Here is a 144,179-nt window from a genome sequence, read left to right as displayed (position 1 = left end):
ATATATTTTAGATTATACAGTGTGTAACAAAAATAAGTGATAATACTTTAAAGTGTTGTTTGCTCAGGGGATGGCCTTAAGGTTAAGTAATCGTTTAATGTCTCTGAGTACGGATGTTAGCGTATTTTGTTAATATGCTCTTGATCTAGTCTTTGATGACGGCAGGTCCACCATGCTTTTATCATGGTGATAAAAGCAGAACCCTAAATATAAATTCTTTTATTTATTTGTAGTACAGATCTCTAAAGATGTAAATAAAGTTTACTCTGAGTCGATGAGAGGCCTAGCGCTTATGGTAAGAGGGGTAAGAGGCGATGTTTTATGTATAAGTTTACAGAGGACCAAGTGACATTAAACTTTCATAGCTTTATCAACTCTATATTTCTTTGTTATCCGAGAAAAGATTCTAAAGTTCAAAAGTCCTTATTTTTGATGCGAAAAATTCGTAAGCTGCTACTAAGTTTTATTTAGCTTAAAACGTATGACCTTGTTACTTTTGCCTCTGATTTCTGAATCACCAATAATATTATTAAACAATTCAAATAAACTAGGAAAAATACGATTTTTTGTATGGTATTGTAATTAACACGATAAAATTGTATAAAAAATAAAACTAAGTAATTTTGTTCAAAAATATTTTTCAATATACACAAGGAATACTTATGCCTACGTAATTTAAGGAAAAATAGTTTTAAAAACATTGTTACTTAATTTCATTTCAAAATTATACTTCATAGCAGAGTCAGTAGTAGTTTTGAAATCGAATTTTATAGTTACCTTAAATACTTTCACTTCTTAATGTACTCATAACAAAAAGTACCAATTAAAGTTCAAACGAAGTTTTTCACGGTCGGCAAATAAGTGCAAAAGTATGTACGTTCTTCGCTGAGTGCGTGTACCTATTTAAACCCTATTATCATAGTAATAAGGTTGGAATATGGTAAGTCGTGTACTTTATCAGGTATATTGTATTCCCTGACCCCGTTATGTATTCGGCATAATCTAAAGGTCACGAAACCGCCTTTTGACAAAAATAAAATGCTTTTACAGAGGCAAATTCGAGGTCCGTAACTAGTAAGTTGTTTCCGTCATCTATATTTAATACAGGTTCAGTTACTTGTTCGTATGTGTAGCTTACAATAGCTAGAGAACTAAAATACATGATTTCACCGTCATTGATAAAACAAAATTAAATCTATTAAGTACTTACTATGCTAAATATATTTTTACATCGTAAAATTAAAGGCAGAATATTTAAGGATGGTTAGATTTTTATAAAAAAAGTAGTCCCGTAGATTATTGAAAAAACGCCCTAAAGATGATAGTGGTTAAATATTATATTATGCCACTTACAAGATGATAATAATTATTATAATACTATGAAAACTACATAACTTTAATTATGGTTGTAATAATTATTTTGCTCGATACGAAATAAGTTATCTTCAGTTGTTTTAACTATCTTATGTTACAAAAACTATCACGTAACTAAAAGTTCCGGCAAACTTGTTTCGCTCCTAATATCTTGTTACACCTAGGAGTTCCTACTTCCTACAATGTTCCTTTAGTACATTATGGCGTATTTTCAAGTAGCAGTCATACTTTAAAAAAAAACCGTCCGGAAACGTTAATTAAGGCAACGCGACTGGCGACGCCTTGATAATTTGGCTGTAGCGATATCGATTTTTCTCAGCAATGACTAAAGCTAAGAAATTAAAGTTCATTGTCAGTATTCATCATGTCTTTGTTTGTCTTTGAATTACCCATAGCATAACACGATTGGTCAACTTTTATAACACAGAATAATCAATCAAGTAAAAAAGGGATAAGTACTTATTTAGTATTTTGCCAACAGAGGAGAGTCATGTAAGCTTTCAAAATTTGTACATAGATTGGTTCAAGCATACACTTTAATTTGCCTATAGCATATATGAAATGTATTTATTGACTAATAATGACGACCTCTGTGGCTCAGTGGTGAGCGCGTTGGTAGCTCAAGCCGGGGGTCGCGGGTTCGAATCCCGCCGACGGAACAAAAAGTTTTCAATGTTCCCGGGTCTGGATGTGTATTTTAAATATGTGTATGATATAATAAAAATCTTAAATATATGCATAGTATAAAAGTATTAAATATATTTCCGTTGTCTGGTACCTGTAACACAAGTCCTTTAGGTACTTAGCACGGGGCCAGACTGACGTGGTGTGAATCGTCCATAGATATTAAAATATATTAAAAATTTATGGTTTTTAAATTACGCGACAAAAACCATTTTGTCGCTTACGCTCTGTCCATTTTTTGCTGTTCCATTGCTTGTTTTCTAAGAGAGGCCGGGCCGGCCTCTCATAGAAAACAAGCAATCTAAAATATATCCAACACGGTTTTTTACTTTAACGTGGCGTCGTAATTAATAATATTATGGATGATTAGTTTATTCTTCCTACAATACTGTACACCACAATGAATGCAAGAAACTCAAGGTATCAAAACGCGATATAGTAGGTACAAGCTCCAAGCGCGTATTTTTGGCACCTTCTCGACTTGCTAAATTCATTCATGTTACAAGACTTTCATGGGCAATGTTGACAAACATTTTTTTCCTCAACTATAAAGTATAAACATTTTCAAATACATAATTTATAAATCATAACAGTATTATTACGCCTAGTTCGCAATAGTAAGTATTTATACTTGAATTTCATAACCATTTAACATACTCGGGGCTTAAATTATAAATAATAAGGTATGTAAAAACTAAACCATAATTTACCTTATAAGTTAATATTGTGACCTGAAAATGTCTTGAAATAATCATATCTCAAGGCAAAATTTACTCAGTTAAGTAATTTTCAACGGCGAGTGGGATAATTTTGTATCTAATTATGAAAACAGAAAATATAATGTTTCCCGAAAATTCGGGAAAACTGCGTAGTTTCCGGGATAAACAATTTTCTGCTTTCCCGAAACTGTTTATCACAATCGATTAAGCGCGACGTAATTTAAGATCTACCAAACAAAAAAAAATCGTACTTAAAAACATATGCAATCAACTTTAAAAATATTTCAGAAAGGCCTCCAAAGATCAAGTGGCCAGATTTTTGGCCACGTTCTGCCTCGATATGCCTTGTCTATTATACAAGATGTAATAAGTGATAATTCTTTAGGGTGTGTGTGTGTTCCTTGTAGAGAGTTCACTGTGAAAGTAGCACCGCTGAAAAACCTTTTTTTTTTACTTTTGTATGGGGAAACTCGTGACGCTGTGCCGCATGCCCAAAGCCCATCAAAAGTGAAAAAAATTGGTCTTTCAGCGCTGCTACTTTCAAAGTGAACTCTCTACAAGGAACACGAAAGTGTACACACCCTAAAGAATCATCACTTAGTTTTGTTACACCCTGTATACGACTACTAGATGACGCCCGCAACTCCGTTGTGCCAAAATTGGTTTATTACGCGGGAACCGTACATTTTCTCCATACAAGTTCACCTCGTAATCAGTTCAGTGGTTTGGGCGTGTAGAGGTAACAGACAGACAGACACACTTTCACATTTATAATATTAGTATGAAAGCCTCCGTGGTCTAGTGGTACAGAGCGTGGCTCTTGACTCGGAGGTCGTGGGTTCGATTCCCGCGATGGAAACATGTTATTTCCAAGTTTGGTTAGGACTTAGGACAATGCAGGCTGATCATCTGATTGTCTGACAAGTAAGATGATCCATGGGTCGGATGGGCATGTAAAAAGTCGGTCCTGCGCCTGATCTCTCGCCGGTCGTGTCGGTCTTCCGTCCCACTGGGTCATGAGAGTAAAGGAATAGAGAGTGCTCTTGTGTACTGCACACACACTTGGGCACTATAAAATTACTCCTGCGTAGCTGGCCTGGTTTCAATGAATCCGGCCACCGTCATCGAAATCGGTGTGGGAGCTATTAGTATTATTAGCGTGGATGGATGTTCCATACTATGTTAAAATAGCAAAGGCTTATCAGAATTTTAATGAGGATAATTCTCTTGCAAAATGAATAGCTACTATATTCATTTTGCAAGAACCAACCAAGTTTTTCTTTTCATAATTTTTATTTTGTAAGGATTACTATTTTAAGATTCGATGTATTAAACCAACAATCTAAATAATAACTTCCAATTTATAAATGACGAAGTTGACCATAAATAAAAATAATGTATTATGTTTTTTTTTTAAGTTAATTCATCATCATCATATCAGCCTATAGTCGTCCACTGCTGGACATAGGCCTCTCTCAATGAACGCCAAGATCTCCTGCTACTCGCATCCAACATGGGCCTGCAACTAAGCGGAGATCGTCGTCCCACCTAGTTGGAGGTCGACCTACACCTACGACCTTAAGTTAATTACACTTTATTTATTTGCAATTGATTACTTTTATGTATAAAATATCTAAGTTAATTATTAGTATATAATTACACATGTACTTACATAGAAAAGTATATCGAAAAACCCGCATAGATCTCTGCATTAGGTTCGGTAAGGGCGAGGCTGCACGACTGACCTGTCCGCTGTCCGGGATTGCAAAACTTAACATATGGGTAAAGCTGTAGACACACGAAAGTATATCAATTTTTATTTGTAATTTAATATCATTTACCGAATCAAGAAATTCAGTAACGAAAAAACTTAACACCCCGTCTCGGACCGGAACAGCGGTGCGGCGGCGTTGCCGTGCATGGTGTTTGTGTGCGTACGACTTGACGTACCTGTGCGAATTATAATTGCATTTAAAGTGCCACAGTGCCACATGTATTTTTTTAAATGTTTGTAAACAGCTAACTACATTAACTAGCTATCCGTTTAATTAAATGGCCAATCAATATTTTTTAAGAACATACGTAACAAAATACGTACGCACTTCCGTTTGGATGGAAGCCATATCTGTGTAGTTCGTCAATCAGTCAATGCCAACCACAGCTGCAATACAACACAATATTGAATATAGTTACCTATATGTTAGTAATAATTTCCCAGAAGTCCTGCATCGGAAATTCTAAGAGCCAGTTATTGTAATAAAATAAAATAAAAATCTACCTACCAATAAAATTAATTTGCAATGTACTTCCTTTCGAAGTTTGCAGTTTCCTTTCTCAATGTTGCAAAATGGTTCGAAAAACAATTTGTGCATCTGAAAACCTTGACAATAATTTTGATTGTTTATGATAAGACCTTGCATTACATGACGTAGGTTGAGAGTCTATTTCTCAATAGAAATAATTATCTGATTTTAAGATACCAGACTAGATTTTTTCTAGGTATGCTAGACTTCAATATTAGCAGTATAAGGGCCTGTTTCACCACATCCTCATAAAGTGCCGGATAGGCTATCCACAACTTTTTTGACAAACTCTTTCTGTCAATTTCAGTGATGGATAGACTATCCGGCACGTATCAGGAAGTGGTGAAACAGGCCCTTAGTCAATAATAGTAAATGTAGTGTAAATTCCTTTTAGATTTACAGTTTTAATCATTGGAATTTTCATATTAAAAAAGTTTTTCTTTTTTTTAAATAAAAACAAAAGGGTAAAAAGTAAGCTGCCATACGTTTTTTGTATAATAAATACCCCTTTGCCACTAATAATACCTACTATCTCTATTATTATTATTTTTTCAGCTTTACATGTGCGCGAGGCTTTATCTTTAGACAAAGCTTACACGTTTGCCCAACCATCTGGACGCAGGTTTATGTGCACGATTGCCTATTACTTTACTTTTCGACATGATTCATACATTACCTTTTAGGGCCTGTATCGCAATACCGAAAACTCTTTAACTATTCTATTAGTTGTTGAAATGTTTGTTATTTATTTGAGGATGGTATAAATCAAAATTAATGTTCGAATCGCTTTAAGTTTTCCGATAATGCTGATTTTCTTACACATCATGCCTTTATTTGTAACAATAAATTTTATTCAAGTAACTTGAGTATGAATTTAATTCATTTTTTTTTACTTTTTCCTATTTATAGCCTAACATACCTAATATTGAAGAAGAATTTTAAATTAAGCAAGCATATTTAAATAAAGACGGACCTGCCCACGCAAAATCATGTAAAGATTAAATAAACACCATTTTGTTTGAGACCCTACTAAGCGTTTGTCAATCTCAGGAAATTAGCAATTAATTGTGCCAACTCAGTTGTTGAAAATTGGCGCTTAGATTCCATTGAAGGGTTTTTACGGACACCCGCACACAATTAACTACGATAGTGACGCAACAAAGGAGAATTTTATTCAGAGAAATCGTCATCATTATCATTGTCTGTCATTAACATCATCATTATGATCTTCCGTGTCATCTTTTTGATCACTATCATCATCTGCGTCAGTGTCATCATCATCATTTTCATTTTTTCATAACACTTGTTGCATAGTAAAAGGAGGGGAAGTAAGTTATCTTCATACAAAGGCACCGCGCGCGGCTTGTATACCAGCTTGCGGTACCAGCCTCTAAAACTTGCCGAGATTTTGTTGTGTGCCGTACGTGGCGACGCATTGATACTATGGCGCACACATACAAGCCGCGCGCGGTGCCTTTGTATGAAGTTAACTTACTTCGCCTCCTTTTACTATGCTTTTTGTAATGAAATTTTCACTTCATCGGCGGCACTCAGAGACATTTGATTATGATTAAACTTCAATTCAATCAAGAGTTTGACAGATAATTTAATATTATGTCAAAATCTTTATTTAAGTACTTAATAGGCTACTTGAACTATATTCAATTTCATTTAACAAATGCATATTTCTAGTAGAATTTGGCCACCCTTATCATCAAATAAAAGCTTATGATTGATAAATAAAGTCGATTTGAAAATATGATTTTATGAAAATAGGATTTGTACTGACGAAAACGCTTTTGTGGTACTTCCGATTTGGAGTGACGTCATCAGACTCGTAATTTAATATATTTTATTTATCGCGCTCGTTAAATGTAAGTTTAAAATTAATAAAAGTTTTCAACATTACAAATGATTTCTAATTTCTCTTTTAATTATTTTATGATTTTTGGGCACTTTTATCATATAAAAAAAATGTTCAATAAAGAGTTTAAAATACAAAACGTATGACGTCACACTATGGCGGACAGTATTTTTGGCGCCATTTATAGGGCATATTTTTCAATCAACATTTTTATGGGTTCCTACTGTGTAAAATATTAAAATATTCGTTTTTTTTTTTGTGAAAATGAGTGATTAAGAAGCGATTAGCATGAAAAAAAAGTAGGTCAAGTAGCCTATTAAAGTTAAGTAATTAGTATTCGTCTCTGAGTGCAGAAGTAAGTTGTCATATTATGACTTTTACCGTCGGGCTCAGATCTCTTCAAGCTACTATAGCTTTAACCTAGGTATTATGAGTAGTAAAATAGTAGCTTTAAAATATAAAGGGCCATGGGGACGACCGGAACCCAATGTATACGTATATGGGCATAAATGTCCCTCTTCAGGTTGAGCCATGATTACCAATTACCATTTACAACAATTATTATTTAGAAGCTGTTTACATAATATATAAACAGCTTCTAAATGATTGGCGTCAATAATTATATTATAATTGACGCCAATCATAAGCAATCATAGACGAATATGAACAATTTCATAGTCGCTTGGTCCATCTTAGTCAAACGTGGATTATAGGTTTTAGGATAGCCAGTTTAACGAAGTCATCTTGTCTCAAAGCTGAGGAATAGATATCGTCTAGATATCGACGCAATATTCCCTGCAATCTCTACCAAATCGTAGTCTGCTCTAATCACTTGGGATATCAATCGAATGGTACTCCAGCTTCTACTTAGATACAAGGGCAGTTATATCCTTAATTAAATGACGCCCGCAACTCCGTTGCGCCAAAATTCTCGTAAAACCGTATTTTTTTCGGAATACAAAGTATTCTGTCCTTTCTCGGGACTCAAAGTATCTCTATGCCAAATTTCAGAAGAATCGGTTCAGCGTTCAGAGTTATTACCCTATTCCCTCTTAAAAGGCTGGCAACGCATCTGCAGCTCTTCTGATGTTGCGAATGTCCATGGGTCCATGCTTTGGATCGGGTGACCCGTTTACTCGTTTACCCCTTATTTAAAAAAAAACGTTAAATAAATTTTGATCGAATTTAAAGGTGTGTCACACAGACAAAATCTTGATTTTATGAAACCCAAAATTGTCTCAAGCAGAAGTTGAAAGACTTAAGCTATTTAATGTTTCCACTAGGCACATTAGTATTTTTTATTAATTTGAATCATACTTACAATAAAAACCCATATTCTATGCTGGCTGATTGCACGTAATTATGTTAGCGCTAGCACAATGTCAATGACTGGGGTTAGACGCTATATAAACGAAGGTTTGTGCTTAACTGTATCAGTTAGTTCTAACGGATTCAGTAAAATGGCAGCTAAGGTACGGTTTTATTTCTACATCAACTTATATTTTAAAATCACGACAGTCAGAAAAGACTAAACACCGACTAGGTAATCTCTAAAAAGCAAAAAAAAATTTAGCACTTATAGAGCATTTTTTAATTAATGTTTTTTTGATATCTCGTGGTTTGTATGTTATGGTTGTATAATAAAGAAATGCCTTTGAGTGGTTTAGAGCTTGGCTCTCGACTTGGTGATGTTGGGTTCGATTCCTGCGTGGGAAAAAATATGTATATAGTTTCTAAGTTTGTTTAAAACAATGCAGGCTTTTAACTACCTATATAACAAGAAAGATTTGTTCCCTACGCACCTACTTGGGCAATATGACACCTGTGGTTTGAATTCGTTTAATTTTTGAAGTGAAAACTTCTTTAGCGGCGTTGAGCACTTTTGTGGGATGGATAAAAACTGTGAAACTCGCGTCAGATTCTCGTGGTGATCGAAAAACCGGACGGTTGGAGAGTAGTGTAATTGTAACATCGAAATCGATTAATCGAACAATCGATTGTTTTTTTTTCGATTGTCGATATTTTTTAATCGTTACGAGTTTCGATTAATTAAATTAATCGATTTTTTTTAAATCGATTTTCATAAAAAATGGGTTAAAAATTTAATCGATTGTAAGGGTTTCGAATAATTAAAAAACATGATTTTTTTAAAAATTGATTTTCATAAAAAATGGGTTTAAAAAAAATGTAACCTGGGTTTCAATTAATTAAAAAATCGATTTTTTAAAAAACGATTCTCATAATAAATGGATCAAAAATTTAATCGATTGTAAGGGTTTCGATTAATTAAAAAAATCGATTTTTTTAAAAAACGATTTTCATAAAAAATGGGTTAAAAAAAATAATGCACAACGTTAATAATCAAGTTTTCACTTCTGCCGGCACTCTCGGAGTGCAACCCGTCTTTTTTTTATATTATAAAATCAGCCACTGATACCTACTGAAATTACTGAAATCACTATTACCATAATTTAAATCCATAGTGAAATCAGGTTTAAAATTTTTAAATAAGCAGCTTCGGTGAAAAACAGATGCACTAAGCAGTCTACATTAAATTCGTAAAGCTTATATTTCCCATTATCTTAATGCTTTCAACGGCCTTTTAATACGAAAAAAATATTTTACTACCATTCCCTCCTCGCATTTTATAATTTCATAAGGTATTATAACTCTTTGCTTATATTTTATTACATATTAGGTAACGTCGAAAATGAGCAAAATTTATCTTATATCTTTAAACGAGCAATTCTTGTATATATTTATTTATATTTTTATTTATATTTATATTGGTATATATAATTGGAATCTCGCAATCGGCTCCAACGATTTTCATGAAATTTAGTATATAGGGGGTTTCGGGGGCGATAAATCGATCTAGCTAGGAATCATTTTTAGAAAATGTCATTTTATTCGTGTTTTATCGAATACTGAGCAAAGCTCGGTCAAATAGCTGATATAATATTATCACGGGGTAAGAGTAGGTACATATTTTTTCGCAACAAAAGGGCAGTCCTCTCTTACTCGCAAAGTATCTCTAATTCTCTCCTAAATTACTGTTTCAGCCGTATAAGCGAGAAGAGGCAACAGATAGACTTTCGCATTTATAATATACATTACATTAAATTTTTTTCCAGTTGGTAGTTCTGTTGTGCGCTCTCGCGACGGCTCGTGCTGGTGGGATATACGGGTCCTACGCCGCCGCTCCCGTAGCGTACGCCCCTGCGCCCATCGCTACATACGCCACTGCTCCAGTCCTCAAGAGCTACGCCGCCCCCGTGATCAAGAGCTACGCCGCCCCTGCGTACGCCCCATCAGTGGCGTACTCAGCCCCAGCTGTGTCCACTATCTCGTCCTACTCGACTCACACCGCCCACGCCCCAGTGGTTAAAGCCATCGCCCCTGTCTCCTATTCCGTAGCTCCGGTAGTCAAAAGCTACGCCGCCCCAGTGTCTTACGCTCCATCTCTGTCCTACTCCGCCCCTCTGTCCTACTCGCACGCCGCCCCTGTTGCCTACGCCGCCCCCGTCGCCTCTTATGCCCATGCCCCAGTGGCGTATTCGGCTCCGGCGATCTCCCACCTCGGCTACGGCAGCCTTGCGGGTCACGGATGGTAATAATATAAATGTTAAAATATAGATTTAATGTATATATTTATTTTTATATCAAAAATACAATACTCTAAAAAACGTGTTTGCATTTTATTTTTGCTAGATATTATACCTCTATATTTCCAGTGTGCTTTAACATTACCACAATAGAAAGGTGACATTCTACGAAAGGAAATATTATGAAGTAGCAGATTAAGAAAGGGAATATGTCGTGATCGTCTCTTTTTCTCTTTTTTTGATTTTTAATGTGGCCTAGCGTTAGCAGTTTCACACTCGGCTAGAAATCTGACTCAGCCAATAATAATATAAGTAAACTTTTAAACTGAAAATGATAAATATATTATAAAGCAGTCGCTAGTAGTAAATCGTGATCAAAGCACAATCAATAACGTTTATCTTGACGTTAACTACGTAATGGATCAATGACCTTTTTATTTACATACATCTCTGTAACTGCAGCTAGCGGCCATATTAAAGGATCTTAGTAGTGTCCTAATCCTAACTAACCGTTTAAGATTTCTAGTGCGACTTTTTTTGCAGGCTAAGAAAGGTTTTTAAACAAGGCAAGTTTTGTTACGAGTATATTTAAATATCCATGATGTACCGATGCGATGTCGTAATTCAACAGTTTATAATATAACAACGAAATTAAAAAACAAAATATCATCACAAAAGCTACATCATGTAATATAGGAGTTGTCAAAAATTTATAAAGAGGAGCACAATACATGATGCCTTTTGCTTATCAAGCAAATGTTTTTGAGCTTGTGATCCGTATGTTACTAACTAAAATTATAACTGCTACTCAGCTTATCGACATAAGATAAAATATTATACTTTACACAATGATAACGCTGCAAAAAACATTTCGTTACTTGTAACGAACACGTAAAAAGAAACATAAAACTGACGATTACGATAAGTTAATATTGACAACATGATGATTCGTTAGGTGTGATGTGTGAAAATTAGGTCAAGAATAATGATGATATTATTGATTTGAGCTTAATTTTTTGTGGAATAAAACCTACTCTTTATTGTTCTAATATGTGAAGTTCTAACACAAAAAAGATTTAATTAAAGATAGAAAAATAATATTACAAAACGGCATTTTACCAAAAGAAACAGAATAATCGGCCAAGTGCGAGTCGGACTCGCGCACGAAGGGTTCCGTAGCGTCGTTATAGAGGAAAAATAAGCCAAAAATTGAGTTTTTGATGGGAGCCCGCCTTAAATTTTTATTTTATTTTAATAATATAATTAAATATTAAAGTACACATATAATAAAGGACTTTGCGAAAATTCAAGTACCTACCTGGTGCCATTATTGATATAGAGAAAAGAAGGCCGAAAAAATCACGCTTGTTATATGGGAGCACCCCTTAAACATTTATATTATTTTATTTTCAATATTTTTTTTTATAGCGGCAACAAAAATACATAATCTGTCCAAATTTCAGAAGTCTACCTATAGCGGTTCTCGAGTTACAGCCTGGAGACAGACAGACGGACGGACGGACAGACGGACAGACATCGAAGTCTTAGTAATAGGATCCCGTTTTCACCCTTTGGGTACGGAACTCTAAAAATTAGTAAAGTCATACAAAATATTTGCTACAAAAATTAAATCGTTACATTTCTCATTCAAAAAGTAAAGTCAAGAGAGAAATAACTTAAGCTTATACAGAGTGTGACAAAAATAAGTGACCTCTCTACAAGGAACACGTAGGTACACACCCTAAAGTATTATCACTTATTTTTGTTACACACTGTATATTATATAGACATTGATCAGCTGAAAAGGTTCAATTTAATTTAAAAGTAGATTTGCCAAAACTCAAAGATTAACACATAAGTCACTCTTTACTGCTCTCTCTTACTACAACCATTACAAATCACCGTAAAGTTAATCTGCACAATATTAACTCATTTCCGGCAGTTAAAATACACTCACGATAAAAATAATGAGAGATTTAAAAAATTGCAAAAAGATCGTTCCGTTTCCTTCAGTATTCGGAGTATCAGTTACGAAACATCCTTGACATTGAAAAGCCGCTTGCGGCGTTCATCGCCTTTTAACCAGTTTGTTTCGGCGGTATAAAAGCTGGTGTAAGTGCTCCAAAAAAGTATTCCAACCAGAACACTCAAACAAACAATCATGTACTCCAAGGTACGAAGACATTTTAAATTCGAGTCAAGTGCAAAAAAGGGTGCTCCAAAATAGCGATGATCATTTTTGTGGTCGATCAGCATCGATTACTGCATAAGATTTTTGTTAAATTATAAACAGTGAAAGGATTGCGCACAAAATGTTTGTCAGTTGATATAATCTTACTTATAATTTTTGACCCCATGTGTTTGGTGTTTCAGGTCATCATCTTCCTGTGCGCCGCGGGCATCGCCTCCGCCGGCAACCTGCTGGCCGCCGCCCCCGTGGCCTACAGCGCCCCTGTGTCCTACACGTCTCACCTGACCCACGCCGCCCCCCTCAGCTACGCCGCCGCTCCCTACGCCACCTACGCTCACGCCCCGGTCGTGGCCAAAGCCGTCGCTCCGGCAGTGTCCTACCAGTCCATCTCCCGCTCCTCTTCCTCTCTCGGCTACGCCGCGGCCGCCCCCGCTGTGGCGACTTACGCCGCTAGCCCCGTGTACACCAAGACCATCGCCGCGCCCGCTGTCTCCTACTCCTCGGTCGCTCACGCCGCCCCATTGGCCTACGCCAGGAGCTACGCCGCCCCCGCTGTCACCACCTACGCCGCCAGCCCCGTCTATGCCAAGACCATCGCCGCGCCCGCCGTGTCCTACTCTTCTGTAGCTCACTCTGCCCCCATCTCCTACGCCGCTAGCCCCGTGTATGCCAAGACCATCGCAGCTCCCATCGCTACCTACGCCGCGCACGCGCCCGCTGTCGCTACCTACGCCGCGCACGCTCCCGCTGTCGCCTACTCCGCCGCCCCAGCCGTGTCCCACGTCACATACGCCGGACTTGGCGCCCAATACGCCTGGTAAATAAAGGCTTCGAATTATGTTGTACATAGATACTGTTGACTGTTGCTACTTATTTATTTTTTAACTCGAATAAAAATCGAAAATACGAAAAATATTTTTTTTGTTTTCATTGTTATTGACCCATCATAAAACCTAAATTGAATACACATTTTTTTACCCTGAAGTTTGATTGTTACCATTTGTACCATCAAAAAAATTGATTCATAGGCACCCTTATAACTACGTTTGTTATTTAGTAAAATTTTACGAAGCTATAATAATTATGATGAAGTGCACGGTCGTAAAAACACCATCACTCTGTACATCGTACTTTCTGCAGACGTGACATGCTAGCTATTTGTAGTAAAATAGGTGTACGTACTAAAATCTATAACTATAACCTCTTTCTTTAAATTATAATAATATTTATTTTTAAAACTCTATCGATCTCGCTGTTTTCGAGGCCTGTCAATATAAATCTATACATCGAAACGCGCCGCCGCCGCTCCCACCCCGCTGCTCGCTGATTTCGAGACTGAAGCCTTACTGCTGACTTACGAGTAGACGAGTACTTACTAGCTTATTCATTCAGCAGTTTTTGCATTGAAATGGTAAACATACAAATCAAAAAGTTGTACCTTAGCAATATTAGTTTATTAATACTAACCTCGGGGTGTAGGTCGACCTCCAACTAGGTGGGATGACGATCCCCGTTTAGTTGCGGGCCCATGTTGGATGCGAGTAGCAGGAGATCGGTCATCTTGGCGTTCATTGAGAGAGGCCTATGTCCAGCAGTGGACGACTATAGGCTGATATGATGATGACGATGATGAATACTACCTAATTGACACAGCTATACAAGAAACAGAAATAACAATAGAGGTCTGACATACCCAAATATACAAATCGATTTTTTTTCAAATTGAATCGCCTTGTCGAATCGGATACCTTATTAAACGGTCCGACGTAGCTGAAATTTATATTCGGAGCCTTACCGGCGATTACTTCCGGTCTCGGAAGCTCTGAATACGTTTCCGGTCTATCATAAATTGACTTCTTCCCTAGTTACATTCTAATGACCTGTGATTTTGCTCCCGATATCATCAATGTAATAAAACAGGGAATTCACTGTATTTAATATTTGTTTGTTGTATAGGTTTGGAAATAATACTGGACAGATTTCGATAACATTTTGTAATAACATTTACTAAACAGAAATTATTTATCCACAAAAAGGTCATAGGTATTATAGTACCTGAGGTTCCCTAGAACAATTTTTTTTTTTTTATTACTATCAAGTAAATTTTTCGTGAGCAGCTTCATTTTGATAAGACGAATCAACTAGTCTTCGTTGACAACGGAACCAGCTGAATTTTTATATATTGATAGGTTATAATTTAAGAGTAACATTGTCCTGCAAATATAAAAATCCATATTTTAGGACCATCAAATCGAAATATTAAATCCTTTCATCTCTGTTAGCTACCACTTTCGAGATTTTTCGCAGAGGAAATTGTTGTTCGTCTTATCAAAATGAAGCTAGTCACGAAATTGCTTGATAGTAAAAAAAATGTTCCCCCGTTCTAATAATAAATTATACTGATAATAATTTTAATCAAATTGTGTACTATCATGACTACTTATAATTTTTTAGATGTTTTCTAGGCACCTAAGCGATTATTTTTATGGCAGCCTTCTTGTTGATAGACAAAAAGCTGTATTGACAAAGATTAAAGAGACTAAATACCAGTAAAGCCTTAATCTAAAAGTATCACAATATATCCTACCCATCCATACTAATATTATGAATGGGAGAGTGTGTCTGTCTGTCTGTTTGTCTGTTATCTCTTCACACCCAAACCGCTGAAGCGACTTTGCTGGGCATGAAGATGCTTCGAGTCCCAAGAAAGGACATTGGATACTTTTTATCCCGGAAAAATATACAGTTTCCGCGCGATAAACTAATTTGGCGCAACGGAGTTGTAGGCGTCATCTAGTAATAGACAAATAGCATACCGTGTATTCAATATTCATAGGCTCTATTAAGGACGCAAAACTCCGTTGTTATTAAGTGTATTTTAATGTCAAGGGTTCCGTTAGTCGTGTATTAATAGGTTTGACCGATTTGCGTAGGGTTTTGTTTGTATTATTTTGCAAACAGATAAATACTATCTCATCTCTTTGCAACTTTTCTATTCGAGATATTAATGTTAACCATATTTGTCATGTAAACTCAGAAATAAAAAAAAAGACGGGTTGCACTCCGGGAATGCCGGCAGAAGTGAAAACTTGATTATTAACGTTGTGCATTATTTTTTTAACCCATTTTTTATGAAAATCGATTTTTAAAAAAATTGATTTTTTTAATTAAGTAATCGAAACCCTTACAATCGATTAAATGTTTAACCCATTTTTTTTGAAAATCGATTTTAAAATAATAGATTTTTTTAATTAATCGAAACCCTTAAAATCGATTCAAAAATATCACAATCGAAAAAAAAAACAATCGATTGTTCGATTAATCGATTTCGATGTTACAACACTACTCTCCAACCGTCTTACGGTTTTTCGATCAGCACGAGAATCTGACGCGAGTTTCACAGTTTTTACCCATCCCACAAAAGTACTCAACGCCGCTAAGGAAGTTTTCACTTCAAAAATATTACAAAAAAATCTATATTTTTTATTGAATTATACATATTATGAGAAAAGGAGCAAAACCGTAAACGATGTTTGAAATCTGTTGCGCCAAAATTCATTTATAGCGCGGGAACCGTACATGTTCCTGGGATAAAAAGTATCCGTTGTCCTTTACGGGGACTCCAAATATCTCCATAGGAAATTTCAACAAAATCAGTTTTGCAGTTTGGACATGAAAGGATAACAGACAGACACACTTTCGCATTGTTAATGTTAGTATGGATTATTCGTGTACAATATTATGAGAACCACGTAAAATAATTATTGTTACGGCCCGCGAATTCGTTCGCGAAGAAATTGATATTACGGGAACTGTAAACTTTTCCGCAATAAAAGCTACTTATACAAGTGTAACAAAACTAAGTGATAGTACTTTAGGGTGTGTGTGTTCCTTGTAGAGAGTTCACTGTAAAGTAGCAGCGCTGAAAGACCAAATTTCTTTTCACTTTTGAATGGGGAAACTCGCAACGCTGGTGCGCTTGCCCATACAAAAGTGAGAAAAAATTGGTCTTTCAGCGCTTTTACTTTCACAGTGAACTCTCAAAGGAACACATATACACCCTAAAGTATGGTCACTTAGTTTATTACACCCTGTATAATGTTATAATACTCTCCTGTATCCTCGGGATTTGACGTTTCTTTTTTTTAAATTTCATCTGAATAAGTTAAGCTGTTAAGTGGTTACAGACAACACATTTGTACTGAATATTCGCTAAAATACACAATATATTAATATTCAGGTTACACTCAAACAGAATTTAAGAGGCTACTAGTATATTCACCATCAACGTCCAACGAATGCTAATCCAGATTATGATTGCAAAAATATAATGACATTGACATGCGCTCGCGGCGACGATGTAAAGATACGCCTAGTATATAAGCACGGATAGGAACAACCAAAATTATTCTAATCAGAACAACGGAACAATCATGTACTCCAAGGTAATCAGAAGTCAAGCCACGTCCTAAAATTAGGACTAAGTTTAATCCAAGACGTGTTTACAAATTCCTAGTTTTAACCCAAATAGTGTGATCAAAGTTAAACTCAAATGGAAAATTATTTTACACCTTTTACTTTTATGTTTTCTTATCATTATAATGACTCAGATTAAGAAAAGTTCATGGTTTTTGCATGCATTGGTTTTGCAAGTATTAATTTAAATGTTAAACTTTTTGTGACCGATAACCTTCAAATTTATTGTGTTATTAAATTGTCATAAGACTGGCTTTAATAACATACCTTGCACCAAGATCATAATGCTAAAACAATATATCGTCAGTTAAATTAGAATTAAATCAAATAGGAATTTTTAAAGGATTGTATGTAATGTACTAAAAGTATACCTGTCGTTATCATGACTGTTATAGTTGCTGAAACGTTGAAAAAGTGACTTTTTACTTTTGTGTCACTGTTGAAATCCGTAACTGTAAGCGAATAATATGTGTCTTAAATAAGTGTTAACATTTCAGGTAGTAATCTTCCTGTGCGCCGCGGGCATCGCCTCCGCTGGCAACCTCCTCGCTGCGGCCCCAGTCACGTCCGTCTCATCATACTCGTCCCACACCACGGCGCACGCTGCTCCTCTCAGCTACGCCGCACCCGTCAACTACGCCGCACCCTTAACGTACGCCGCTTACGCCCACGCTCCCGTCGTGACCAAGACCTACGCCCCAGGCGCAGTGTCCCACCAGTCCATCTCTCGCACCTCGACCAGCCTCGGAACATACGCCGCCGCCGCTCCCGTCTACGCTAGGAGCTACGTGCCCGCCGTTTCTACTTACGCTGCCAGCCCAGTGTATGCTAAGACCATCGCGCCCGCTGTCTCCTACTCCTCACACGCTGCCCCCTTGGCCTACGCCGCGAGCCCAGTCTACGCGAAGACATACGCTGCCCTCGCCGTGACTACCTACGCCGCCAGCCCCGTGTACGCCAAGAATATTGCTGCACCTTCGGTCTCATACTCGTCAGTGGCTCATGCTGCCCCAGTCACTTACGCCGCAAGCCCAGTCTACGCTACCTACGCCGCTCACGCGCCCGCTGTCGCTACTTATGCCGCTCACGGCCCCGCTGTCGCTACCTACGCCGCTCACGCTCCCGCTGTCGCCTACTCAGCCGCCCCAGCCGTATCCCATGTCACATACGCCGGACTTGGCGCTCATTATGCCTGGTAAATAATGATAGTCATCACCAATCACAATAAGTTGTAAATAAATTATGCAGTTATAATTATGTTGTAAATCTGAAATAAATTATTTATAAGAAAACAATGTTTTCTAATTATTTTCCTTATATAATATTATAACAGTTGCAATTCTGAGACAGCATCAGAGTAATTAAGCCTCAGACTTCCTAATTTCAGCCAGATCATTCTTCTCTTAAAGCAGCTATAATTTTGTAACGATTTACGTATATAATGTGTGTGACAATAATAATTTGTGATCGATTACATTTTAAATAACATATTAAGTTTTAATTATATATATAGAGTCTTATGCCAGTTGTCACATAATAATATTACACATATCAAGTCTGCATAGTGTTCCAGAAAATTATTTTTAAGATACCGAAATTAATGCTTAGTTGAGAATTTTACTGGGAATTTGCAAAGACTTAATTTATTTTCATTGAAATTTTTCTAAAGCTGTTGTTAGGCTTACACAAGTCATCCATTCATCTAAATGGCATGTTTACAGCCAAAAAGTGTTTATGGGTTAAACGCTATTTAATAGAAAATTATAAATTTGTTATAATAATATTATGTAGAGTGTTTTCATTCATTTCGCATGGACGTCTCGAGTATTATTTCAGAGATCATCCACAAACTTACTACTTATTCCTTAGTTCTATGACGTTGGGATGATAAATAATAATAATCAGCTTATCACACCAGCTTGGTATGGGAGTGTCCTATAAACATACTAATAATAGACATGAAAGTGTCTGTCATACTGTATGTGATGAAATTTGGTACGGAGATACTTTGAGTCCCGGGAAAGGACACAGAATCCTTTTTATACCTGAAAAATGTGCCATTTCCGCGCGATTCATATCTGCGCAACGTAATTGCGATTATCAACTAAATATAAATAAATAATAATCAGTTTTCATGCTTATCAAAGCATAGTGTGGATCCTACCCAACTTAATAATATAATAATATTATGTAAATACCACAATCTTGTTATAAAATTTGCACTTGCTGTAATTGATTGAACTTCTATTATATCTTTTGATCCACTTTTACCGCTAATGATATTTATGTTGGTACAGCAATTCAAACTGTAAGAAGAGATTGGCAAAGTTTTCCAATAAATATGAATCACGGGCCTCATTAGAGTCATTAAGCCTTGGTCTTGTTTCAGCGGCCATTTTGCTTGTATATTGCCTACTGGGGACATAGATAACACAGGCCAACAAAATTAAAAAACAAAATCGGTGACTGAAAACTAAAAGTTGTACCTGTAAGAACTTTGTGACCTTATCGTATGTTTCTAAGAAATTTTCTTTCTATCGGATCAGGTTTTTAAGATATTTCATTCCAAATTTTCAAAAATCTTTCTCTTAGAAGAGTGATATTACCTCTTATATTTTATCGAGAGCTAAACAGGGGTAAGTAGGTAAGTAGTTTGCACAGAGTAGGTAACACTTTTTTAATTCCCACTTGCCAGGAAAATTGACGTTTATTTTATCTTCTAGCCTAGAGGCGCTTTAACTGTAGCCTACCCCCGCTCCCTCTAGAGGGCGCCGTCCATTAATTATTTAATGTGAATAACCGATTTGCAAGCAATTCATTTATTGCACTTTTCCATAGCTCTACATAGAGCTATTAGCTAATATAGATAATATTTAGCTATTCACGTTATGACACCGTATTACTTTTTATTCTATAATATATTTTAATACAATATTGATAATAATATAAATTTTCCTTGACAAAATTTTCTTGTGATTCATTATAACACTAATAATCGACTCCAAAAAAGTGAAGACAAGAAAATTCCTAACAATATTTCCCAAATTATAGAGGGTGGCCAACAAAAACACATAAAAAAATTATATAGTACCTATTCTCAACTATAAGTATAATACTAAGTACTCACATACGGCTTCACTCGATTGTTTTACTCCAAATCGAGCAAAAACCAAAGTGTGGCCCGCAAAACTCACAGCTCCAAGGCTCACATCGAGCCGGCTCGATGGAATCAAATATATCTAATTTCCTTCGATTTCGAGTAAAACTATCAAGCAATGCTGAATGTGTGGACGAAAGCCCAAGCCGTGGGTTTTACTCTACGTGATTGCTCGATCGATCAAAACCGTATGTGAGTACTTAGCATAACTGTAGCTGACTAGCAATAATAATAAAAAATGACAGTAAATCATATTCAAGCTCAATTACACATATGCAACCAACGCCCAAGCGATGTTTATGCAACGTACCCGCGTGAAATTCATCCTTGACATTGAAATATTTCGCTCAGGGCGATGAACAAAGTACGACCACCTATCTGAATGAATGTATATAAGCATACGTGTGCTCCACAAAAATTATTCCAATCTTAACAACGGAACAATCATGTACTCCAAGGTAAAGTCGAAATACTCTACCCAAAGTCTACATAATAACTATAAAAGACAATAATAATAATTTTATTTCATTAATTAGCAATTTCTTGAATGAAAATTTTAATTAAAGCAATATTAATTAAAATAATGGCAAAGAATTTCGAATGAAATTTTATGTAGAAAGCTTACGACAAAAATTAATTAGTAGATAATTAATATTACCTGTTACGGTACGATATGAATTTGTGAATGATTCGCATCGTCATCAAATCAAGACATTGGGTTTTGATGTCTTTACATAATATGTATAGATGTTAAATTTATTATTAAATAAGTGAGAGTTTCTATAACACCAAATATTAACCCTTGCAGGTCATCATCTTCCTGTGCGCCGCGGGCATCGCCTCTGCCGGCAACCTGCTGGCCGCCGCCCCCGTGGCCTACAGCGCCCCTGTGTCCTACACGTCCCAGCTGACCCACGCCGTCCCCCTCAGCTACGCCGCTGCCCCCTACGCCACCTACGCTCACGCCCCGGTCGTGGCCAAATCCGTCGCCCCGGCAGTGTCCTACCAGTCCATCTCCCGCTCCTCTTCCTCTCTCGGCTACGCCGCGGCCGCCCCCGCTGTGGCGACTTACGCCGCTAGCCCCGTGTACGCCAAGACCATCGCCGCGCCCGCTGTCTCCTACTCCTCGGTCGCTCAAGCCGCCCCATTGGCCTACGCCAGGAGCTACGCCGCCCCCGCTGTCGCCACCTACGCTGCCAGCCCCGTCTACGCCAAGACCATCGCCGCGCCCGCCGTGTCCTACTCTTCTGTAGCTCACTCTGCCCCCATCTCCTACGCCGCTAGCCCCGTGTACGCCAAGACCATCGCCGCAGCTCCCATCGCTACCTACGCCGCACACGCGCCCGCTGTCGCTACTTACGCCGCGCACGCTCCCGCTGTCGCCTACTCCGCCGCCCCAGCCGTGTCCCACGTCACATACGCCGGACTTGGCGCTCAATACGCCTGGTAATAATCGACCGTACTGTACATGATTGTTGATTCTTATATAAAAATGTTGTTACGATTGTACTTAACGTGTAAATATTTTGTAATAAAATCGTAGTAAATATAACATGATATTTTAATTCCATGGTATATTTTAAAGACGACATTTGTCCGCTTGAAATACATAAAAATTAAGCTAACTATTTTCCCTACAAAAATGAAACTGACTGATGACTCCAATTATTATGGTAGATTACTTTAACTAAATTTTTTAAGATTAACTAAAGCTATCCTAAATATAAAATTACACACGTATGCAAATTATATTATGCAACAAGTGGCTAATGGCAATCGTTAATCACACAATACCGTATGGTTCAAAATCAAGTTCTCTACATAATAGTACTGTCAGAAGCATGAATTTGTTTAATAACAAAACAGCTTTTAAATATATTATTTTATAAATAAATCACTAGCACCCTATAACGGCGAGTAGTTTTACATACATAGGTTTATATTATAAAGAAAATCTTACTACTTTTCCAGACAAACACTAATTAAATTATTAGGTAATTTGGTGATCAAAAAAATTATTATATTGACACATCACAGAAATTTCTAAAGATCTCCAATTGAGCCTTTGATTTTTTTTTAACCAAGCTCATTTAATGGCCATTAACTTCACGATTTATTGATTAGACTGTACACAACGTTATTAATAATATAAAATGTGTACAAATTATAATTCTCACTGAACAGTTTTAAACTGGATCAAGTATAATCAAGATTCTAGGTCAATATAGTGTTAAATCATTATTCAAGATTTGTCGTTTAAAACTTTTACTGGGATTCAAATATTATATTTTAGAGTACCTATCTTAAAAGGAGTATAACAAAAAAAGTATGCAGTTTGGAATATTATATTTGAATATCTACCAAGTACTTTTTTTTTGCGCAGGGGAAACCCTTTATGGGTGCCCCGGGTCGGGGGGGTGCCTCAGTGCCAAAACCACTTTTTTTTTTTTTTTTATATAAGGGGGCAAACGAGCAAACGGGTCACCTGATGGAAAGCAACTTCCGTCGCCCATGGATACTCGCAGCATCAGAAGAGCTGCAGGTGCGTTGCCGGCCTTTTAAGAGGGAATAGGGTAATAGGGAAAGGTAGGGATGGAAAGGGAACGGAATAAGGGAGGGTAGGGAAGGAAATAGGATAGGGGATTGGGCCTCCGGTAAACTCACTCACTCGGCGAAACACAGCGCGAGCGCTGTTTCACGCCGGTTTTCTGTGAGGACGTGGTATTTCTCCGGTCGAGCCGGCCCATTCGTGCCGAAGCATGGCTCTCCCACGTCTAAAACCCACCTACGGAGGATGGTCATCCTCTCTGTTCCGCTCCGCGGCCTCTTTCTGCGAAAGGACGGTTTCGCAGAAAGAGACCGCCGCCTGCCAGGCCTCATCACTCTTGAGCATGCAGCGAACCATACTCGAAAGCGAGAGATCCCGCCCAAGCACCGCCATGAGATCATGGCGGTGCACGTCCCAACTAGGGAATGCAATCTCGTTCTCGCGAGATCTCGGTCTTTTTTAGCGAGATTGATCTCGGACGAAAAAAAGGCGAGATCTCGCGAGTTTGACGAGATTGCACTTGAGCATAAAAACGTGTTATTCGAAGCGCGGACTGACACGGACGGAGTTGCGATCACGGAAATCGTACATTTTTTCGCAACAAAATAGCTTATCTCTCTTCACGTAGTCTACTCTATGTCTGTGCCAAATAACATACAAAAATTGCTTCAGTAGTTCGTGAGATAAACCCTTTCTAATAATTTTCCGTTTTAACCATATTTCCTCTGTTTCTTCGGTCCTATTAGTAGCCTGCCTTCTTTGATAAATAAGCTATCTAACACTGAAATATTTTTTTAATCGGACCAATAGTTCCTGAAATTAGCGTGTTCAATCAAACAAACATTTTTTAAATCGCTTGACAAGTCGAATCTTGATGTAAATGACTATGAAAAGTAGGTACTAGGTACCAATAATAGGGTCATAATAGGCTCATAATCATGGGATGCATATATGTAGTAGCATATGCTTTTCGTTCTTAAAATAATGCCGAAACTCCCAAACTTGTATGTATAAGGAATCCGGAGTTCTCTCAGCAACTTCCCAACCCCAATCATGGTATACCTTGGTGCAAAATCTTACTTGTTAGTAGCATATACTTAGACTACTTCTCACGAAACCGAAGTCACCACAATATGTTTCCATATACATTTTGAGGAGTTCCCACGATTACCCATGGATCCCAGCATCACATCACCACTTTTGTGAGTATAGTACCAAGTGGGATGATACTCTATACACCAAAAGAAACATTTTGAAAATCGGTTCACAAACGGCGGAGTAATCGTTGAATATAAAAAAACGAACATAACACCTCCCCCATTTTGAAAGTCGGTTAAAATTGTAGCCTATGTGTTATTCTGATGTATATGCTATATTATTGTAAAGTTTCATTAAGATACATTCAGTAGTTTTTGCGTGAAAGAGTAACAAACATCCATACATCCATACATCCACACATCCATACATCCAAACAAACTTTCGCCTATATAATATTACTAGATGTCCCGCGCGGCTTCGCCCGCGTAAATTAGGAATTTTACAGAAACCGTACATTTTCCCATAAAAAATTTAAAATAGCTATAAGTACTCCTTTCACGTGGTCTACTCTATATATGTGCCAAATATTGTCATAAAAATTGCTCCAGTATTTCGTGAGATAATGTATTCCCCGTTTTTTCCCCATATTTTCCTGAGTTTGTTCGGTCGTATTAGTCTTAGCGTGATAATATAATATAGCCTTACTCGATAAATGAGCTATCTAACACTGAAATAAGTGTTTAAATCGGACCGGTAGTTCCTGAGATTAGCGCGTTCAAGCAAACATACTCTTCAGCTTTATAATATTAAGAATAGATTTTTTTTAATTATCGCTTGACAAACTCGAGTCTCGATCTAAAAGACTATGAAAAGGCAAGGCATATGATGATGATGAATGTAATTTGCATAGTAGCATATGCTTTCCGTTCTTAAAACAACGCCGAAACTCCCAAACTTGTATCTATAAAGAATCAGGAGTTCTCTCAGCACCTTCCGAACCACGGTATACCAGGTATACCTCGGTGCAAAATTCTTACTTGTTGATTGCCTATTATGCTTAGAATACTTCTCAGTTCTCACGAAACCGAAGTCACCACATGTTTCCCTATAAATTTTGAGGAGTTCCCTCGATTACTTATGGATCCTTCATCAGATCACCACTTTTGTGAATATAATACCAAATATGGGATGATACCCTACATACCGAAAGAAAAATTTAAAAAATCGGTTAACAAACGGCGTAGTAATCGTTGAACATAAAAAAACGAACATAACACCTCCCCCATTTTGAAAGTCGGTTAAAATTGTAGCCTATGTGTTATTCTAATGTATAAGCTATATTATTGTAAAGTTTCATTAAAATCCGTTCAGTAGTTTTTCCGTGAAAGAGTAACAAACATCCATACATCCAAACAAACTTTCGCCTTTATAATAAGTAGGAAGTAGGAATAATATTAAATAGGATATTTGTACTTAAGTAGGATTTTAACGAATTTTCAAATGGAACCTATGTAGGCTAGTTCTTTTTTTTTTATGTAATAAGGGGGCAAACGAGCAAACGGGTCACCAGATGGAAAGCAACTTCCGTCGCCCATGGACACTCGCAGCATCAGAAGAGCTGCAAGTGCGTTGCCGGCCTTTTAAGAGGTAATAGGGTAATAGGGGAGGGTAGGGAAGGGAAGGGAAGAGAAAAGTTGAGGGTAGGGAAGGGAATAGGGTAGGGGTTAGGGGATTGGGCCTCCGGTAAACTCACTCACTCGGCGAAACACAGCGCAAGCGCTGTTTCACGCCGGTTTTTGTGAGAACGTGGTATTTATCCGGTCGAGCCGGCCCATTCGTTCCGAAGCATGGCTCTCCCACGTAAATTTTGAAATTTAATTACACATATTTGGTATCTAAAAGTGCCTGATTTTATATTATAAGATCAGGCAGATTATTTGAAGATAGCGGACATGAAATCAGTCAGGTAATTGAACGTAAGTATATCACTTTTTTCCCATTGTGGCGCTAGTAGTCGCTAAAACAAATATAGCGTCATATAGCTCGCATAGCTGATAGCACTGTGTAGATATTTTGTCGATTAAATTTACAGTCCATCAAGAAAGTGAAGAAATTAAAAAGTGGCAACATCGTAGTGTCATCCTTTTTAAGAAAAAAAGATTGATTTGAAAGGGATGACACTACGATGTTGGCATTTTTTATTTTCTTCACTTTCTTGACAGACTATACTTTAATGTGCTTTATTTGTAATAAAATAATATGACAGCGTTGATTTACCTATTACTACCCCGTTAACGGCTACTTAAAAATATATAGCATCCCATTTAACGACTTCACTATAATATGACATTTAGTCAAAACGATAAACGTCACAGTCAACGTCTTGTCGAGTTGTCATTTAGTCATTCAATTGAATGGTGTCATTCAATGAATGCGCTAGTCATTCAATCGAATCGCAGATTAAACCAGATGACTACGACATATATATTATGTTTTATATTATCAGAGAAGTTGATTCATAGGCAGATGGCGGACCTACGTAGTTTGGTCGAGAACATTGAATAGACAATAATCCGATTTTTCCTCGATGGTACTATCAGAGAAGTTGATTCCTAGGCAGATGGGGGACCTGCGTAGTTTGGTCGAGTTACGTCAACCCAGCCGACAGATCACAATTTTAACTTAAATTGACATTGGTCTGTCAGCTGCCTAGGAATCAATTTCCTCGATGGTACAACGGATAAAATATTTCAAGCAATATTAATTCTGTGAGTATTGCTATTACTTTTTTCTTATTATTTGGCTAAAAAAAATATTATTGTGATGATTATTTGTAGATGACTAGTAAACATATTATTATAATTTAAACTTTTTTATCATTTTTTCTCTATTAAACTGTTTAGGACTATCCAAATTTCATAAAGATATTACAAGAATGTACAGGTAAAGACAAATAGTGCAGCAGACTAATAAAATATTCCAAAACCAAATTAACCTTACAATTATTGCCCAAATTATGCATAAATATAACATATTAATTGGGCAACAAAACGTACATAACGGAAGCATTAGTGGTATAAATACTAGAGCAAGTTGTATTGTGATTATTCAGTTACCAACATAACTAGAAACATGTACGCTAAGGTAGGTGTGGGCACCTTCTTCTATTCATTAACCTTCCTGTAACAAGTGACGACAGCTTGAGCTTAAGAGCCTGTTGAGGAACTCCCGCTTAGAGTGAAGCATTCTAATAATTGTTTTTCTTTCAGGCTATCGTCGTTCTGTGCGCTCTGGGCTTCGCCCACGGCAGTGGCATCCTGGGAGCCGCCCCCCTCGCCTACAGCGCGGGTCTCTACGGCCCCGCCGTCACCTCCTACGCCGCCGCCCCCGCTGTCATCTCCAACACCATCACCCCTGGATCTTCCTCCTACTCTGCCTACTCCACTGACGTCGCCCACGGATCTCCAGTCGCCACTTACGCCGCCGCCGCTCCCGCCATCGCCACCTACGCCGCTGCCCCGGCTCTGACCGCCTACGCTGCCCCCGCAGTCTACTCCAAGACCATCACCCCTGGATCCTCTTCCTACTCCGCCTACTCGACTGACATCGCTCACGGCTCTCCCATCGCCACTTACGCCGCCGCCCCCGCTGTGGCTACTTACGCCGCCGCCCCTGCCTACACCACTTACGCCGCCACCCCCGTCCACGGATCTGGTCTTGCCTACTCTGCCCTCCCCGCTGCCCGTCTCGTCGGTGCCTACGGTGCCTACGGTGCTTGGTGAACTGGTAACAATCCCAGCTGTGGATTGTGCAGTCCAAAAAAGATCCCAACATGAAAAACAGTCTTGTAGACATGTTTCTAAGTCAAATGTTTGTAAATATGTATAATATAAGAAAATAAATGTATTGCCAAACACAAACTTAAGTTTTTTCATTTCAAGAATTAATGTACAACACCTATTATTCTTCGTAAACATTTTCATCCTCAAAGTTCAAACCAAAAACAGTGGTCCTACACAATTTAAGGGGTATTATTGTATTATTATGTATGAACTTCTCTGAAATTTTTACAAGCAGCACAGTACAAATCATAGTATACATGTTATAAGTAAATAGAGTTAAATATTATAATCATTAATCATAATATTATTTTCCTATAATGATTTCTTAGATTTACGCGAGTATCACTCATTATATTACAAGGTGGCAAAAGAAGCGAGATACCGCCCAAGAATGATACGCGAGGCCATTGAAATTAAAAAACACCCTAATTTTAACCGCGAAGATGGTTGGGTGCTGCCATCTAGTTGGAATCCAGTGATAAATAAGCTAAAGCATAAATCTAGGAAACCTCGGCTTCATGACACTGTGAGTTCGTTCTGCGTAGATCGGAACGCAAACAAAAATTGATGAATCTTCGGGTAGTTGAAGAACTTCAATAAATTGGACGCCTGTCACCTCAGTCCACCCGTGACCACGGCCGCTGTAAAGTAGCCGAAACGTCGGGATTAATCAAAGCGCTCCGCGACAAAATCCGAAGTGTTTGAACCTTGTCATATTTTCCTGTCATCCTAGGCTCTCTCTCCTTTATATAAAAATGTTCCATGTTTTTAAATTAATTTCCAATGAAATGCTTGAATGAATAGTGAATCACTAAAATTAATAATTTAAGGAGTGTATGTATTAGGTAATAATAACAAAGCAAATTGCTAACAAACTTTTGTGCTTACGATTGTTAAAGTTAGAGTTAAAGAAGTACGACTATATAAATTTGGTAATTATTGTACTTGTCTGTCGTGTCACATGTGCCAGATGCTCTATAGTTATTCGCTCTATTTAAATATTTTTATTAGTATAGGGGTTTTCACTTTAAAACAAATTTGGAATCCAAATTAATAAGCAATCCATAAAAACTTCAAATAAGGTGCATTAGGAACTAGCTTGTTTAATATCAAGCCTGTTTTGCATCAGTTACGTTTCTGATGTAAAGACGTAATTTTTTAATTCATAATTTGCAGTCTTTGGCCTACATTCTAATAATTTATTTATTATAACTATACCATTTATGAATATTATGAAATATTTATTACTTCGCTAACAGTGAAATCTTTGTAGGTATTTTAATTTTATCAAATTGCACAGCCAGCACAGCCTTAAATTGTAACTTGAACTGTTAGCTAAATACTAAAATGATATATTTAAATAATCAATGTATCTTATAAAAGTTAAAATGGCGGCTGTCCTTATCTTATTGCTCACTTATAAGCAGTGACAGTAAAGTCTGTTAGTAGAGTTTTAATTTTCATCAGCGTTCTAGTATTTTGTTTTAATAATTTTTGTGTTAATATGAATAATGTCGTGGTGTATGAATTAATTTAAATTCCATTAGAAATAGCAAATGATAATAGAGTTACACATTCATTTTCAATATTTTTTATTATAAAATATAATTACAACTTTCATAACAAGTATTATATATTATCAACAGGTACGATGGTTTGCGATTCCTTTGGTTTACCATCCGTGGCCGGCTCCGTAGCCGGCTCCGTAGCCGTAGGACAGAGCGGGAGACGCGGCCAGAGAAATGGCCGGGGCGGCCGAGTAGGACAGAGAGGGAGCGGCAATCGTAGAGATAGAGGGAACCGATGCGTAAGACAGAGATGGAGCATACGCGCGAGCTACGGGTGCAACAGAGTAGGAACTGGAGATAAGAGGAGTGGAGGCATAGGTACGCGCTACCACTGGTGCTGCTATGCTTTTAGCTACAATAGGAGCAGCGGCCGCGTAAGTTACAGGGCTGCTATGCGTTTGTACGGACTGGTAGGACACAGCTGGGGCGGACGAGTAGCTAGCCACGGCAGGGGCCGCAATAGTTTTGGCGATGAGAGGGGAGCCGTATGACGCCGCGTATGAGGCTACCGGAGCCGATACCACACTGGAGTACGAGGGGGCAGCGATAGTCCTCGAAATAAGGGGGGAGGCATAGGACACGGGGGCAGCGGCGTAGCTGGAGTAGGCAGGGGCTGCGATGGTCCTGGAGATCAGGGGTGAGGCGTAGGAGACGGGGCCGGCCGCGTAGCTGGAGTAGGCAGGGGCTGCGATGGCTCTGGATATAAGGGGGGCACCGTAGGATGCGATGGGTGCGGCGTGGGCCGTGCTCTGGACTGAGTACGCCACTGACGCGGGGGCACCGTAGGCGATGCCGCCGCCTAGCAGGTTGCCAGCGGAGGCGATGCCCGCTGCGCACAGGAATACAATGACCTAGAAACAAATTACAACTTACTTGGATTATCACAAAATATGGTAACACGTTTTTCTTGCCCAGCTGTTCTAAATAGAGACAACATCGCGTGTGTGACGCGTCCAAAGACCAGTCTTTCCTTGTGGGCGCTGAATGTCTAAAGCGGGCGGTGTGGGACCCAGAAAAAAAAATGGGGGCGTTGTAAGGGGTGATTTGTAATTTTATTTTATCTGGATGCATTTTAAATTGAAACAATGGCGGGCGCTAAAACATAATATGTTCTGTAAGTGGTCAGTGGACAAAATAAGTTCGGGAACCCCTGCTATAGACGCTCGCTTCGAAAGGCTACCATAATATATTTTAAATTCACTTGTAGTTTTAAATATTAATTATTTTATTTAATTACAATCTAAATATTCCTCTGAATTCATATTCTGACGAAACTTTTTTAAAACTTTGAATAACTTACAAACTAAATTGCACTAAAATCATATAACACTATATCATAACGTAATTGGAGAACACAAAAAATGATAAAACACGATAATCACAACTTTTTGACATTACAAATTACAGTTTTAACATGAAATTTAAAGGTTCTATTTCAAACGTGTAATTTATAGTAAACAATTTTATATAAGATATTATTCATAAAATTCCCGCACCTTTGAATACATGTCGTGCGATAGTTCACTCCACTGTAGAACTTCTAGATAACACACTCACTTTTATACCTTTCAGTACGAGCTAGTACTTTAGTTAAATAAATGCACCAAAGATACGGGTCAACGTAAAATATGCTATATTGAGTTATTATAAGAGTTAATTTTGTTAATAATGAAAAATATGTTCAAAAGCTCAATCTGTAACGAATTAACAATGTCAGGGTGAGTCTTGTCCACATATGCTCCAGATTATTAAACAACTTGATTACCCAATTATCGAAAGCTACTAAAATATTAAACGCTGGATATTCAATAAATGTTTTAAAATTTTGCGAATATTTTTCACTGACTTCAAAAAAGGAGGTTATTAATTCGACCCGTAGGCAGTATCTGTAATATTTCCAGAAGTAGCCAGCTTTCGTATATTATTATGTTATTCTATATAAACATCTGAACAAATTTCACAAATTTCAAAAGTGTAATAATAATACCCCCCACACCGGTTTCGGTGACGGTGGCCGGTTTCATTGAAACCAGGCCAGGTACGCAGGAGTAATTTTATAGTGCCCAAGTGTATGCGCAGTACACAAGAGCATTCTATAATCCTTTACTTTATGTGAATAACCCAGTGGGACGGAAGATCGACACGACTGGCGAGAGATCAGGGGCAGGACCGACTTTTTACATGCCCATCCGACGCATGGATCATCTTACTTGTCAGAAAATCAGGTCACTTCAAAAGTGTATTTATTGCATATATGTATGTTTCTATGTTTGTGCTCGCATATCTCCGGAACTACAAGTCCGATTTAACTAGTTCTTTCTTTGTTGTTCTAGGCATTGTTCAATTTAGGGTATACTGTAAGTTTCATAAAAATCAGTGCGGTAGTTTTTGAGATACGGAATTTTAATTCTTAGTTACGTACAATTTCGAAGTCGGTTTTATGTTTTAAAAAAATCTATTTGAAATATTGAAAATACCTAAATACTTTTTGTTGTTTATAAACAGTATCCTCCTTGCTAAAAAATATTTACTCATACAAGATTTGCTTGTCTTTGTATGCATGAAGTTGTCACAGTACAGAAAATTATAGCTGAAATAGAATATTAAGCTACTGAATAATATTATTCTCATAAGTCATAAGTAAGAGGGTTGGTTATGAGTAAAAATTTAATTTAAACAAACTTATTTTGATAGTGTGTGTACATAAACTGATTCCACATTTACTTTAGAAGATTTTTTAAATAAATATTACTGTTACATATTTTTTATATCTTTAAGATATTTGCAGTATTTGATCCATTTGCAGTATACAGCTGTCTGTTTGTAAGTGCCCATAATAATATACTAACTTTACTTTTGTAATGTTTATTTTGCTTACTCATCTTCGAATTTTCAAATATTAGTCATTAAAAAAATTACAAACGCGTACTACAACCCGTTAATTTTAATCTACGAATTGCCGAATTTTCCAAACTCTATCATTAAAATATCTGCTCTTCTGATTATTTTATTAACACAACAGTTTACCGGAGGCCCTTACTAGAGGAATCCCTTACCCTATTCCCTTCCCTACCCTGCCCTATTACCCTATTCCCTCTTAAAAGGCCGGCGATGCACCTGCAGCTCTTCTGATGCTGCGAGTGTCCATGGGCGACGGAAGTTGCTTTCCATCAGGTGACCTGTTTGTTCGTTTGCACCCTTATTTTATAAAAAAAAACAATATTTGTAATAGGGCTAACTGTACATTTTATTGGTAATCGACATACTTGGGTATTAAAATTAAAACCTAACTTTTAAGGGTCAAGTTTAGCTCCAGTTTTAATTGGCATGCAGTTGTTATGAAATTCGGTGTTACAATATCGAAACCTGTACGATTATTATTGTTTCAGATATATTGCATCATTTTTTATCCTGTGAATAATATAAAAGGCAATAAGTTTTTAATCAAGGCATACTTTCATCAAAGTACCAACAGTCAACATGTACTCAAAGGTAAAGAGATATTACAGATTTTATTCACTTCAAAAAGTAGCAAGAATTAAGTTTTTATGACAATAAATAAAAAGGTTTACTTATAGTAAAGTTTTCTAAGCTTTACGTATATAAGCAAATTAAAAAGTGTTTATTATAATGGTTTCTAATTTACATTTTTTTATTATTTCCAGGTTATTGTATTCCTGTGCGCAGCGGGCATCGCCTCCGCTGGCAACCTGTTGGGCGGCGGCATCGCCTACGGCGCCCCCGCGTCAGTGTCGTACTCAGTTGGCACAGCCCACGCCGCGCCCATCGCCTCCTACGCCGCTCCTGTCATCTCGAAAGCCATCGTCGCCCCTGCTATCTCCAGCTACGCCGCCGCCCCCGCTGTGTCCTACCAAACGATCTCAAGACACTCCAGCCCCATAATCTCCGCTGCCCCAGTGAGCTACGCCGCCCCAATCTCAGTCGCAGCCCCAGTAGCATCGTACGCCCCATCCCACCTCAGTTACTCGTCGGCCCCAGCAGTGTCCTACCAGTCAATCTCGAGACACTCATCTAGTTTGGGCGGATATGCTGCACCTATTGCCGCTTCCTACGCTGCCCCTATTGCTACGTCCTACGCTGCTGCCACCCCCGTGATCTCTAGATCCTACGGAATTTCTTCATACTCCTCACCTTTGGCTCTCGGATCTTACGGATCCTACGGATCTCTGGGCGCGGTTAGGTCTATTGGATCTCTAGGTTCAATTGGATCTTACGGATCTCTTGGAGGTCTCAGATCCATCGGATCCTACGGATCTATTGGTTCTTACGGATCTCTTGGAGCAGTCAGATCTATTGGATCTCTCGGATCGATTGGATCCTACTCGACTCTGTCTCATGCTCCGATCGCAAGAATCGGTGGACTTTCTGCGTACTCTTCCCCAGCTATTTCCATCGCCTCTCCCGCTCTATCCTATGGCATCAGAGCAGGACACGGATGGTAAATGTTACTTTGTAGATTTATGATGTTACCTTGTTGAACGTTATGAAATTTTATTGTTAACAAAATTACTAAATATGAAGAATAAATTTAAGAATTTTTAAGTTGCAATTCTGTTTTCTTATTTTACGACTTTTTACTTAAAATGCTTAAATATATTAAAATATTTACTTAATATAATACATAATATAGCCTTTATTAGCATTCACATAGTAATAATAATAGCTCCCACACCGGTTTCGGTGACGGTGGCCGGTTTCATTGAAACCAGGCCAGCTACGCAGGAGTAATTTATAGTGTCCAAGTGTGTGCGCAGTACACAAGAGCACTCTCTATTCCTTTACTCTCATAACCCAGTGGGACGGACGACCGACACGACTGGCGAGAGATCAGGCGCAGGACCGACTTTTTACGTGCCCATCCGACGCATGGATCATCTTACTTGTCAGACAATCAGGTGATCAGCCTGCATTGTCCTAACCAAACTTGGAAATAACATGTTTCCAACGCGGGAATCGACCACGACCTCCGAGTCAAGAGCCGCGTGTTTCCAACGCGGGAATCGAACCCACGACCTCCGAGTCAAGAGCCGCGCTCTATACCACTAGACCACGGAGGCGGAGATTCACATAGCACAGAATGCCTAAAGGAACAAAATCGAAATCAAAAACTAGAAATTAAAACTAGAAAGTATTTCTAATTATTACGTTAGAAAACATAATGACTAAACACAGTATTCATGAGTAACATACTAGTCAAGGAACCTTTATTTAATCTGCGACCCACTTATGTTTATATAGACAAAGTTGCAGCAACCTACGATCAAATCGAATGATATTAAGTATTAAGATACATAATGCATATACGACCGCTTTAGGCATGTATTAATTCTAATTGGAACGTTTAATATGCTTGGATAAGGCCTAGATGATTACTTTATAATCTGTGTTCGTTTTATTAAACAACTCCTTTATAAATTGTTTTATAATATAGTTTATATTCAAATTGTTGTTAGTGTATATTCAAAAAACTTGTGGATCCCTTTTGACGAAAAATGCGGAAGCGTAGGTGAATGAAATTTTGCACAGTTATAGTTTATATGGTGAAGCAGTGCATCGAGCTAATATTTTTTTGAAATTATGCTTTTATCGTGCATTTTTTTTACAAATAAAACATTACACACACTACAACACACACACTAGGAGATTTTGATTGACAAGCCTATACACACGAATTGTACTCTTTTATTTATGGTTAAAGTCTGTTGTCAAATTGAAAATAGATTTAGTTCTTTTATGGAATCTTAATTACTGCATTAGACAATTACTACACGGCTTATCTGTTATCATATTTTAACTTTATTAATCTGAGCCTGTCGCAGGAATTAGGTCTAAAAAATAATAAAGTCAATATTATCAATAGAAAAGCGTTGTTTGAAACTTAAACCTAAATTATTATTTTTTTAAGGTCGACATCGACTATTGGGCGATCTCTAGTTATGATTAAAACTAATTGAAGAGGAGATCTTGAAAAGTAACAGGAAGTGTTTGTTTGAATAGAATAGGCTCTGAAACTACTAAATTGATTTAATATTATATTATGAAAGACGCTAGCAACTTTTTATTGCAGGAAAATTACGGTTGTCTAAAGATATACGAGTAAAGAGTCTAAAGGTGCTCCCTCATCGGAAGCATTTGCTAATTGCTAGTAATGTAAGTTGTAACGTTACATAGTCGAGCAATATTACATCAGTGAGGGAGGAGAGCCGAGGCCGAGCATTACAGGACGCACCTTGTAAGTTGTAATGATACAAAACCGAGCATTACAATGCGCACCTTATAATGATATAGTGTGTTATATATTGATACAACGTGTAGCACTGGAATGCTCAAAGTCGAATGTTACACTACACGTGAATGCTCGTCAGTCAGGGAGGTATTTTTATAACGTAATGCTCAAAAACGAATCTATAATGTTACATTACACGTGAATGTTCCCGGTGAGCACCTGTATGTAGCAACTAGTTTAAAAAAATACGTTCAAAGAAACGATGATGGTTACTACCTATTTATATTTTATACGATAGATGTAATAAGTAATAATACAAAACGGGCAATAAAAATCAGCTTTAAAACACCAAGGACCTCATAAACAAGGTTTGAATCACGAAACCACAATACAAAAATATACAGAAGTGTAACTTTACCGTAACTCTTGATATTAAATTCAAAAATAATATAATTGTTAAATTGTATGTGCAAACAATTTGTTTGTATGGTATCGTATTTGTATACTTATATCTTATAATTTTGCAATATATTATTGATTAATTATTAATATATTGCAAATACTGAACTATTTTTTTTTTCAAAAATAAATATAAAATAAGGTTGTCTGGCAGAAACTGCTCTTAGCAGTAAGACCGGCTATTTGTACATAGTTTTCCTATATTGTGTTTTTAAGTTAAAGTTTAGTTCTAAGTTGTATAAATAAGGAAAAATTATATTCTATTCTATACAAAAAAATATATACTGTATAATTATCATTACAATTAACGCAGGCTCGATTCAATACCGAATTCTTTTGCTCTCTAGTCTCTATAGATAACTGAAATAACGTGAGTGACGTGTGAACGATTTGAGCGCTCTTGTATGATCGGTCTTCTGTATAATAATATGTCTGAAATTATGAGTGCGCACAATTTGGGCGCTCTAATTGTAGGGGTTTTGGGCTACTGTATAATATAAGTATACTATGACACAGCCGAGAGGATATGAAATATTCAGCAGACGATATTGGACATTCTGTTCTTTTATGGCCTATGTGTAATAAATATGTAACGCTATATTTTACATGAAAAAATTGAAAACGTTGTTGGTAATGTGACGCTTTATTTGGTTACCGATGGTTGTTAATAAATATGGTCTCATTAATATTAATGACTAATCAGCACAGTTAAACGAAATTATGTTTTAATCTGGCAGTTTTATTTTGTTGTTTTTCTATAAAAAAAATATGTACCTAAATCACCTTACTTTGATCACAGACGAGTTATATAGGCTAGGCAAGTAGGCATACTATGCGGCCGGCGCGGCGGCGTGCGCCACCAAAGAAACACCACGCAGCTACCCTTCCCGCGCGCGGTGTCCAATGTCCATGCGCTGGGTAAATAATTATATAACTTTAAGCTACATTTACTCAGTGATCAAATGATATTATTTTTTTACATATATATTTTTTCATCTAATATAATAGCCAAATATTACGTCCTCGAGTATTGAACATGTCTCACCAATCACGCAGTATACAATTAGTCTAGTCTAGTCATTATACAATTTATACGTGGGAGAGTCATGCTTCGGCACGAATGGGCCGACTCGACCGGATAAATACCACGTTCTCACAGAAAACCGGCGTGAAACAGCGTTGCGCTGTGTTTCGCCGAGTGAGTGAGTTTACCGGAGGCCCAATCCCCTAACCCCTACCCTATTCCCTTCCCTACCCTCAACTATTCTCTTCCCTTCCCTTCCCTACCCACCCCTTTTACCCTATTCCCTCTTAAAAGGCCGGCAACGCACTTGCAGCTCTTCTGATGCTGCGAGTGTCCATGGGCGACGGAAGTTGCTTTCCATCAGGTGACCAGTTTGCTCGTTTGTCCCCTTATTTCATAAAAAAAAAGTCTATTTTATAATTAATTAGCATCGGCACAAAATATAATTACCTACCATAACGGTCGTTTGTTGTTTGCTTGATTAACTCCTGTTACTTCGAAGCCTTCTTTTCACTTCCGCCCTGCTATTCGTAAATCATTTTCTCATCTAAAATTTGGACGTCCTTGCCACTTTTCTAGAGTAGCATTTATTTATTAGTAGTAGTGTAAGTAATTATAATACCAGTGCTACTATAATAGATAGAATAAGAAATATATATTTTGTTTTTATTTCTTGCTACTTAAACTTAGATGTTACGTAATCGGTCAAACTGACTCAACACTTATAATATTTCTTCATAATAATGTAACAATAGAAGTTCAGAACAATTAAAATACTTGTATCTACATTATATTTTCTTATTATCATTTAATAAATAAATTCTTTACAAAATATTTTTAGACATCTCTAGTCTACCAGGCTCCATGAGCGCCGTAGCCGATGCGGCCGATAGCGGGAATGCCGTGAGCGATGGCGGGGGCGGCGGCGTAGGACAGAGCGGGAGCGATCCCGTGGCCGAGCGAGATAGCGGGGGTGGCGTAGGACACAGCTGGGGCGGCGTAGGACACAGCTGGGGCAACAGAGTGAGCTACCGAGATAGCTGGGGCGGCGTAGGACACAGCTGGAGCGTGGGACACGGCCAGAGGAGCTGCGGCGACCACGGGGGAACCGTGTGAGGTGTGAGTGGTGTAGGACGAGAAGGAGGTGGCGGGAGCGATGGCCTTGGACACGAGGGCGGGTGCAGCGTATGAGGTGAGCGCGGGCGCGTAGGATAGAGCTGGGGCGATGCCGTGCCCGTAGGACAGCGGAGCGGCACCGATGAGGCCACCGGCGTGCGCGACGCCCAGGACGCAGACAGCGATGATCAACTGAAAAATTAAAGATACCATAGAAATTAGAATATTTCCTTACGAAAAACTTAGTTTAGCCTAAATAGATAATTAAAAATTATATTATTTTAGAAAATCAAATTACTTGTTTAAACAAAAAAGATTTAAATTCACGTTGATATTATAATTTTTCGGGTTTTTTTTTTAAGTTTATGTTAATAATCATTAAAATAAACACACCTTAGCGTACATGTTGTTTTTTTGTTTCTGTAAAACTGGATGCATTTACAAGTGCATACGCCACTTTTATACTTACAACAATATCGACCGGTCACTGAAACTACTTTCATTGTCAAGGTGAACAAGTTTTCGGCATTTGCAGTAAATTTAGGCCCAAATATTTACACGAAATATTGTAATATTTTCAAATTTGAATTAAGTTATATAAAATACTAGCTGTCCCAGCAAACGTTGTTTTGCCATATAAAGTATTTCACCCATATGCACCATGGCAACGTCCATCGCTATCCCGTCGCACAAACAATGGTCGCCGTCAGTCTCGAGTTGTAATAATTTACTATTATTTATACAACAAATGCACTTATCAATATAAAAAGTAGATGTTGTCCGATTCTCAACCCTAGCCGATATGCTTGCTTAGATTCACGAAAATCGGTCGAGCCGTTTCAGAGGAGTTCAATTACGCACATCGTGACACGAGAATTTGATATAAGTATTAGATAATATTATCAGGCTTTAGTCATTATTAGAACGAAAATTTACAGTGGTGATTTGTAACATAAAATTAATAATTATGTTACATAAAATTATAAGGTTGTACTTTTCCAGTAGTTAATGTGTATAAGTAAGCAATTAAATGCTTACTTATACACATTAAGTAGCTTGAACCTAAGAGACAAGAGTCTGGAGTCATTATAATAATGACTCCAGAGTTTTGTCTCTTAGGTTTATGAATTCATTTTGCTAGTATATAATTTATGCTGTTGAAACTTACTATACAAATTTCTCGTGTCATTTTATGGGCCTTTTGATTGACTATAATAATAGTGATTATTTCATAGTATTAAAAATGGAAGCCGTTACAGTGCTAAATATTGTTAAGTACTGTAACGTGTTCCACCATCAATTCTATGAAATAATTTATTTCTAAGTACTTACATACCTTCCAATAACTATGTACGGTTTAACCCAAAGTACTTGTGAGTTGTTAACTATTAAGAAATGAATTCTTGAACTTTTTGTTCCCAAAACAAGGTCACTGACAATGAATTTGGCGATTAACTCGACCGTTGCAACTATAAAAGCACTGTTATCGGAGCAAAATGCATTCAGTTTCATAACAATAATTACAACATGTACGCTAAGGTGTGTTAATATTAAATACAACAATTAAGTGATTAAATATAAACATTTCCTAAAAAACGAAGTGAAACTCAGTCAATAAAGAATTATAGCTAAGTTAATTCAGTGTTTAAGACATGATTTTGGCTGGCCTTTTTAGAGGCAGAATATTATATCAAGTTATATATTACATTATTATATGATCAAGAACCTTCTGCGTGTACAAATAACAACTATATACATAAATTTTCAAAAATAATATAAATAAATAAAAATGTCTTGATCATGTTTTATTCTTTCAGTTGATCATCGCTGTCTGCGTCCTGGGCGTCGCGCACGCCGGTGGCCTCATCGGTGCCGCTCCGCTGTCCTACGGGCACGGCATCGCCCCAGCTCTATCCTACGCGCCCGCGCTCACCTCATACGCTGCACCCGCCCTCGTGTCCAAGACCATCGCTCCCGCCACCTCCTTCTCGTCCTACACCACTCACACCTCACACGGTTCCCCCGTGGTCGCCGCAGCTCCTCTGGCCGTGTCCCACGCTCCAGCTGTGTCCTACGCCGCCCCTGCTATCTCAGTAGCTCACTCTGTCGCCCCAGCTGTGTCTTACGCCGCCCCAGCTGTGTCCTACGCCACCCCCGCTATCTCGCTCGGCCACGGGATCGCTCCCGCTCTGTCCTACGCCGCCGCCCCCGCCATCGCTCACGGTATTCCCGCTATCGGCCGCATCGGCTACGGCGCTCATGGAGCCTGGTAAATAGAGAAGAAATGGTGTAAATGAATGTTCCTATATTTTATTTATAAAATTATTTATATCAATACAAACTTTTTATTAAATTATTGTTTGGTGTTTGATTTAATACAAACATAATAATATATAGCATTTTAATACCTACATGTCAAAATCAATAAAAAGATTATAATTATTCGGAAGCTTAATTCTACTTTTAAATCAAAAGCACTTTTTAAAGAGAACAATTTGGCTTTGTAATGTTGCAATTAACTCAAATAATTAACTTATATTATAAGTAATCCATATTTCAATTACTGTAAAATATAATATATTCAAAAGTGTCGTTTTGTTTTCCATTTATGTGTCCGTCTATTAGTTCTTTCCGTTCGAACTGCAGAATCAGTTTACTACTGTATACTTGAGTCTCGGCAAAATACATAGAATAGTTTATATCCCAGAAACTGTACGATTCCAACGTAATAATCAACTAATTTTTCCCAATACAAAGTTGCGGGGTAAATGTTTATACTTACCAAAGATAATAATAATTATTGTCATGGCATAATTTCAATTCAACAACGCATCGATAAACACAATGTATAATGTTATTTGTGTAGAGTATTTCACAAAGAAGGACGCATGGATTAAACCTCTTTAACGAAAATCGTTCAACAGAAAATTCTTGTTAAAAAATACTCATACGCTCCGCAAAACGTTTTATTAAATTCATTCGACCGTTTCAGGTTGAGGGAAAATAGGTAGGGTGAAATTAAAATCCGCTAAAGAGAGCTTCACCTCAAAAGAATTTCAGTATGTAAAATTAATAAGGAATGGTTACGGGCCCGAAAAATACATATGAGGAACATGTTTTTCAGGTGACTTGATCTTGTTATTTCGATTTAATATCCAACAGTTGCATAACTAGGGACCAAAAAATATACTTATATAAGAAAAAAATATTTTTCGGATAACTTGATCCTGTTTTTACGATTTAATAAGAGTTGCATAGCTATGTTCTAATTTTCAGGGCTACAATAAGATTTTTAATGAGGTAAACAACGCGGTTACGAGAAGTTTAGTACTTACCACAAAATATATTTCTGTCATACAATTCATTTTTTTTTTAATTCACAAGCATTTACTTTGTTTCACTTTGTTAAGAGGAATCCACACCGCAGTTTTTCCATACAAACGCTGTCCCCTGTTTCCTCCCTGGATAATGCCGGTAGAGTTATGATTTTTTTCCTGAATATCTATTATCTATGGCCACTATTAGCATGTCCCTATGTTTTCTTTTTTTCATAATTTTATTATTAAACTACGGAACCTAAAACTACGTCCAAAAACCCAAAAATATGGCCAGATTTTCCTCTGTGTTCAAACACCCAGAAAACAAAACTGGCTAAAATATACAAAAAAAAATAAAACATAGGAACACAGCTCAAGCCTTGCTTTAATTCTTAATGAAAAAAGTACTTAAATCGGTTAAGTTTTGGAGAAGGAATCAGCGGACAACGAATCGAAGATTTTCTGTTCTTTTATTAGAACTTTTGTCGTGTTGTCTCTATCGCGCTCTGCGGTAGGAGACTTCAGATTGGTGAGACAGCAATACATTTTCAAATACCTATTTTCAATTTCTCTCGCCCCTGGTGTATCCTCTTAAAGCTGTTTTGAAAACAAAGTACAATTCATGAACTAACAAGTGTTATTGCTTGATTCATAATAATATCTTCTCGTTAGAGTCAGACTTGGTACACAACAAGTGTTATTGCTTGATTCATAATAATATCTTCTCGTTAGAGTCAGACTTGGTACATGATTTGGTTGTGAATCACTATTCAGATTATGTAAGGGTTTCTATAATATCATAGGTTTGTTAAAACTATAGTCGTTTAGTAGGTAGTAGACAATATTACTACGATAGTTAATTTTGTGAGGAAAATCATTATCATCATTGTTTATTATTGATGTTCGGAGAGTTTGCAAATCTACACTACTATTATAAAGAGGAAAGATTTGATTGTTTGTTTGTCTTAAATAGGCTCCGAAACTACTGGACCGATTTGAAAGATTCTTTTACCATTGGAATCCTACATTTATTCTGTTGAACATAGGCTAAATTTTATTTTGGAAAAAAATAGGGTTCCGTAAGATATTTGGGATTTTCGGACGCAAGGTGTAAAAAATCAACCAGAAATGTTACTTTTTTCGCGTACGCTGACTAAACTATAAAAGATAAAACCATAAAATGTTCTAAGTAATTGTAGATCTTTTAAATATCTACAAAAAATTCCGCGACACACTATACCTATGTTGAGTGAGGCACAATAACCATTTTTTTTATTAAAAAATCTTGAAATGTTTTTGGACTACATTTAAATGCCTTTATTTTACTCATGGCATTAATTCTTATCAAAATAAATTATTTCATTACTAAGTACAGTTAATGTAGATAATATTTGGTCTTTGAATGATTAAAATTGGACGTTTGGTTTTAATGTTATGGCGAAATTAAAATATTACGATTTCTGCTGCACGTTGCGAATAATTGGGCGTCGTCAAGGCGCGCCGCGCGGGTGTGCTCGCCCGGAGAGTCCACGTAAATATTAATTATTATTACCTCGATCATGGGAATCGCAGACACAATAGATTTATAATATAATAGTTATGCGACAGCCGGGTGCCGCTTCATTGATGGGATAATATTATAGTACTTCATTAATTCATTTCGTTTAGTGTAAACCATTTTTATGTTCTGCTTAACATAAAGATTGAGTAAGAAATAAAGATTGAAAAAAAAATATTTAAAAATCAATGTCCACCCGTGCGAAGCCGGGGCGGGCCGCTAGTAAAATATAAAGATAACGTAATTTTTTTTTATTTTCAATATTTACACCATATTTATAACATTAGCTTTATTAACAGCATAATAAATACATCAGTTTCATCCTCAGAACAGTAACAGTATTGTATTAGCCATAATTCACCATTATGGTTCAAATTGTTCTTAATTTTTCGTTAACGCGTAAAAATATATAATAATCACAATGTATTATTTACCAGGCACCGTGGGCACCGTGGGCACCGTAGGCACCGTAGGCACCGTAGGCACCGTGGGCACCGTAGGCACCGTAGGCGATGGCGGGGGCGGCGGCGTAAGTGGCATAAGCGGGGGCGGCCGCGGCGTAAGTGGTGTAGGCGGGGGCGGCGGCGTAAGTGGCATAAGCGGGGGCGGCCGCGGCGTAAGTGGTGTAGGCGGGGGCGGCGGCGGCGTAAGTCGCTACTGGAGATCCGTGGGCGACGTCAGTAGTGTAAGCGGAATAGGAGGAGGATCCAGGAGTGATGGTCTTGGAGATGACAGCGGGGGCAGCGGCGTAAGTGGCCACAGCGGGGGCGGCGGCGTAAGTGGCAACTGCGGGGGCGGCGGCGTACGTGGCAACAGCGGGGGCAGCCGCTGCGTAAGCCACACGGGAGCCGTGGTTGATGGAGGTAGAGTGAGAAGAGTACGAGGATGATCCGGGGGTGATGGTCTTAGTGACAACGGCGGGGGCGGCGGCGTAGGAGGTGACGGCTGGGCCGTAGAGACCCGCGCTGTAGGCGACGGGGGCGGCTCCCAGGATGCCGCTGCCGTGGGCGACGCCCAGAGCGCACAGAATGACGATAGCCTGAAATATAAAGTTTTGTTAGAATTTTTCGTCATAAAGAACAATCGCGAAATCACACTTTGAAGTAGAATTCATCACCTACCTTGGCGTACATGTTTGTTCTAGTAATGTTGGTAACTGAATGATTAACATACCACTTGCTCTAGTATTTATACCGACAATACTTCCCCCTGTGAATGTCTTTCTTTGTCAAGGTGAGACGAACAGCGACTTCACAACAAAATAATGTTTGACAAAAGTACATTCACTTTGCTCGTAAAACACTCACGGATTCAAAAATAGTTATTTAGATTTTAGAAGGGCGATATTATAGGCAACTAGGGTTGCCAGATGTCCGGTATTTAAGCGTACAGTCCGGTATTTTCGAGGCCAGTCCGGTAAAAAATAAAAGGTCATACCGGATAGAACAATGTCCGGTATTTTGAGAAAAGTCGGTACTGTACTACTAAGGTGATTTTAATTTTTAGAAGATGCTACCTTTATTTCGTTAGTTAAGTTGCAGTAATCAAGTAAAAGGCTTTCTCAAAATCAGCATAGTCTTGGCGACCACAATTTTATGACCGCAATAATAATATAAAAAACTGTATTTTTGCGACATACCATTGACCCCCCCCCCCCCCCCCCCCCTTGGGGTTGTCCGGTATTTTTTTCGTGAGTCACCTGGCAACCCCATAGGCAACTGACATTTTAGAATTTGCGGCAAACTAGCTCAATAGATGGCGCTCGATAGTACCATCGAGGATATGGATTCCTAGGTAGTTGACAGACCTACGTCATTTGGTCGGCTTATGAGTTATGACAATTCAATGTAAGCTGTGATCGATCGGATGAGTTTGACTTAACGCGACCAAATTACTTAGGTCCGCCATCTGCCTAGGAATCAACTTCTCTGATAGTACATGATATTATTTACTTATCATGCCATCATCGATTTTAATAACAATTTTCAGAAATAATGAGATTGAAGAATGCCAGGATAAACCCGACATACTGAGTAATGATGCAACAGAGAGACGTACAATTTTCACAACCACGTAAACGAAATATTTAATGAATTTTGTATTATAATATTATTTAAATATGATTTTTGTTCTGTGTTCACGAACATTTGTATTTTACAAGACGTATTTCCTCATAAAAAATAAAGTATTAGCCATCAGACATAGATCAAGATACATACCGCATGTCCCTCCATTTGTATGAAAACGAATGTGTCACTATTTTCCAACCTACTGTGACGTACCGATGATAAGAAACGTGTCCATTATACAGGCCAACGTTTTTATTCGAATTTCTATAGCTCAATACGGCACAATTAGCCACTTAAGCATTTTTAAAATTCCGATTGACGTCCGATTCCGATAGCAGACTAAAGAACAGACTTCCAAAAGACGAGCATAGCTCGTCGTTTGGGACCGCAATATGGCACGCGAAGTACATACACATGCGGTATCTATCTTGATCTATGTCTGTGGTATTACCCATATTTTAGAGTTTATTGCATAAGTAAAGCAACGCTAAAAGATTTCTTTTTAAATATTTTATGGCATATTCATGATGTTGGCGTATTTTCCATAGAAACATAGAAGTCAAAAGTAACTCTTTTAGCACTGCTACATTCACAGTGAACTCTAAGTTAATCAGGATAAGTTCAGACACAGGATAAGTCCGGATAGTTCAACTTATCACTAAATCACTCAGTATTTTTTTTTGCCTGGCGCTACTGCAACCGCAAACTGTAGTAACGTACCATAACTGTTGTTTAATTTAGCGTTATCTACATATTATAATATAAGTGTAACATATTACATACCCCAAAGTATACCTAAGTAGATTTAATTTTTTTTTATAATAGATTGAAGAGTTCATAGCTATAATTCATCATCGTCAGCTCGCTCACTGCTGGAAAATATGGAGTTTATTCTATGACCTCAATGAGAAGGGTTCAAATATTTTTGTGCTTGGGTAATGGGTTTATTGCAATAACTTTAATAATGATGTAGACCCGTGACGATCACTTGTATGTGACGCTGCAGCGTCACCTGGAATCTATATAACACCCGTCTCAAGTTCAAAAGCGATACGTCTACTTGCAGTAGACCCATTTTTTTGACCCGCTTGACAAGTTTTGAATGAAATGTAGATTATATTCATGCAGATCATGTTACTTAATTTCTTTATCGTTTTTAGGATTCCGTTCCCAAAAATCCTTGGCCTGGGAAGTCGTTCGCTTCGCTGTCCATCCGTCTGTCTGTCATCTGTGACGTGATCATCAAGGAACGCGTTAGCTAGAGAGCTGGAAAATTCAGAAATGATATATTTTTGTTGCCACCATAACAAAAAATACTAGAAACAAAATAAAATAAATATTTAAGAGGGCTACAAAAACGAGATTCTTAGGCCTTTTCTGCTCGATATCAATAATGGTAGGTGTTTGAAACTTTTACAAAATATCTTATTGTATTTCAACTTAAATAATAATAATCTATACCAGGGGTAACCAATTAGTTTTGCTCGGGGTCCGTTTTTAGAATTAAAATGACGTTCGCGGTCCACACATTAAAAAAAATGATTAAACAAATGTAAGTAATTACGGAAATTACAAAGGTGTTTATATTTGTATCAATGAGAAAAGTGACAATTTTTATTGCTACAAGTTCATCAGTATGTCGAGACTGAAATTAATTTTTAAAGAATAACATGCTTGGTCCGCACACAATGGTTCGGCGGTCCGGATGCGGACCGCGGTCCGCCATTTGGTGACCGCTGATCTATACTAATATTAGTATAGTCTGTTTGTCACCTTTTCATGCTTAAAACACTTAACCGCTTTTTATGAAATTTGGTGCGTAAAGCACAATAAGAATCCTTTTTTCCAGAAAAAATTTACGGTTCCCACGCGATAAACGATCTTTTGTTGAAAACGGCTATCAACTAGTTTATAACAAAATTAAAATAATAATAAATTATCAAAGTAGGCTCTCATACAAAAAACGCAAACGAATCAACGGTATGGGACCACGGCGATTTTAGACCTAAGGAGCTCTGGCCAGTATACTGGTATATATTTGTGAACATACTCTACGTTTTCTATAATAGACAATCAGTCACTGATAGACAGATTTGACCATAGGATTTGACTGATGTCATTCATATATTATCTATAGAAGCGCCTGTGGATTTTTTGTACCAAATATTCAAGCAAGCAGCAAGCAAGGCTCTCACTTATCGACAAAGTGTTCAAATTTATAATCGAAACGATTTATCTTTATTTATGTTATTATTTATCAAAAATGAATACAACGGCAGCCTTCGGAATCGTAATAAATAATATAAAATAAAATAATAAAAGTATTTGTTTTCGCTGAATTCTTGAAGAAATAAAATTTTGAAACTATTACTTTTTAACGCACTTTTTAGTGGTAAATAATAATATGATAAGTAACGTAACAAACCTACAAAAAATTTTTTTAATGCTTTTAATTACTTTTGGTCAAAGTTCTAGTGAAAATAAAAACATGAATTTGAGTAGTATAGAGTAAATAAAATATAAAGATCCTGTAATGTTTTTATTTTATTTTAAATATTTATAACATTAGCTTTATTTACAGCATAATAAATACATAAGTTTCATCCTATATTCAATTACCAGTATTGCATTAGCCATAATTAATCATTATGGTTCAAATTGTTCTTAATTTTTTCGTTGACGCGAAAAAATATATAAGAATCACAACATATTATTTACCAGGCACCGTGGGCACCGTGGGCGCCGTAGGCACCGTAGGCACCGTGGGCACCGTAGGCGCCATAGGCGATGGCGGGGGTGGCGGCGTAAGTGGCATAAGCGGGGGCGGCCGCGGCGTAAGTGGTGTAGGCGGGGGCGGCGGCGGCGTAAGTCGCTACTGGAGATCCGTGGGCGACGTCAGTAGTGTAAGCGGAATAGGAGGAGGATCCAGGAGTGATGGTCCTGGAGATGACAGCGGGGGCGGCGGCGTAAGTGGCCACAGCGGGGGCGGCGGCGTAAGTGGCAACGGCGGGGGCGGCGGCGTACGTGGCAACGGCGGGGGCGGCGGCGTACGTGGCAACAGCGGGGGCAGCTGCGGCATAAGCCACACGGGAGCCGTGGTTGATGGAGGTAGAGTGAGAAGAGTACGAGGAGGATCCGGGGGTGATGGTCTTAGTGACGACGGCGGGGGCGGCGGCGTAGGAGGTGACGGCGGGGGCGTAGAGACCCGCGCTGTAGGCGAGGGGAGCGGCTCCCAGGATGCCGCTGCCGTGGGCGACGCCCAGAGCGCACAGAACGACGATAGCCTGAAATAAACAATTTTGTTAGAATTGTTCGTTACAATTTATAAAGAACAATCGCGAAATCAAACTTTGAAGTAGAATTCACCACCTACCTTGGCGTACATGTTTGTTCTAGTAATGTTGGTAACTGAATGATTAACATACCACTTGCTCTAGTATTTATACCGACAATGCTTCCCCCTGTGAATGTCTTTCTTTGTCAAGGTGAGACGAACGGCGACTTCACAACAAAAAATAATATAATGTTTGACAAAAGTACATTCACTTCACTCATATAACACTCACGGATGCAAAAATAATTGTTTATAAGGTTAAATACCAATCATAGTAATTATGCTATGTAATTCCGTTGCATAGAATTTTTAATCTCTCTGGCATTTTAGGTCGCTAAAAAGAGGTCAGCTTTTATTATTGGCATAATATCTAATAATCCAAAGATTTAAGGGTAAAATTAATGTCCTAAGCGTTTTGAAACAAAGTATTGAAAGAATCGTTAATCGAAATAAAATGTCCTATTCGATAAATTAAAATTAAGTTAAAAAAATAGTTTTTACTATTTCAAGCTTGTTTTAACTTTATTTATTTTGTTTGCTGACGTGATCTTCAGCAAATATTTATATAGTCTCATAGGCTTAGACAAAGATCTTTTTAGTCCTAACGTCTTCATTATCTTACCATTAATGTACCATTTTAAGGTGGTCCATATGGTGGGAATGGGTTATGGGATATCATTGTGGTTACATACATGCTTCTATCAGGCGTAACCTTGGTTATTTCTGAAAACTGTCTTTCGCGAAAACGCGATTCTCAAATTAAAATTTTCTGTCAATTTCAAAAATTATGATTTTTTAATTTTTAATTTTTTTGTTAAACATTTAAAAAAATTATAGGCAACTTTTCTGTGGCCTACTCTGGTCTACTCTATAATTATCTGCGGGGCTAAAATGGTCACATTTAGCAAATTCCTCTCAATCAATTCAGCAAATGAATTGTCAAAACTGTCAAACTGACAAATGTCAAATTAGTACGAATTACTAGATATGAATTGCAAGCAGACTTGCATGTTGCGATTTTAAAAGAATGAATCATTACATGATTCATAATATGATTCTTCAAAGGTCGCTTTGAAGCCCCGCTGTGCCGAATATCTTAAACATCGGCAAAGTTGTTCGTGCTAAGCGCGTTCTAATAATGTTTTTTCCCGATATTTCCACATTTTATACTCATTTTTCGCTCTGTTCTCAGCGTGATGTTATACAGCCTACCACTCCTTATTTATATTACCACAGACCACAGGTAAAATATTCATAAATCATAACAATTAAAAATTATAATGGCGGCTATACACACTCGACGAGAGCCTCTCGCCGAGATCATCGGCCGATACGGCACACTCATTCTTACATTTGAACTGAAGACGAGTTACGAGTGACGAGACTATAATAATATGGACGTGGAAATGTCTGCTTATGTATTCTATGCTTATGCAGGGTGTAACAAAACTAAGTGACCTTAGGGTAACCTTTTTTTTAACTTTTGTATCGCAAAATTCATGATGACGCTAGGGCACATGCCCATTGCCCATACAAATCACAAAAAAATCAGCGCTGTTACTTTTACAGTGAACTCTATACAGGGGACTCATACACACCCTTAAGTAAAATCACTTAGTTTTATTACACCTTTTGCGATATGTGATACCTTATACAGGGTGTAACAAAACTAAGTGATAATACATTAGGGTGTGTATTGTAGTAGTGTGTTCGTATTTCTGTATGTTCGCTATTATTAAATATTGTGTTGTGTGATTGTCAAATTCTTATATGCACAAACTTAAAAAGTTACGGGTGAGGTTACTACTATCCGTTAATACTTAACTACGAATTTTGATTTTGGTTCTCGTATTGCTTAGCTGCTAGCTTGGTGTAATATATTATATCCATAAAAATATTAGTATCTTAAAAGTTTAAAATGCATATTTCTCTCGAATGACAAAATTAATCAGGAGAAAATTTTAAAAATAGAAAAAAAAATGAAGGACATAAAAGACAGAAATAATATTTAGAATATTTTAATTTATTGATATTTTATGTTTTAAATATACCTATTTACAACATTAATAACACAGTCTGTAAAGATTCAGTTACCAATCATAATGAAGCCATTATAATAAGGGCTTACAAAATTTTCAATGTATACTTTTCTTCGAGTTTCCATATGGCAAATTAAATTTATATCCAAGTCTTGAAGTCATTTACCAAGAGACGTGGGCTCCGTAGGCGATGCGGGCTGATGGGATAGCGGAGTAGGCAAGACCAGATCCGTGGACGGGGGCGGCGGCGTATGTGGCCACAGCGGGGGCAGCGGCGTAAGTGGCGATGGCGGGAGCGGCAGCCGCGTAGGTGGCGATGGGAGAGCCGTGAGCGGTCTGGGTAGAGTAGGAAGAGTAGGACGACACAGCTGGGGCAATGGTGCGAGAGACGGCTACGGCGGGGGCAGCAGCGTAAGTCTTGGCTACAACGGGGGCGGCGGCGTAGGTAGCAACAGCGGGGGCGGCCGCGGCGTAAGTAGCATAAGCGGGGGCGGCCGCGGCGTAAGTGGCATAGGCGGGGGCGGCCGCGGCGTAAGTCGCTACTGGAGATCCGTGGGCGACGTCAGTAGAGTAAGCAGAATAGGAGGAGGATCCAGGAGTGATGGTCTTGGAGATGACAGCGGGGGCGGCGGCGTAAGTGGCCACAGCGGGTGCAGCGGCGTAAGTGGCAACGGCGGGGGCGGCCGCGTATGTGGCAACAGCGGGGGCAGCCGCGGCGTAAGCCACACGGGAGCCGTGGTTGATGGAGGTAGAGTGAGAAGAGTACGAGGAGGATCCGGGGGTGATGGTCTTAGTGACGACGGCGGGGGCGGCGGCGTAGGAGGTGACGGCGGGGGCGTAGAGACCCGCGCTGTAGGCGAGGGGAGCGGCTCCCAGGATGCCGCTGCCGTGGGCGACGCCCAGAGCGCACAGAACGACGATAGCCTGAAAACAAATCTTCATTATTATATTGTTCCGATATTAAAACTCTTGAAATCTCATCTAGGAGTCCACCTACCTTGGCGTACATGTTTGTTCTAGTTATGTTGGTAACTGAATGATTACAATACATCTTGCTCTAGTATTTATACCGACAGCACTTCCCCGTAGCTCAGTCTTTCATTGCCAAGGTGAGAGCTTTCATTACCAAACTTAAGTACGTTCACTCCGCTCAAGATTATTTACGGATGCTAAAACATTTTTTGGAAGGTTAAATATAAACATTTTACTTCAATTTAATTGTGTTTACTCAGGTTGATTCATTTTCACTTACCTTTAACAAGGAAATTAAGACATGATTTTGTTATTTACTAAGAAGTGCCTGGGAGACCGAGCTGTACTTTAGAAGTTAGATGTTTAGTTACTTGTGATATTTAATGTTTAATTTAATTTAGGCCCGATTCGACCAAACTTGAAGTTACACGAGTATAACTATCATGAGAATAATTTTACTCCTTTAATTTACTCTAGGGTATTATCGTTTGCATTTTACCAAGTTACTCAAAGAGTATGAAATAAAATGTCAATTATAGTTCACAACGACACCGACCGTGACAGTTGAACCCTGTTCTGCAACTATTCTCAGTTTAATATTTACTCCACCAAAATAGCCCGTGTAAATATTTACTCCCGTGTAATTACCTCATTCTTGGATTAGAAGTTGGAAAAACGCAAAACCAGCTTACTCTTAGATTAGGAGACAGTTATACTCGAGTAAAATTTTACTCCAGTTTGGTCGAATCCGCCCTTAATAATATTATATATGCGAAAGTGTGTCTGTCTGTTACCTCTTCACGCTGAATCGATTTTACTGAAAATTAGTATGGAGCTACTTTGAGTCCGGGGAAAGGACATAGGATACTTTTGTCCCAGAAAAATGTACGGTTACCGCGCGATAAACGAGTTTTGGCGCAACGGAGTTGCGGGCGTCATCTAGTATTTAATAATAATTTGTAACAAATCGTCCGGAATTATCATACGTTGCCCTATGTAGAAGTGGAACTTCTCTCCAAAAAACTTTAAAATTCTCTTAACAAAGTAAAGATACAGGAAAGGGTCACAAAATCTGACTTTCAAGAATTTATTCTTTAACTATAATGCTGGTGTTCTCTTCTCACTCTGATGACTCATGGTACAATTATGGTTGTGATGATGATGATTAATCAAATTGATATATTGGCTTATGCTTTCAGTTGTTTAAACAACGCCAAAATCCCCAAACCTGTATCTATAAGGATTCAAAAGTTCTATTCGGTACCTTCGGAACTAGGTTAAAACCTGGTGCAAAATCTTACTTTTTGGTAGCATATGCCCTAAATACTCCAGAAAAAACCAAAGTCACTATATGTTTCCATACAAATTTCAAGGAGTCCTCTCGATTCCTCATAGATCCCATCATCAGATCACCATTTTTGTGAACATGGTACCAAATTCGGATTAAACCCTATACAACAACTAAAGAATTATGAAAATCGGTCCACAAGTTATGGTTGAACATACAAAAAAAATATACAGACGAACATAATATTATAACCTCTTCCTTTTTGGAAGTCAGTTGGAAATGAATGAGTAAGAGTGTTAGTTATCCACTTCATCCATTTACGTTTTCAATTGATTTCTAGAAAAATCCATGCAATTCTATTAACTAGAGATCGCCCAATGGTCGAAATTCGACCTTAGTTTCAGCGACATTAGGACTACTACCTATATTTTGTAAAAAAAATATTGACTTTATAATATTTTTTTCAACTCTTGTCTCTGGGACTCAGCTGATCTCAAACTGGCCGTGTAATTATTGTCTAATAGTATCTAAGATTCAACAAAAAAAACTTAAATCAATTTTCAATTTGTCACCTTGTTGTCAACAGACTTCAACCATAATTAATAAATAAATTCTTATTTATTAATTATGGTTGATTTCCTTCTTGTTGTCAACCATAATTAAAAAAAAAGTATAATTCGTATGTATAGGCTTGTCACTCAAAAATCTGTCATTTTTCCTAGTGTGTGTGTTGTAGTGTGTGTAATGTTTTATTTGTTAAAAAAATGTATGATAAAAGCATAATTTCAAAATAATATTAGCTCGATGCACTCCTTCACCATATATAAACTATAACTGTGCAAAATATCATTCATCTACGTTTCCCCATTTTTCATCAAAAGGGATACAAAGTTTTTGGCTCACGTATTAATATATAGATATTCAATATTCATATCTTGCCAATTGCCATGTACGTTTATCGCTAAAATCATTTCAAAACCTTGTGTAAGTACATAAAAATTACGATTAACATGAAATATATTTTAAGTAAAAGGCAGTGTACACAATGTACTTACTTGACGCAGCAAAAATTTCTGCAACGCAGTAGGGATAAAAAAATATCAATTTATGTTGTATATTTTATTCCTTATCGAAATAGATTGTATATTTCAGTTTTACTACCATATCCTACTAGTTTATTAAGAACAGCTTCTTACATGTAGTTTAAACTTTAAATATTTATAATAATTAATCAATATCGAAAGTGACTTAGCTGTTACTAAATAGTAGTAATTAGGAAAATCACCATTAATTCTTATTTATTTTTTTAAAAATTATCATGAATTTATATTTAAAAGTTATGAGACGATTACTTTTAGCTTAGAATATAAAAGTGCAGTTAGCTGAGGGTCGTGTCGAAAAATGCGTTAAAATGTTTTGTATGCAAGCACCTTTACACATGAGAAGGAATTAATTATTAGTTATATATTGAAACACAATATTATTTTAATGTATATCACACTTTGAGACCGGTGATGATTATAATAAGATATTAAAGTATAATTATATAGAATGTAGGGCAATTTGCTATTTTTTAATTTTTGTGCATTACCTATCGCACGAATATTTCATACTTAGTTCCTAGTTTCATAGTTTACAAATTATTATAAACAAATAATGAATAATATTAACATTTCATCAAAATACTATAAAAACGGCATAATATAACGTGCAAATTGTAATAAGTATATAAATTGGCAAATATCTCATTAAAAATCTTTTGTAAACAAATTAAAACAACGAAGTGTTAAAATATTGCAACGATTTCAAGACAAAAGTTGTTAATTGTTTTTACAGTCTTAACACGACTTGTAAAGTTGTGACCGACATATAGTATTCACAACAATAAAACAGTTGTACTTAATTTTTAAATTGAGACTTATAATAACAGTTATTATGATTAGGTAAGTGTCTTCTTTTGCATTCGATCAATAGAGGAAAATGAGCTGCTTTTTGTAGGTCATTTAAATATTTTTTCTCATAAAAATATATATTTTAAAAACACTTTTTACCTTATAATAACTGTGTTCAGATATGAAAGCTTTATGTTAAACCACACGTCTTTATGTTCTCATTTTTTCTGATTTTTTTATTAAAATATATAAAATTATTAAAACTGGCGTGAATTATGTAACGAAATAAGAAATATTATTAACGGTAAATTGTATACGGCGATAATTTACAAGATTTTAAGTAATGCAGAGTATTTAAATAGAGAGGAAGCAATAGAAATATTATGGTAATTATGCCGTCAGCCACCGGAACCAAAAACTACATGTAAAGGTCACTTGCCCATAACTACTACAAATAGTTTATTACCAGTTAGACATTGATATTAAATTGGGCAATATTGTATTTTATAAATGAGCCGAAGCTCATTGAATGTTATGAAGCAGGGGTCACCAAATGGCGGACCGCGGTCCGCATCCGGACCGCCGACCTATTGTATCCAAGTACCAAGTGTACCAAGCATGTTCGAAGATGATCTTCGTTCATCTTAGGACTTGAACATCTCCAGGATTTAATGTCAATATCTATAGCTTGCACCAATATTTCTCTCCAAACTTCAGAGTTCAGAGAGATAATTAGCTGCAAAAATGGTTACTTTTCTCATTGATATCTTAAACCTTTGTTTAATAATTTTTTTATATAAAATGTGTGGACCGCGAAGGTCGTTTCATGTCTTAAAACGGACCCCGAGCGAAACTAATTGGTGACCCCTGTTATAAACTAATGTAGCATTGTTTTTTTTTTTTCAAATTTTCATAAAAATTAATATAAGATTGATGGGAACCAATACAATATTTGTTACCTCCTGATAATGAATATTCTTTATTAGGAGTTAATAAATATTTTAACGAATAAATATTTTAACTGTAGACAATTTATGATAGTAGGTATAGACGATACGGCTCAGTATGTATCCCTGTAACATTATTCATAATATTATGTCGTTATGCAAAGCTAGAATATGTTTTTATGTACGTTTAAAATAACAAAGCAGTGTATTTAATCTTATAAGAATGAATAAAATCAATGAATTGAAAAACAGTTCAGCAATATAGGCAAATGCCCTTTAAGGGTTCGTACCTTATGATGCTGAAAACAGTGGAATAAATTCAAAAGACTTCAGGATTGTAGAATAAAAAATTAAGTTTTCGTTTCGTGTTTATTTACAGTTTGTAAATATCACCTTAGATTTACTATGATACATATTTACATAAGTCGTTTTGTTTTTAGTTCAGTTACCAGGCGGTACCGTAGGCGACGCGGGCGACGGAGGGAACGGCGCCGTAAGCGACGGCAGACTTGACGAGAGGGCCGGCGGCGTAAGTGGCCACAGCGGGGGCGGCAGCATAAGTGGTGTAGGCGGGGGCGGCGGCGTAAGTAGCCACAGCGGGGCCGGCAGCGTAAGTGGTGTAGGCGGGGCCGGCGGCGTAAGTAGCCACAGCGGGGGCGGCGGCGTAAGTCTTAGTTACGACGGCGGGAGCGGCGGCGTAAGTGGCCACAGCGGGGGCGGCAGCGTAAGTGGCCACAGCGGGAGCGGCTGCGGCGTAGGTGGTCACTGGGGAGCCGTGAGCGACGTCAGTGGAGTAAGCGGAGTAGGAGGTGGATCCGGGGGTGATGGTCTTGGAGACGACGGCGGGGGCCGCGGCGTAGGTGGTGACGGCGGGGGCGGCGGCGACGACGGGAGCGGCGACGGTCTTAGCGACGACGGGGGCGGCGGCGTAAGTGGCCACGGCGGGAGCGGCAACGACGGCGGGGGCGGCGGCGGCGTAGGTGGTCACGGTTGAGCCGTGGTTGACGGTGGAGGAATGAGAAGAGTACGAGGAGGATCCGGGGGTGATGGTCTTAGTGACGACGGCGGGGGCGGCGGCGTAGGATGTGACGGCGGGGGCGTAGAGACCCGCGCTGTAGGCGACGGGGGCGGCTCCCAGGATGCCGCTGCCGTGGGCGACGCCCAGAGCGCACAGAACGACGATAGCCTGAAAAGAAAAAGGAAAGAAAAGAAGTTTTGTTAGATACTCGGAAACCACGTCAATCTTCTAAGGACGGTTCTTAGTCACCTACCTTGGCGTACATGTTTGTTTTAGTTGTGCTGGTAACTGAATAATGTCAGTATCTTGTGCTCTAGTATTTATACCACTAGGACTTCCCGCTGAGGACTTTCATTGCCAAGGTGAGCGAGTCGAAGCTCTCAAATGTAGGCGGCCGATCAATGGTAGAATTTCGTATCGCTTTTGTTTCGATCAATGCAAGGAAATGTTAATAGGATCGACATCACCACCTACGCTGGTACAAAGTGGTTATTGTTTAGAAAGGATTTTGAAAATATTTATTCATGTTGTATATTGATGTCGTAACCACATGAATGACGAATGCAGAAGCTTACTTAACCTGTCGAATGGTAAAATGGTACAGTTTCTGTACTCGTAGTTTTCTTGGCACTTCCGGAATAATTAGACATTAAGGGCCTGTTTCACCACTTCCTGTCTGCTATCCACCAATTAACTTGACAGATCAAGTATGGAGAATCTGTCAAAAAAGTTGTGAATAGCCTATTAGGCACTTTATCAGAAAGTGGTGAAACAGGCCCTATAGTCTTTACTTTAAGAATAGTTTATCTTACGCACGGGCTCGTTAAGATTCATTCAATTATATTCATGGATGCTTTTACACACATAATCATCGACATTCATCACATAATTTACTGTCAAAATCGTTATAATACTTATTATCTTTTAGCTTTGCCGTTGTCCGGAAAGAATAGAGCTCTCTTGAAAGAGTAACTATATTTAAAAAACCGGCCAAGTACGTGTTGGGCCACGCGCAATATAGGGTTCCGTAATCCGCACTACCGTAGTACCGCTAGTTTTTTTTTTTAATTTTGTATGGTCAATGAATGTACATTTATAACGAGTTTTACACTACCAACAACATCATCTCAGTAATTACTTTCAAAGGAAATTGAACGAAAAGTTCCTGTATACTTCGCCGAATACATTTTTATTAGATGATAGTCTATTACTCAATAACTTATGAAGTCTTCTTAGCCGTGATAGTTTTCCTTTTAAATTCAGCATAATATTTCCTACTCCCGTGATTTTTTTCACATTTCCAGAAGCAACCGTTTAGCTGGTAGAAGGGGGGACACTGGACTCTAACGATTTTTTACACTTTAAAACTTAATATTTCACAAACGGATCCCTAAATCGGAAAATGATCTATGAATACTCATAATATTTTTTAAAAAACCTATCCAACGACATCCATAACGATAGGGTGGACGCGAAAAAAAATACATCCCCGCTTGATGTGTAGGGAAGGTACCATAAAAAAATATATATTTTTAAGATTTCATGTACCATTTTGTCGGCATGATTAATATGTGCAATGTGCATTCATGCCAAATTATAGCTTTGTAGGCCCTATAGTCTCTAAGCAAAACCGCGGACAGACAGACGACGGACTATAAGGGTTCCTTGTTGACTACGGAAACCTAAAAAGTATCTTTATTACTTTGTAGTCCCAACCGTACATAATTTAATTAGCACGTATACCTAACTGCAGCACCCCGAGACATTTTATTATGAATAACCTTCAATTTAATGAAGAGTTTGACAGATAATGAGGCTTATGTCAAAATTAATTACATATAAGTACGGAGTACTATTATATTTATATTCTGTGATTTAAGTAATTATTAATGTTCCACTCTGAGTGCGGCACTAAATTAAGTGTTCAAAGCTTTTCACATTTTCTTACAATTCCATAGAGCCAAACTACAGCCAAAATATTTTGAGATTTTATTATTTTATTAGTAGTCTGAAACCATAATAAGAACAAAGGTAGATACAATTCCAGTCATGTAGGTAATTAAGTGAAAGCATTTTTTATAATCCAGCGTTGTTAAGGTCACACGTCTTCCGTACTGTTCTGGTATTCCCGCTTATTATAGTTTTTCTGCATTCATTATAATAAAGTCCATACAATGGTTTCCAAAGAAGTAACAAACATACACACTTATCTAAGCTTTTATTCTTTATGAAATTATGGTGTTTATCGCAGCATACTGTAGGTGCCAACAGCATACATCTTTGTGAACATCTTATCAATTTTAAGGCTGGTTTAATAACCAGGGAGATTTGATAACAGAGACTCATCTCTCCCTGACTATCGGCGCTGATGGTGCGAAAATGTTTTTTTTGGAATCGTTGTTAAATGATGCGTTGTGCGGTCTGCGCTGATATTTACAGCATAGATAGAGCAGACATTACAGCATAGACCATGGGTCGGCAGACTTACCGATCAGATGAGCCAAATATCAAGTTTGTAGATTTTCCCACACCTTCAAAGAGCCGCCACATGAATTTTGTAAGTGTAATAATAATAATTAGAGTCTAATTTGCTTTACACTACAAAGCTACATTTACAGTTTTAAAAAATATGGGAAATTAAGAAAAAAATAATTACTGAAAGACATATTTTATTAAAATAACACTCATTAAGTATAATAAATTTTAGTTTTAGTTGGAACGGTGTCCTTGCATTGCCTTCGAAAGCTTGCCTATTTCTGGAGCGACAACTAATTACTCGTTTTTATTAATTTAAGGCACCACTGTAAATTGTCGTCGGTTAATTTGCTTCTTAAGTGAGTGTAAGAATCAGAGCCATATTAATCCTATGAAAGAGCCGCATGCGGCTCGCGAGCCGCGGTCTGCCGACCCCTGGCATAGACCAATTACAGGGACGGAGCCAACAGTCAGCGAGCGGTCATCGTGAGACTAATTCAATTCAATTCAATTCATTTATTTCAGATTTTCATCCTAACTAAAAGAGCCGTAAAATCTAGATAGTATTTTCCACCTTCCTATATCGTTTTTAAATCAGAACGATGCCCCAAATACCTGAAATTGGTTCTAGGCTAGATATGTTCTATCTACAACATCTGCAGCATAAAATAATACCAAGGTCCACGAATTTGCAATATCTTCCGAAGGTGGTCGCATACTCCCGTCATATTTTACCTCTGAGCTTCCGTATAATGAATCTTATGCCGTTGACATAGAGGTGATATATAAAATAACTCTGAACGACCGTAGCCAATATCGCTATACGATATTCCGAACATTTTGCAATATCCTGTGAATTTGCACATTTATTTAAAACATGAAAATAATAATGTCTTTATAGCCAAATTATCTGAATTCGAGTCTTAATTAATGATTAAAAAATTGCGTAACATGACCTAATAGTATTCATTCAAAACAAAATAACGTCATAATATTTTAAAGATAATAATCTATTTTTCATTTTAATACTAATAATAAAAATCCAAAAGCGTCTTCCTATCCATCAACTACCTCTTAAGGCGCTGTGGTTGTTGCAACTACGTAAAATGAGTTTTTTGAAATAATGTTTTTTGTAAAGAAAATGTCATTATTTAAGTATAAAAAGTACCGTTTTAAAATTGAGAAAATTTCCTATACGCAAAGGTATATCAGTACACAATTTGAAAACGCTATTTTTCACAATAAAATCAAAATCAAAATAAAATAAAAACAAAAAATGTAGTACATTCAAAGTACATTTGTCGTAATCTAACCTAAACGTATTGATATATTTGATTTGTGTAATACTAAAAACAGAAGGTTTTTTCTCCTATTTCCTATTATCAAGGCAAGCGCGCTGATATGAATGTTATTTTAATGTCCTTTACGTCGATATTCGTACTGACAGACATCGACCTGCTTATTTTAGGGAGGGCCTTAAGTCTTAACCCTCCCGGCTCCCGTGAACTGATTTTGTATAGCGTTGGAATTCACTGAAATTGAGGCGATTTCTATAAAGGTAAGTACTCTAGTATGTAGTTACAACAATTTTGCTTTATAGAAAAACACTTGATTTGAAGTTGCCCATACATTTCTTTGATTTACAGCGTTTTATCATATAAAATAATATGTGCTTCTGCTGTAACCCACAGAATCGGAATCAAAAAGAAACGGATCGCAAAAGTAACTTCTGGTAGATTTTACTTATTCTTATCGATAAAAGATAGTTATACACATAAATGTTTAAAAAATGGTGCACGTAGGTTTAATGAAAAAGGAGATATGATTTCTTTTCTGAAATCTCAAAAGTTTTTCGGCTCTGGTGTACATTTTCCATTTTGTAGATTACTACGTTATCGCTTTTTGCCGTCGATATATATTATAATAAGTACCTACTAGATGACACCCGCAACTCAGTTGCGCCAAAATCGTTTATCGCGTGGAAACCGTTCATTTTTCCGAGGTGAAAAGTATCTTATGTCCTTTCCCGGGGTTCAAAGTTTCTCTATTCTCAATTTCAGCAAAATCGGTTCAGCGGTTTGAGCGTGAAGAGGTAGCAGACATACAGATAGACCAACAGACACTATCGCATCTACAATATTAGTATGGATTTTAGCTAAAACTTTAATTTAGCCCAAAAGTTAAAGATCCACGGCTAGATCCCACAAAATTGGCATTTGAAAGTCGGTTTGATTTCATACTTTTGTTCTGTTTTCTTGCTCAGTGACATAGATCCAGTACGAGACTTTTTAGGACTCCTAGAACAAAAACTGCTAACAGACTTGATGAGATATTTCTAACCGACAGCGCGACAGAATATAGAACTGTATAGCTATGTCCACACTATGCGCTTTCGTCTTCAATTTTCGTCATCTTCTTTCATTCAACTTTCGTTTTGGCGCATTCAATAATTATTGAATGCGTCAACGAACGCAACGCCAACTGTCATTTTTAATAACAAAGAGAAAGTTTTGGATACGATCCACGTTCGCTGTTGACTGCGCTATAACGCATGCCCTTGACGAACAGAAAAAGGCACAGTGTAGACACTGTAATAGCTCATCAGTCTTCACACTGACATCTGTGGGAAGTAATTTTTATAGTGACCAAAAGTGTGTGCAATGCACGATGATAACTATGTATAATATTTCCTTGTATTCTTATTAACCAATTATACGATTAGTAAAAGATCTGTTACAGTGAGCTGCTTGGTAGCAAATCTTTTTAGTAACCATTTGACTCATGGATCTTCTTTCTTCCAGATCGATCTTTGATCGATTGAGCATTGTGTGATGTGTCTAATCTCAATCAGGATTATTTATACTTATTTAACGTTTCTGTTGGTCTTATCGCAATTGCGAAAATCTACTAACAACTTCAGAGCTGAGCTAAAGATTTAAGAAGTTAGAACCAAACTCTTCGTTACAGACTTACAGTCCCTGACTGATTTATATTTTATACCATTATTTTTTAAAAGTAGAACTAACATACACCTACATAGATTGTGACTAAACATTAATCACCAGAAGCATATTTCATCCGGTAAAGCAATCCATAAACGTATTAAAACGAGTGTAACTACATAAAAATTTATCTCCAATCACTCGCAAATACCAAGGTTACATGCTCCCGATTAAAAATGCTTTGTGATGTAAGTGGACAAGCATTTTGATTTGCGAATGTTTAGCATTGCCGGGAAATTATAAAAAACGTATTTCTCGTGTAAAATAATAATATTAATATAATATTTTGATTATAATCTATACCAACACAGGTCGACTTTGACGTAGGTAGTTCTATATTCATGTAACTCAGTAACTACCGCTAAAAGGTAGGTATACTCATGGGCGCCGACAGGGGGCGCCAGGTGGTGTACTTGGGAATCTCCCCTTGGCAATCTCGGAATCACGGAGGACATATTAAAAATAATACTTATAAATATTTTATTTTTAGTGTTTTAATATACTTATCGAGATCAATAATGTGACATTAAAATATTTTGTTAAAATTTCACCGTCCTGCCCTGCCCTTTTGACTAGCTATGGAGTTGGAGTATGGAGGAGCGGGCCGGTTAATTTTGCCGCGAACTCTGACCAACTACAGGGCTTTAAGCCCTTTACGTACCCCTAATAGATCAGCATCAGAGCTGCTAACAAGGACATAGTAAGTAAATATCATACTACAATTTCTACCTTTACGATCACCTTCTGAGGTCTTTGACCAAAAGGCAACATCAAATGTCACTCTGTAGGCGTTTAGAGTCCGCCTTTTACTTACCGCAATTAACAAGCGAGAAGCCTTGCTTGTGGGTAAAACTTTTTAAGCGTATTGGACTTTTTGACATGGAAATCGAAATCATGTTATCCATCTTAAAAATGATTAAAATGCGTCTTTGGAGAACTTAATGTTAATCATGGATCATATTTTATCTCTAATCAATCTCTAATTGTTTTTTCATATATTATACTAGCTGTTGCCCGCGACTTCGTCCGCGTCAGCAAAATGTGATAACGAAGATAATAAAAAAGAGAGAATTTTTCCGAACAAAATATATAAAAAAATAAAATATATCCTCCTCCTTTATTGAAAGTCAGTTAAAAAGTAGCCTAAGTTACTCCTTATTACATCAGCTATCTGCCAAAAAAGTCCCGTCAAAATCGCCCCAGCCGTTTCGGAGATTAGCCGGAAAAAAATATGCTATTTTTGTATATGTATCGAAAGTACATTCATATGCATGTAGTAAGAAACGGTTCTTTCAATATTACAAACAGACACTTCAATTTTATTTATATAAATAATATATAGACTAGCTGTTGCCCGCGACTTCGTCCGCGGCAATAATATTATAGTAGTATGTCTGCAGGCTGATATATCTCAAGCATCGCGCTAGCTAAAAAGTTGAAATTACAAAATATGTATGAACAAATATAAAAAATTAAAATATATCCTCCTCCTTTATTGAAAATCGGTTAAAAGGTAGCCTAAGTTACTCCTTATTATATCCGCTATCTGCCAAAAAAAGTTCCGTTAAAATTGCCCCAGCCGTTTCAGAGATTAGCCGGAACAAACAGACAGACATACAGATAGACAAAAATTGTAAAAAGTGCTATTTTGGTATATGTACCGTATGTACATTCATATGCATGTAGTAAAAAATGGTTCTTTCAATATTACAAACAGACACTCCATTTTATTTATAATTTATATATATAGATGTATAGATTATAATGTCAAAATAGGCGTGATATTTGACAATTGGTTGGTGATAGCCAGTCCCGGATTCAAACCGTCCATAGATAGAGTCACATACCTACTGTCGATTACGAACATGGGGCGGCGGAAAAAAGTGGCTTATACTCTGGTAAAAAAATATAAATTCAGCATGCACAGCAATTAAGTCAGACTGATGCAAGTAGGCCTGCTATTTTACGTCATAATTAGTGCAAGATTATTTTGCAAATTAATAATTATTACACGAGTTGTGACTCAACAGAATTTTAATAAAATGTATAATTCACCTACTTCCCAAAGCGTTTCATTTGGATAATAAAAATAAATTAACATGATTCTACTTTACCAAGTAGCTGCTGCTTTTTTTTAACTAAAATAATTAAAGTTGTAACTTTAACAAGTTCCTCTAAGGCCTAAACCAGTTTACATACACCCAAGTCCCAAACGTATAAACAGATAATTTAATGGCTCACAACCTTAACTTAATCACAGTAAATGTCAAGTGACATACAGTAGTTAAACCTGAACGCAAAATATCAGTTGCTAGCTAACGCAATAGCAACAAGTTAATATATTTTATAACTAGCTGTTGCCCGCGACTTCGTCCGCGTGGACTTCAGTTAATAGCGCGCTGTGTCAATAAAATTGGTGTCAAAAGCTTTTTAAAACCCTGGTACCCCTTAAATCAAAATACCCAAAACAGCCGTGTAGTGTGCACATAATATGATTTTTTTTAAATTAAGTAAACTTTTTTATACCTTTTAAAGCTTATTTAGCGGTACACAACTTAGCTGCATAATGCATTACACAAATTTAGCTTTGCCCAATAGCCAATACCCATAGGCCATAAACTATTTAGTATTTATTATTGGTAGACTGTTGTTTCTGATTTCTATGTTGGTACGTGAGTTATTTAATAACATGTATAACAATCGAAAGAATCGAAATATTAACTCAACATGGTACCACCTCTTATAGAAATACATATGAGCAAGCGATAGCGCGATCTAGGCGACTCTTGGCGCCATCTGTTCCAGTTTTTGGAACTAACTTAATTTGAACAAATTTACGCATAAACACCCCCTTACAACCCCTTTTTCCAGTAAGAAGTAGCCTATGTCCTTTCTCAGGCTTTAGACTATCTGTGTACAAAATTTCATTACAATCGGTTCAGTAGTTTTGGCGCTGTTATTTTTGAATTTGATATCTAATCTAAGTTGGTAGGTGAGTTCTTAGTTAATAACGTGTATAACAATCAAAAGAATCGAAAAACTTAGCTTAACATGGTACCACCTCTTATAGAAATACGCATGAGCAAGCAATAGCGCGATCTAGGGGACTCTTGGCGCCATCTGTTTTAAGTTTTTGGAACTAAGTTAATTTGACCAAATTTACGCATTTTCACCCCCTTACAACCCCTTTTTCCAGTTAAAAAGTAGCCTATGTCCTTTCTCAGGCTTTAGACTATCTGTGTACAAAATTTCATTACTATCGGTTCAGTAGTTTTGGCGTGAAAGCGAGACAGACAGACAGACAGACAGAGATACTTTCGCATTTATAATATTAGTATAGATATAGATATAGATTAGACTAGCTATTTGACCGAGCTTTGCTCGGTATTCGATAAAACACGAATAAAATGACATTTTTAAAAATGATTCCTAGCTAGATCAATTATTTATCGCCCCCGAAACCCCTATATACTAAATTTCATAAAAATCGTTGGAGCCGATTCCGAGATTTTAATTATATATTAAGTATATCTTTTTTTTATAATAGAACTAGCTGTTGCCCGCGACTTCGTCCGCGTGGACTTTAGTTTATAGCGCGCGGTGTCAACAAAATTTGTGTCAAATTTAAAAACTTTTTAAAACCCTGGTAAGTGCTTCCGGTGTAGCGCGGCCCTTAATTAATCAAAATACCCAAAAACAGCTATGCAGTGTGCACATAATCCATACTAATATTATAAATGCGAAAGTATCTCTGTCTGTCTGTCTGTCTGTCAGTCTCGCTTTCACGCCAAATTGTTCCGCCTGCGGGACTCGAACCCAGGACCCCCGGGATGAGCGCTGGCCACGCGCAATGCGAATTCATTTTCATCGAAATTTTCATGGAAATAAGATATTTTCCCACATCAAAATGTAGCCTATGTCCTTTCTCAGAATCTAGAATAACTGTATACAAAATTTCATTGCAATCGGTTCAGTAGTTTTGGCGTGAAAGCAAGACAGACAGACAGACAGACAGAGATACTTTCGCATTTATAATATTAGTATGGATAGTATGGATTAGAAATGCAGTAGGAGTTCTACATAAGATAAGATAGATTGATTATTATTATACCAAGTGATAATATTATTAAACATAATATTCTAACGTATTAAAAACTATAAACAAAAACATACTAACTAATAAGTATGATTAGTTCTATGTTACAATAAAGTAAAAAATAAAACGCCATCTGTTGAATCGTATTAGAACTAAAATGTTCATTCCATCGATATATTTCTGGATTTTTTATAATATTATACATAAAATATGTTTAAGATTTTTGAAATTTTATTTTAATACACATCCAAGACCCAGGAACATTGAAAACTTTTTGTTCCGCCTGCGGGACTCGAACCCAGGACCCCCGGGATGAGCGCTGGCCACGCGCAATGCGAATTCATTTTCATCGATATTTTCATGGATATAAGATATTTTCCCACATCAAAATGTAGCCTATGTCCTTTCTCAGACTCTAGAATAACTGTATACAAAATTTCATTGCAATCGGTTCAGTAGTTTTGGCGTGAAAGCAAGACAGACAGACAGACAGACAGACAGACAGAGATACTTTCGCATTTATAATATTAGTATGGATATCATAGTATTATATATACAAGAATTGCTCGTTTAAAGATAAGTATAGGTAAGATATTATACTTATTTCGTAACCCGTGTAGATTGGCTTAGGACTTACTAGCTGTTGCCCGCGACTTCGTCCGCGTGGACTTAAGTTTATAAAGCGCGATGTCAACAAAATTGGTGTCAAAAGCTTTTATAAAAAAACCCTGGTACCCCTTAAATCAATACAGCTGTGCAGTGTGCACACAATAAGTATTTCATTTTTTTATATTATACGTTATATTTTATGCCAAAAAATTAAAGCTTATTTAGCCCCCCAATTACACAACTTTACCCATAAACTATTTATCATTGATAGGTTTAAGGTTACGTCACTGCACAGATAAAGTACTGAGTTTTTTAATACCGTACTCGTAGAATAGATATAACAATCGAAAAAAATCTAAACTTAAATGTAAGATGATACCACTTCTTATAGAAAGACTTTTGAGCAAGCGTCAGCGCGATATAGAAGGCGCACGGCGCCATCTATTATGAATTTTTGGAACTAACTTAATTTGAACAAATTTACGCATTTTCACCCCCTGACAACCCTTTTTTCCAGTAAAAAAGTAGCCTATATCCTTTCTCAGGCTTTAGACTATCTGTATACAAAATTTCATTACAATCGGTTCGGTAGTTTTGGCGTTTGGCGTGAAAGCGAGACTGACAGACAGACAGACAGACAGAGATACTTTCGCATTTATAATATTAGTATAGATTATGTGCACACTGCACAGCTGTTTTTGGGTATTTTGATTAATTAAGGGCCGCGCTACACCGGAATGGCAGCGGCGAGGCGAGCACTTTCAGCGCTTAGGTTTAGGTAAGAGGGGTACCACTTACCAGGGTTTAAAAAGTTTTTAAATTTGACACAAATTTTGTTGACACCGCGCGCTATAAACTAAAGTCCACGCGGACGAAGTCGCGGGCAACAGCTAGTACCGTAATTTGGGGTGAATAGATAGGTCTTCGAACTTTGGTAATTATTTTCGTAAGGTTGCAGAACGGATACCCACTTTTTTAGTCGCGTATATATTGAGTCTTAGGCCAAACTATTGATATAAATTTGTTTCTCTTCAGATATGTTTGTAGTTATTAAAAAAAGACACAAAATATACGTCATTTCTAATTACTACTTATCAGGGGACAATAAACACACCTGAGGGGTGATTGGAAAATTTTCGTAGGGCTGCCTCGTTACAGTTTCACTATATATTCTTTATTTGATAAAGGCAAGCAAACTTGGGAAGGTTCCTTTAATTATTTATTAGAATAAATTAAAAGTAAAATTATATTTATAATTTCGAGGCATTATTGTATCTGAGAAATAAAATAATGTAAATATTTACAAAAATAAATGTAATACCTTACTAATTTATATTATTTTGTTAAGAATGAATAAAATTAAATAATATTGAATGGATTAAAAAATAATCAAGAAAATTAAAAACGCTTTGAGTAACTAAAAGATAAATTTAAACTGTAGATAACCACAGCAAACTTTGTGGCAGCCCTGACATAATCATGGCTAATCACCCCTCTTTCGTAACTAATCACCCCTTGGCCGTGTCTAATAACCATATTTGCATGCTTATTAACCTCTCAGGCGTGTTTATTCACCCCTTTCATGTATCTAATCACCCCAAAAATTTAAAGAAAATAAGGCTTACGGAATAAGAACAATTTTGTATACTTACTGCATATTTTTACCTTAATAACTATATCAAAATATATTATAACAGCACTGACCGCAATTTGAAGAAAACTATAAACTATTATGACCAAAATTCACCGAAATACGGAGGTTCAAACTCGCTCGTCTAAAACGACTTGTTTTGTTGTCAACTTTGAAATTAAATTTTGGCAGTTTTAGCGATGTAGCCACACATAAAAATTTGCCAGACTAAGGAGAATGATATCAACAAATGTATAAAGTTGCGGGTTTTTTACTGGGGATACCGAGTTTGCCATAAAAAACATTGAAACTTATCCTAAGTTTTTTTCCTCTTGCCCCCTTCAATTCTATTCACCCCGGTTTACGGTAACTAATAAGTATGATTAGTTCTGTTACAATGAAGTAAAAAATAAAACGCCATCTGTTGAATCGTATTAGAACTAAAATGTTCATTGCATCTATATATTTCTGGATTTTTTATAATATTATACATAAAATATATTTAAGTAAAAAATAATCGCTTGGCTCATCTTGGCGGGGGCACTCCCGTGCCCCCAGATAAAACGCTATCTGTTTTCAAATATTAGAATTAAAATGTTGATTGCATTGATATATTTTCTGGATGGAATATAGGCCAACACGGTACACTTGAACTCCTTTATTTTAGAGCGCCTTCTGTTGTCAACTTGTCACATATATTAGAAATGCAGTAGGAGTTCTATAAGATAAGATAGATTGATTATTATTATACCAAGTGATAATATTATTAAACATAATATTCTAACGTATTAAAACTATAAACAAAAACATAATAACTAATAAGTATGATTAGTTCTATGTTACAATGAAATAAAAAATAAAACGCCATCTGTTGAATCGTATTAGAACTAAAATGTTCATTGCATCGATATATTTCTGGATTTTTTATAATATTATACATAAAATATATTTAAGATTTTTGAAACATTATTTTAATACACATCCAAGACCCAGGAACATTGAAAACTTTTTGTTCCGCCTGCGGGACTCGAACCCAGGACCTCCGGGATGAGCGCTGGCCACGCGCAATGCGAATTAATTTTCATCGATATTTTCATGGAAATAAGATATTTTCCCACATAAAAATGTAGCCTATGTCCTTTCTCAGACTCTAGAATAACTGTGTACAAAATTTCATTGCAATCGGTTCAGTAGTTTTGGCGTGAAAGCGAGACAGACAGACAGACAGAGATACTTTCGCATTTATAATATTAGTATAAGTATGGATTACTCAAGAAATTTTATACGTAGGAGAGCCTTGCTTCGGCACGAATGGGCCGGCTCGACCGGAGAAATACCACGTTCACACAGAAAACCGGCGTGAAACAGCGCTTGCGCTATAATTCGCCGAGTGAGTGAGTTTGCCGGAGGCCCAATCCCTTGCCATCCCCCTACCCTCCCCTATTACCCTATCCTCTCTTAAAAGGCCGGCAACGCACCTGCAGCTCTCCTGATGCTGCGAGTGTCCATGGGCGACGGAAGTTGCTTTCCATCAAGTGACCCGTTTGCTCGTTTGCCCCCTTATTTCTTAAAAAAAAACGCAAACTTGCAGAGTAAGTACTCTACATATTTTACAAAACTTTAAGTTGCAATTATAATATTTTAGATTTCAGAACCTATTTAGGTTTTATCGTAAATCAGTGGTGCCCAACTGGTATTGCCCCAAGAGCTATTTTGAAAATCCCAATATAAAGAAAACTAGGTAATTTAGTTAGTTTATTTAATTTATACTATCAGGTGCCCGCGAGCTACCGGTTGGGCAACACTGTCGTAAATTATAAAAGCGCCATCTGTTTATTATTGCGAAAACTAAACACCTAAAGGAGCTTTTCTCGAAGCTTACGCGGCGCGAAGCTCGGCGTATTTTGTATCAAAAAACAAAATTCTACTGTAAAGTGTTAAGTATAGTGGTTTGTATCTATCAAAATGTATACCTTGAATAGGATATAATATTACTGCAATGATTTTACGCTAGACGGCAGCACGAGCAAAGACAGTAAGTAAATAAAAATAAACCCTACTTAAACTAATGTGGCTTTTCTTTTTTTTTGCTATAATGCATAATGATATTAACATTTTTAATATATAAAATCTCACCAGATTTGCCAATACAACAATCAAAATGACATGACGTGAAGGCGATAGTTTTTGTACGATCTTACAGTAGCTGGCAACAGTTTCACTGCTCCAGCACTCTGCAGATCCGAACCTACAATGTAAACGTTAACCTGTCCTTGTGTGTCATGTGACTCTTCCAATAGGTATACCGAACTAAGACAAGCAGACCTTGTATTCAGTGTATAAACATTTTTATTAGTCAGTCGGTTATTGCTTCAATCAAGTCTACTCAAGCATCAAGAGGATATCAGCTAGAGGTTAAAAGACTCTAACCAAATCTAGGGTTGCCATCACCTAAATAATTGCCGTCGCCGGTCAGGCACGTCAGAATTCCCGGGCATTTGGCCGAAATGTGGTTATTTTCCTGGACATCTCTACAGAATTTACGATCGTTATCGTAAATACTGTAGAAATGTTCGGCAAAAGGACATAGGATACTTTTTATCCCGGAAAAATGTACGGTTCTCGTGCGATAAACGAATTTTGACGAAGGGCGTCACGCGTCACCTAGTCTACAGTAAAAGACCAATTTAATACACAACATTTATTTGTCTTTTAATTGACAACATTGAATTCCACAACCTTATAACTAACACCAATTTGTGTCTAAGACACTAGAGACAAACTCAACAAAATATAGTTTACAAATACCGAAAGCTTACATGGTAACGAAAATGTCCATCACATCATTTTTTTCCAATAAGCCACGTCCATGGGGTTTAAATTTTCACCTTATAGGGAACGTACCGGAAATACTTTTTCATAATATTATTATTCATTATGTTATATAGGTACCATCGAGGAAATTGATTCCTAGGCAGTTGACAGACCAACGTCGTTTGGTCAGATCATGTCAAATCAATGTTAATTATTGTGATCTGGCGGTTGGGTTTGACATAATGCGACCAAACTACGTAGATCTCCCATCTGCCTAGGAATCAACTTCTCTGATAGTACATAATATTTTACTAGATTCAGGCCCACTAGCTTGAATTTGGGTTAAAGTTAATCCTGGGTTAATTTAAAATATTGAGTCATTTCTGCGTTCCTTGTTTAAGTAACACAGTTTTTTTTACTTTAACTAATATTGGCGAGAGTAGGCTTAAGAATAATAAAATATCAATCATATAAGGCTATGCGCACATTGGGAATAAACTGTCGCGGCGAATTTTTACGTACTTATGAAGAAAGAAAATAACTTGGCGACTGTTTTGCATTACTAAATAATAACTAAGAAATTATAGCTACATACTAAAGACTATTATTTTTCTTTGTGTGCATACACTTAGGTATTGTCAGATACTTAAAACATAATAGGTTTATACAAACAATCAGAACTTTTAACAACATAATTCAACCTTGACTTATAAAATAATTTCGTTTAACATATTACGTAATTAGAAAGTTCTAGAAACATTGTAAAAAATCTATAAATAAGTAAATATTAAAAAATCATGCCTAAATCTTAATAAAATGCTAACTAAAAATGAAAATTGTCTTAAGAAAATGTCTTTGAAGTGTAAAATAAAGCACCCATTAAAGGACTCAATTTGAGGAAACATACAAGGTAAATTGAATAATAAAATACTTATAACATTACTAACAGCTATGTCGTTTGTGGTAATGTCGCATTGATTAACGGCTAAAAAATAACATACTAAACAACAAAATGTATATTATGTTACCAACTTGAATCAAGGCTGTGAGTCCACAAAAAAAACTGAAAAAATAACTGATGCGCGATGGCGACAGTTTTTCTCTAGTGGGTTCATAGCCTTATAATAAACAAAGTCTATCTTTTGAATTAGTGGAATATAATAAAACGATGGGGTATAGTCATTGTCTTAAAAATATTTAGTGGTAAGATATAGTTAACATACGTTGGTTTATCTTACAAAATGTATTTTTGTTCAATTTAAGTTCAAAGTAATTTTAGCTCTTTTGTGACATAAAATAACGTTAAATTAAATTGCTATTGTGTTATAATGTCTCGTTCTTTCAATTTGAGTGCATAGGTTCATTTATCTCTTTAGGTTATTATCAATATTAGAATTAGTTTTTTAACAAAAAAAGTACGTAAAATCTTTATTACATAGACTTACTATGGCGTATATCCCTAATAAGAGATCTTATATAAAGATCTCGATAACTTTCGGCCCTGGCAAATTATATCACCAAAGTAAGAAAATACATTTTTCAGTTTTAATTTAAGAAGAAGTTGCTTTAAGCAATATTTGAATTAAAACAACAAGGCAACTTATTCAACTGTGTTTCTAACTATAGAGTAGGTGGCCACCACAAAAATTACAACACAAAAAATAGATTAAAAACAAATTAGAACAGTAAATGGCATGTCGACAAATTAAAGATATTATACTAACAACGACATATTATTATATTTTCTATAACATTTAGCTCATACTATAATATTATGTTGAATATAATATGACACTGCCAGTATTCTGGGCTAAAAAGAATCTTTAAAGATTTTAACTTACGTTTATGTATCTTATTGGTACACCAAAAATCGAAACATTTATAATATCTACGCCTATGTTAAAATCGAAACATATTTTTGTACACAGAAATAGTCAATCCACAAAATTTTAGAACATTTGTCAGAAATTGATAGATATACTTATTATAGTATTTTTACTAACACTTAATACTTATTTTTACTACGTTTATTTCTGATGATAATTAATATAATGGACATCAAATTCTACTACATCAATTCAAATTGATAATATTATAAGACTTTTCTTAGCACATACCTAACACTTATTGAAACATTTAATATATTTCTCGATGCTACATCAAATGTATATTATGTATACCAGTAGTTTATTCTATTAGACATATTTTAATAATTTGACATCAATAATCGGAAAATACATTCATATATTTCATAGTAGTTTATTTAAAAGCATATAGGTGGCTTACCCACAATATATTTCTTACATAATATATAAGTATCAGAGTAGACAGAATTAAGGAGTTCTCGGCTTCAAAGAAACGGACGAATATACGCGAGTTGGGCGCGACTGTCACTTTCAACATGTTTCACAATAGCTTTGTCCACACTGTGCCTTTTTCTGTTCGTCAAGGGCATGCGTTATAGCGCAGTCAACAGCGAACGTGAGGCATGCCCGCGACTCATGCCCTCTGACAGTATCCAAAGCTTTCGCCTTGTTATTAAAAATGACAGTTGGCGTTGCGTTCGTTGACGCATTCAGTTATTGAATGCGCCAAAACGAAAGTTGAATGAAAGAAGATGATGAAAATTGAAGACGAAAGCGCATAGTGTGGACACTTAGTAACGCATTATTACGGCGCGTGCAGGCCGATATGACATACTATGTCATCAAACGTATTTTGGAGATCTCTTTTGAGTCGGCCTACTCGTTACTTCTGTTTACTCTGTAAGTATGATTCAATACATGCAAGATTGTCACATCAACTACTATAAAATCAGCCTAAACCAGTTTTCACCAAACTTTACCGCAATTTGCTACATAAAACAGACCTTGGTCGTAGACAAGACTGGTTGAAACCGGTATTCGTCATTACTAGAGTTATTGAAACCGGCTTTAGCCGCAACTAGTGGTTGAAACCGTTTTTAACTGTTAAGGGGCCCCGAGACGATCAAACGGTTTGATTCAAACCTTACGTGTTTGATGCAACCGTTTGATGTCAGTTTGAACGGTTTGTCAAACGACACTGCGCAGTTTAATTCAATACGCGCTGTCGAGTACACGTCTTGTGATACAGACAAGATGCTCTAGAACAGTGGTCCCCAACCTTTTTTCGTGTGGGCCACAAATATATTTTGGGCTTGCAGTCGCGGGCCGCAAGAAATTTTTTAGGGTAAAAAAATAATGATCTTCAAAATTAACGATTTAAAAATGGAAAAAATTCACGTTTACTCACGAAAATCTACAAAAAGTGCTAGAAATATAGTTTCTTTCTTTTTTACTTTTTTCAAAATCCAGCACTAAACTAAGCCGAGTTTGTTCAAACTTCAAACGCGTCGGAACACGATCAAACGGCATGTCAAACACAACAAAAATATGAAATTTCATCAAACAAGCTTCAAACACGTAAATGTTTGTCAAACCGTTCAAACTAGCTTTGTAAACGATCAAAATTGTTTGAGTCAAACCAAAATTTACGTGTTTGAATCAAACCCTTTGACCGTCTCGGGGGCCCTTTACTAGAATGATTCAAACTGATTTTAAAACCGCTAATAAACTGGCCTAAACCGGTTTTTACTACAACAGTTATTTACATATACTACGTTGGCAATCTTATACAAAGATTTCTGCCTTTTTTAAGCTTTTTGGGATATGTGCTCGTATTATTCATATCAGTAACATTATAATACAATCTTATTCTATAATACAATCTTATTTCACCACTTCCTGATAAGTGCCGAATAGGCTATCCACCACTTAACTTGACAGATGAAATATGAAGAATCTGTCAAAAAAGCCTTTATTCGGCACTTTATCATAAAGTGGTGAAACAGGCTCTAAGTTTAAAAAAAAAAAAACGACAAGCGTTTACAAAGCAGAGCATATTTATACTCTCTGCACAGCAATTTTATACAAGTTTAATTCTTAGCACAAATTGGATTTCAAAACATTTCCTTAAATCTATGTAACATTATCAGCAAATATTTGCTTGCAAAATTCTTACAATAAATCTTAAACTTATAAAATTATTTACATAAACATAATAAGGTATGTAACATAAATTGTGTAGACCTAACAATACTTCGAAAAGTTTGAAGTCTTTAAGAAAATTCCCTGTAATAATTTTAAAACTAATAATAACTTTTTTTACCTGTAGGATGTATGAATATAATTTATAACAATGTATATGACGTAACAAAATTGTCTTTTTTGTAAAAAATATAGGGGCTAGCTTAAACTTTAAAATTTCAAAAGGTTATGTTACTTTTGTATAGTGATAGAAAAATATACGTCATATAGTTATAGGAGTATAGAATTTTGATAGAAATAATATTTCTTATGAATAAATAGTTAAGTTATGGGGTCATCGTATTTATTGTAATTTGAAGTCCAAAAGGTCACTCAAAAATTTCGTCCCAAACCGAAAACTATATCAAATTAATTATGTACGAATATTGTAAAATATTAATATAAATAATTCTTATTAGTAATATTTGAATACAGTTTGAGCGATATTTTGTACTACGAGTACTAGAAGGGTACATTTAAAGGAGTTTTAAAATATTTTAGCTTAATTATAAAACTAAAAGTAAATCTATAAAACATGACCGCATTTTATATAAAATACAAGGACGCAAGAGAGTTTCGCAAACGAAAGTTAATCCTTATAAATTGCTGCAAAATTTTATTTGTGTGGCAACATTCTGACTCTGAAAAAAATCTATGGTACGAAAAAATGTACTTAACCTAAATTAAGAATGTATGATAAACAAAATTTTAATTTTGTTATTTTTAAAATATCACTTTGACGATAAAATATTCTTATTTATGATTATGACGGATAACGAGTAAAAAGTTGCCATGATAAAAAATTTGAAAAAATGCACGTTTTCTCTCGAGTTCGTTAGATTATTTACAAAATATTATCTAAATAGATATTTTATTAAACAAATAATTTCGTGTTTTCGATTCAATACTAACATTTAATAAAGTTATTTTTCTCAAAAATAAAAGTCCAATAGGTGACCTTAACCAAAAAGTTGACATTGATACCTGCTTATATCTCTTTCTATATCATAGTAGGTATAACATATTGAATAAAAGTTTTCAGGTAAATTAACTTCATTATGAAGATACATTCCCTGTCACTTTTACCCTGCTGTCCCTAGATTCCGAATATTATCATGTTTTTCTTAAATCTAAAGACTGTTTTTAACATCATAATCAGCCCATGGCAGCCAAAACGTCATCACAAAAGCAGAGTATTTACTATAGTAACATAGACGACGATTGACTGATAATAATTATATAAACTAGAACAACACTGTAAAATAAATTTAAAACGAGATCGTTTTTATTAATCCTAAATACATTCATAGATTCGTATAACAATATATTCTCCATTTTAAAACTAACTTATCCTTAGTTTTAGCGTGCAACAAAAAAATACCAGCTTGGTAAATGTCATCAAGTTTTACAATGGCGATTTTGATTTTATTCTAAAAAAGGCGTATTTTATCATTTTTTTACGACTTTACGAAATGAAAAATTACAATCAGTGTTAATCTTAATGTAAAATTTGGTATGGAGCTCCATATACCAAAAGTTACATTAAATTTAACGTGACGATTGTATTTTTGTTAATACTTGGGTCAGTTATTTGGACGATGATTTAACCCGTATGTTGAAACCCAAAATATTTTATTTTTATAGGACACAATATTATATACTACCTAGAACATTATTATCGGGCCAAATCGGCCAGCAGTTATTCATGTTATATAACATTTAACAGACTGATTGTTTCTACTACAGCACATTTCGAATTACACATAATATTATGTACATATAATAATAACAGCGTATTTACTAAGTTACCCTTAGCGTACGCACTTTGAAACGTATACGTATTTTGTAACGCATACGAACCCTCGAGCGAAACATAAAACGTATACGCACTAAGCGTATACGTATTCTCGAGCGTACACGTACCTTTGAGCGTATACGTGCAGTACCAACTGCGAAACGTATACGTATTCTTAGGCGTATACGTACCCGCGAGCGTACACGATATATGCGACCCATAAAACGTACACGTATATTAAGCATATACGTAAAGCGTGCACGCACGCCGCAAAATATGCTTTAATTACGAAACCGCTGCCTTCCAAACCTATTTTGCTGCAAACGCTTATCCGGTAATATGTATGTGTAAGAGGCCGGGACCGTATATACAACAGTACCGGCGACCGACTCCCGACCGTATACGTTCAAGCGTTCGACTCGAATCATCACACCATACCTTGTGAACGTAGAGTCAGCTGCAGGTACCAATATTGGTATAATATTACTAACGAAATGTGCATGAGTTGTACCAAGATAGCTCTCAGTGTACGGCTGCGGTGCGAAGTGATGTTGAAGCGGAGATTGAGGTATATCATGAAAAGAACTAGGTTCATAATTTGGTTCACCAGTAGGATATCCGGCGGGGACCAGGTGGTAACCAACAGGTCGATATCCCACCCCGATCCACTGGTACCCGTCGACCCAGGGCTGGCGCTCGTCACCAAAAAGTTGATAGTGATCGCCCTCAAGGTTGCCATAACCCGTAGATACGCTTTCATCATCCATAGATACGTCATCGCCTACTGGCTGACCGTGGCCCGGGAGCGGGCCGTGACCGAATCAACCCAACTCATTGGCGAGCACACTCGTAGCGCTTACCTTGGCCGAAATTAGACCGGGGTTCGTCTCGCTGTAACTGAAAAATATATCTTATTAATATTCTTATTACATAAACATTAAACACCTTATATAAAACTATTTTTATTAAGACTTTGATAATATATTATATGTAAGTATTTATTACTATTTTTTTATTAAGACTTTGGTCCAAGACCTAAATTGATGGGTTTTTCCTACCTTTAAGGGGGTTCTGGCCGATTTACACGGGTGACTAAAGCCGCACGATTTACGCCGCACGGTGAAAATCGAATTTGTAAGAAATCGTATTATGTAAGCAGCACAACGCGGCAGCGACGCTCCGCGGCAAAGAAACGTCAGTTCTATGGAACGTGAAGTGTTGTGTCGCGCCGCTGCAGCGTAGTGTCGCTTAGTGCGGTCTCGCCTAAGGGTTGATTCAGACGGTAACGTCACGCGTAGATGCATTTCTAAATTTAATATGGATTTGACAGATTCGTAAGACGTCTCACGCAATTGAAATCTGTCAAATCCATACAAATTTATGCCGCGCCGCGCTTTGCCTCGCCTCGTCGCATTGCGGTCTGAATTGACTTTTAAGGGAGAATGCGTTGATCTATCAATCAGCTAGCATATTATAGGTAGAATATAAATACCGTAAGCCACGTTCTCGCAACCGCTTCTTCACAGCCGGCTTGATCTTAGGCCTGCCATTGCTGTGCAATCCACGACCAGTTATAAAGAACAACTTCTGGTATCTTGGACCGTTTTTGTTTCGCAGAATTTGGATGTGCTCATCAAGAAATAGATCCAAAGATTCCTTAGCTTCGTTCACATGCAAGAAGTGAAGATCTACAGTGTCACCTTCATTACCACTGTTTGCGTGAAGCTGGAAACAAAAAGTTTTCACGTAAATTATTATGGACTTTATAAGTAAAAGATAAAGTAGGCAGGGTAAAAAGGATACGATAGACCAAGACAAAATAAGACAAAATTTCACTCAAATTAAAAATAATAATGACAAAGGTAACAGGACGTAATAGCTGTTGCTGCACTTATTATTTATAACATTTTAAGCATTCATTAAATATTAATTATACATTATAATTTACATTACAATCTAAAGTACTATATTGTGAGAACAAAAGAAAAGAAGAAAACATGGGAGCGCGGGGAAGCAGAGGTGAGGAAGGAACAAGCGGGGAGCGAGAAGCAGAGAAGTGGGGAAGTGGGAAGCGGGGAAACTGCAAGCGGGGAGGCGGAAAGTGGGGAGTGCCGAAAGCCGGGAGGGGAAAGTGGGGAAGTGCGGTAGAAAATGCGGGGTGATTGCGGGGGCGATGTAAAAAGGATGCGCGCAGACCGCACCCAAAACCCCACCCAAACTGACCCGGTTTTTATGCGCCTGTGCGTCACACGCCCAGTAACAAGTTACATCATATTTTAATGCTATAGTCAAAACCATGAGACGATTGACAGACAAAAGACACTTTCTTTTATCTATCGTACCCACCACTGTAACACACACAGACATAGATCATGATATTGATCTATATCTGTGGTAACACCTTAAGTCCTTGACACATAATATTATATAAAACTAGATGTCCCGCACGGCTTCGCCCGCGTAAATTAGGAATTTTACAAAAACCGTACGTACGTACATTTTCCCATAAAAAATAGATATGTATACTCTATATCTGTGTCAAATATTGCTATAAGAATTGCTCCAGTAGTTCGTGAGATAAACCCTTTCTAATATTTCCCCCGATTTTCCCTCATTTTTCTGAGTTTCTCCGGTCGTATTTGTCTTAGCGTGATAATATATAGCCTATAGCCTTAATCGCCTCGATAAATAAGCTATCTAACACTGAAATAAGTTTTTAAATCGGACCTGTAGTTCCTGAGATTAGTGCGTTCAAGCAAACATACTCTTCAGGTTTATAAAATTATAAAGTATATATTTTTATAAATTATCGCTTGACAAACTCGAGTCTCGATCTAAAAGACTATGAAATGATAATACTTTTGTGTTAACAAAAGGCTTGCTACTTGTGGCTTCTTTGTTTTACCATCAACTTATTGTCTAGGTCACAAAACATATCAAGCTAAACGCCTAAGACACTAGCGCCATCTATCCTTTGTTATTCATTTGGTTTAGAATCCGTTTCTTTGTTCGCAATTATTATAGTTTCTTAACATATAAAGAGTTTCGAAGATTTTTTGTACAATATAAATAGAAATTATCTAAATCCCATTATCAATAAAATTGCGCAGTTATCACAAGTAGTATATAAATAGAATCAAGTTATGAAAGTTATCGAATAGATCAAACAGGGCATTAATTCAAATCAAAACTTTGAGATAGAGATTTAAAATTGACTATTATTTAATGAATGTATAATGAATATTCACATTGCGTTTAAAATTTTAACTACGCAGCGAGGCGCTTTTGCAATGGAATAGCATCCTTTGTGCAGTAAATAAAGATAAAATTTCAATAAAATAAAATGTCACTTACATGTATGAGAGAAGCCGCAGCGTAGCTGTTGGACTGCTCGTATTTCATCTTATGGTACGCGGCTATTTCGCTGTAAAACGTCGCAGCTGGGGTCAAACCCCGCCGCATCAACTCCTGAGCCTTCTGGTGCGACCTACAACCAAGCGTTTCTGTCAAAGTCCATCCAATCCAAAATGAAACGGTCGTCTTTGAAAAGATTCCTCTTTATCACTTCCATTTTCACACATGTAAACAGCCGGGGAGGTAGGACTGTAATGACGTAGACTGTACACAAACACTAGGTCCCGACTCCCGGGACGCTAATCGATACCCGGGTCTAGATTGATTGGACGCCTAGGGCATTCGCTATTGATTCAGCTGTCTATATGCACTTGCACAGATGCACTCGTAACGCATGCGTTCGCTAGACGCTGGATAGCATCCGGATATTATTGATTCATTTAAATTAGGTCAGGACATCCAGGGTATGCTCGAGAGCAAAGCAAATGCGTAGTAGGCAACAAAGGAAAGACTATTCTAGAAGCTAGAACCTTTTAGGCAAAGTAACATGACTTAACTACGGGTAATTTGTTTGCAACTTAAACATGTAACAAAAAAAATTCTGGACTCAAGAAGAGATGAAATAAGAATGAGAACCAATGTTAGATACTTAACGCCAGACTTTTTTTATAAAATGATCGCTCGCACTGCATTAATATACTAAATGAAATATAATATCTAAAATTATGTCTTCTTAATTTCTAACCCCCATACTAATAAAAATATTACCAGACTATACTCTTTTTGTCTTTGTTTGACCTGTTGAAAAAGTAACTTGACAGACTAAGATAGCAGATCTTGAATAGTTTTGCGTAAATAAATTTATTATTAGGAGGGTTGATGTACGATTATAAAAATATAGATAACATCGCAAAGAGTGTCAACAAATCTACGCAATAAATACAATACATAAGAATCATCACAGATAAAGATATCTTAAGTATCAGATAGTTACATAAATATCTAAAGACGCATGGCATACGCACACCTTGAATCATCTTTATATAATAATATTATCTAGAGTAGCTTAAAAATACATTCAAAGGCGATACTTACATATTTCTGAATTTGAGATGTTTTTCAGCCTCTTCGCGGTATTTCCTGACAAGATCCATATTAATTTCTTCATTTTCTGGCAATGGAGGCCACTCAGTCTCCGATAAAGTCTGCACATAAACAATAAATTTTAATTTTTGCGTGTTCGTAAATTTGCACGTAAAATACGTACGTGCCCGCAAAATGCGTCGCGTGCGCTGAAAATATATATAAAGCGTGCATATACGTAAATTACGTGCGTGCACGCCAAATGTGCTGCGTATACATATTACATTTAATGCATAAAATATATTACCGTTTCTTCTTTGTTTAGAAGTTTTTCCCTTTGTTCATTTTCGTTGTCCATTATGAATTTCGATACACCATTATGTGCGAGCATTATGTCTGATTTTCCTGTAGATAACAACAGGGCCTGCAAATAGTCTTAATATGTCATTTTTTTTATAATCCCACATTTTTATAAAACATTTTTTTAACAATTTTTTCAAATAATTTATGTAATTTAATTTTTCTACCTCTACAGTTATTTTAAAGTTGTTGTCGTGCGCCATTAAGATTTCTGATAATGAATCTTCTGAGAGATCGGGAAATAGTTTTTTAAGTTTATCCCTAGACAGTTTAGCCGCAAGGTCGCTGGGTTCGTTATTACGCCATTGCGCAACATCCTTATGATACAAGGAAAGTGCATAATCCATATCCATGATTTCTTTGAAATCCGGTATACCGGGCTCATCGACAGTCCTAAGCAGTTCTGCTTCCTTTTGAACCATTTGTCTGTAAAATTCGCATAGTAAAGGTAATTATAATTTTTGTTTTATCATTTAATGCATGCTATGCAAGTACTAAGCTATAGTGACAAGATGATAAAATGATTGAAAACACTTTTAATGTGATTAAATTATGTAATTGATTTCTACATTAGCTTACAAACTATAAAGAAAGCCATTAACCCCTTGAAAGCAAAATCCATTCCTTTTAATTTACCTTGCGAATTCTTCGTCTTGCTTTACCATTATCTCTAACTGTTTACTATTTTCCTCTATCTGAAACAACAGAGACTCAATCCATATAGCATTAAGTTCGTTTAATATGGAAATTGGTACATTAATTTTCGTAGATATATTACTACTGTACACCATTTCTTTCCATCCAAAATGTTCATCGAGCTGTGACATCAAATCTTTAGTTACATCAATACTTATTGTTTTCTCAACTTCATCAACAGTTGATATAGTTTCATCATCACTTTCATCAGTATTATTTGATGTGCTATGTATAGCTTGATCATTTATACCGTCAGCTGGTACGTTAGATGTGCTGGGCAAGTTTTCTTTATTGGTATCGGCTTCAGTTTCATCTTCACAAGTTTTAACCACTTCTTCTGAAACATCCTTTTCACCGCGAAGATATTTTCTGATTTTTAAGCTATGCTCTGAGTAATGATCATCAGATATGACTATGTTTTGCTCTATTTTTTGCTTTATTTGAGCAAAAGCATCAGAATGATTGTTGTCTTTTTTAATTTTTCTCTTTACTGGTAAAGGAGATGACATTTTTGCTTCAGGTGCTACAGGCGACTCTGGTTTTATTTCTTCTGCTGTATTGTGATCTGGTATCACATTGTACACAGCTACACAATCACATTCAATGTTTTCACAATTCTCATCATCATTATCAGACTCCAGTAGTTCGTCATCTTGTATGTCTGATTGCTTTTCACTCATATCACTGAGGACAATATCTACTGCCCAATTTACATCTCCATGACATTTGTCAAATACATCTTTTAATGCAGACCTGGGAATATATTTAAAAAGTTTTCTAAACTCGTTAAAATGTTTATCTTCGTTTTTGCAACGAGGAGTATGCATCACTTCATTTATGGTTGAAGTACTCTTATCTAACATCCATTTATCAGGAATTTTGAAGCTCCTCTCATTAACAAAGAACTCATTTATATCTCTTGGTGTAGCCGTGATAACTTTGAATGGGTTTTTTAAGTCAGACAAAACTGTATCACCAATTTCCATACTAGTACCAGATGTTGACATTTCAATTAGTGGTGCTAAAGACTGTTCTGCATGTGAAGTACTATTTTTATCCCACATCGGCATAAACATAGTCCAATCTTGAACATTTTCCATTGGTGGCAGCAGTTTTTCACTTTGTAGTTTTTTTTCTGGTCTTAATTTCCTTTGTGGGAGATGTTTTGATTCTTCTATTAATTTTTGTTTAGTCTCTCTCATATTTTCTTTTGAAGCGGAATTATCATCCCAATTTTCTCCATTATCCCATTCACATTCAATTTTAGCTACTTCTTCCAAATGTTTTTCTACTTCTTTGTAAACATTCATATTTTCTAAATTAGTTTCTATGCTTGTAGATACTTCTGGGGCAGTTATTCCAGCTGCTGAATTGTTCATATAGGCTTCATTTTTCTGTACATTTAAAGCCAATTTTTCACTAAACTTCAAATTCTGCATTTGCCTTTCTATATTACTGTTGTTTTCTTGTTGTTCTAGAGCACCACTGCTTTGTGGCTCTAGTATCCCAGTATTATTTGTCTGTGATTCTGAGAGCTCAACTGGCCTTGGTATGAATTCAGGATAAGTTCTTTTGACATTAGATATACTATTGATGGAATGACTAAATCCCAGAGAGGCAAGTAAGCTTTCACATGTTGCAGGTTCATATCTATCCAACATATTTATTATTGAATGTGTGGGTACATTATGGACATTTCTTTTTACTAGCTGACCAACTTTCTTAGCCCATGGTGTGTTAGGTTCTAGCATAACTAGAACATAACTATTATGAACACCTACTTTTACATATGGTTGCATTTCCCAAATCTCCATATTTGTGTTGTCAATGATGATAGGGCTGATTCCTTTGCTCATTGCTGCATATGCTCGTTCCTGATTCCAGCGATGTGCTTCAGGAAGGTAAACACGGTTAAAGTTATATCTGCCACCTCTCATAAAGTAATCATCAGTGCTAAATATATGTAGGCTCCAATAGCCTGGAACAAGGCAGCCGTAAATTTTATCAACAATGTTTCTTGCCAAATGAGTTTTGCCGCTTCCAGCAGCTCCTCTCAATATTATCAGAGTTCTTATACCATTCTCATGTAGTTTTAAAATTTGCTCCATTTCTTTTGATTGTCGTTTAACTTCAGGAGGTTTCTTTGGTATTTGTTTGGGTATAGCCCCAGATGACGAAGCTCTTAAAATAGCTTGGCTATACACCATGGTTCCTGGCTGTAATGATGTAGTTTCTTCTGCTTGTATATTATGTGAATTTGTGTCACTCATAGTATTTGTTAATTCGTTTGGTTCTGGTTCTCTTGACAGATCTTGATTTTGGTTTGGCGTACCATCATCAGTTGTAATGTTCATAATGATATTAGCTGCTTCTTGAACTGAAATAGAAGAGATTTAAACTATTACTTACCACATTATATTGATTATACTTTAAATACACTGGGATGGAAGGCTCGGAAAAATCAATAATGTCAGATCAACCAGCACAGCTAAGTTTTGTTTTACTTGTTTTTGATTACTTGGCACTTTAAGATTATAGTTTATAAAGAATATTCCAGTTTCAGGGATGTTTAGAAAGGGCAAATATGGTTTGTACACAAGTTGCTTGGTTCAACCAAAGGTCAAACTGGACCCATGGCAGTCCTGGCAGACACTGAGGACATGAAACAGGGATATGTGTGAGATGAACAATATTGATTTTACAGAAATGACATTTCAGTCTTTATGCAGTATGCGCGCAATATTTCAAATTGCACTGCACTTTCTACTAAAATAGTTTCAACTTAATTAGTTTTATGCGTAAAAGAATTATTTTATAAGGGCTACGTTAATTAAAGCAGATAATAATACTCACGATCTCCACCACAGCTCTCCGCAATAGAAACAATAGCATCTTTACATAAAACTTCACCAAACATACTCAGTAAAATTTCCACTACGGAACTGTAATCAACCTCGTTATTCTGTTCCTCCATGGTCACTGTAAGCCTATACGAGCAGTTAATTTGATAAATTGTTCGTCATACGCTATTACAACATAAAATAGAAATGGATTAAAAATTCGCGTTGCAAAACTCATGTTTCTTTCACAAAACAAAAATTCTATCCGACAGTCAAGTGTCAACGACAATTGACAGCTGAGAGGTACCTAACCGAATCATTCATCATTGAGTTACATAAAGCCATAGAGTATACATTATACTTGCTAATGTATACTCTAAGCATAAAGCTGCGCGTCCACTGGATCGGAATCGGAGCGTACGGAGCGTCGCGTCGTCAACTCGTCACTCGTCATAAGCTTAGGCCAAAGTCCAAACCTACGCGACCAAAGCGACTGCGAAGCGGTAGCGTCTACCGCGCGGCGAACGCTGCCCATGTAATCTTATGGCATAGTAAAAGGAGGGGAAGTAGGATAACTCCGGCCCAATCCGCGATATAATTACCTACTGTCTTAGGGTTGTCAATGGGGTTGGCAACTGTCAAAGTGGCGCTATAGTAGCTTTCACCTTGTAGTTGTCAAAGTGTATGGAATTAAAAGGGAATTTTCGATTATTTTAAATAAATAACATGCCTCAGATGTGTGAAGTCCCGTTTTGTAAAGAAATAGGTGCCCACTATAATTCCCAAAAGATCCTAATATGGCTAAGATGTGGCTGAAAGCTATAATAAGGAAAAACTTTAGGCCCGAAGTTAGGCCCCATAAAAATGTAAACATTTCCATGATTCCGACTTCCAAAACATAAGTATTTATCAGGTATGTTATTATTTTAACTATATTTTGTAAGTAAATCATAATATATAAGTAGACATAGTTTGTTTCCATACATGTTTTTATAATATAAAATTATTATTTTAGGTCTCAAGAATCAACACAGATACACAGATACAGATACTACAGATACCCCGCCCAAAGAGCTACTCATTCATACTAGCTCATACAAAAATAAAAATACTATTAATTTTTTAGTAGGTCCAACCCCAGGTGGATAATTGTTCTCAAGGGTACAGCGGAGCAACAAGTGACCGTCAAAATATGATACAGTGAAGTCCTTTAATAGATAATTAGTGTCAAGAAGGAGACTGTATTATAATGGCAGACAGGGGTTTTAATGTTCAATCAAATCAAATAGGTCTTGAATCTTTGCAATAAAAAACATAATATTTACTATTAACATACCTACTTTTTCAAAAGGCAAGTCACAAATAGCAGGGGTTTTGCTAAAACATGACCAGAAGCTTGCCAGGCAATGTGTGCACATTGAGAGATTGATAGGTTTAACAAAAACATACAAAATTTTACAAACTCTTTTTATGTGCCTTTAGCATCAGAAATATTTTTTATTTGTTTTATGTTATATAAGTTTAGGGAATGTATTGTTGATAATAAAAAGTACAAAATCAATGTATGTTTTATTTATATGATCTTATATTATAACAATGCTTTAATCCAGTTTCATCACATTAATGCTTTTTAATTAATATATTACAGATATAGCTGAATAATAAGTTTTTGTTTCTTATAACTAAACCAAGTTTAGTTATAAGAAACAAAAACTTGTTTACAGTTAGATTCCTGTGCTATTCCACTTTTGTGAAGCTTTAAATTTACTTCATATTGCAGCTGCTTCATAGTTTTTTGCAATATCCTTAAAGGTATTTTCCCCCATATTTGAATCCAAATCCTCTTGCTAAAACAAGGTAGGTATCGGGACTCACACAATGCCTTAGCTTCACTTATTTTCTTGTCATCACTAAAAATAGTAATAAAATATTATAGGTGATTATAGGTATTTGATTGAATTGTAATGAAAATATTTGTACTATGTACGTGGGTTATGTATACTTACCAGCAAAATTACTGTCGTATGTAAGTTTGGGTTACATGAGGTAACAATGAACTAGCATTTATGTCCCGATATGTCCTAACATGAGGAACTTCCATCACATCGTCAATGGACTGATTCTCTGCACTTCCAAAATTGGAATTCCGGTCGTAAAGTTCCAATCTACAAGGTGAAAAAGTTAAGAATAAATAACAACAATAGAAGTTATAATTCAAGCTCCAAATTGAATATTTACCTAATATTGTTACGTAACTTAAAAATATTTGTAAAAAGGTACACATTTTTTCCATTTTTTGGCTATGAGTGCCTAATTTTATTGGAAAAAAATGCAAATCAAATATTTTTGAGGTTATACCTTTCGACTAATTCTGCCCGTCTTCCGTTAAGCGATGCGCCTCTTTTCATTAGTTCAGCTTTTAGCTCACTTACACGCCAAGACGAATACATAATGATTTCAATATAATTAATACAGAAATTATGCAAAACTACTAAATAAAATTGTTGTTGTTGTTTGACAAAATCATTGACAGGTAAAAGCTAAGGTGGCGGCATCTACGAAAAGTTTCGACCGGCCTTCCCCATTTTAGGCGGCGCGGAGGCGCGGCGCGGCGGGTTGGTGTGGGAGCGGCAGTCCGCGCTTCGTCCGCGCAACCGCATGAACAGCGGCAACGTCGCGGTCTCCCGACTTTTAATAAAAACTAAAAAGTAAATCTTTATTGTGCATATTTTGTGCATATTTCGGCCATTTTTACGTGCATATTTGCATGCATATTTTGGCACTTTGATCGTGCATATAATCCGATGTCTAAATAAAATTATAAAAATACCCTGTAAAAGTAAACAACATTAAAAACTACCGCCTGTCTCTTATACTATAAACAAATCTGTTGTTATGATTCGAACTTTGCTTTATGTGTATTGTGATTTACAATTAGTCAATTACTTATTTTTAATTACGATTTAAATTAAGTAATTGACTGTAAGTACATAGTTAGTTAATATACGGTCTACAGACTACAACACAGAGAAATCGGCAAATTACTATTACGTAAACAAAGCAATAGCGGCAAATTAGTTGACGGATCAAAAGTACATAAAACATTATCTTATTTATACTATGTTCTACAATGAGTTTCTAAAATACTAGAGAAGCAATGTCTTACAAAAGATTCTCAGAAATGCGTAACCACTTTTTTGTTCAAAAGACAATGTCAAGTCATATATTCGTTAGTATGTCATTATGTATGTGAGATATGCCTGCAGGCATCTTCGAAGTGGCAACGCGTTGCTACCGTAAACTTCCAATCTAGTTACGTTAGTAACATAGAATATCATTGATGTTCTAGTGGGAAAGTAGATCTACCTACCTACCTACTTCCTTTGTGTGATAGAAAACTAATACAATAAAAAAGAAGTAAGTAGGTATCTGATCATCAAGTAAAAATTATTATAATATGCTAGAATAAGTGAGTAGTACCACAGAATATATATTAGTAGTACCAACAGAAGTCCAACTCGTGAAACCCGTTTAAAAAAATAACAACTCATGCTGCGATACTATAAAGTTCAAATTCCGACCGCGCAGTGTTAGGTGCCTACAATTATATTTGCCTACATGTGCGCTCCCTTTCTATCGCGTAAGAGGTACCCTTTCTGACGAAATCAAGATTGTCACCTTTTAGAAAATAAAATAATCTACTTTTAATTACTATAGCTACTAATAGCAAACTTTTTTATAGTAATAATCAAATTTTAGTAACCCAACGTATATTTTATAATAGTTTTATATTCGATTATAATGTAGGAGCTGGTCACTTAAACTTAAACATAGTAACTTGTGTTTATTTATGTGTAGTATGCGGTTTATTTGTAACAAATTGGTTTATTTGCTGTTTGTGTATTTTTTTTTATCTTTTTTTTTTGTATTTTAAAGTCTTAAATTACTTTATTGAAATATTTCTTCGACTTTTTTCAATTGTTCATATTTATCAGATTAATAACGATTCTGTCACAGCGGTTAAATCAGTACATAGATATATGTGACAAAAAATTCTGCGCGCGCGTCACCGCTCGCTTGTGAGTCCCTTGTGATCTGCCCATCTCGATACCTAAACATGCGAGTGGGACAGACCTGGTAGTACTGACCTTTCCTGTTCAACAGGTAATTTAAACAAAGACAATTCTGGAATTGTTGCATTACTATTAAAACACCAGAACACACAGCAATATCTATTACTCCTGCGATTATGATCGGACATTTTTGATTCGTTTAACCGTGGCGCGGTGCGGCGCGAGCGTGCAGCGTAAAGTGTTAGCCCCGACTGGTTATGCCGAAATATTGTCCGAGATTTTGTTGTGTGCCGTGTGGCGACTGGCGACACATTGATACTATGGCGCACACATACAAGCCGCGCGCGGTGCCTTTGTATGAAGATAACTTACTTCCCCTCCTTGTACTATGCTTATGGCGCCGTGCACACCTACGCGACCGCGTGGCAAAGGCCAAAGCCAGTGTTGCCAACTATTCAAAACGTTTTCCCCCTAAAGCAACTTCAAAACCCACTAAATTTCAACCAAAACTCCCCAAAAAATCAAAATATTAAAAAAAATGGGGTATGTTCTACTAAGAGCAAAACGCTGAAATACACCTTCAACAGGCCAAACAAACAAATTACAGGCCAGCAGTTTTTAAATACATACTTTAATCTTTTGTTTTTTTTCATTACATACAACGACAACAAATTTAATAATCTGTCAGCCTACTGTCAGCTGGTACGACTCAAAAGACTATAGCGACATGTGCTTTGTGCGGCAGTTCTATGCCGCGAGCGACCGCGACCGGTAAAAATTCAAATAAAATGCTACTTTATGACATAGAGTATAGGTATCATTTTCTACTGACATTTGCGTGGCGACCCATGCTGCCACCGGCGTGGGCGGCGGCGTAAAAGCCAGTGGTTGAAACGGGAAACCTATAGCCTATGTCATAAAGTGGCATTTCGTTCGAATTTTCATCCATCGCGGTCGCTCGCGGCAAAGTTCCGAGCCACTTTAATTTTTTTTTTTTTATGAAATAAGGGTGCAAACGAGCAAACGGGTCACCTGATGGAAAGCAACTTCCGTCGCCCATGGACACTCGCAGCATCAGAAGAGTGCGTTGCCGGCCTTTTAAGAGGGAATAGGGTAATAGAGGAGGGTAGGGAAGGGAAGGAAAGGGAAGGGAATAGTTGAGGGTAGGGAAGGGAATAGGGTAGGGGTTAGGGGATTAGGCCTCCGGTAAACTCACTCACTCGGCGAAACACAGCGCAAGCGCTGTTTCACGCCGGTTTTCTGTGAGAACGTGGTATTTATCCGGTCGAGCCGGCCCATTCGTGCCGAAGCATGGCTCTCCCACGTATAACGTTAAGGTTGTTATTAAAAAAATATTCCATTCTTCAAAATTTTTATGCCCAAAAATATCCCTAAAATATTTTACCCCCTAAAAAACCCACAAAATTTATTTTTTCCCACTAAATTTAGTGGGAAATCCCCATAGTTGGCAACACTGGCCAAAGCGAAACATGCGTGTCAAGTTGTCAGACGCAGTGTTGCCATATATACAGATTTCTCCGTATTTATACAGATTTTTGGTGAGTAATACAGATAAGTACTGGATACAGATATTTATACAGAATTACAAAATTTTGTAATTATGATTAATTTTGTAAAAATTCAACAACGAAACAGGCTAAATCGGGCACCATTGAAGGTCTTTTGCATACAAAGTAACTGATTGGTGCGAAACAATGCTATAATCTAGAGGTGATGAGCAGTTGCTGTCGAAATTTAATAAAAAAATTTAATGAAAATAATATTTCTATCTAATTGCTATGTTTTTTATTATGTTAAGGGCCTGTTTCACCACTTCCTCATAAGTGCCGGATACTTAACTTTCTCGACATGTCAGTATGCAGAATCTGTCAAAAAAGTTGTGGATAGCCTATCCGCCGGTACGTTAATCAGGAAGTGGTGAAACAGGCCCTTAGTGTGTTTAATTTTTTTTAATTAGATTTTTATTTTTATAAATAAAACGTTACCAATTTATGTACGAGTATATTTTTATTTATTATACGATTATCCCCTTATCACGTCAATACATTTCCCTTTTTTCATAAAAAATATTTTTTTGTTGACTTTAATACAGATTTTACACAGAAAATAGAGACAATATGACATACAGATTTTATACAGATTTTAGCAGTTCCCACTACAGATAAAAGGTCGAAACCATCTGGCAACACTGGTCAGACGCGTGTTTTGAAGTGTAGATAACTAGACTTCTTTTTTAAAACCTTTTTATATTATTTTGTACAACTCTTTAGTTTATGATTTTTTGATTTGTTTACGTTTTGATATATTGTGTCATGATATTAAGGTACCTACCACGTCATGTGCATTGTGCATGCTTGAACACAGTTTTGCTAGCGCATGCTTCTCGCTACAGTGTTGTAAACTGACCGTCACATACGATAAGTGACCGTCATTTATAATAAATGACCGTCATTTAAAGTCATTTATTGTCAGATAGGTCAGATATAATAATTAGTACGTTTTACTTGGTGTGACAATAATTTTCAATGAGTTTCTAAAATACCATAGAATATCATTGATAATTTTGTAAGAAAATTAAGTTTTGAGCATACTCAAAACTTTATGAATGTAAAATGATACCTACTAACTTTCTAAAGCGACTTAGTTGGTAACTAGCAACTAAACTTAGGAGTAAATAAATAAAGGTTTTTTTCAAGTTTTATTGTCAGTTATATTTGTTGCAAATTAAATACTTTCCTCTTCTTCATCTTCATCTACTTCGTCAGTCCTGTCGATTCCTTGGATCTCAAATTCTAAGGCATCGGCAGAAATGAGGAAGTCCGGTTCTGTGTCGGAATCATCTGGATTTTCTTCTAAATTATCTAAGTATTTTTAATTTTGCCTCACCGTTTAAGACTTTAAGGATTATATATATTATTTCGGAATTACACGAAAAACAATAAACATCCGTTATTTTTTTTATTAAAATTTCAGTTAAAAATTTAAGGTGCAGTTTTTTTACGTCCGTGGGTGCAGTACGTTTTAGTATAAAGTGACCATAGTGAAAGTGAAAGTGAGAGTGAAAAAAATAAAAATTTATACCTACTTCCATACTAATCCATACTAATGTTATAAATGCGAAAGTATCTCTGTCTGTCTATCTGTCTGTCTCGCTTTCACGCCAAAACTACTGAACCGATTGCAATGAAATTTTGTACACAGTTATTCTAGAGTCTGAGAAAGAACATAGGCTACATTTTGATGTGGGATAATATCTTATTTCCATGAAAATATCGATGAAATCTAATTCGCATTGCGCGTGGCCATCGCTCATCCCGGGGGTCCTGGGTTCGAGTCCCGCAGGCGGAACAAAAAGTTTTCAATGTTCCTGGGTCTTGGATGTGTATTAAAATAATATTTCAAAAATCTTAAATATACTTTATGTATAATATTATAAAAAATCCAGAAATATATCGATCCAATGAACATTTTAGTTCTAATACGATTCAACAGATGGCGTTTTATTTTTTACTTCATTGTAACATAGAACTAATCATACTTATTAATTATTTATGTTTATGTTTATAGTTTTTAATACGTTAGAATATTATGTTTAATAATATTATCACTTGGTATAATAATAATCAATCTATCTTATCTTATAGAACTCCTACTGCATTTCTAATATATGTGACAAGTTGGCAACAGAAGGCGCTCTAAAATAAAGGAGGTTCAAGTGTACCGTGTTGGCCTATATTCCATCCAGAAAATATATCAATGCAATCAACATTTTAATTCTAATATATGAAAACAGATGGCGTTTTATTTTTTACTTAAATATATTTTATGTATAATATTATAAAAAATCCAGAAATATATCGATGCAATGAACATTTTAGTTCTAATACGATTCAACAGATGGCGTTTTATTTTTTACTTCATTGTAACATAGAACTAATCATACTTATTAGTTACTAGCTGTTGCCCGAGACTTCGTCCGCGTGGACTTTAGTTTATAGCGCGCGGTGTTAACAAAATTTGTGTCAAATTAAAAACTTTTTAAAACCCTGGTAAGTGGTACCCCTCTTAGGGCCGCGCTACACCGGAATGGCAGTGCTGAAAGTGCTCGCCTCGCCGCTGCCATTCCGGTGTAGCGCGGCCCTTTATTAATCAAAATACCCAAAAACAGCTGTGCAGTGTGCACATAATCTATACTAATATTATAAATGCGAAAGTATCTCGGTCTGTCTGTCTGTTTGTCAGTCTCGCTTTCACGCTAAATGCCAAAACTACCGAACCGATTGTAATGAAATTTTGTATACAGATAGTCTAAAGCCTGAGAAAGGACATAGGCTACTTTTTTACTGGAAAAAAGCGTTGTCAGGGGGTGAAAATGCGTAAATTTGTTCAAATCAAGTTAGTTCCAAAAATGCATAATAGATGGCGCCGTGCGTCTTCTATATCACGCTGACGCTTGCTCAAAAGTCTTTCTTTAAGAGGTGGTATCATCTTTGATCTTACATTTAAGCTTTGATTATATACTACACCATTTAAGTTTCGATTTTTTCGATTGTTATATCTATTCTACGGTATTAAAAAACTCAGTACTATAGCTGTGCAGTGACGTAACCTTAAACCTATCAATGATAAATAGTTTATGGGTAAAGTTGTGTAATTGGGGGGCTAAATAAGCTTTAAATTTTGGCATAAAATATAAAGTTTAATATAAAAAATGAAATACTTATTGTGTGCACACTGCACAGCTGTATTGATTTAAGGGATACCAGGGTTTTTTTATAAAAGCTTTTGACACCAATGAGGGATTTTCCTATATTTTTAATTTGATTGTCAAACAGTTTCCATTTTAGTAACTAGATGGCGTATTGGTAGACAACTATCGGTAATACCAGGGAATACCATCAATAATTGCTACAAAACTGGGCAAAAGAATGTAAAACTTGATACATTTCAATTTGAAAAAGACGCAATAATATTCTTATGAATAGGATAATAAAGTTATTATGACGATGTTTTAGCTAAAATTCACGGAAGAAATAGCCCTATTTACCGATATACACACCAAATTTCACAGGAATTATACATTTTGGTTTTGACAACATCTTACCTGCATTTGTGTAAGATAACGGATATTTAATGGCTAATATTTTACCAATAATGAATATCAAAAACCCAAAAACCACAATTTGGGAAAAAATAATAAAAACCACACCAACAATAAAAAGTAGAAGAAGTTTGAAAGCGACATGCCCGCCAAAACTCTTTCAGATGTCAAGTTTCAGTTTGACAAGTTTTTATTATGTCAGCGTGTTCCTAAACTATTACCAGTGTACTGGCCTAATCCCTTAGGCCAATGATCGCTTAGGTTTAAGATATTTTGATTTATGTCACACTTGACAGTACACTGATATTTTTTGGAAACAACCCATATATGTAGTCAGTGATGCCAACCTGCAGATAATTTCAGATCGGTGAGGAACCAATAGAAAATCTAGAAGCGTCTATCCTTACGCCATCTAGTTAAGATTTTTAAAATTAAAATTAAAAAATATAAATGAAAATCCCTCATTTTGTTAACATCGCGCTTTATAAACTGAAGTCCACGCGGACGAAGTCGCGGGCAACAGCTAGTAATATTATAAAGTATAAAGTATATAAAGTAATAAAGTATTTAAAAGTAATAAAGTATAAAGTAGGACTAATTATCTGTTCACTAAACAATGCTGGCATGTCTTGTATGGCAAAAGCCCTTATTAAAATAAAGATTTAAAAAAAATCTCTTTGTCGCGGGCATATACTTATAATATTATACTGTCGTAAACAAAGATATTTTACTACAAAGTTTATGGTCGCGGGACAGAAAACCGACAACAATCGGGGAACGGGCCGCGAAGTGCGAAACATATTATGCGAATCGGATCTCTCACTCATGCTTCGCAGGAATTTCGCGGCGCCGCGGCGTCGCGCACGGTTCGCGCGCGAGTGTGGATGAAGTCGGGGAACCAGCCGCGAAGTGCGAAAAATATGCGAATCGGATCCACACTCACGTTTCGCGGAAATTTCGCGGCGTCGCGTGCGGTTCGCGCGTGGGGATGGGGCCTATACAGGAATAGCTCACATTCAATGAAAAAGGAAACAGAAAGTCAATGGTGGTGAGCGCTCTTTAGCTCCTGTCAATGTCACCCACGTTCAAACAGTCAACTGTCAAACTTCAATTAAAGCCTTGTCGAATGTCGAACCTCTACAAATTTATACTAGTAATCTGTGGTCGAACCTGTAAAGTCTGTAAACAAAATTACATAAATTAAAAAATTAAACAGAACAGTAAACAGTAAACTCGAATATAAACTAGTAATCTGTGCAGTAAACTATTTGTTTTACAAATTTAGGTATTTTATAACACAGTGAATATAAAAATGGCTGATAATTTTCAAAACAAAACAATGGCACCAGTTATGATGGATTACGAGTTTAAAATGAAGACCCAGAACGAGCGTTCAAAAGTCGAAGACCTATTTGACTACGAAGGGTGCAAAGTCGGCCGAGGAACCTATGGACACGTCTACAAAGCCAGAAGAAAAGATGGTTCGGATGCCAACAAGGACTATGCGTTAAAACAAATAGAAGGAACAGGCTTATCTATGTCAGCTTGTAGGGAAATTGCAGTAAGTATTACAATACAAAGCCCTAAACTATCATCTTATTTGTTATTTAATTTTATAACTATTTATCTCAGTTTAAAACTTGCTTATGAAACTTCTTAACTATTGTACGGGTCTTTTTCACAAACTACTAATAAGTTTTACTTCATACATTTACTTTATTATCTTTTATAAAGTTGCAACTATACTATCTGACATATTTTATTTGAATATAGCTTAAGCAGCCTTAAAAATGATACCTTAAAATAAGATAAGTATCTAATTGCATGTCTTAACCTCTATTCTTATCACAGAGATCAAAACTGTACTTATTTTACTCATAATATATTTTTTCTTTTACAGTTGCTGCGTGAATTGAAGCATTCCAATGTAATCAATTTAATAAGAGTATTTTTGTCACACACAGACCGTAAAGTTTGGTTACTATTTGACTACGCAGAACATGATCTATGGCACATAATAAAGTTCCATAGGGCTGCAAAAGCCAACAAGAAAACAGTGATAGTGCCAAAGGGTATGGTCAAAAGCTTATTATACCAGATTTTGGATGGAATTCATTATTTGCACTCAAATTGGGTCCTGCACAGAGATTTGGTAAGTTTTAAAGGCTCAATAATTATTATGAATAAATATAAATTTATTATTACAATTTTTACTATCGGGGAAGTTGATTCCTGGGCAGATGGGGGACCTACATAGTTTGGTTGTATTACATCAAACCCAGCCATAATTAACATTGAGTTGAACTGCCTAGGAATCAATTTCCTCGATGGTACAACTTGCTATGTTTGTATAATAATGTTACTTGCGAGATGTGTGTACAAGTCCAACTTTTGCATAAGGGGCCATCCATAATGTATGTCCCTACTTAATTATATACTTACCACTCACCCTATTCCATGCTAAAACAACAAAAGTCAAGAACAGTTTTTTTATTATTTTTGTTAATAAGCTAAGAAGGTTATTTTCTGTAGAAATTGTTTACCACCCAGTTTTTTTTATGAAATAAGGGGGTAAACGAGCAAATGGGTCACCTGATGGAAAGCAACTTCCGTCGCCCATGGACACTCGCGGCATCAGAAGAGCTGCAAGTGCGTTGCCGGTCTTTCAAGAGGGAATAGGGTAATAGCGGAGGGTAGGGAAGGGGATAGGGATAGGGCGCAAGCGCTGTTTTACGCCGGTTTTCTGTGAGAACGTGGTATTTCTCTGGTCGAGCCAGCCCTGTACCATAAAACTTGAAATTATTCTTGTTATTCATCATGGATCATGGATCATCATCAGGATGATTATTTAAAATGAGTATTTATGTAGCAAAATACTTTCCAAAATTATAGGTTTCTGTCCAAAAGCAATATCAGAATTATGCATACATAGAAATAAACAATAGAAACTATCCCATTTACAGAAACCAGCTAACATCTTAGTGATGGGGGAAGGCCCAGAGAGAGGCAGAGTGAAGATTGCGGACATGGGCTTCGCCCGGTTATTCAACGCACCACTGAAGCCCCTAGCTGACTTAGATCCTGTGGTTGTCACTTTCTGGTACAGAGCTCCAGAGCTACTACTGGGCGCCAGACATTATACTAAGGCTATAGGTAATACTAGCTAAAAGCTGAGCTTTGTGAGGGCTCACTTGTCACACGGTCACACCTTGACTGACTGATGATAATAACACATCTACAATCTACATAATATAAACAACCTTGTCATATAAAAAGTCTTGACTGACTGATGATAACACAGCTACATGTTAATAAAATTACTATGTTAAAGCACAAATCAATAGGTGTGATAGTTTTTCCGTAAAGTCTACCACAAAATATAAAGGTTGTGGGATATTATACTATTCAACATTTTGAGAGATTCATAACTGTCTACAATGATGTTACCAGCCTGGTGGTTTGGAACATACAAAGGAGCAAAATTAGTTTTTGTTGAAACAAAATAAGACTGATGCCTCAAATTATTCTAAACATTTTCGAAGCATCATACAGTTTCGGTCTATATCAAAACTCTATTGCAAACCATTTACAAACATCTTATTTCATCAAAACTAAAAAATCTCCTGTTTGTTGTTTGAGTGACATAAATCTAAATATATAAAACTCAAAGGTGACTGATTGACATGGTGATCTATCAACGCACAGCCCAAACCACTGAACGGATCGGGCTGAAATTTGCCATGCAGGTAGCTGTTATGACGTAGGCATCCGCTAAAAAAGGATTTTAATCAATTCTACCCCCAAGGGGTTAAAATAGGGGATGAAAGTTTGTATATAATAATACTTCTTAACGCGAGCGAAACTATCTATTTTGCTGCATTCTCAAAGGCGCATATTATTATAATTTTGGATTAAAAATCAGAATAAGGGTTCTGATATTTTACAACATATCAGATAAATATAGCAGCTATAATATTATTATGTAATGTCAATTTCAGATATATGGGCGATTGGTTGTATATTTGCTGAACTGCTCACATCCGAGCCAATATTCCACTGTCGTCAAGAAGACATCAAGACTAGCAACCCGTACCACCACGATCAGTTGGACAGGATATTCAACGTTATGGGTTTCCCGCTAGAGAAAGATTGGGAAGACATCAGAAAAATGCCTGAACATGCCACATTAGTGAAGGATTTTAAGAGATCAAAGTAAGTTTTTTGTGGAGGTATGATATAATCATAATACATAAAATTCTCGTGTCACAACACTCCTCCAGAACGGCCAAACTGATTTTAATGAAATTACTTAGGTCCACTATCTGCCTAGGAATCAACTTCTCTGATAGTATATAATTTGTTAGGCCAGATAATAGGTTTTTATCTACTTTTATATATGTACAAAACTAGAAATAATTTATATATGTATAATGTAATTTATAACTAGAAATAATTTAAATGGCAAAACAACATTACCGGATCAGCTAGTTGTGCTACAATTTTTAAATAATCTTTTTATTGTTTGGTAACAATTTATTTTAGATCAATAACAAACACCCTTAAAATGTTCATGTGTCCAATTTCATGAAAAGATGTCATTATAAATTTGTTAATATCTGGGAGTATATATAATAAATATTTACCTTCAAACATCAAGAAATTTGGTGACAGTTTTCAGTAAAGTTTACTTTAATTAATATGATACTATACATAATGATATACATACAATGTAAATGTTTATTTTTCAGCTACCAAAATTGTTCGCTAAGCAAATATATGGACAGGCACAAGATAAAACCTGACAGCAAGGCATTTAGTCTTCTACAGCGGCTGCTACTTATGGACCCTAACAAGAGAATAACATCGGAACAGGCTATGCAGGACCCTTACTTCTCTGAGGATCCCTTACCAACACAGGTATAATAATATTAATACTTGAAAATGCACAAGAGCAGTCACAACAATTACTATCCTTTAAACATTAGCATAAGCTTTAAGCATCAAGGACAGCTCACCTTGGGAATAGGGTGGCTCCATGCAGGTTACTTTTCTTTTATTTTTGTTACATAGCTGTAAGCCATAACATTGTAATTTTCCATTTTTTTAGTAAAAGATGGCCCCGTGCGAGTTTCTTACGCCGGTTCTTCTCGGCGGGGTAGTTCCCGAACCGGTGGTAGGCAACGAAGTTTCTTCGTTCGACTTTCAAAAAGTGTATCATGATACCCATTTTTAATAAAAAGATATTCTATTTATTTATTTATTTATACATTTTATAATATTGTTATGTGCTAGGGTTCGAAGGATTTGGAGAGAAAGGCCTGCTGACTCGTATGAAGACTTTAGTCAATAGCACTAGGTCTAACACAAAGCACTAGGTCCAAAACACTATATCACTGTCCTTGGTCGTAGCCAATTCGTAGGTTTCACTGGTATCACTCTTGATCACTTGTTTTTAACACTCCGAAGTCGCCTCGAAGGTAGCTCAAACTAAACTGATTCACTGGCCCGCCTGACTAGATGACGCCCGCAACTCCGTACAGTTTTCCGGGATAGAAAGTATCATATGTCCTTTACCGGGACTCAAAGTATCTCCATACCGAATTGTAGCAAAATCGATTCAGTGGTTTGGGCGTGAAGAAGTAACAGAGAGACAGACACAATTGATGAGTTGCGGGCGTCATTTAGTTGTACATATATAGCGGTGCGTAAATCGTGATATACAATTGCTATAATTGCAGCCTAAAGGTACGCTTATACGTGCAATTGCTCAATTCTAGTCAACTATGACGTCACGACTACATCAAGCAATTTGCGGCAACAAGCAGCAGTATTGCGCAATACAATTGCCTGGAATTTCCAAGCCCATTCAGATATACGTCAATTCGTATCTGCGACATTGAGCGATATATTATATCTGTAGCAATTAGAAGCAACATCGACGAAAAAATCGCCGCAATTTATTGAAATTGCTCAATATTGCTCCAGATCGGTCGATTCGTGTCGCCGAGCAATTATTGCTTGTGTAAGCGCATCTTAAGGGTCAACTCAGACTGACGTGATTAAGTCAATCTACGCGCCGCGTAGATTTGACAGACTTCAATTGCGTGAGAGTCATGCAAATCTGTCAATTCAATACAAATTTAGCAATGCATCTACGCGTTGCGTTGCGGTCTTAATTGTCCCTTAGAACTAGTCCACACGGCGCGTTGCGTTGTTTTACATACAAATAACCAAGGTGTTCACACGGTGCGCTGCGTCGTCGCAACGCACACATGACGAAGCGGGAGGGGGTGGGTTGACGTTAATAGGATTCCACACCGCCGTTTTTCCATACAAACGCTGTCCCCTGTTTCCTCCCTGGATAATGCCGGTAGAGTTATGATTTTTTTCCTGAATATCTATGGCCACTATTAGCATGTCCCTATGTTTTCTTTTTTTTTTTCATAATTGAATTATTAAAAAAGATAAGAACGTCCAAAAACCCAAAAAATGGCCAGATTCTCCTCTGTGTTCAAACACCCAGAAAACAAAACTGGCTAGAATATACAAAAAAATAAAACATAGGAACACAGCTCAAGCCTTGCTTTAATTCTTAATGAAAAAAATACTTAAATCGGTTAAGTTTTGAAGAAGGAATCAGCGGACAACTAATCGAAGTTTTATTGTTCTTTTGTTAGAACTTTTGTCGTGTTGTCTCTATCGCGCTCTGCGGTGGGAGACTTGAGATTGGTGAGACAGCAATACATTTTCAAATACCTATTTTCAATTTCTCTCGCCCCTGGTGTATCCTCTTAAGACTGCTTCGTAATAACGCTGCGATGGCGCAGCGCCAGTGTGGCCGGCTATGCGTCAAACGGCAGCGCTGCGTCGACGCAACGCAACGCGCCGTGTGGACTGGCTCTTAGAGTCAGTTCACATTGCAACGTGATCACTGATCATAATTCATACACAATATTAATAAACATTTGCCTCGTTTCCAGGATGTGTTTGCCGGCTGTCCAATCCCATACCCGAAGCGAGAGTTCCTTACAGACGACGACCAAGATCAAGACAAGAGCGATTCGAAAGCCCGGCAGAACCAGCAGCAACAGCCAAATGTGAGATCATTGGAGATGATTTTATTTTATTACTAGCAGTTCTGGCAAACGTTGTTTTGCCATATAAAGTATTTCGCCCATATTATTTTATTGAAGTGACTAATTAAATAAGTATGTCACCATGGCAACGTCCATCGCTATCCCGTCGCACAAACAATGGTCGCCGTCAGTCTCGAGTTGTAATATTTTACTATTATTTATTCAACTCTAGCCGATACGCTCGCTAAGATTCACGAAAATCGATCGAACCGTTTCAGAGGTGTTCAACCACGCACCCCGTGACACGAGAATTTTATATATTAGAGATGCAGGGGAAATTCTTTATGCGTCCCCCAGGTTTCGGAAGTGCCTCGTACTGAAGCACCCTGGGGGTATGTGGGACTGACCTACCCACTAAAACCACCTGCGATTTGCCATCAGCCGTATAACAAAGGGTGTCCTGGATCTGTCAAATACAACCACCCTCCACGACCGGCCGGTCTCCCTCATAAGGGACCTGTCCCACTAAAGTGAGGGAGTGCTCCCTCACTATGGTAGAAGTTCCCCTCGGCGCCGAGACAAGCTAAGCCGGGCAGGTTCCAGAGATGTCCGACCTACAATATTTGGTTCGGTTATGTCAAATCAATATTAGTGATAACTCGACCAAGTACCGTAGTTGTCGCAGACATCTAGTAGTATTGGCTAGCCAATAGGATGCCTAGGCCGCGACTGTTTATTATAATTTTAAAAATATATTTTCAGACACAACAAAATCAAGTTCAAGCGAATAGCCATGACCAGCACGCGAACAACGCGAAACGAATGAGGATGTCAGGTATGTTACAAACATAATATGTATTATATTTTAAATTAAAAGTATATACAAACCTTGTTATAAAAAAAAACTTTATAATATAATAAATAATAATAATACATAGTATACATGGATTATGTAAATCCCCGCGTTCCACTTAGCGTTAAAAACAATCAAAACGCTCAAAATAGGAGACATTTTGAGCGTTTTGATCGTTTTTGACGCTAAGTGGAACGCGGGGTTAATGTGTCATTGTCAAGTGTTTTGTCCAATGTATCAACTATCAAACAAAGATCTACATGGGATAGCGTAAACGTCGATAAAAATTTTTGATGATTGAGTTATTGAATGTTGAGAGATGTTAGAAGAGACAGTGGTAATAAAACTAACAATTAAGCTTTAGTTCCCGAATGATTCCGCTATTGATTCAATTCTGACCAATCGACAAAATTACCCTAATGGTCACAATTTTCAGGTCCGAACCAAGGCAATGGCGGTGGGGGCGGCGAGTTCCACCAGCAACAGATGATGTTCGGCCAGCAACAGAACAATCAACAACAGAACAACTTCCAAAGATTCTAGTAATAGATCTAGCCAAATAACTAAGAGGATTTGTTCTACTCGAATAATCAGCCAAATGACATAAAATACGGTTACACAGTCAGTTCGGCATCAGTTCAGTCCACCAGTGAGACTGGTGCCACAATGATGACTGGAAAGTACGTAAGTAATTAAAAATGATCAGTCTGTCAATCACACGGTTACACGATCATTAGCTTTGTCCACACCATAGTAAAAGGAGGGGAAGTAAGTTATCTTCATACAAAGGCACCACGCGCGGCTTGTATGTGTGCGCCATAGTATCAATGCGTCGCCACGTACCGCACACAACAAAATCTTGGCGGTATCCACGAAGCTAAACTGGCCGAGATTTTGTTGTGTGCCGTACGTGGCGACGCATTGATACTATGGCGCACACATACAAGCCGCGCGCGGTGCCTTTGTATGAAGATAACTTACTTCCCCTCCTTTTACTATGTCCACACTGTGCCTTTTTCTGTTCGTCAAGGGTATGCGTTATAGCGCAGTCAACAGCGAACATGAGGCATGCCCGCGACGCATGCCCTCTGACCGTATCCAAAACTTTCGCTTTGTTATTAAAAATGACAGTTGGCGTTGCGTTCGATGACGCATTCAATTATTGAATGCGCCAAAACGAAAGTTGAATGAAAGAAGATGACGAAAATTGAAGAGGAAAGCGCATAGTGGATCTCGTCTTATCTGGATCAGACTGATGGACTGAACTGATGCCGGACTGACCGTGTAACCTATACCTTAGAAGTTTTTGGCTAGGCGAATAAGTAGCCAACTTACTTGAGAAGTTTTGTTCTAAATTAAGAGCGAGCCATGTCGCTCCATAACGTTGTGTCGTAGCGTCAACACTGATTGGTCGATATAATTGTCGTGGCTACACAACCATTAGTGCGGGCAATGTTTCAGCATGAACTTGATTTTTGTTTATTGATAAACAGCAGCGACGCAATGTAACGACGCAACGTGGTCTCGGTCTAACTAGCCAAATAACTTAGGTTTTGGTCTAGACTAGCCAAATAACAATGTAAATTGCCGGAGCATGTTTAATACCCTTAATATAATAAACAAATTAGATATGTCGCCATAAGAAGGCCAGGCAGTGAATTGTGCGTACATAGGGGCATTTTATATTTTGACACTTGTTACATCTTTCATTGCCTACTTACACCTAAAAAGACTATACACGAGCTGGCTCGGAATAAGTAATAGATTGTGTAGTATTAGAATTTCTCAGATCAATATTAAAAATAATTATTATTCTTTCAACTAAGTATAAATATTATATTATCATGTTCGCGAAATGACAAAGTTCCTAAGCATTTGTTCATACATTTTATACAGTCATTTTAGCAAGTTCTTTGCGAATTATTTTGCTCCTCTTTAGACGCAAAAGGTTTTGTTAACATAAATATGCCTAATATGTATTATATTTAATTACACCGGGCTAGAATTTTGTCTGATATTCTGTGAATTTTTAGCCTTAAAAATAATGAAATGTTGTAAGTATAATTTATTGAATTGTCATGAAAGAATTTGACTGATTATATGTGTATTTATTAATAATAGGGCAGTATAAAATTATGAATAAACAATATTTTTAAACCATGTTATAAATTTATTTTTAACCTTAATAAAATTGGACGGGATATTGACATTTATTTAGGTTTTAAGAGCGTTTACGTCGTACGCATAATTTCAAGATTCATGTAATTCAGTGCACTTTTATTCACACAGAAGCAAGTGCGACTGTGTGCGTGAGTTGGTTCATTATAGTCAAATCAAAAGATTTTGATCCGTGCGGAATGCGGATGCAATGTCGATGCGAGTCGATTTATTATTATTGATTATGATTTACCATTACATTTTAGCATACTATTACTACCATAGACTTAATAGGTATATACTGTCGTATAGACCACCTGATAACCCGAAAATGCGTGACCATTTTCGATCTGTCAATGTGTGCGTGTGCTAGTGATGTATATTTTACTATCGATAGTATGGTATTTTGCTATCGATAGTATAGTCCGTTCGAGTTATTTTACCTGAGTTTCTATAAGAAATAAATAATATGCAACTTTGACAGATTTTATATTTCAAATTAGGTATCATAAATTTTAATTGGCAAAAAAAGGTGACGATTGAAAAGTAGATACACATTTTCGTTTCGAATTATTTTTCAATCGTCGGATATGTTATGACATGAGGTTCTTATAGGGGTAAATAATATACACATAACACATTATAAAGTTACTTATTTATTACTCAGGTAAAATCTATCTGGTAAATCAGCCCTTACATTGAAAGTAAACGTTGAAAGTAAACAACACACATAGTATATTATATTTTATTCTTAAATTAAATACATATCATAAAATATCATAATATTTTTTTTACAATTATTTTTAACCGACTTCCAAAAACGAGGAGGTTAGACGTTCGGCTGTGGAAATATTTTTTATGTATGTTCAACGATGACTCCGCCGTTTGTGATCCGATTTTCAAATTTTTTCTTTTGTTGTACATTGTATTGTTCCGAGTAGGTACCATGTTCACAAAAGTGGTGGTCTGGTGATGGAAACCATGAGAAATCGAGGTGACTCCTTGATATTCAAATAGGAACATATGGTTATTTTGAATTTATATGATGCATTTTGACAACATTTTTTTGTAAACATTTTTTTAAGCTTTTTGCATTAAATATCAATATAATTAATAATAAGGTTTTAAAATACATTAAAAAAATCAATAATTATTTTTTTCTGAAATACTCAATTACGGGACCAGATTGATGTGTCGTGAAGCATTCATAAATAACTAGCGACAGCCAGACTTTTGTCATTTAATAAAAGCTGAAAGTTTGCCTGTTTCTGACCTCTACAGAGGTAAGAATGACCAGCAACTATGGAGTTTCGGTCGCGACTCGCGGTTACTTAAAGAGGTATCCAGTTCTGAAGGTCTACCTGACCTTCGAGAAAGAGTAAAGCTCAATATCATAGTTTGTATTCTTCGCAGTTCCGTTCGAGTTATTTTACCTGAGTTTCTATAAGAAATAAATAATATGCAACTTTGACAGATTTTATATTTCAAATTAGGTATCATAAATTTTAAACCCCCAAACTTGTATCTATAAGGGATCCGGAGTTCTCTTAGTATCTTCGGAACCATAGTATACCTCGGTGCAAAATCTTGCGTTTTGGTAGCATATGCTTAGGATGCTTCTTATAAAACCAAAATCACTCTAAGTTTTCATATAAATTTCGAGGAGTTCCCTTGATTACTCATGGTTTCCATCATCATTGGAGTGAAACCTCATACAACAAAACAAAAATTTCAAAAATCGGTTCACAAACGACGGAGTAATCATTGAACATAAACAAATAAAAATTAAAAAAATATATATATCCACACCCGAACATATAACATCCTCCTTTTTGGAAGTCGGTTAAAAATGTCCGGCACTGGAAGAAGTGATTGCTACATTTACTGTAAATACTTTGAAGAATGATATAAGCTATGAAATTCAGCTTTACTCTTCCTCGAAGTTCAGGTAGACCATCAGAACTGGATACCTCCTTAAGTAATCGCGACCAAAACTCCATAGTTGTTGGTCGTTCTTTTCTCTGTAGAGGTCACAAACAGGCAAACTTTCAGGTTTTCTTATAGCTTTCAGCTTTGCAGATAGATATGATTTAGGCATGAAACTAGCACATATTATTCTATTAACTGTACTAAACTTCGGAAGTCGGTCAAAAATACTGCTATTCAAATACAATTCAAGGTACTTTTTCTGCGTGTTGGTTTTCACATTCATCTTTTTATATATTGTTTCTTCAGTTATATATATATATATATTGTTTCTTCAGTTGATTTACTTTTATATTGCCTGAAATACAAACAGAAAGCACACAAAACATGTTATTTGTAAGACTAAGTAAGCAATTAAATGAAAAAATAAGTTGAAGTAAGGATAATAGTGATAATTATAGCAACATTTTGGCCTCTCTTGCCTTTTCCAAACTTTCCAAATTTTCTACATTTTTGCGTTTCCTTTTCTTTGCTAAAAACATCTTCATTTTGTTTCCCATTAGTTCTGTAATGTAATGTATTTTAATAGTAAAATTATTTTCCGCCATAAAAAATACATACATAAAATATAATATATTACTTACCAACAAAATAAAATATTTTTCTTACCAAAGAACCAAGATTTTTCGATCGCGCTATAAATGTTCACTAGTCTGGTATGCGCGACAAGGGTCAACAAAGGTCATGCGCAGCACGGAGCGATACGTCCTTCCTTCAGCAAGCCTCGCGGCGGACTAATTTGAATTGCTTTGCGCGCAGCGATTTATAGTAGTTTTAAAATATTTGTAGAAAAAAAATGACAAAATATTTGTTGATTTTTAAAAAGTATGTTTTTAATTAAAGTGTTCTTCTATCATATGAAGCTATTATTATATTGAAATAAGTAAGCTAAATAGGTAAAAATAAGGTTTTAAATTCTTGATATTTCTCATTCTTTGAATTGAAATTTCTTATAGTAATATAACAAAATGAATTTTTTTTTTCTACTAACTATTTGCTTAAAGATCTTGTCAATAGGTTATTATTTTTTTCTAATTAGATCTGTCGCTGGTTTCGTAAATTAAAAGCTTCGAAACTGATACTAAAACGGAATTTAAGAAAACCTCTGTTAAGGTATCGAGATTTAATGTACAAATACTCTAAAAATCGTATTTTTTTCTCTACTAACTATAAGGACAGTGAAATTTCCTATAAAAATAAGTAATCAACATTTTTATAAAGATAAGTGGTTGATGACTTATTCAAGTTTGAAAAGTACAGTTTTAAGCCAAATTGAGCGTGAACGGCGTAAACGCTCTTAAATATGGCCGGTTAAAACTTTCTTACTACTATATTAATACTTTTAGCATAATAGCATAAAATAATATAACAGTCTCTAAAAATATCTAGGTCTCATTTGATATAATAATTAATCTATTAAGACTTAAATAATATACACATTTACTATTTTTAGGGAAAAGCTGACAAATGAGCAGACAAATAGCCTGATGGAAGGCAATTCCTACATGCATGAACACAGTTACAATTGCGTTTCCAGTCAATAATCTTATACCTTCGCGCGTCAGTTTTCTAAGAGGCCGAGGTATATCAAGTCAGGAAATTTTTAACGAAGATTATGACGGTAAATATAATAAGCTTATTTCTCTAGAACCAGTACTTTTTGTTAGTTAGTTCTACCACAATATAAAAAAAGAGATGTTCTTGAAACCACATTTCTGTAACTCACACAAGTTTTATACGCAAGATGTTATGTAGTATTATTGTTCTGCTTAGAAATCACGTCGCTTTTTAGCATTAAGATAGCCTACTGCATATTTGCTGTGGTTCTACAGTTAGTAAACTAAAACGACTAGGTTAGTTCACGGGAAACTGTGCCCTATTTCGAGCGTTCTAGCTGCGAGAATTCAATGACGGTTTCGTCCCCGTTATGCACTACTGTGTACTGGGCCTTATTTAGTTCGTTCCTGTTGAGTTTGTCCTGGCCCACTGGTCGGATTCTAGTGCGGAGTTTGCCGCAGCGACCGTCGGCTACTTTCTCGTATTGTTCTGAAAAAAAAATTGCCATTATATTTTTTTCTTTCTTTAATATTCGTGACATTACAAAGTTTTGAATCCATACTACATTTTTTTTAAAATATCTATGGACGCTTCACACCACGTCAGTCTGGCCCCATGGTAGGTACCTGAAGGACTTGTGTTACAGGTACCAGACAACGGAAATATATTTGATACTTTTATACAATACATATATTTAAGATTTATTTTTATGAAAGAAGGGGGCAAACGAGCAAACGGGTCACCTGATGGAAAGCAACTTCCGTCGCCCATGGACACTCGCAGCATCAGAAGAGCTGCAGGTGCGTTTGCCGGCCTTTTAAGAGGGAATAGGGTAATAGGGGAGGGTAGGGGTGGGAAGGGAAGGGAATAGGGGAGGATTGGGAAGGGAATTGGGCCTCCGGTAAACTCACTCACTCGGCGAAACACAGCGCAAGCTCTGTTTCACGCCGGTTTTTTGTGAGAACGTGGTATTTCTCCGGTCGAGCCGGCCGATTCGTGCCGAAGCATGGTTCTCCCACGTTTTTATTATATCATACACATATTAATTAATACACCTCCATGACCCAGGAACATTAAAAAACTTTTTGTTCCGTCGGCGGGGTTGGAAACACGCTATCCCCGGCTTGAGTTGCCACACACTAACCATTGAGCCACAGAGGTCGTCCTTTTATAAAGACCAACGTGTGTCTGTACTATTACCTAGCGTGAAGACACTCAAACCGCAAATAAAATCGGTTTTGATGAATTTTTCATATCATAATTTTTTCATATTTATTATAAAATGCAGGTCATAATTATTATAAAATACTGAACATCCTTCAGACAAAAAAAAAACATAACTAGATGGTGCAGAGATGCTGTTAGTACGCGGCACACGTGCGTACATTATGCTGCAATAAAAACTATCCTAAGTCCTTAATCCTTTTCCGGGACTCAAAATTATTTAGCGTGAGAAGATACACTCTCGCATTTATAATGGAAACTATACAAATACATGAATAAAAATTAAAATGTCAGTAAAATAAAATTGATTACCCCCGGCATAAATATTTGGTTGCTATTGAATAGTTACGCATTCACGCATTTTGCCGGTCTAATTCACTCGTGATTAATTAAATATTTGTATAGGTACGTAATGTATATTGCACTTTACATGCGTAACTTGTTGAAGCCTGTTGTCTACTATAATCGACTAAAACCGGCATAAGACTTTTAGGGCTCAATGCTCATCAGTCATCAGTTCATCACTCATGTTCTTAGTAGTATTTGGTAATACTTACTAATATTATATATTCTGTAGTAGTATGTTAATTAAAATAATAGTTAAGTAACAATAATCGTCTAAACCACAGGTACACTTTATTTTAGTATCAACAAATCCATTTATCTATCCTACGTTATTTCTTCGGAACTAACTTAAAGAGGCTACAGACAGACTTTTGCATTAATTATACTTAATATTAATACTAATCACCTAAGTAATAAGACAATAAAACACTTACGGTTTCTAAAATTATTCTGGCACGCCATATGACACATTGACGCGAACCCTTTCAAGTTGTCCGGATTGATCGGGGTGGCTCCTTTCGGACTGGAGCAGATGGGCTCCTTCTTATTCTTGCAAGACTCCATGCACACTTCGTAGTTGTTGCGTTTCCTTTTAGTCGTGGTTGGACTCTTTGTAGTTGAGGAGGTGGTAGAAGGATTGATAAGAACATTCGTCTTGTGGCCCCTGCGTCTGACGCTTATGGTTATTATCGGTCGCGGAGACGCGGAGTTTTGAGTTGTAGGCTCTTGAGTTTGGGGCACATTCGACACGATCGACGATTGGGATGAAGTCGGATTGTCACACGGCCGGTTTGTAGGTGAATTAGTGTTTGGGCTGATCACCAGAGGCACGTAAGGTTGGATCGGCTGCTGCGACCAATTGTTGTTCCCGTTCCAAACGCCCGAGCCCAGATCCGGTCGGTTTTGTAACCAGTTTGGCTGGTTGACGTTCCAAATGGGGGAAGTGGATTGGATTGGTGGATCGGTTGGGACGGTTTGAGGTGGCTGGGTTGTTTGTGGGACCGGCCAGATTATAGCAGGAGAGCCTCGGTTTTCTGGTGCGTTGGTTATTTGGGACATCGCTGGGGGCGGTTGCCTGGTTGCGGGGGATTCAGTTGGCTGCGTCTGGACATTTCTGGTTGTTGGTTCTGTGGTTGTGGGAGTGGTTCTTGTGGTCCAGGTTGTGGTTGCGTCGGTGTTCGTGGGGTAGACTCCGACGGTTGAGAAGATTTCAGTGAGTGGTTTTGGAGAGTAGTTTGGGTCATTGATGAGGTTGGCTGCGTACCACTCCGGTAAGGCTTTTGGGATGTTCGCTCTGCATAGTTGTAACACTGTAAAAATAAATGTTTGAAATGAGATGGGTACAGAAAGTAGCTAACTTTATCTTTTAGTAGTATCAGAGACCAGCCATACAATTTTAAAGTGATTTTTTTTTCCTAGAGTTTTGACTTTTATTTTAGATCGTCTTGTATCTTTTTCCTAGCTTTTCTGAATTATTTCGTGTCATTTACTTATGAAACGGTTAGTTTCTGGAGACTTTCTTCTGTCTTTGGTTTTTCTTATTTTCCCGGATAATTGTGTGCCTTTACTGTTAGGTGCTAATTTCTGTATTTTGCTCTGAGAATCTTCGACGATTTCAAGTTTTCATACAGCTTTAATCGACATACAATTTTAGACTTTAATTGCAATTTATTTTCTGCATAATAGCCTAATGTAAGAAGTCTTTAAGTATGTCACATGTACAAGAGGCATGAGCCTTTTGCAGTGGAATCAGAACAGGTTTTCAAGGTCTGTTTTTGCGTCCAGTCGCTCTGTTCGAGTCACAAGTGATTGATAAGCGTACAATCCGTTCAGGGACGTTTTACCTCTATCAAGGGTTGTATGTCGACTACGTAAGGATCGGTTTTATAGAATCGCTGAAGCAAATTAATTTTCAACGACTTATACTTGCTTCATTGATTGTTTTGTGTCTTTATAACATATTATACTTTTGCCTGCGACTTCTGTACATTGCGCGAATAAATGATAGGACATTCATGGTCTCTCTTATATCAAACTTAGTCCTAGTTTTGTGGTTTTAACCAATTTAATGGAATGGAACAATTTAATATACTTAAATATGTAAGCTTTCTCTAATATAAGACGTCGACGCTTCAGACTAAAACATAACATTGTATTCTTTACTTTTATAAAAGGTAAATTAGTAGTTAGGGATATTACTTAGTTCTTTAACTACTTTTCTACACATCAGTTAGTTCTGATTTCAAGTAACATTGTAGTTTACCAGGTGTTCAGCATGTCTAAACTATTATGGCATTCGATTCATAAATACTTAATCAGAATACCTATCGAATTACGAACGGTATAGGAATGCTTATGAATTCTTAGGCAATATGGATCTTGATGGTATCACGTAGCTATTGTTTTGTAAGGGCATTATCATGAAGCACTTTGCTGGCCAGTGCCAGGCAGTTTTTTAGGGTACCGTACCGAAAGGATAAAAACGCGACACTGTTACTAAGACTTCGATGCCTGTCTGTCCGTCTGTCTGTCTCCAGGCTGTATCTCAAGAACCGCTATAGCTAGGCTTCTGAAATTTTCACAGAATGTGTATATCTGTTGCCGCTATAACAACAAATACTAAAAGCAAAATAAAATAATATTTAAGGGGGGGGGGGGCATACAAGAAACGTGATTATTTTGGCCTTTTTTGCTCGTAATCAAAAATGAAATTTTCACAAAATCCTTAATAAAGGATCCTTATTAAAAATAAAATAAAGGATCCCCCATACAATTTTTTTAGCTGCTTTCGCTCTATAATGGTACGGAACAGTACGTGCGCGAGGCCGACTTGCACTTGGCCGATTTTTTATTTAACTGTTCAGATATTTAGAAGCTTGATAATATAGGTAGAAATTTCAATTCACATCACAACTAAATTAGAGTTAATTAAGAGGAGTAAAAGGGTTTATGTCCATTTTCACCAACCAATAAATAACGTTTAGTGTCCTCGAATATCATCTAAGTACCTAAAGGTTACCTATTTCTTAGGATTTCTCCGATACCCACTTAAACTGTCATCTCAGTCCGATATAATATTATTAGAAAACGAAAAAACCATAATGCTATTATGCCTAGAGGTGGTTGGTGAAAACGTCCATTGGTGACGCCGCGTTAAAGTAAAAAAATCGTTTTGGATATGTTTTAGATCGCTTGTTTTCTATGAGAGAAACCCTTTGGGTACGGAACCCTGAATAGGTGGAAATTGGAAACAGCTCATTTTTCCGAGATTAAATAAACTACAAGTAGGTGCCCATAACAAGTAGGTTACTCTAAGTCTCTGTGGTCTACACCGCCTACTATATATAATATATTGTGTCAATTAGTTTTAAATATAATATTATATAATTTTCAATAGGCTTGTCGAAAAAATATCGATATATCGATATTTTTGGGCGATATATTTTGTTACGATATATCGATATCAAATATCCAATATCGAAATTGTATCAAAAACTATATTTTCTGCTTTTTAATTTCGTGCTTAAGTTGATTTTTTTTAAGTTGGCAACTCTGTCTTTAAGTCAATGACACATGTGTCACATGTGTCATTGACTTAAAATTTATTTATATAGGTATTTTATTCATATTTACATATTATTATACTATATATATTAAGATTTAATAGTATATAATTTACCTTGTCTTCTAAAAATCAAACATATTGTTTACTTTCTTCTAAATTCAAAATTATTGTCGAAATTTCGTTTCTTTTGCTTGTTATTAACTCGACACTGGTAGAATGGTCAATGGTGCAACACTGCATCTTTGGGTGCCATTAAATTAAGAAGAAGAAGAAAGTGACATGTGTTAGGTCAGTAAAGTTTATCAATCTTAGACTGGGTTGCACCAGAGGCGTGCTTAAAGTTAAATTTATGGTAATAGTTAAGGTAAATTTAACTTTAACTATGCCCGGAGAAATTGACAGATGACAGCTAATCCAACAAGGTTATATATGCGCGTGGGCGCTGCTGGTAAAGAAGAACTGTCAAAAATGGCGGTTTTTGTATGATGAAAGTGTTAGTTCCTTTTTTCGCCACATGCATTTAAAACCTTGTCGAGCTCTATGGTTATGGTTAAATATGGCGTCTTGATGGCGTCCATTTTTAACTTTAACCAAAAGTTTGACATTTTGCATTGTAGTTAAAGTTAAAAATAAAGTTAAATTAACAGTTAAAGTTAAAGTTAGTTGGTGCAACCCAGTCTTAGAAAAAAGGGATGACACTACGATGTTACCACTTTTAAATTTCTTGACTTTTTTGACGGACTATAAATCAATTTAAAAAAAGCAAATTGGTCGAAAAATTTGACCGATATATCGATTTTTTTTTGCGATACTTATATCGAGACCGATATTAATATTTTTTTCAAATATCGATGTATCGGTATATCGATATTTTCTTTCAATTCCGACATCCCTAATTTTCAATGCAAACAAACACACTGCGGAATAAAATACATTCTTAAATGTTTAAAATACTTTATCAATGAATCACGAACGTGACTTTTTCATTCAGACGAAACGCAAGAACATGATTTCAAATTTAGATCACAAACTTGTTTGTTTTTAGATTAAAATATTCAAAGTAACATTTGCATGTTATTATCATAAACCTATAATGCTAAAGACCAACAAAGAGTGCGAGAGAGAAGAAAATCCTTTATGGAATTATAACAAGATGAAAAGAGAGAGGCAGTCTAATGAAAATTGTAACCACTTTTATTTGGCAGGTCGTCAAAAGTCGTCAGTCGTTTTTATGCCCTTTCGGTATTTCCAATATATTAAGCATTTAGATAAAGGTACTGTAGTCTAAACATTTTTATTTATTCTTACAGATAGATAATAATGATCGGTAGTTGCTGGAGTAAAATGCAGCTGCGTTTATAACCAGAGCGGCAAGTGCAAACATATTGCTGCTTTAATCAGTAACAAAAATACAAGCAATAAGTACTTTATACTTGAAAAAAAAAATGACGTAATGTTTTTAAAAATCTTGGTTTTATTTATTTTTACAATATTAACACTCTGTAAGAAAATCGGAGTCTATTTTACTAAAACACTGATACTTTGGATTTAAATAAAATAGGTATTCTATGAAACTATCACTGCAAGTTTTGTAGTCGGGTTTTTGAGAACATGGTGGTCCATCATTCATCAACATTAAAAATAATAGTTAGGTACTCAATTAATATCTTTATAAAATGCAACTTAAATAAAATTGACTTGACTGATAATGCAATTTTAGGTTATATCACATACTTTTTCATTTTAACAGCAGCTATCTGATCTAATTTCCTGGTGAATTTAGGAAAAACATTAAATTTGTATACTGACTACCTATTTTTGCTGTTATTTTTGCAGTCTACGATAGAAAAACCATAAAGACCAATTTCTAAAAATTTCAAAACAAGTTTGTTTGACTACTAACTGAGCCCCTTTGGTTGCATATTTTTGCCACGGCAAGCGCGGCAATCGGTTTCTGTATCCCCTCCACCCACTTCGCACGCTCCGAACTCTACTTGTTTACGAATGTAAAGTTAAAAACTTATTTGTAGAAACCTTATTTGATTAGCAAGCAAGTTGAAAACATTAAAAGTTGCTTATTTTTTTTTTTCATTAAATCTTTGAATATTGTTTTTATATTAACTGCATACGGATTTAATGTTAGTACGAAGTCATTAAAAGTAAGTATTATAATTTATACTCTTGTAAAAGCTATACGATTGACGAACTCTATACAAGGTGTAACAAAAATAAGTGATAATACTTTAGGGTGAGTATGTGTTCCTTATACATAGAGAGTTCACTGTGGAAGTAGCAGCGCTGAAAGACCAAAAATTTTGGCCTAGAAAGTTCTACCTAGATGTTTTACGAATTTTTTTAATTATTGTTTATTTACATTTATAGCATTTAAATATCATAGACATTAAAATGTCGTAAATATCATAGACTTAATATATACTAGGTTTATGGTAAATATGTACCTAGTTGCATTGGCCATAACGCCTAGTGGCTAGTTGATTGCAAAAACTTACGACGTCTTTTTAACAGTTCATTAGTTTTGTCACATTTAATTATTATTACTTTATTGATTTACGTCTGGCCAATTGAACAATATGGCTGTAATTATGCAGTACATATCAAAGTAATTTGCGAAAGGAACATTGCAAGAGCCTGATTTGTAATTGAAAATTAAGGTTTCTTCATTATAACTAGTTAATGCCTGCCACTCCGTTGCACAGAAATTTGTTTATCGTGTGGGAACCGTTCACTTTTCCATTAAAAGTATCCTATGTCTTTTTCCAAGGCTCAAAGTAAATCCATATCAAATTTTATCAAAATTTGGTTCAGCTGTTTTAGATTAGGCGCGCTGCTGGCTGCGTGAAGAGGAGACAAACGGACACACTTTCGCGTTTATAAATAACTATAGAGTATAGATGCTGATGAATCTAGAATCTTGGCTCTACGGGCAGCTAAACCACATTATAATGTAGAACACTGAGGGCCTGTTTCACCACTTTCTGATAAAGTTGCGAATATTTTATTCACAACTTTTTTGACAGATTTTCCATACTCTGTCTGTCAAGTTAAGTAGTGGTTAGCCTATTCGGCAACATGCCCTGTAGCCCTAGCACGGTCACCAGTAGAAATGCGAAAGTATGGACAAACTGCGGAGATAAACTTAAGATAGCGTTCCTATCATTTTTCGTTCCCAAAAAATCAATTAAAATGCCACTTTATGACAGACTATAGTCCTAAAAATTCAAATAATATCCTACTCTATGACATATATGATATACTATAGTCTGTCATAAAGTGGCATTTTAATTTAATTTTTGTCGGTCGCGATTGGCCGCAGTAAAGATCGGAACGGCACCTTTAGTTTATGTCCACAGTTTGTCTATACTTTCGCATTTCTAATTTCTACTGGTGGCCATGCTAGGGCTACTGAGTAGCTATAAAACATAATAAAATATGATACTGCCTTATTACATTTTATTAAGTTTTATAGCACTATCCAGAATTCCCAATAAAATATTGCTTCTTGCATAAGAGAGACACGTAATTTATTCTTAATAATATGTAGAGTTGGTTAAGGCAGAATTCAGGTTATGAGGCTATCAAAGTAAAAGCTTATGTGTTTTATACGGTCTTAATAATAATTAACTATAGAGATTGTTATGATGAAAAAACCGCATTGTTTCTTAAAGTAACAGAATCTAGTGCTTGTGATTGGGTTGTGAGAAAGATCAAAACAAAGCATTTCCAAAACATCACCAATATCAACAGCATTGCTAAATACACTCTTTTATATTGGTAACAATCCATTGTCAAAAATCACACAGTGAAAGCGGGGCATTGACATGGCACACAACTTACTGGCTACACCTATCTTTGACCTCTATTCCGACAACATGAGGACCACTTTTGTATAAAAATGTACTCAGGAGTACACAAAAGTACATACAAAGTACACAGTACTCACGTGTTAAAACGACGAGCGACACAACACGATCCATAGCGAGTTCACAGCGATCTGGCCAGTGGACAAGTCCCACAACGAGTTTACGCTTTACGCATAAATGATTAATGTACAGTCGAGGAAAATTGTTGTTGAGCCTTTAGATCGAAGCCTGATGCACTGGTTTGTGGTGCATTCACATTTTACAGTCAAAGAAAGAAGACAGAACCGCAAATTTAGGCCAGTATTTAAGTTTTGGTACGCACAAACTTTGTCCTAGTCAAGACAGTAATTGTAACGCGTTGTGGTGTGTAATTTTTGAGGTACATATATATTTGTATATGTCTATGATTTGTACTAAGTTTTTAGGTGTAAGTACTGAGTTGACATAACATTAGGTGTACAGTGTACTGTACAAAAACATAAAAATCGGCCTAAGTTATTCACTGTTATTTTCAACTATCTAGGATTAGGCTAGCCTAGGCTAACGTAACTGCGTATTATTAGTACTCAGGACTCAACTGCGAATTATTAGAAATATTTAATGTGAAATCTAGTACTTATATAAAAATAAGTCGGGTTAGGTACCTGATGCTATAACTCCAGAACGTACGAACCGATTTCCACGGTTTTGCATTTTGGAAAGGTCTCGGGCGTCCGTGAGGTCTATAGAAAAAAAATCAGAAAAAACTTCAAGAGAAAAGCAGGAAAACAGGGAAAATCATTTTATGGCAAAACAACGTTTGCCGGGACAGTTGGTTTCTTATAAGATCTTCTTTTCAACAAACAATTTATATTGCAAAAGTTTGTCTAATAAAAATTGACATGTCTTAATGACAAGCCAAACTATAACGGACATTTAACAAAAAAAAAATACGAGAACGATTTGCCTGCTAAGCACTTATTTTCCGCGACAGTACATGAAGAAATAAATTTTTACTATGTTCTGTGAAAGAGCCCTACCCATTTCGCAATGTACCTGTTTTTAACTAGTAACTGTTTAACTGGTAAACAATAAACATCATTATCATTCTTATAATATACTACAAGGTAACTTGCATAATAACTTTATAGTATTTACTATTTATAATATTCATAATATGTAGTCGTTACTGGCTCAAGTAAATACCAAATTATAATCACACTAATGTTGGGTTGCACCAACTAACTTTAACTATAACTTTAACTTTAACTACAATGCAAAATGTCAAATCTTTGGTTAAAGTTAAAAATGGACGCCATCAAGATTTAACCATAACCATAGAGCTCGACAAAGTTTTAAATGCACGTGGCGAAAAAAGGAACTAACCCTGTCATCATACAAAAACGCCATTTTTGACAGTTCTCCTTCACCAGCAGCGCCCCCGCCCACTTTCATTTATAACCTTGTAGGACCAGCTGTCGTCTGTCAATTTCTCCGGTCAAAGAGTTATAGTTAAATTTAAGCCTTAACTATAACCATAACTTTAACCACGCCTCTGGTGCAACCCAACCTAAATAGACAACTCGCCTTGAAAATGGTGATGAAAATTAAACGAAAAAATTAAGAATTACAATTTAGGTAATTTTTGTCCCTATTTTACTGATTTTATTTTTTATGTTTAGAACTATATTGTCAGATAATGGTACTGTATTATTTTATTATACTTACCTACATCAACAAAATACGTTATAGTTCTGAGAATTACGTAGAGATATTAGAAATGTAATAATTTTTGATGCTGTGAGGGTGGACTATCAGAACTCTATCTTTTGCGACATAGAGCATAATTTTTTCTTCAGCCTGCACGGCGCTTCTGGAACTAACTAAAACTTAAATGACTTGAATCAACATACAAAGGGCAGCACGACAACAAACTATCAGGAAATTATGCTCAGTGGGTCAAGACTCAAGCCACTAGACCGTGGTCTTATGACTTATGTCTTATACCAATCAAGAAATACAATTTAGGTTGAGTCTTATACTGGCACTTATACAAGGTGTAAAAGAACTAAGTGATAATACTATAGGATGGGTAATGGGTATGTGTCCTTTATATCATTTCACAGTGAACTCTATAAAATAATTTACTGTGAAATTAGCAGCCTTGAAATAGTTACTAAGGAAGAAAACATGACGCGGGGGTGGCGGGCGCTTGCTCATACAAATCACATAACATGCTTTTTCAGCGCTGCTACTTTTACAGTGAACTCTAATATAATATGGGACACATACACGTGAGTCGTGACCTGATGCCAATTATATGGATGCCAATTGTCAACAACTGCAGATGCTGTCTATTGCCAAAATTAGGTCAAAACTTTATACTCTCCATTTTGGATACTTTTCTGTCATTAGTAGGCAACTAGTAGTATCTTAATTCCTAATTGGTCGTTGTTAATAGCATTAGTGTCCTAACGGCACAATTTTTTTTTGCTTGTTTGTTTGTTTTTTGAAATTTGAATGCAGTCTTGTTCTAAATTATTTCAAGAACATCAAGTCTGCATTCATAACTCAATAGGTACTTAATTTTTTGTGGGTTAGTACACGAATGCTTAAAAGCGTCCAATTATTATGTGTTATATTGTGTTTGTTCGTTGTTCGTTTGTTGGTCCGTTTGTTGTTTTGTATCATACCTTGCACATTCTCGGTATGAAGCGCAAAATGCATCTCTATTTCGCGTTCTCGCTTTCACGGTAATTCTCGTTTACTTGAGATTCTCAAGCATTTATTAATACAACAACAATAATTATTGGTTCTCTTAACAGTTTCTGGAACGAAGTTCCTTATCGCACGTTGCGAAAGGGGGCTAGACGGAAAAAGTTGTAACGACCTGTAGCCTTAGCACGGCCACCAGTTGAAATGCGAAAGTATGGACAAACTGTGGAGATAAACTTAAGGTAGCGTTCCGGTCTATATATATATATATATGGCCGCGGCAAAGATCGGAACGGCACCTTTAGTTTATGTCCGCAGTTTGTCCATACTTTCGCATTTCTACTGGTGGCCGTGCTAAGGCTACTGATCGTTGACGACATGTCACAAACTCTCAAGTTGTCGTATTATAAAAGGTTCAAAGCAAGTCAGTGGTCAATGGTCATACATAATGAATGCGATACACCTATCTTTACACAATATTGTTTCACCAGAAAGCCACGGATGAGTGCATCGCAATGCATATTATTACTCTTCGTTGCGATAACACAACAAAAAAGTCCTAAATATTAAACTGTATTACGGAAAGTATGGCGTTTGCAAAACGTGGGAGAGCCATGCTTCGGCACGAATGGGCCGGCTCGACCGGATAAATACCACGTTCTCACAGAAAACCGGCGTGAAACAGCGCTTACGCTGTGTTTCGCCGAGTGAGTGAGTTTACCGGAGGCCCAATCCCCTACCCTATTCCCTTTCCTACCTTCCCCTATTCCCTTCCCTTCCCTACCCTCCCCTACCCTCCCCTATTACCTTATTCCCTCTTAAAAGGCCGGCAACGCACATGCAGCTCTTCTGATGCTGCGAGTGTCCATGGGCGACGGAAGACGAAGACGGAAGAAGAAAAAAAAAAAAAAAAAAAAAATTGTGAAAAGGGCTTAGTGTCCGTTTTCACCAACCACCCCACACCCTTTTTTTTTTATGAAATAAGGGGGCAAACGAGCAAACGGGTCACCTGATGGAAAGCAACTTCCGTCGCCCATGGACACTCGCAGCATCAGAGCTGCAGGTGCGTTGCCGGCCTTCTAAGGGGTAATAGGGGAGGGTAGGAAAGGGAATAGGGGAGGGTACGGAAGGGAATAGGGGTGGGTACGGAAGGGAATAGGGGAGGGTACGGAAGGAAATGGGAAGGGTAGGGAAAGGAAAAGGGTAGTGGATTGGGCCTCCGGTAAACTCACTTACTCGGCGAAACACAGCGGAAGCGCTGTTTCACGCAGACGTTTTCTGTGAGGACGTGGTATCTCTCCGGTCGAGCCGGCCCATTCGGGCCGAAGCATGGCTCTCCCACGTCCCTCAGTGTCCCCTAGGTCCTAGTAGGCTTTTAGGGCGTGTTTTCATCAATGCTTACGTATCACCTTTGTCCTAAGTTATAAGGATTAAGGTGATATAGAAGTCTTGGTGAAATCTCTTATTGGCCATATTAATTATGACCTTTAATGTTAATTTGGTGAAAACAGGCGTTAAGTCCCTAATTTCACTAAATAATTTAATCTCCAGTTTTATCTATATTTGAGCATTTAAAAGTATAAAACAGTTAAATGATTATTGATTAGTTAACTTTGCAGGTATACATACCGGGTTAGTAAGTACCTTAACCGATTCAGTGCGGTGTCATTATTGGCAATTTCACGCGCCTGGCTGCGAACAAATATTTCGTATCTCCTCTGAGGCGCCTACCGCCAGGGATTGTAATTTATCGCTGTTTCGTCTGTTTCCAATTGTTTTTCTTTTAGTAGCGACCCAAAAGCGAACGTGAACGGAATTATAGTTCATTTCAAGTATGTAAAAGTGATTATTTACGTGTACAAACAGAAATGGAAGGTAAGTAACTTATTTTTATCAGGTGTTGTACCTTTGGCTATATTGATCAATTTATTTTCGTTTTATTGTAGAACGGGATATTACATGCTAGTCATGTACTTATAACGCCAAAAAATGTATCTACTTTTTATAGCATTTTATAAACAAATAAACATTGTTTAAGTGGTAGTTTTTGAATGAAATATCTGAATTCAACAAATCAAATCAAAAAAGGAAATGATGTATTCTACGAATAATAAAAACTAAGAAAGAGTAACTGCGTCAAAAAAATTGTTCCGCGAGCTACAAAAAGAAACCAGAATACATGCATACTTTATGCAAAAAGAGACCCGAATACATGCATAATTTTGTGTAATTATACAAGTGACAGTAATGATTGAAAACGGCTTTTTTTCGTAAATTTGAGCGTTAGTGTTTCATAGCTATTGTCATATTTTAGTGTGCGAAAAGGAACCAAATTCAAAACGGTTGAAGTATAGGAGTTACGTTTCCTTAGTTTTTATTATTCGTGGATTATCCAAATTCATCCATTTGAATAAAGGTTCATTTTGGCAGGGTAGTTCGCATTGAAAACTCTTTTACTCGACAGTGGGGTGAAAGCGGAGCATCCACAATTTTTTAGTGGGTAGACACTAAGACTACCATCTTACCACACTCTCACCGGGTTAATAACACCACCAACTTTAGAAATGTTTGTTTCATACCCGTGCGAAGCAGGGGCGGGCTACTAGTTAGTTATAAGAATAAATTATGTTGATGTGAGATTTTGCTGGTGTGGGCGTTATATATTTATAAAATGTTTAGGACTCCTGAAGTGTAAGTTTTTATGCAATATCCTAAAACTAACACTGTACACGTAAAATGCGTGACAAATAAAGCCACTTTCATTGAGGGGAAACCTCTGAAAATGTAATTTCATCATAGTTTTACAGGTAAACATTTTATCTCCTCTCGGGCGTCACCCGCCATACAGAAAAGCTACCCATGATGCCTATCGGTGACATCCGCACGGAAACCGTGGGAGAGCCATGCTTCGGCACGAATGGGCCGGCTCGACCGGAGAAATACCACGGCCTCACAGAAAACCGGCGTGAAACAGCGCTTGCGCTGTGTTTCGCCGAGTGAGTGAGTTTACCGGAGGCCCAATCCCCTACCCCCCCTAGAAATGCCGCAGTTGAAAAACAATTTGTTACCCCAGGAGGGTACCAACTGCGTTGGAGAATCCCTCTCTGGACGTCCATGCTCAGGAACCCCTGGAACTGAACGTGGACGTCCAGGCTGCCCCTCGTATTCTGGGGAGGGCAAAACTGCGCTCCAATCTGCTCGGGGCAAGAGCAAACACACAAAGGCACCCCCCTCGATATTAAACATGGACTTTTGTAATATCAGGGGATTACACTCCAACCTTAATGCCGTCCATTACCACCTTGAGACGGCAAGGCCGGCTTTGCTCTTTTTAACCGAGACGCAGATATCATCTCCGAGTGACACATCATACCTTTCCCACCCAGGGTATTACCTCGAGCACTCCTTTCTACCCAAAGCTGGAGTGTGTGTGTATATCAGAGATGATATCAGCTCTCGCCGCCTCAGCAATCTTGAGGTCATGGACCTATCAAACTTATGGCTCCGCATAGATTGCGACGACCACCCTCGCGTCTATGCGTGCCTATATAGGTCCCATAGTGGTGACCCCGAGACGGACCGACTCTTGGAGCACCTACAAGCTGCTTCAGATTTTGTGCAGCGGCAGATCCCATCCGCAGAGATCATAATACTTGGCGACTTTAATGCCCACCACGCCGACTGGCTCAATTCCAGTAAAACTGATCACGCGGGGAGATCTGTCTGCAACTTTGCCCTTGCGAACGACTTGACACAACTGGTTACTACGCCTACGCGAATCCCAGATGTGGATGGTCAGAATCCTTCCTTGTTGGACCTCCTACTGACTTCAAATCCTGACGGCTACCAAATATCCGTAACCGCACCACTTGGTTCATCGGATCATTGCCTTGTTAGGAGTTCTGTGCCACTTACGACGGTGTTAAGACAGCGCGCTGTTAAATACCGTCGTGTGTGGCACTATAAGTCAGCAGACTGGGATGGGATGCGGTCGTTTTTTGCATCCTATCCTTGGGGGCACGTGTGCTTCTCGCCGGATGATCTCGACAACACTGCCAACTCTGTTGCCGATGTGGTGATGCAGGGGATGGAACTTTTCATTCCGACCTCTGTAGTGCCAACTGGCGGCAGATTTCGTCCCTGGTTTGGTTCATCCCCCAAAAAAGCTTCTCGCCGGAAGCAGGAGGCTTACCAATCCTGGGCCAACGCAGTGTCTGCTCGGGATTTAAATACCAGCACATATAAAAAGGAGTACAACCTTGCCTCTAGGTCCCTCAAGAAAGAGATTACTCGGGCAAAGCAACAGCACGTCAATAGAATTGGCAAGAGACTTGAGCGCCTCCCCTCGGGAACCCGTGCATTCTGGTCTCTGGCCAAAGCTATTGAAGGAAATTTCTGCAAGCCAACCCTACCATCCCTACACGTAGGAAATGGATCGTTGGCCCAGGACGCAAAAGACAAAGCCGATCTTCTGGGCAAGCTCTTTGCGTCAAACTCGACCCTGGGTGACGGGGGGCAGAAACCGCCGACCATACCGCGATGCACGAGCATCATGTCGGATATACGGTTTCATCAGCGCTCAGTGCGAAAAGCCCTCTGTTCCCTTGATATCCAAAAGTCGAGTGGGCCTGACGGAATCCCGCCTATTGTGTTGAAAAAGTGTGCTCCAGAGTTGGCTCCGGTCTTGACGCGACTTTTTCGGCTCTCCTATTCCACTGGCATCGTCCCGGCTTCCTGGAAGACAGCCTTGGTGCACCCGATCCCCAAAAAAGGTGATCGCTCAAATCCTTCCAACTACAGACCAATCGCTATAACCTCTCTCTTCTCGAAGATAATGGAATCCATTATCAATAGCCAGCTTCTTCGATACTTGGACGGCCAGGGATTGCTAAGCGACAAACAATACGGGTTCCGTAAGGGTCGCTCGGCTGGTGATCTCTTGGCATACCTGACTCATCGTTGGGCTCAGGCAATTGAGTCGAAGGGAGAGGCATTGGCTGTTAGTTTGGACATTGCGAAGGCCTTCGATCGGGTTTGGCATAAAGCGCTGCTATCAAAGCTTCCATCATACGGGCTGCCCGAGAAATTATGTAAGTGGGTCACTAGTTTCTTAGCAGACAGAAGCATAAAGGTCGTAGTTGATGGCGAATGCTCGGAAACTCAGTCTGTTAATGCTGGTGTCCCTCAGGGCTGTGTGCTATCGCCTACTCTATTCATACTGCATATCAATGACATGTTACAAACCAAAGGCATTCATTGCTATGCGGATGATAGTACAGGTGATGCTGTATATACCGGCTCCCCTAATATTTCTCGGCAAAATGTCACTGAGAGTCGAAACAAACTTGTGTCTAAGGTGGAGAATTCATTGGAGAAGGTCTCTGAATGGGGTAGACGTAACTTAGTCCAATTCAACCCCGCCAAGACACAAGTCTGCGCGTTCACCACTAAAAAGTCACCAATGGTCGTTTATCCTCGTTTCGAGGGCACATCTTTAACCATCTCCCCTAGCATTGAGATACTTGGCGTCAACATATCGAGCGAAGTCCAGTTTCGATATCATCTTGAGGGTAAGGCCAAATTAGCCTCGAAGAAGCTTGGCGTTCTTAACAGAGCGAGACAGTACTTCAGTCCGGACCAACGCCTACAACTCTACAAGGCGCAGGTTCGGCCTCATATGGAATATTGTTCTCATCTCTGGGCAGGGGCGCCAAAATACCAACTGCTCCCTCTGGATCGTATCCAACGAAGGGCTGCTCGAATTGTTGACTGCCATAGTGTTTCAAACAGCTTGGACCCCCTGGAATTACGCCGAGATGTTGCTTCACTCTGCATCCTCTATCGGTTGTATCACGGGGAGTGCTCTGAGGAATTGTTCGGAATCATACCACCTGCAACTTTTCGCTATCGTCCCACGCGAAAAACATACCATCCTCATCACCTTGATGAGTGGCAGTCTTCCACAGTGCGTTTTTCGCGTAACTTTCTGCCGCGCACTGTAAAACTCTGGAATGGGCTGTCACCAGCAGTATTTCCGGACCGATACGACCTGCAAACCTTCAAGAAAAGAGCGTATACCCTCTTAAAAGGCCGGCAACGCACCTGCAGCTCTTCTGATGTTGCGAGTGTCCATGGGCGACGGTAGTTGCTTACCATCAGGTGACCCGTTTGCTCGTTTGCCCCCTTATTTAATAAAAAAAAAAAAAAAAAAAAAAAAAACGGTTAATCCTTTTTGAACAATTTTGACATTTGCACAGCTGTCAATTACTACCTAAGTAGGTATGTATACTTAGGTAGACAGCAGTAGTAAAAGGATTAAGGCACTAAGACTGGGTTGCACCAACTAACTTTGACTTTAACCTTAACTATAACCGGAAAAATTGACAGATGTCGTATGAGAATATAAGGTGTTTGGACGGCATATTAAACTTTAATTATAACCACGCGTCTGGTGCAACCCAACCTTACTAAACAAAAAAATGATTTACTTTTGTTTCTTATTAACAGATATTTAAAGAAAAATTAAACAAAATCAGAATAAAAGTATAATATGTATTAGATTTACAGATGTGACGTATAAAATGTACAGTTCTGATCTGCATGCAGTATTGATAAATCCATCAATGAGGTCCTTGTGGTATGAAACCCGGGTATACATGTAGTAGTATGGTGGTGCCTGGTAACCGGCACAGGTTACACCAACTAGTATACCCGTGGTACTGTTCTCGTTGGGGTCGTTTGTACCGTGGCACACTAGAGGACCGCCTGAATCGCCCTGAAATATGAGCCATATGAGCTATATTAGCCTGTATCTACCTAAATAATGAGCTATACTTAATAATAGCCTGAATCTTCCTAAAATATGAGCCATAATATTAGCCTGAATCTCCCTAAATTATGAGCCATACTTAATACCCATTAGCCTGAATCTCCCTAAATTATGAGCCATACTTAATATTAGCCTGAATCTCCTTAAAATATGAGTAATAATATTAGCCTGAATCTATTTAAAATATTAGTCATAAAATTAGCCTTTCTGTTCTATTAGGGTACGTCTCCGCGGTCTAAAGGCTCAGAAGTCAGAACTCAGAGCATAGCTCTTTAGTCTGATTCCTGTGTTAGAAAATTGTTTTCAAGTTTTAATAGGTCAATGCAGGCTGATTATCTAATTGTAATCAGAAAATTAGCCTGTGTCTGACAAGAAGGATGATACATATGTCGGATCGCGGATGGGCCTGTAAAAACTTTGTCCTGTGCTTGGACTCTCGCCAGTCGTGTGGGGGTATCCGCCCCATCGGATTATGACAGTAAAGGAAGAGAGAAAGAGTTCTCTCGTGTATTTCGCACATACTTGGGCACTATAAAGTAACATGTAAGTAATACCTGATGTGGGCCAGCCGGTGGCGAGGAACAAATGAATTTGCGACCGCTCGTGCCTATTTCTTCGCATCTTTTCATCGGCAACATCGGCGCGTGAGCCAGCAATAGATGTTGAGATGGATTGTTCCACTGAAATTAAACATAATAAACTAAAACAACATGAAAATATTTTAAGATATGAGTAGACAAAGTGGGTCAATATCGACGTGTTTATTTTATAAATTTCTTTAGGGCCGGCTACCCTACCTACCGGGTAGTTAGGTAGGGTAGCCGGCCCTAAAGAGATTATTATGTAAGTAAGTAAACTGTGACAAGGTCTGTTCAAAAATTGTGAGTAATTGCTCTTTAGTTGTAAAAATAATGTAAGTTACCCACTCAATAACAATTTTTGAAATTAGACAAAAATTACCATTTGGTTATTGCTCTTTTTTTAGGCATATAGAATATTCTTACGTTTCTTGATGTACTCCCGAATCCAGAAACTAGACATGTCCCAGAATAGTCCATATCCCGTGACGCATAAGGTATATAATTGACGTACTCATTGAAAATAAATGGACTTCTTGTAACCTGAAAAAAAGAACCAAGAACTCCAACAAAACGCGAAATAATTATAGGTCTTACCCATAATACCTAAAGCCGTTGCTCTTCTGATGTTGCCAGTGTCCATGGGCGACGGTAGTTGCTTTCCATCAGGTGACCCGTTTGCTCATGAAGCTAATGCTTCATGCGTTTGCTCGTTTGCCCCCTTATTTCATAAAAATAGTCATACAGGATATTTCCCTTACCACAACACAAATATCGGAATGCGGGAATTCGTACGACGTTGGATAGTTGACATCATTGACCCTCCTCCATTGAGCGATGACTGAATCTTTGGCGGGTTCGTCGGCGTTTTTGATCGTGCCAGCAACAGCGTATACCCGACGCAGTGGTAAGCGTAATGGCCTGCAAGAAAATTCCTCGGTTTCGGTGACAGTGGCCGCTTTCATCGAAGCTAGGCACTTGCTAAGCAAGAGATTCTGTAGTGCCCAAATGCAAAGTAGTATGGAGGATATGGGGGTTCTACTCCACCTAAAATCCAGCGTAAGAAGATCTGTCCGGTAGGTGTGTTTGTTATGTGCGTGTTGTATCATGTTATGTTGGTTTACATAAACATTCCTTTTCTGAGCTAAGTAGGTACTGTTAAAATTAAATAAGGTAAAGACGCATATTATTTCCAATCAATAGGGAATATTCTCAAAGGTCGGATGGTCGGAGCAGAGGGCTCTACTCACACATACTGTAAATAATCCGACATTTAGCACACGTACTGTCAGACATAGACACAAACGTTGTCAAATGTCGAACAAAACTTTTTGTTTACAGTCTATGCTGGTGCTGCCTCGGACGTACGCTAAAGGAGCGTGAAAACATTGCAGTCATGGGCGTACCCAGGTTCTGGGCCAGGGGGGGGGGGGGGGGGGGGGGGGCAAATTACCCAGGTTCTGGTGCCAGGGGGGGTTAGCTAGGTGCTTATAAAGAATAAAAAATTCATAATTTTTAGTTGTAAAAATATTGTATTGCAAACAAATGGCAAAAATTCGTTTTCTTAATTTTTAATTTTTATAGATAAAAGTACTTAGTAGGGACCTGCCCATCCCTCGGTACGCCCATGATTGCAGTAATTTATTATAGTATATCCTCTTTAAGTGCGCTAATTTATCATTTACTAGCGACCCGTCCCGGCGTCGCACGGGTATAAAATATGTATATAGCCACTGAAAAAATGAATAAAATCGAATATCGATAGCCTTCTTCCTTCACGAGGTCTACTTCTTATCTGTGCCAAATAACATAAAAATTGCTCCAGTAGTTCGCGAGATAAGCCCTTTCAAATAATTTCCCCCGCTTTTTCCACATTCTCCTATTAGTCTTAGCGTGATGAAATATAGCCTATAGCCTTCCTTCATAAATGGACTATCTAACAATGAAAGAATCATCAAAATCCGTTGCGTAGTTTTAAAGATTAAAGTGAAGAAAGGGACACGAGGGAAAAAAAGCGACTTAGTTTTATAATATGTAATATGTATAGATATCTAAGATAGAAGATATGACTTACGACTACAAATGCTTGACTAAGGGCCTGTTTCACCACTTTCTGATAAAGTTTCGAATAAGCTATTCACCACTTTTTTGACTATACTCCATACTTGATCTGTCAAGTAAATTGGTGGTAGCCTAATGCCTATCCGGCACTTATCAGGAAGTGGTGAAACAGGCCGTAAGTACAATATTATATTATAATAAAACTCTTACGGTTTCAAACGGCAGAATTTGTGACAGAAGTTGGGGTCTTCTACGAAACAGTGAGCGGCCGAGAGCACTTTGTTAGCAGCAACAATGGAGCCCCCACAGAAACTTTGGTATTTCAAGTAAAGCTTCATCTTGAATGACACCTGAAAATGTAATGAATGCTGTATGCTGGAGTTTTCTGTAAGGCAGTGGCGTGGAGAAAACCTGTAACTGCCTAACAGAAAAAATTAAAAAAAAAATTAACGTGAAATTTGGTATTCGAAAAATTTTATTATTCGTGGGAGAGCCATGCTTCGGCACGAATGGGCCGGCTCGACCGGAGAAATACCACGTTCTCACAGAAAACCGGCGTGAAACAGCGCTTGCGCTGTGTTTCGCCGAGTGAGTGAGTTTAACGGAGGCCCAATCCCATTCCCTTCCCTACCCTCCTCTATTCCCTTCCCTTCCCTTCCCATCCCTACCCTTCCCTATTACCCTATTCCCTCTTGAAAGGCCGGCAACGCACCTGCAGCTCTTCTGATGCTGCGAGTGTCCATGGGCGACGGAAGTTGGTTTCCATCAGGTGACCCGTTTGCTCGTTTGCCCCCCTTATTTCATAAAAAAATATCTATTACGACACCTGAAAATTTATCGATGCTCGTTTGCCAGTTTTCTGTCAGGCTGTGGCATAAAGTGTTGCCACGTCCCACGATCTCTAATGATGATGAATTTTCTATCGACATTGGTCTAGCGAACCATGCCTGCTTTGCAGTGGCGTAGAGCAAAATGAAACCTAACCTAACTTAACTCACAAAGTGGCATTTCATCGTCCCAAAGTAATCCCGTTCTTGGTGGACAGTGGCGGTTGACACACGGCCTTAGTCCAGTGCCGTAAATAGGGCGGTGCCACCGGTGCCCAGGCACAGGGCGTAGACTCTGCGGGGGCGCAAAAATCGCCAGACCAGCAGGACTATTATTTTTTCGCTTTGCTCCCGATAAGTTCCCACTGCGCCCCATAGTGCTGCACAGTGTGGGTGGTATTATAACAGTCGAAAGGCCTACTTGATATCAGACGGCTCGCCTGCTTGTTTGCCATCAGTTCTTTAAAAAAAGTACGTTTTAGAAAATTTTTGTATTTTATAATAAATTATTGGTCTACCAACAGTCAACACCATGTTTTATTTTATCACCCTGAATGAAATAACCAGGCCTATTATATAGCATAACTGCTCTGGGTACCTAATACCTATAATACTTAGGTAAGTAACTAAAAAAACAAGTGCGCACTCGCACATGGCGCAAAAAAGGCTATTTACGGCACTGCCTTAGGGTCAATTTATACTAGCCACGTACTAGCGCAGAGTCGAAGCGCATCGAAGCGAATTATTAAAACTGAACATAACAAATTTACCCTAAACTCCAAAGCGTTAACGCACTTTATTACTTACTACGCCCGCGGCCCGACCAACGCTGATTGGCCTCGAAATGTATGTGTTACGCTCTGGAGTTAAGGTTGAATTTTCTGTGTTCAGTTATGGGGAATTCGCTTCGCTTCGCTTCGACTCTGCGCTATTATATTATATTGGCCCTTGGGTCAATTCCCAGTTCCCATTGCAAAGTAATGCGTATAAAATGCCGTCGCCCGTCGCGTCTTACGATTTCTGACAATAATAAGTTGCATGACGTCTCCCACAAGTTATCTTGAAGTCTGTCAATTCAATGTGTAGCTTTTGATGTCGTCAATAAAGTTCAAATTTAAATAGTTCATTTAAAAATGCATCTCGCGGCATTACGCGTCATGTAATCATTGTTGCAGTGGAAACTTGGAAAGTGACCCTTATAATAGTTAGTTGGTAAAATTTATTTATTCCTAGTTAAGTATACCTGATAAGGAACATCACCTAGATTTCCCCTCCATCCCTGTATTATTCTAGCTATGGACTTATTTCCAGAGCTCATCGGAAAATCGCCTTCATATCCTGATACACGGAAAATTATCATCATCCACAACAATTTTATCATGTTTAAAACTTTACATAATTGAGATTTTGTTATTATGCTGCCAAAATTATTCGCTTAAATATTGACTGATTGACAGCATTTTTTTTTAGATAATAGGTATGTAAATACGCATCTAAGGTCTTTGGTAATAAGTACTAAATAGGCTACAAAATCATTTATTTTGATGATCTCAGATCGGCGGGGCTAAAAATATGGTCGCTTTGGATAATCATATATTGAATCATAATATGATTCATTTTTAAACTCCACTTTGCGTGCAATTCATATAGGGATTCGCTTCGATTAATGATTGGTAGCCGAGTGCGAGCGCCGCGCGAGAGACCAATCATTGATGTAAGCGAATCACTATATGAATTGCACGCAAAGTGGAGTTCAAAAGTGATTCGCTTCGATTAATGATTGGTTTCCGCGCGCGAGCGCCACTCGCGGGACCAATCATTAATCTAAGTGAATCACTATATGAATTGCACGCGAAGTGGAGTTTAAAAATTAATCATATTATGATTAATTATATGATTCTCCAAAGCGACCATTTCAGGCCCGCTGACATCTTCGAAAAATGCAGTATTGTTAATAACGCCATCTAACGGAACAACGTAGAAACAAAATAAGATTAAGCTCGCAAACACCACGTAATTTCATAATATTAATGTTCTGAATACATAGGTGGCAGTAATTTACTTACACAATTTGTAATAGATGTCGCTAGTAGTAGCAACTGGAAAGAAATATTTTTAAAATAAAATTTTAAAACCTGAGTGAAAATATTAGAATTTAGAGAAGTCAAAAATGCATTTTTCATTTTCGTTGCCTCCGTCATTCGCCCATCCCACAGAGTTAGAGTGTGGAGCCAAAATAAATCACAGTGGTAGTTTGAAAACACAATTTCTATAAAGATTAAAGTATAAGGCCCAATTCACACCGGATCGGCAGCAACCGGCAGCGGCGCGAAGAGCACTTTTAGTGTGAAATAATTTTAAACTTTATTCACATACTTATAACTACTAGTATCGCTTGAAAACTTCAAAAGGGCTCGAGGCCCCGCGGGCGGTCGCACGCGGTCGCGCGGCGCCGCGAGCACTTTCCGCCGACGGACGCGCGGCGCCGCGCGACCGCGTGCGGTTACAATTTAAAACTTCCAACTGAATTAAATTAAATTGTCTGGAACTACTTGACACATTCTATTGTTTTTTTGTTAAATGATCCGTGTTCTTTACTTTCATAAAAAATTGTAATTCCCTTATTATTACACGTAGATGAGTCTTTTTACATTTTATTATGTAATAACTACTAGCAAAACATATTTCAGCCCAAAAAAACATCTGGAAATTCAAGTTCCTATGTCTATGAAACTCGATTTTCGATCCACTGTGCGGCGCTCTGAAGGTAGCGCGCGGCCGCCAGCGGCCGCGAGCGTCCACAAGCGGCCGCCCGCGGCGACGCGAGCCGCCTCTGCCGGCCTCGCCGCGCCTCTTCGCGCCGCTGCCGATTCGGTGTGAATTGGCTTTAAGACAGTAGGTAAAGTAATTGAGTTTAATGACTATTATTAAAAAATTCGAAATAATAAAATGCAAAAACGTATGCCCCGGGTGAGGATCGAACTCACGACCTTAAGATTATGAGACTTACGCGCTGCCTACTGCGCTACCGAGGCTTGCGTAACAGGTCCTAATTTATTCGTTACATTAATATTATTAAGTTCGTTCGACATACTAATACTACGGTCTCAAGTAAGATCGGCGTAGAATAACTTATCGGGCTATAAAGGAATTTCAGAACAATTTATCGTCCTTTATAAGAAGTACAGTGTGACACATCACATAGTATACATTTAGTAAGTACATACTTATGCAGTAGATATTATATTAATTTTACCTTTTTTTTTTTTATGAAATAAGGGGGCAAACGAGCAAACGGGTCACCTGATGGAAAGCAACTTTCGTCGCCCATGGACACTCGCAGCATCAGAAGAGCTGCAGGTGCGTTGCCGGCCTTCTAAGGGGTAATAGGGGAGAGTAGGGAAGGGAATAGGGGAGGGTACGGAAGGAAATAGGGGAGGGTAGGGAAAGGAAAAGGGTAGGGGATTGGGCCTCCGGTAAACTCACTTACTCGGCGAAACACAGCGGAAGCGCTGTTTCACGCCGGTTTTCTGTGAGGACGTGGTATCTCTCCGGTCGAGCCGGCCTATTCGTGCCGAAGCATGGCTCTCCCACGTCAAAATGTATACTGTATTATCTACAAAAATATAATGCTCCTCTACACATTATTAATTCTTGTATTAATTATTGTCCACGTCGCGCGTCGGCCGCAGTAGCGGCGTTAGGTGGGAGAGGGCGAAGCTGGACGACCTCCCAGGGTGCCAGGTAAAAATGGGCGCTGGAGACAAAAGGGCCGCCATTTTGTTCAGCACTACCAGCCCCGACGGACGCCGAAGAAATCTCGCCCAGGGCACTGGTAGTGCTTAAAAACCCTAACCACGGGCCAACATGGCCGCAACACCTGCAAAGAAAAAAAAAAACACGCATCACCAAAGTCGACAAATTCCAATAAGCCAGACCTGTCAAAACTTTCGCTAATCGACGCCCAAACTGTCATTACACTTTTCCCCGGGGTGGAAAATTTCGCCCGGTTTTTAGAGTTTTAACCCCTTTTTGAATATTTAAAAAGTCGTTACCAACGTTTTGATGGGGCAATTCGTTGAGGATTAAATTATCAAGACACCCAGTTACCGCACCTTCACCGAGTTAATGAATTCGACATGAATTATATCGTCGCTTGAATTAATAAAGGGTTCTTGTGGATACAGCGGTTAAAAATTGTTCAAGTCTTAGCGAGACCCGGAAAAGTGAGAAATTCACATTAGCAGTTCAACTTGCAACATGACTAGGAGATATGATGCGATGTAAGTATTTTGAAATGAAAATTAAAGTAAACATTATTGACTACAATAATTACATAAGAATTAGAGCAGGGGTCACCAAATGGCGGACCGCGGTCCGCATCCGGACCGCCGATCATTCTGTCTATTCTGGCTGATCCATGGTGTGCGGACCAAGCATTTTTGAAGATGAACTTCGTTGAAATAAGTTTCGGTCTCGATCTGATCATCATCTCCAGGATTTAAATTTTAATAGCTTGCCACAATTTCACTCCAAACATCAGAGAGATAACAATTAGCTACAAAAAATTTCACTTTTCTCATTGATATACATAATTATAAATGATGATGAATAGAAAAACCTTTGTAATTTCCGCAATGTGCGGACCGCGAAGGTCATTTCATTAAATAATTAAAATGGACCCCGACGAAAACAATTGGTGACCTCTGAATAAGAGGTACATACTTAAGCCGAATGTTTTTAAAAGAATATAGCTAGAATTGAATAGAGTACCTATCTAAGACCAAGTAGATACTTAATAATATTATTATTATCTTCCGATCAAAATCTACTACCTAAGCGAAAGGGTACCAAAAGAAAATACATTTTCAACACATTCTGAACATATTTTGTATTTAATGCACAACTATTATTCTTAAAAATTGAATTTGGATCAAAATATCATAAAATTTTCACAGATTTTCTTTGCTAAATAGTTACAGAATTCAAACCTAGATGGCGCTATTAGTACTAATCCTGTTGAATATAGTAACTTGTATCCATAAATTTAATATACCTAGCGGAATGGAGAAACAAAGGCCTGAGCAAGAGAGATGTCACTATCAGTAACACTGCATGGTAAAAAGCGACGTGTGTCACATGACAGTAGCACTCTTTTTTGACGTCCAGTCGGCACGTGCCGCACTTAGACAATTTAATCTCAAAGAAATCATGTTCAATCATGCTTGTGTAAGTGTATACGTACACATATTTTTACACACAGATGAAACCAATTTCGGTTTTAAAATTGACAGCTCGAGATTGTTGCTCTATTCCGCTAAGGGCGCTAGGTATAGTAACTTTATGCTTGAATCAGCTGTAATTGATTAATCGATGTATTGTAATCGATGCGAGCCTTCGAGCTGTGAGTTTTGCGGTCCACACGGAGGTTTTTGCTCGATTTGGATTACCTCCAAACTCCAAACTATCGAGTAAAACCGTATGTGAGTACTTAGCATAACACTTCAGGCGGACATTTTCTTTTTCACATTACGCGCGCGTCTCTGATTGGTTAAGGGTCCCACACATTAACAGTCCGCCTGCAGGCTCTGATCGGCAGGCTGCCTGACAGTCATTGACCGTCGATACAAAATCGTCAGGGGAACTAGGTGAGTCTGTGCTCTTTTCCGATTAGCTGCCAGGCGGCCGCCTGCCGGCGACCTGTTGGCGCGTGTTCACAAACTGACTATATGCCGCCGAAAGTGAGCAGGCTCTCTGTGAGCCCCAGTATGAACGTGAGTGAACGTGAAAGTATACGGAATCGAATGTCCGCGCCTACGCCTTGCGTAATGGCGTATTGTCGGTTTGGTGTGAAGGAAAAAGTGAATTTGTATGGAAATAAAATAAACTGCGTAACGTTGGCTCACAGTCGGTTTGGTGTGAACACGGCCTTAATGTGTGTGGCCCTTTAGAAAAGCAACTAAAAAGAGTTTGCCGTTGCGTTTCATTTTGGCGAGGCACTGTAGCGCCGTGCCGCAAACAACGAATTAGATTTATAAGAATTCATTTCATATACTAATTTACTGATCGCTAAACGTGTTTATTCTTCGCATGACTTCGAATAACTTCGAACGACTTCTAAACAGAAGTTAGGCTTTAATTCTTGTTCGATTCGCCAGTTCACAAGTTACGCCGTTTAGTCGAGGGGAACTTTTCCAGTTTTTCTGCTTTAATTTTTTAAATCTAACCCCCTGGGGCTGATCCGAGATTTGAAACACGGTGGAGTTTTTTAAGAGTTTAAAAAGACACTTTTACAATGGGTTACGTTTTTACAATGGCTTCAGCATGCATAATTTTATGGCCTCCCAGAGGTATTTTATTTTAAAAACAAAATCTTGCAGTTTGTTCGAAATATGAAATACATTTTGTATGATAATTTTGATATTTCACTTGTTCGGGTCGTGTTTATTTTTTTATCTTCAAGTTTGGAATTAATTTAATATGTAGTAGTTTAAATCATCACACACATCTATACGTGGGAGAGCCATGATTCTGCACGAATGTGCCGGCTCGACCAGAGAAATAGCACGTTCTCACAGAAAACCGGCGAGAAACAGCGCTTGCGCTGTGTTTTGTGCTTTCGACGAGTGATTGAGTTTACCGGAGGCCCAATCCCCTACCCTATTCCCTTCCCTACCCTCCCCTATTATCCTATTCCCTCTTAAAAGGCCGGCAACGCACTTGCAGTTCTTCTGTTGCTGCGAGTATCCATGGGCGACGGAAGTTGCTTTTGCCTTATTTCGTAAAAAAACATCAGGTGACCCGTTTGCTCGTTTGCCCCCTTATTTCGTAAAAAAAAACATATTAAGTATATTAAATAAACTGTACATTTCGATTTTTTCACGATGGTATTACTTTTATTTTAGGTAATATCTATTAATTTCAGTCGAGAACCCTTTTCTGGTTTATTTAATGTTTGAAAAGCTAAATATTTTATTCTTAAATCATGTCACGTTTGAAGTGGAGTTGGTTTTAAAATGTATTTTAATAAGACTGATAAATAATGTATTATGTTTAATTAATCAAATATGAATCATGATAACCTAAGGCGCCTACCACACGTGCATGATTGACCACAGTTTTGCTTGCGCATGCCGGCTTGTAGACTGAACATTGTGCGTGTAGTTTGTAAAACGGTAGTATGCGCAAGCTCCAAAGTTTGGCTTGACGGTTTTTAAACTTGCTTGAAATTCTGACATGCTCAAGCCTTCGTGTACAAATTTGTCTGCGCGTATAGTTAGACGTTCAATGTTCAAGCCGCTCTTTGTCAGTCAAATGGTGTTAAAATGCTCGCACGCTGCTATAAAATGGCGCATTTACGTACCTACATAATATAATCATCAGTTCACAACTGAATTCATTGAATTATAAAAATCTCTGCCCGCTCTGTGGAAGATCAAATCGAACAATTATTCTGAGAGGAATAAAAAAAAAATACGCATATGAAAAAAGTGATTTCAGTTCTGCATTTTTCACTAGCAAACACTAGAAAAATAAAAGCAGAAGAAAGAGCTCTTCATTGAGAAACATTGTTTATACGCCGACGATCTCGGCAAGAACTGTGCCGCGTGGTAGATAAGAGGTGGATAAGACAGTCTTACGTCTTTTCATGCCAGAAGCATGCGCCAGCAAAACTGTGGTCAAGCATGCACGTGTGTTAGGTGCCTAATTCCTAAAAAGGTTTTCTTTAACGCTGGCGTTACTAGACTATTATTCATCAACACCGATTCCCTCCTAACTTCTCATACGAGACAAAGAACCACCAAAACATAAAATAGACTTGCGACATTTTGGGGCATTAAAATTTATCAGCGCGATTCACGGCAAAGCCGGGTGATAAAGTAAAATGACAGTTGTTTAGTGTGGCGGGAGTGCGTGGAAATTGAAAGGCACGGGGCACAGGAGGCCGCGTTGTTTATTTATCGCGGGTTGAGGCTATGATTTGTGTCGATTGTTATGACGTAGGTACAGGGAAAAACAATTTTATACTGGAGAAGCATGAGTCGAGTCTGAAGCGCCGTTGAATTTTTTTACCCCCGGCAAAAAAGAGGGGTGTGTCCGTGGCATCGTAGCATCCAAACTGCTGGACCGATTGAGCGTATTCTTAGCTATAGTTCATCATCACCAGCCCGCTCAGTGCTGAAAATTTTAAGTTTGATCTACGTATTTTTTTATTTGGGTTTGTTTTTAAAACTACGAATAATAAAAACTATAGGTCTACCAGAATCTGATGACAAAAAGTGACAAAATAAATTGACTCTATTGACCGGGGTAATTGGAATAAAACAATGTGATTCTTTTTTTCCTTATAGCGGCTTATTTAATACTAACCTCTATGGGCTGTGATCGTCTGCAATAAACGTATTTTATTTTATTTATTCTGTGTGTGAAACATGCAAATATAAAAATGTATCCAATGATTAAAGATTTTTAGATCTGCCATCAAAATTTGCCATCAGATTCTGGTAGACCTATATATTCGTGGGTTTTAAATTTCTTATTTTACGTTATTTGTATATGCGTAAGTTAACCTTGATGGATATATTTATATATTTGAGAAGTCTACTTTTATAGATTTGGCAAAACATTGCTGTTTGTAAGGTTTAAAACTACGGCAAAATAAAATAAAAAAACAAAATACGAAAATCCTCTATGGTCACGAAAACATTTTACACGACTTTTCAGTACAGTCCCCTTAAGAAAATATATTGATGAATATTTTAAATGATATATGAGTTGATAAATATTTTAAAGAAAATCTGTTTTTCCGATACATATAATTTAGATAACGCAGCACTCCACCTTAATTTTAATATTTCAGTACACTGTTTTTAATAATTCTTAATTGCGTTCTCTGCATATAGTTAGTAATTTTACACACCCGTGGGGGCTTAGATAAAACAACAGCCACCGTCCAAGCGTAATAATTTACACTAATATTATAATGGCAAAGTTTGTTTTTTTGTTTGTAGGTAATCTTTAAAACAAGTGGTCCAATTGTAAACATTTTAACACCGATAGAAAGCTAGTGTGTTTTTGATTGACATAGGCTATATTATGTGTAAGTATAAAAAGTTTTTCCTGAAATCATGTCGTTCTCAGAATTCCACGTGGGCGAAGCCGCGGGCAAAAGCTAGTTACGAAATATGTATTATCTTTGAAACAACCCGTAAGTGTTAGCGTAAATAAACAATACATAAGCCGGGATTTTAGTGTCGAACACCACATAAAGGGGTTCGGGCTTTGAGGGCCGGCCCGTAAACCTGGACAGGATTACTTTTATGCTTCCTAACGAATAATAGCACATAAAACTCTCGCGAAAAACACTAGTTATAGCCCGACAAGATGCCCCGCTTAATTGTACTGATGGCAGAACTGTTTTGTGAAACTATTGCTTATTTACTAAAATAATTGTCCTTTTTAATACGCATTTATTATAAACCAGAGATCGCCCAATGGTCGAAATTCGACCTTACTTGCAACGACATTAGGACTATAACTACCTATATTTTGTAATATTAACTTTATCATAATATATTTTTTCAACTCTTGTCTCTGGGACTCATCTGATCTCATACTGGCCGTTTAAGCATTGTCTAATAGTATCTTAAATTCAATAAAAAAAAACTATAATCCATTTTCAATTTGTCACCTTGTTGTCAATAGACTTCAACCATAAATAAAACAGTATAATTCGTATGTACAGGTTTGTCACTCAAAAATCGGTCATTTCTCATGTGTGTGTGTTGTAATGTGTGTAATGTTTTATTTGTTAAAAAAATGTATGATAAAAGCATTATTTCAAAATAATATTAGCTCGATACACTCCTTCACCATATAAACTATAACTGTGCAAAATTTCATGCACCGTTTCCCCATTTTTCGTAAAAAGGGTTACCAAGTTTTTCTCTCACGTATTAATATATAGATGATTGCCAACAAAATGTGTTACTATAATTATTTTGTATCACGCAACAAAGAATAGAAAAGCTATACAAAAAACAAGCCGGATATTAGCCTGTCAAGTGGTATCAAAATATGTATCAAATACTTACGACACCAATAAGAATTATAGTAGGAGAGCTGCCAGCTGGTAACAAATTTTGGGTAGGTATTTGAGGCAAGCTGAAAACTTGTCCTATACCTCTCCTTTTATACCCCAACACGAAACTGCAGACCTGGCTGGTGAGTAGCGGCCAGCGGGGTTTCCTAAAGGTGATCTACAAGTTACAACATATGAAATTTGCAGAATGCGTCAAATATATTTAAATTTTTTTTTTGGTTGGGGTATAAAAGGAGAAATACTTATAGGACAAGTTTTCAGCTCGCCTCAAACACCCATCCAAATTTGCTACCAGCTCTTGGACTATTGGCGCTAACATAGTAACACAACTTTTTAAAACACTTATGATATTTTTATATTCTTTAGATGTAGGTATTTTATATTTCTCTCATTTATAAGCTACTAAAATATTGTATTACAAATTGTTTTTGACTTCATCAATTAGTAGGAAAAATCACTAGAGGCTACAAGGATGCGACAATGACATTTTTATCAAGTGTTTTATTTATTTATTAAGGGTGTGTTTTTGCTGTCGGTAGTCATGTTAGTTATAATTCCTGATCGCGGCGGGATGCTGCCCTTATAAAGCTGTCCGGTTGAGATACTACGCTTATATATCTTATGCCTTTTATATTTTATTACTGAACACATTATATTGTTACTTGTAACCATTGTAGTCATGTGATAAAATTGCAATTTTCCTTAAATAATATGAATCGAGAAAAATGTATTAGTATTAATTTGTTATGTAAGAAAAATATTAAATTTTTAAACAAAATAAGATTCTAAAATATATTTTTTTAATTATGGTGCTAAAAATATGTGACTTATTAAATACTATCATTATATACGTAGTATTTGAATAACAAATTATTAATACAATGTTGCGTATATCCAAAGTAAACATAATTCCAATAATGTTTTCCGTCTGAACATTTACTTCAATAAAAAAAAAACTTATCTCACTTGTGTTTTCGACTGTACGCGTATACAACAAACTAACAAATTCTTTATTGCGTCTTTACACTTTCCTGTAACAGTATACTTTACAGCGTTGATTTAATTTTCATAGTTCCCTGCGAACTTTTATGATGAACGTCGTAGCTCGTAGCTTCGTAGACGCGATTAATTCTTAAATGTTGGATGAGGAGAATTCTTAAATGTTGAATGAGGAGTAAATTCTTTGTATGGCCGAGGGGAATCCCCGGGCAATCGCGATTTATTAACGGAACATAATTATTTTATTTTTTTGCACGAAATATTAATTCAACGTTCCTTTGTCTGAGTTTTAATTCGCGTAATTTCATCATTGCTTTTATGATGAAATGTTTTGTTGGTAACTTTTAATATTATAATTTTTACCTCTAAGGACATAATAGATAACACCTAAACAGTTAGAATATTATGTAGTTATTGAAATTAATATTTTAATCTGCAAAAGTAATTTATACACATTTTATATCAATAAAATAATTTATAATTATATAAGATGACGCCTGCAACTCCGTTGCGCCAAAAATTGTTTTTCATGCGGGAACAGCACTTTTTTCCGAGATAAAAAGTATCCTATGTCCTTTACTGGGACTCAAAGTACTCGTATCTGCTCACCAAACAGCAAAATCGGTTCAGATGCAGTTTGAAAGTGAAGAGATAACAGATAGACGGACAGACAGGCAGATGTACTTTCGCATTTATAATATTAGTATGGATAACAGTCATATTTTAGTTACATAGTAAAACAGGCCACGTGTTTACCTTTTTTTCTTGTCAAAAATGCTCAAGACCTCAATGGCGTTATTACAATATAGAAGTTTACTATTACAAAATTTGCAAATTATTTTATCAAATACAGGTATATTACAAAATATATTTTTTTCCTTTCACACACGTTGACTTATGCGTCATAATTAAAAAGTTGGATATTAGAATATTCTCGGCGGTGTGTGAACTGTGATTATCCTCAGACCCTCGTGTCATCCGGAATATATGTCCGGGGAAGCCCCGGGGAGGACCCTTAATTATAACTACAAGTAACGGAACCTTTTAGCGTTTTGTTTGTTATGAATATTATTCAATATTTTGGGTTGAAGATGAGATGAAGGTTATCCATACTTACAGGCCGGCAACGCATCTGCAGCTCTTCCGATGTTATGAGTGTCCATTGGCGACGGTAGATGCTTTCCATCCTTTTTTTTATAAATAAAAAAAGGGTTTGCCACTTTATTTTATAAAAAATGTATATTACGAGCTTTTGCCCGCGCTATATACAAACATTCATCCCCTATTTTAACCCCTTGGAGTTGATCAAAATACTTTCTTAGCGGATGCCTACATCATATCATCTACCTGCATGCCACATTTCAGCTCGATCGGTCCAGTGGTTTGGGCTGTGCGTTGATAGATCACCATGTCAGTCAGTCACCTTTGAGTTTTATATTATATATAGATGTAAATGTGTGTCTGCTGAAATTTGGTATGGAGACACTTTAAGTCCCGGGAAAGACATATAATACTTTAAACCCGAAAAGATGTACGGTTCACGCGCGACAAACGAATTTTGTCGCAACAGAGTTTGCGGGCGTCATCTAGTTTAAAATATTTACGCATTGGGCTGTTTTATTGAGAAGATGGAAAAGGAGAGATGTTATTTGAAAAAAAAAAATATTAGTCTATTGAAAATTTGGAAAATGCAGTCAAACAGGGGAAAAAACTAAGTTCAACAGGAGAAAAATTAAGTTAAGTTAGGTACCGTGTTACTTAAACAGTTTTGTTGGTTTTTATTTCCAAACTAATTTCATTTAGTGGACTGTTAAATGATGTTAAATATACATCTTATATGTAAATTAACTAACAAACGTTTATTTTTTATTTATATTTCTAAGGGTAACTTAATTTTCAAATTACCTTTTTTGGAAATATATCTTAAAATTCGAAGTTCCGCCACAGGGGAGCGACGTTCTGTTCCTAAATTAAATTTAAATCCCCCACATTTTTACCGTCGTTTTTTGCCGCCCTAAAAATTATTTTCCACAATAAGTAACTTTCGGCCCTTTATTAAATTACCTCAGGTCATATCGGATTGAAGGACACATTTTTATTAAATCATAGATTCTGGTAAATTAGATTTGGCAATCGAATTGAAATTTTATATTCGATTTCAGCTTTCTATTGTATACGATGGTAAAACCAAGAACTGAACAGCTAAGGACTGTGTTCGTTACATTATGTCATATTGTGCTCATTAAATTTTATCACCAATACTATAGGAAAAGACGTACTTCTTGATCCTACGGGTATATTTTTATTTGATATATTTTTTAATAATGTTAAGAATGTATGGGATGGAAATTAAGGATACCTTGTAAGTATTAGCTGCAAAAACCAATTTAACCGTTTAACTACAATTTCACCGTTCGATTACTTAACTGTTAGATAATTTAACTGTTCGATAACTTAACCATTTGATAACCCTAGCGATGCGGCCGGGTTGACTGGGAACTAGCAAGCTATGTCACTATAGTAATGACATTAAAATTATGTACAGGCGCCTGATTTTCAAAACGCAACATTCTTAAAATTTTCTATACATTGTCAACATGACAGCGGTGGAATCTTAGGCTTATAAGAAACAAGTAGGTATTGGTGTTAAAATATAATGAGCACAAAATGACTCTTAAAAGGCTGGCACGCACAACAACGCTGCAGTGCTCTTCTAATGTTGCGAGGGTCCATGGACGACG

General features: G+C 37.1%; 8 protein-coding genes, 1 long non-coding RNA gene and 1 other non-coding gene across 12 annotated transcripts; 4 read left to right on the top strand and 6 right to left on the bottom strand.

Moving 5' to 3' along the window:
- Positions 1–8,395: 8,395 nt before the first annotated feature.
- On the top strand, positions 8,396–10,563 carry LOC121733941 (cuticle protein 12.5-like). The gene is made up of 2 exons (XM_042124345.1): positions 8,396–8,416; positions 10,079–10,563. The coding sequence occupies exons 1-2, from the start codon at positions 8,405–8,407 to the stop codon at positions 10,556–10,558; spliced, it is 492 nt and encodes a 163-aa protein (XP_041980279.1). The 5' UTR covers positions 8,396–8,404; the 3' UTR covers positions 10,559–10,563.
- A 2,147-nt stretch (positions 10,564–12,710) lies between these two features.
- On the top strand, positions 12,711–13,561 carry LOC121733940 (pupal cuticle protein C1B-like). The gene is made up of 2 exons (XM_042124344.1): positions 12,711–12,722; positions 12,923–13,561. The coding sequence occupies exons 1-2, from the start codon at positions 12,711–12,713 to the stop codon at positions 13,559–13,561; spliced, it is 651 nt and encodes a 216-aa protein (XP_041980278.1).
- Positions 13,562–17,173: 3,612 nt separating this feature from the next.
- Positions 17,174–27,741, top strand: LOC121733932 (paternally-expressed gene 3 protein-like). The gene is made up of 4 exons (XM_042124333.1): positions 17,174–17,185; positions 17,714–18,367; positions 21,182–21,777; positions 27,303–27,741. Exons 1-4 carry the CDS (start codon positions 17,174–17,176, stop codon positions 27,739–27,741), a joined length of 1,701 nt encoding a protein of 566 aa, XP_041980267.1.
- Positions 27,742–29,399: 1,658 nt separating this feature from the next.
- On the bottom strand, positions 29,400–56,927 carry LOC121733931 (ice-structuring glycoprotein-like). The gene is made up of 11 exons (XM_042124332.1): positions 56,903–56,927; positions 56,235–56,817; positions 50,786–51,074; positions 47,878–48,342; positions 44,285–44,339; positions 43,532–44,129; positions 40,318–40,481; positions 37,956–38,407; positions 31,901–31,959; positions 30,866–30,909; positions 29,400–30,220 (listed from the first exon to the last, which is right to left on the bottom strand). Exons 1-11 carry the CDS (start codon positions 56,912–56,914, stop codon positions 29,474–29,476), a joined length of 3,468 nt encoding a protein of 1,155 aa, XP_041980266.1. The 5' UTR covers positions 56,915–56,927; the 3' UTR covers positions 29,400–29,473.
- Positions 56,928–76,156: 19,229 nt separating this feature from the next.
- LOC121733935 (NEDD4-binding protein 2) lies at positions 76,157–85,762 on the bottom strand. 3 transcript variants are annotated; one of them, XM_042124337.1, is made up of 8 exons: positions 85,523–85,762; positions 82,610–85,046; positions 82,141–82,399; positions 81,921–82,037; positions 81,626–81,735; positions 80,531–80,663; positions 78,669–78,901; positions 76,157–78,073 (listed from the first exon to the last, which is right to left on the bottom strand). In XM_042124337.1, the coding sequence occupies exons 1-8, from the start codon at positions 85,641–85,643 to the stop codon at positions 77,998–78,000; spliced, it is 3,486 nt and encodes a 1,161-aa protein (XP_041980271.1). In that variant the 5' UTR covers positions 85,644–85,762; the 3' UTR covers positions 76,157–77,997. The 3 variants fall into 3 exon arrangements, with proteins under 3 accessions (XP_041980271.1, XP_041980272.1, XP_041980273.1); XM_042124338.1 differs by lacking the exon at positions 85,523–85,762 and adding an exon at positions 85,265–85,301; XM_042124339.1 differs by lacking the exons at positions 76,157–78,073; positions 78,669–78,901; positions 80,531–80,663; positions 81,626–81,735 and having other exon boundaries at positions 81,927–82,048.
- Positions 85,763–87,329: 1,567 nt separating this feature from the next.
- Positions 87,330–88,080, bottom strand: LOC121733943. The gene is made up of 3 exons (XR_006036629.1): positions 87,868–88,080; positions 87,516–87,674; positions 87,330–87,419 (listed from the first exon to the last, which is right to left on the bottom strand). It is a non-coding gene; the product is annotated as an uncharacterized LOC121733943 (long non-coding RNA).
- Positions 88,081–95,881: 7,801 nt separating this feature from the next.
- Positions 95,882–103,314, top strand: LOC121733783 (cyclin-dependent kinase 8). The gene is made up of 8 exons (XM_042124138.1): positions 95,882–96,265; positions 96,605–96,856; positions 97,668–97,857; positions 98,703–98,916; positions 99,453–99,621; positions 101,685–101,801; positions 102,543–102,615; positions 103,070–103,314. The coding sequence occupies exons 1-8, from the start codon at positions 96,017–96,019 to the stop codon at positions 103,174–103,176; spliced, it is 1,371 nt and encodes a 456-aa protein (XP_041980072.1). The 5' UTR covers positions 95,882–96,016; the 3' UTR covers positions 103,177–103,314.
- A 4,765-nt stretch (positions 103,315–108,079) lies between these two features.
- Positions 108,080–117,475, bottom strand: LOC121733733 (mucin-2-like). The gene is made up of 3 exons (XM_042124085.1): positions 117,429–117,475; positions 110,337–111,212; positions 108,080–108,822 (listed from the first exon to the last, which is right to left on the bottom strand). Exons 1-3 carry the CDS (start codon positions 117,460–117,462, stop codon positions 108,653–108,655), a joined length of 1,080 nt encoding a protein of 359 aa, XP_041980019.1. The 5' UTR covers positions 117,463–117,475; the 3' UTR covers positions 108,080–108,652.
- A 3,965-nt stretch (positions 117,476–121,440) lies between these two features.
- On the bottom strand, positions 121,441–131,724 carry LOC121733930 (trypsin-1-like). The gene is made up of 7 exons (XM_042124331.1): positions 131,581–131,724; positions 129,721–129,860; positions 128,211–128,370; positions 127,876–127,992; positions 127,426–127,551; positions 126,608–126,817; positions 121,441–121,458 (listed from the first exon to the last, which is right to left on the bottom strand). Exons 1-7 carry the CDS (start codon positions 131,716–131,718, stop codon positions 121,441–121,443), a joined length of 909 nt encoding a protein of 302 aa, XP_041980265.1. The 5' UTR covers positions 131,719–131,724.
- A 1,575-nt stretch (positions 131,725–133,299) lies between these two features.
- On the bottom strand, positions 133,300–133,372 carry Trnam-cau. Its single transcript has one exon. It is a non-coding gene; the product is annotated as a tRNA-Met (tRNA).
- Positions 133,373–144,179: the final 10,807 nt, after the last annotated feature.

Source organism: Aricia agestis, chromosome 14, assembly GCF_905147365.1.
Source record: "Aricia agestis chromosome 14, ilAriAges1.1, whole genome shotgun sequence".
Taxonomy (NCBI): Eukaryota; Metazoa; Arthropoda; class Insecta; order Lepidoptera; family Lycaenidae; genus Aricia; species Aricia agestis.
This window is presented reverse-complemented; position numbering and strand designations above follow the sequence as displayed.

What these genes read in the sequence shown, in the direction of transcription:
- LOC121733932 (XM_042124333.1), top strand. An exon ending in CCTACTCAGCCGCCCCAGCC is followed by an intron (nt 18,368 to 21,181) that starts GTATCCCATGTC and finishes TAACCCTTGCAG; the next exon opens with GTCATCATCTTCCTGTGCGC. An exon ending in TACTCCGCCGCCCCAGCCGT is followed by an intron (nt 21,778 to 27,302) that starts GTCCCACGTCAC and finishes CCTCGCCTACAG; the next exon opens with CGCGGGTCTCTACGGCCCCG.
- LOC121733931 (XM_042124332.1), bottom strand. An exon ending in CACAGGGGGAAGTATTGTCG is followed by an intron (nt 44,130 to 44,284) that starts GTATAAATACTA and finishes TTTATATTTCAG; the next exon opens with GCTATCGTCATTCTGTGCGC. An exon ending in GACAAGCAAATCTTGTATGA is followed by an intron (nt 30,910 to 31,900) that starts GTAAATATTTTT and finishes TGTGTTATCTAG; the next exon opens with AAGTTCTACAGTGGAGTGAA.
- LOC121733935 (XM_042124337.1), bottom strand. Translation starts at nt 85,643, where the DNA reads ATGGAGGAACAGAATAACGAGGTTGATTACAGTTCCGTAGTGGAAATT. An exon ending in CAAGACGAAGAATTCGCAAG is followed by an intron (nt 82,400 to 82,609) that starts GTAAATTAAAAG and finishes CGAATTTTACAG; the next exon opens with ACAAATGGTTCAAAAGGAAG. An exon ending in TTCTAAACAAAGAAGAAACG is followed by an intron (nt 81,736 to 81,920) that starts GTAATATATTTT and finishes GTTTATGTGCAG; the next exon opens with ACTTTATCGGAGACTGAGTG.
- LOC121733783 (XM_042124138.1), top strand. Translation starts at nt 96,017, where the DNA reads ATGGCTGATAATTTTCAAAACAAAACAATGGCACCAGTTATGATGGAT. An exon ending in ACATTATACTAAGGCTATAG is followed by an intron (nt 97,858 to 98,702) that starts GTAATACTAGCT and finishes TGTCAATTTCAG; the next exon opens with ATATATGGGCGATTGGTTGT. An exon ending in AAGGATTTTAAGAGATCAAA is followed by an intron (nt 98,917 to 99,452) that starts GTAAGTTTTTTG and finishes TTTATTTTTCAG; the next exon opens with CTACCAAAATTGTTCGCTAA.
- LOC121733733 (XM_042124085.1), bottom strand. Translation starts at nt 117,462, where the DNA reads ATGGATCGTGTTGTGTCGCTCGTCGTTTTAACAC. An exon ending in GTCGCTCGTCGTTTTAACAC is followed by an intron (nt 111,213 to 117,428) that starts GTGAGTACTGTG and finishes TTATTTTTACAG; the next exon opens with TGTTACAACTATGCAGAGCG. An exon ending in CCAGAATAATTTTAGAAACC is followed by an intron (nt 108,823 to 110,336) that starts GTAAGTGTTTTA and finishes TTTTTTTTTCAG; the next exon opens with AACAATACGAGAAAGTAGCC.
- LOC121733930 (XM_042124331.1), bottom strand. Translation starts at nt 131,718, where the DNA reads ATGATAAAATTGTTGTGGATGATGATAATTTTCCGTGTATCAGGATAT. An exon ending in TAGGTGATGTTCCTTATCAG is followed by an intron (nt 129,861 to 131,580) that starts GTATACTTAACT and finishes TTACATTTTCAG; the next exon opens with GTGTCATTCAAGATGAAGCT. An exon ending in AAATTCTGCCGTTTGAAACC is followed by an intron (nt 128,371 to 129,720) that starts GTAAGAGTTTTA and finishes ATTTTCTTGCAG; the next exon opens with GCCATTACGCTTACCACTGC.